The sequence below is a fragment of the Seriola aureovittata genome, chromosome 1 (genome assembly GCF_021018895.1).
Source record: "Seriola aureovittata isolate HTS-2021-v1 ecotype China chromosome 1, ASM2101889v1, whole genome shotgun sequence".
NCBI lineage: Eukaryota > Metazoa > Chordata > Actinopteri > Carangiformes > Carangidae > Seriola > Seriola aureovittata.
In genome coordinates this window covers 21,225,314-21,347,209 of record NC_079364.1, presented here as the reverse complement: position 1 = coordinate 21,347,209, position 121,896 = coordinate 21,225,314, and the positions used below count along the sequence as shown (strand labels likewise).

Genomic DNA, 121,896 nt, shown 5'->3' with positions numbered 1-121,896 from the left:
CCCACCTGTATTTGGACTCTACAAAAATGTTATTTTTCACTCTGACTTTACTCTGCCTGCAGGTGCCCAAATCAGTGAGCTGGGTGCATTTTCTAGAGCCACTTTACAGTTAAGCTCTGAAATTAGGGGCACTTCTAACCATTAAGTCTAAAATAATATTAAAAAAAATACACAGTTGAGCAAAGTGCACAAGTCAAGTCAAATATCATGGATAAAAACCTTGAGCTAGCCTTGGAAAATATATATATATTGAAATCGAAAACAAAATACTTTTCATTCCCTGGAGCACAATTTCTGATAATCCCAAAACAATCAGAACAATCACAGACTTCATTTGTAGCATATGTTCATTAGTGACACATTATAATACAGTTTTTGGAAAGGTCGTTTAATGATTGCGAGGTTCTAATCCAAATGCTAATTCAGTAACTGATTGGAAAAGCAAAGTAATGTGATGAAAATGATATGCAGATGAGTTCTCATCAGAGCTGTCTATCCATTAATGAGATGATATTTGAGTGTACTGTGTGTGTGTGTGTGTGTGTGTGTGTGTGTGTGTGTGTGTGTGCATGTGTGTGTGTGCGCATGTGTGTGTGTGCGTGCGTATGCGTGTGTGTGTGTGTGTGTGTGTGCGCGCGTATGTGCACGCGTGTGTGTGTTTCAATGCAAGGCTGCATGCATATGTACAGAATGTGTGTATGTTAGAGTGCACATTGACTGTCATCAGAATATTTTGCATATTAATGTTCAATCAATCTACAACTGCACTCTTGCAAAGTTTGATTAAGACACGCCATAGTTAGTCATTAATAGACGGAAGCAACTGCACTTACAGTTTACGAGACCAGTTCGCCTTTTAGAAAAGTTTAGAACTGAAGATGTACAGCCTGAAAAGCTCATGCACGAGCATGTGGAATTGTGCATGTTTGAGTTGTAATTCAAACTAACATTAGGTGCTGTATGTACAATCCCTTCTCAAAGGAAAGTAAATTGGAAGTGGAAGAACTGTACTTCAGTAAAATTTGGAGGTTCTTGCACCCACATATTGTGCTTTTTACTCATCTCACATTTATTAGTTGGTTTACAGATTAAATATATTGCATTTAAGAAAAACTCATAAATCTTATTACCCCTTACAAAAAAACAGTGTCAACTTTGGGCCCTTTACCACAGTCCAGACCTCTACGAGTTGTTTGCACCTAAGAAACCTTCTGACCTTCTCGGATAGTTTCAGTGAACTGTTTTAGGCCCAAAGAGGTCAGATTTTCCAATATATCACAACAAAGCAAAGATCAGAGAAAAGTCTGAAAAATAAAGACCGATGTTTGTAGCATAATTTTGTTTTCTCTTCTTTCTTCTTCCATTTATCATCTCATGACCCCCCAGGTTTATCTAATGACTCCTGGACCACTGGATTTAACAACCTAACTGTATCTAAAGTAGATAAACTAGCTCCACTGTTGATTTACTATAACAGTAAAGTGTGTCTTAAACATTGCTGCATTGGTATTAACAATCTATGTTCTATATGATAATATATCAGTTCCAGGAGACATTTCACTGCAGAACCACTGCTTTTACTGTTGATACTTTAAGTTAATTTTGCTGATGCACTTATAATCTTTTACCTAGAATTTTAAAAACTTGATCTGACCTATATAGCAGGCTTATATTCATGGCACTGAACTGGGAAGTATACTGCTTCACCTGCCCCCCAACCCCTCAGCTTAAGGATGCAGTAAATGATGCCTCATTGTCAAGCAATGAGACATTGCACATTGTATGTCCAACAGAACCACAATTCACATCTCTCAGTGATCTAAGGGAGTTTGGGGATACATCACTGAACACCATAGTTATAGTTCACAAATAAGTGGACTCATCCTGTAATGCCATCAAATCCCTAAACTCCACTGACACTGAAAGGGGAACCGTCTTGCATCACCTCAAAAGCACCAACACCACATAAAGACCGGTAAAGCCTGGTATCCAAATGGAAAATGTTGTTTCTTTCATCCTGGGACCCAGTGCCCATTAAAAAGTGATGAAACAGAATGCAACTGCTCACATACACTCAGTGCAAAATTTCAAAAACTCAAAAATTTAGGAGGAACAGATATGATAGAGTAAGCCTTCATTTGTTTTATGTCAGAGAAATGTGCACAGAATCACAAATCTCATCTTTGAGCTGCTCAGTGCCAGGAGAGAGAGAGAGCCCTGTATTTTGTCAACATGTATTCAGCCTTCATGTGGGACCTGTTGAGTTGATTCTGTAGGACAACAGCTTTCTTTACCAAAAACACCATGCACATTTAAACAGATCCAAACACAACAGGCCTCACAACCAACATGCTGCTTCTACAGACAGTTCCAGCAGAATTTGGCCAAAGTTAGTAGGCAGCTTCTCTGCAAATGTTCTCTCATTCAGCGCAGCCAATGCAAATTTACTGGCACCTACTGGAGAAAATCTTCACTTTTACACCAGGGATCGCACATGGGAAATTCTAGTTTGACTGTGGGTTGAAGCTTTAAGTGCCACTAGAGGGCAACAAAGACCAGTTATCTATCTGAGAGGGATCAGCCAAAAATACATGCAGGGGCTGAGTTGCCTCATTGTCCCTCTGCTAGTTTCTTTGTGTTGTTTTTATTCAGTCTGATTCTACAAAATCTGACACTACTACTTGTATTCAGAGTGATATTCCTCACTTTTGCTGCTGTGTTTTGCAATGATTGTTACCTGAATTATGAGACATGAGATAAGACATAACCTTAAGCACCACTAGGCACATGCATGGTAATATATCTCATAATCACACATCCACACTTGACAGTTGTACACCACGGGAGATAATACTAACACTGTTTCTTAAAATGATAAATCAGCAGGTCAGGTCAAGAAGACACAGTTGAGGTATTTGCTGGAAAAGTGTTTATTTCCCATATCCACTTCATTCTCAACAAGCTTAATACCTTTCAACAGCAGATAACAATGCACCACTCTTCTAGCATATTCCAGTGTGAAAGATAGGAGTGAGAGCATTATTAATAAAATCATGCGCAAACATCATTACAGAAAATAAAAATGTTTCCACATCTCCTTGCATGATCTGCTGGGCTTTCATGTCATTTCCTTAATGCATTTTAAACGTTTACCTTTTCCCTTTGCTCACGTGCAGATTCATGCATACATCTATTTCCTAGCTGCTCTACCTTAAGTGATCTTTGGCACAGGAAAACTTCATTGAACATTGACTACATGTAAATGTTTGACATGACTGCTTAAGTGTTATACTGTATATACATGCTGGTTATATTCACCATAGAAATCCTACCAAACAACCAAACATCCTTCAGTTGTAGCCTATCACCACAGGAAGGATTTAGTAAGTTATGTGGTGAAGGACATAATCAGAATATGGTCGATCTGGCTCTTTTGTTTTAATATCTACAGAAGTACACTTTAATGACAGCAGAGGTATTCCTGTGGGAAACACTCTAGAAACAAGAATCCTCTTTCTTTTAAGGCCTGAACCCAAATGACACATGATTTCATCATGCGCTGGTTCATGAACACAGTACATGCACTTTAACTTTTGTCACGCAGCTTTTCAACAGAAGTGAAGCTCTGATTTTACGATTCTGATCCCAACTGCGGGTACCAAATTTCCAGCCCACTGTTTCCAGAAGCAAGCCTGACATATTTCACGTCAAGCAGCACAAGTTAACCCTGTCGTCAGCTCTGTCTCATTCAGCTGTCTCAGGAGGAACTACTTCCATCAGCAACTGGAGATGCATAGTAATGGGCCCTACAGGGGAATGGATGTCAAAGGTCACACCAACACTGATCAAGTGGGTTCACCATGGGGTCAGCACAACATGACACTGTGTTTCATGAATTTGTTTTCTAATATTTTGAGCAGATTATTTCACATTTTATTTTCTACTGATTGCCAAGAGAATATAATAAAAATATTTCAATACATGAATTCTGAAACTCAGGTCCACAATTTCAGTAAAAATGAAAAGTAAACTTACTCATGAGTTTGCGTGCCCAGTTGACCTTCAGGTGGACGAAAGGGTAGTAGAGGAGAAGTCCGCTGAAGATGAAGATAGTGCAGTAGAGGTACTCCAGCTCTGGCTTATCAATGATGGGGGCCAGGACTAAGTAGCATGACACCAGCACCATTAGGCCTGCTATGACAATCGGCACCTTCAAGTAATCACACAGTTACACAGGATCAAGTGTTTGGTTTTTACTTCTGCTTCCGATCGGTGATACAGAATATCTATTCAATTTTCTGAAAGGGGCTATTTGTAAGTTTTCTCTGCTACCGAACGTGGTTTCTTGCTGGGAGTGGGTGGTGGTGATTGTTGATTGACAAGAGCTTCAGCCATCATTGCATTTACAAGACACAAGGTTATAACCTCTGGGCAGCGCTACGTCTTCAGGGCAGGTTGGAGGCTGTAGTGAGTCGCTCTTGGAAAGGGATGAGAAGGACTGGGGCTAGGTGGTTAGCATGCTAACTTCAGTTGAATAAAATACGTGATAGAGACTGGTAAGTAAACAGTTGTTAATGCTAACGTTAGATATGTAGCAGTAGGAAAACTTAAAAATAACCACTTAAAGAAAGTATTCAAGATTGTTGTCTGATAGTTGCAGGGTTATATGGAGGAATACTTTATTCCTGTCTTCCTGTCTAAACTTAACACTATGAATGTACATTTTTAAAGTGATTTTAAAAACACACACATCTGTAGGGTATTTTAAAGGCCCAACCTATTATTTGAGAGGAATCAAGCTTCAAATGGGTTCTGCATTTGCATTTCTTGTGGTTGCTATTACACAATGTTGATTGAGTCACATCTGTCCAGCTGACAATGTTGTCTAGATTCATCTCTTCAGTAAATGACTTCACTGTCTCACTACCATTCAGTCAGTGATGCTTTTACAGCACTCCAGTAGCAATCAATTTAAGCCATTTCAGAAACGGTGTTAGATGCTGCATGACTTTTGTTAATGTGTGCAAAGGTACAGATTACAGTTTCCAGTTAACAAATTCAATAACTTGAACAAAACAGCTGTCAGGATAAATCAGTGTAAAAGAGGAATGGACTCCAAAGGCTGTGCCTCAATCAGAAAGCCTCACCTTCACTGGTCTGTGGAGCTCCTTCCTTGTGTAACGCATGACTATGAGAGCCAGTGCTGTCAAACCATAAAACGCCCACTGAGCAAAGCTGAAGTAGTTAATGAGGGTGTTTATGTCTGCTGGGATAATATATAAAATAGCCAAAACACCCTAAAACATAAAACAATAAGAGAAAGCAAACGGTGAGAAGCAGAGAAAGAGAAACGTTGTGTTTACATCAAGGGAAACAACACAGTGGAAACTTTATTCATCTGAACTTATCTGAGCAGTTTTTAAGAGCAACAAACCTTATTCAGCACGATGAATGACCATGCAGAAATTTTAACATTAAATAAGTCAGATGGTAAAACCAAAGTGAAATATACATACATACTCATCAAATTATTAATTATGCAGTACTCACGTTGAATATGAGAGCAGGCAATGGGGTGTAGCGCTTTAGACTAATATAAGATAAGATTTTCACCATGTGACCCTCTCTGCCAGATACATAGGCCAGTCTGTGGGAAGAGAAAGACAGAAATATGTTTTGTAATGTTGAGTATTCTTGAGTTTTTTCTATTTCTACCTCTTTCCTGTCTGTCAAGTTTTTCCACTTTTGACACACTTCAGTATTCTCACTTTTACCTTCACGCTTTGTGCTTTCCTTCCGACACACACAAATATGCGCAATACATCGTTTTATGCACACAAAAATGCATTCTTTAGCATTTGTATTTCATTTACAATGTAACGGTTGTTTCTTTTACCTGCCAGCAGTGAAGCAGCTTCCATTGGCAGAACCAAATGTGGAGAAGACAACAAAGAGTGGAACGATCCAAGACAGAGGGTAAAGGACTCTGTCACCGAAAGTCTAAGGAAGCACAAACAAATACTTTAGAAAAGACAAGTAAAACAATACTGAGCTCTTTAATCTAAAATACTCTGGGATAAATGACACATATTAAATTTAACACCAGACTGACAAGTCATTATTAACTCCATAGCTATCCGTGGCTCTCAACTTCTCTGGAACTGTGCAGCCTTCTGTGCTTCTTACCACAGCCACAGCTGGAGACAACAGGAGTTCACTGGTGGTCATCACAGTGAAGTAAGCAACGTTGACCAACACATAGCACACAGAAACCAAGGGGATCCCAATGAGGATGGCCAGTGGCAAGTTCCTGAGAGTAATTGACAAAAAAAAAAAAAAAAATCTATTTAAAAAGGAAACATGTTGTATATTGTGCAAATTTTAACAATATACATGCTCAAGTTAATATAAATGATCTATTCAAAAACTCGCCCTCTTGTATGAACTCTAGTGCACTTTATTAGAGTGTACGGCCTACCTATATGTTTACACTGACTTTGTGTGCTGACCATAATATAATTTCAATGAATAAGAAAAACACATTTTTGATAAAGTTTAAACTTGAATTGTAGAGGGACACCTTCCTTAAAACTGCAGCCTTTTAATGATGAGTTGCAGTTTGTCTCACCTGAATGGGTCTCTCAGCTCCTCCGTGATAAAATTCAGTTGATTCCTGGGGAAAAAAATGGAGTGAAAACACAAGGAACATGTGGGTCTACTTTGAAGGTAGCACACTGCTAATAAGGGCTAAGCCAAGCTGTGAACTCTAAAGACCTGATCGCTATCCTCCACAGAGCAACGCAAAGATTTACCTGCACTTGCTTGGCCATCCAGACAATTCTAATTCTACTTGTAGTGCTGACCCTATGTAAGGGATCACTGTAGTGCCCCCTCACCATCTTCAGTGTCAGTGACATGGTGTTTTTATGGTATTTCACACAGGCTTTACCCTCTAATTGGCCCTATCAGCACAAAGGGTTATAGCCTGACATTTGCACCCCCTTGCTATAACGCCAACATGAGATAAAAAATTAAAGCGTATCAGTCACATTAAACCACCTTTTCAGGTCCCCTCAGAAAAAGTGACTGGAGGCGAGTGTGGACGTACACCTCAAATCTGACTACAAACAGTATAAAGAACATCAGTCAGGCAACCATGCTCTTTCTGACACTCCTGTGCCGAGGGCAAGATGGAGGGAGGCCGACTAAAGACTCCCAGCTGGTCACAGCGCAAGAGACACAGGCGTTGTTGTGGAAACTTCAATGTTACAGCGCAGACAGACAAGAAAATAACTGATAACCCAAAATGGTTAGTAAGTGTGACATGCCACTAATCATGTTCATCAGCAAGAAGGTGGTGACAGGCTTCACCTGCTTCACCTGCTGGTGCTCTGGAACGCACAAACACCTCACTAAACCAACAGACATCATTTACTGTGCAAGCACAGAGTCAGCAAAGATAAAGAAAAACATTGTTCCAGCATAGCTAAATATAGTAAGACAGTGTGCTGTGGCTATACCAATGCATCTTATATGCACAAGACCCAAGGGAACAACTGAGGGAACTGCTGCTATTAAATCTGAAAGAATCATGATAGTTGCATCACTAAGGTCGACTGCACTGTCTTGTGTCTGGGCTCAAAAAGGTATGCTATCTGGTCTGAAGGAATTTAGCTCTCCTGGTTAACTGTTTCAATAACTGCACGGCGTGGAACATGGCCTACACTGGAGATAACAAGAAAGTTGGCTGAGGCAAGAGAGCAGCTTAAAGGCAGGCTCATGTGTTGTTATATTGTTGTGTACCTTGGGGAAAGCATAGTGCCATATGAAGAAAAGCATAAGTGTGGGGTCACAGTGCTCCTTATACACTCCTTACATCACTCCTGTTCTTAACTCTCTTCATTGGCTTCCTGTCCTTCATAGAATTGATTTTAAACTTTTAATGTTTGTTTTTAAAGCTCTTAACGGCCTTGCCCCATCATATTTATCTGAGCTTTTAACTGTCCGAAATCCTGGTAGACCTCTGAGGTCAACAAATCAACTTTTGCTGGAAGTGCCCAGCTCAAAATACAAACACTAGGGTGACCGAGCCTTTTCTGTTGCTGCCCCCAGGCTCTGGAATAAGCTCCCTGCCCAGATGCGTCTTATTTCTGACCTGGGCCTCTTCAAATCTAGGCTAAAAACCTACCTATTTAGGATGGCATTTAATACCCAGTAGTATGATAACACTTTTATCTTATTTTATCTTAATCGATTTTGTTGTATTTTATTGCTCTCATTGTTCTTTTATTATTTTTTAATTGTTTTCACTTATTTTTCTCTTTATTTATTACCTGTTGTAATGCACTTTGATACGCCGAAAGGATTGTTGTAAAGGGCTGTATAAATAAAGTACATTTACAAGTACATTTATATCAAGTCAGTACAGCAGGAAATGGCACTTTAGTGCATTACTTTATAGAGGAGTGTGGTCAATCCTTTACATGTTAAAAGAGCAAAATGAAGTGAAGTATGACTGTTACCATCCGTCATAAGCCCACAGCCCATTATAAAACGCAAGTCCAATCGCTCCAACAGACGATGTTGTTCCATCAAATGCATTTGACAAAGTCTCAGTGTTTCCTGGAGACAAACACACAACAATACATAAATAAATCATTATAATTAAACATTTCATCAAAGGACAAAAACTTTAAAAGCAGAGTTGTACATCAAAAACACTCATATAAGAAAACCCACCTTGAGCCAAGAGAACAATGCCAGCTCCCACTATGACAATAATAATGAAAAGTTTGGCTGCAGTGAAGAAGTTCTGCACATAGTTTGCCAGTCTGACACTCAAACAGTTGACTGCGACGATTAACACTGAGAAGAAAAAAAGAAATGTAATAATATGCATTACATCATTCTCACTTTGACATTTGAAATGAATGGATTCTAAGAAGAATCGTTATTTATAACACCTTTCTTAGTTAATTCTTAAAGTGTTTGCATAATGTTGATTATATTGTTTTTATCGTTGTACAACCCATATAAGAAAAATCTGTTCTGAGCACACAGTATATCTGTAGCCAGGTCAGCTTTATTTTAATAATGACAAATTTTTATTCATATTTGCAGTTCGCAAAGTCATTTTTAATTAATCTTTGAGGTAATTTTGAATAATTTACCAATGGCAAAACTGGTAAACTGGCTTTAAAGCCTTAAATGCTGGTTTGCTGTTACTTTTCACCACTCCACTGGTATTATATTTACAGTATCAGTTAACCCTATAATTCAGAAACACAGTTTTTCATGATTTACAGAAGTTTTTTGAGGAAAGAATTCAGCGACCAGTTCAGTTTTAATGTCAGAAGCACAGTCAATAACTTCTATAAAGACAACTTTTGTATGTGCAGTTAAGTGGTTTTAACCATTAACTCACAAGGATTAAAGTTAAACTTACATATAGCTGCTGCTGATAAGCTCTTGGTAACAACAAGAGGAGGGGTACAGCCGGGGTAGAAAGGAGTGGAGGCGTATTCTGCAAAGCTCAGTGTGATGATGGCGAAGGAGGAGGGCTTCAACACCATGACTGTGGTCCAGGAGTAAAGGTAGGCCACAAGGGAACCAAAAGCCTCCATTAGATATGGGTACTCTCCCCCTGATTTGGTGATCATGGTGCCAAGCTCAGCGTAGCACAGTGCTCCTGAGTGGACACACATACACATAAAGAGAGACAGAGAGAACATGTGAAACAAATTAACAGAAGTGGCTTTCATCATTTCTTCTGGTGGGAGGTTCAAGGAACATTTTGAATTTTCTCCCACCAAGAAACATTTGGTTTGAACAAACTCCCTGCCAAACACCCTCAAGGTCAGAGGCAGTCATTTTTAAATTTTAAATCCTTGTTAATACTTTTATCCCCAAGCATAATAATGCAACCCTAATGACAGACAGTACACTATAAGACTTAAGCTTACTAATGGTGAGCGTTTATAATAATTTAGTAATTATAAACGTCATGCTTAATTTATATTTTTATGGAAAAGGAAATACATTTGTTCAGTATGAATGAATACATTTTGTAGAGGAGACATTTTCTTCTTGTTTTTTTTAAAAGATGTCAGATCCAGTCTTTCCAAGGCAAAGCTATGGTGACCTGAAAACTAAGGGGAAATCACATCATAACACCTGACATCAAGGTTTATAAGTAAGTTTGTGCAAGGACAAACAACTGCAGGTCATCATTTTTAATTATTTACATAGAACTTTGAGTTTGTTGCCAAGCTTGTAAACCAAGCTGAAGATTAATTTTACCACCTTCAAAATAAAGGACAACGTCCCACATATCCAAATTTAACACACTAGCCCAGAATATGTTAACCAAAGCTTCTTAAGCGCAGCTTTGCTATTTGGAAATCTTGGCATTTTTCCATTAAAAATCTCAACACAAAACATGTATGTTGATAAACACAAAAACGCACTGACTGAATTTACTGCAGCAATCACAGTCTCCTGACAGAGCATTTCCATTGTTGACAGTTTATTGTGCCAGTTTCTCTGTACGTACGTTTAGTGACATAAATCTGTTGATTGTTGCTCTTCAGTCAAAGCATTACAAGGATGAATTACAGCATGTTTACAAGGACAGAGAGCACACTAACTGCTTGGTCTGACAGACATGTTTTAGGTAGTTTCTGATGTTCTCCCCTGAGGAGGAGGCCATACATATACATGCAAAAAAGCCAGAATTAGAGTTATGATCAAGTTTTACCATAAATACTTTTAAATACTAATTTATGTGTTTTCTTTAGAATCCAGTATCTTACAGAGCAATCTCATCTCTTCGTCTGTCTGCAGTCCAACCCAATGTGGGGTTTCCTTCAGGGGAGGTGTTTTTTTATGTTTTATCCACCACCATTTTACAAACATAAGTGGAAAATAATATTGGACTGTTGCGGGATGAAGTGCTGTGTTAGTTTGGATGGCGTTCTCACCCAGAGTGGCTAACACGCCACAGGCAGCCCAGATGAGGAGGCAGGGTCCCACAGCTCCAGAGTACAGCAGAACAGCCTTCGGAGAAATGAAGATACCCGAGCCGATCATAGTCCCCACAATCAGACAGATGCCACTCAGCAGACCAACCTGATCAAACACGCAAAGAGCAAGAGGTAAATATGTTATTTAAGTTCTCACATTTGAACTTTCTTGAATGTTATCTTCAGAGCAATTCAACCAGAAATGGAAAACTTTCATCTTTACACGTTCTATGCAGCTGTCAACAATTTTCAAAACATTCTGGGATTTACCTTGTGATGAAATACTATATTCGCCTACTTTTACTTCATTTGGTGGAGGATGGACCAAAGCTGAATGGTAAGTGAATATCAAACATCCACTCACACCATTTCACCAAACTTAACTCGTCATGTGGACAGAAGCCCAGTGTAGATTGGAGGTTCAAGTTTTCTGCTGCTGGATTGCAAACAGGTGATCACCTAATTTTTTCTTTGTCAACAGCAGGTAAACTTTTGACTTTAGCCTGTTGACATCATAGAGGCTTTCTTTTAATTGCTAATTAGCAAATGTTAGCACACTAACACGCTAAACTAAGAAGGTGCATATGGTAAGCATTATACCTGCTAAGCAACAGAGTGTTAACATGGTCATTACGTTAGCATGGTGATGTTTACATTTAGCTCAAAGCTACACTGAGCATAGATATGGCCTCACAGAGGATGTAGACTTTTTTTTATTCGAGCACACGAAAACTTAGTGACTACTGTTATGGGATCCTTGATCATTGACCTGGAAGGATGCTTCTAATCCAAACGCATCCCCCACACATGCACACGTCTTGGGTTTTAATCATGATGGGCTTTTTTTTCCAACTCAACTAAGCAGATATGTCAACTTACATCCTTCTTTGGTAGAGTGAGGGGGGATGGTGAAATGCTAATTATCAATTGTTTAGATAAATTGATATTTTAATCCTATTTTAGCCAGTGAAATTCTCTCAGTCCCCCTAAAATCACTTTAGGGCTTAGGGAGCTTAGGGGCCTGGACAGCACCACTGAGTGGATCACCGTGGAGTTAATATGTGGGGATGGTTGAAGTGGTACTGACTGGTACTCAATCCCAGCCCCCATTGCTTTAAAAAGGTACGGATGGTGGGATCCTACTGTGTGAACATCTAATGAGGCTTATTCTCAGGAACACCCACACAGGACAGGCAAACAGATACACACACACACACACACACACACACACACACACACACACACACACACGCACACACACACACACACACACACACACACAAACACACACAGACACTCACATCTTTTTGAAGCACAGTGGCCTTCACAGGCTGTTTGTCTTTGGTGTTAGAGTCCACACTGTAGCCAGTGCACCCATTCTGCGACTCCTTCCTCCTCCTAACGCTGTCTTCGTCCATTTCTGTTTGCTAGTGGCCAAAACAAAAAACAAATGCAGGCACACATTTTACACCACTTTTTGCTTTCGTTTATGTTGCATTGTCAAGTTATCTAATCTAATCTTTGTTGTCCTTATCAAAAAAAAGGTCCTCACACAGTTTACAACGTAACTGTGATAAGGTTTCGAAGGAACCACTGAGCCCTTCTTGGCCTACCAGTAGCAGTAGCTCAACAATGAGGCTCACACAAGCAAAACAACTCACTGAAAATCCACCACAAAACAAATGTATTTACATTGTTAATCCTGTGATCTTACTGATTTTTATTCCTCTACTAGGCTTTGATCCATCCAGATCTACGGCCCAGGTTTTGACTTTGCGCAGTGTTTCTTTAGGTTTCTAGTTGATGACACCAAGTGGTATCTTACAGCACTAAGTGTCAGTGTCACAGGTTGAGGAAAAGGCTGACAGGTTTCACCTTTTAGAGAGACTTTGTGTACTGAAAAGCAGCTAAACTTCTTTATTCTGGTTTAGGGTGGATTTTCACTCACACCTCGTAAGAGGAACACCATAAATTCCAAGAAGTCATGCACTTTGTATCAACCATTGTTTGCGTGGAGATTGTAAATCAAATCACTGTGAATTTCAGTCAGTGCATGTACCATAGATAGATAGATAGATAGATAGATAGATAGATAGATAGATAGGTAGATAGATAGGTAGACAGGTAGGTAGGTTAACGCTCACACATACTCCCCATGATAATGTTTAACTGTTGTTGCGTTGATATAAATGATCTAATAACACTGTCTTTTTCACTTGCTCACAAAATGTTGTTAAATTTAATCTACTTTCCAAATGTGGTTCTTGATACATGATAATAAATAAATATTATGACATCAAAAAATATTATTATATTACATTGAATAAATATTGTAACATATTTTTCACTTACATATAACTGGGACAAAAACCACCTCAGTGAAGCTCCATAGACCTTGAATGCTTTTTTTTTTTTTTTTAACCAAGGTACGGGGATATGAACCCTCAGATGATACTGAGCCAAGTTAAATGAAGGAAAGCAGGAATGTCTGATGCAAATGAAAACCTGAGGCTCCCTGAGAGTGAACACACTCCTCTGGTGGGAGGTTCCCATATCCGATTGGACCTCCTGGATAGCCCTGGATGAAAAGGGAGGTGGGTAAAGACAGGGAAGGAGAGGGAGGCAAAGGTAGTTTAGTTTCTGAGTTAATGAAATCCACTGCTCAGAGCTTAGAGAGGAGATGTCCAGTTTACCCACTAGAGAGGGAGGAGGGAATATGGGATGGTTTTGAACAACAGTGCATTGAAACATTCCTACTTTATAGATAATATGCAGGTGTGATGCAGGTTACACTAAAAAAAACAATGTTATACAGTAATCCCGCCAGTAATTCTATCATTAACTGTGTTTGGAGACAAATCGGTTCATCAGCTGTTCAGAAATCCCATGAAGATGCTCCTGGGACTCATAAAGTTAAAAATGACTGATCCAATATAAGAACTTTCATCAGGCTTTCTTTTTTAGACAGTTTCAAAAATCTCTAACCCTCCTCCTCTCTGAGCTTACATAGCCTGACTTCTTTCACAAAGCCTCTTTGATAAGGATATATGACACCTCTGTGTGTGCATGCACATTTGTGTGTGATTATGTTTGTGTGTTACATTCCCTTTCTTCTCTGTCCCTCCTTCTCTTCTATTTACTTTCACGAGTCTCCCCCCGTTTCAAGCATTTTATACTGTAACTTCTTCTTTTTCTGTTTATTTCCTGTGCACAAATATTTATCAGTGTATTGAAATATTTTATTATACTCATGTCTCCACTTCAGGATCGATTGCCTTGAAAAATAAAACCTCTGCTGTGTTAATCTAGGTGTTGACCCTTCTTATACAAGTGTTTAACCTCTGTCTTTAAGTTGCAGACTATTGCAACCTTTGAAATGTGAAGGGGTCGAGCCAATTATGAAAAGAATTTGTCCATATGGGTGGTCAAAAAAAAGAAAGACTGCAAATTTGCAGATTTGTGGCTGTTTCCAGGAGTATACATGCACATATGGCTTTTCAGCACAAACTGTGAAGTATCTGCAAGGCATGTTGTAACTCAGATTGAATTCCTTAACACTTAAAATCACTCTTCAGTAATTCAGCCTTTAAAAGTCAAATGTTATGATGAATGCGCAGAGTGTAGTATGATAGTGATAAACAGAAATAAGTAGAAGGTTTGCACAGTTACTTTTCATTCTAACACCCATTTAACAGTCATGTTACAATTCAATTTCTGTCTTTATGATGACATCCTCAGCAAAACAGGACATGCACAAACAGCCAAATAACAATCTGGTAGTTTACCTTTCTAGCTCACTATTGATTTGTAACACTGGCCTCCACTGGTGACTGCCGTTCCTTGAGGCACTTGCTGAAATAGAAATATTTTTATGAAGCCTGTAAGAGAATTTGAACAGTTGCCACTGACACACTTGCTGCAGACGGACAGCCTCGCCCACTCATGGTAATCTGCTAACACAAGAACACATTTTCATATGAACTCAGTAACCCTTAGAACAAGAACTTATGACCAATAACAGACTTCAAGTTTCAGGCACATTCAGGGGGGCTTAGGGATCTGACTAAGTGCATTTACAGCAACAAATTCAGGCTTGTAAGACTGTGTGCTTTCAGTGCAGCAGATTAGCTAATTTAGGAAGAAACTGTTCCCCCCCAAAAAGTTGCTTTGTTAGAGAGCCAGAATCAGTCATTGACTGTATTTATTACCTTCACTGTGATATCTCAGTTTAACGGATTTGTAAACAGCTGAGAGTGTGTACACTGTGTAAAAAATGTGGTCAGATCCTTTTAACATAGCGACAATTTGCCATCATTGAAATGTTGAACAGCTATTAATTGGCATAAGGATGAACTGTCAGAAAACACAAAGAGTTAGAGTTCAAATGTTTGAAGTTTTAACAGGTTACAGCAACAGAGTTGGAAGTGATAATGTGCATGGAGCATAATATTGATATACTTCAGTCAAAATATCGGCTATACTCTTTGTATTATTGTAGCCCTGGTAAGTGAAAGACATTTCTTAAGTTCACACCAATGTAGAAACACTTCTCAGTGGATGGTAGATCAATTATTACATCGAAACAGCGTCAGGAAATGTGTTTTGTTAATGATTGGCAATAAAAATGTAACACAGCTTTTTTGTCAGGTGTGTATTACATTACAGTATATGATGATAATTATTAGATATTGGGGAAATATTATATAAAGAACCAGTTCTGTAACAAACAGTGAAAGAAAGAGAAGAAAAGAAAAAGAAAGGCCTTTGTGGAGCACCTGTATCTCTGCAGCGCTGTGGGTCATCCGGCCTCTAGGGGGCGATAGCAGGTCATGTTAGTCCCGAGCTACGTCACTTCCACCACCACAAATGGAACCAAGGACTTTAACTTTCAGAAGCACTGAGTGAAAACTGTCATAAACATTGTCGGAGTTTTAAGATGAACACCACTCTGAAGCACTGGAAGGAGGCGGCCACTCTCATTTTAGCCGCAGGCCAGAGGCTCGGCGCGGACAGTTTATCGTCAAGGACGCCGCTGACAGCCGCTTCAGGCTCACCGCCGGGCAGCAGCTATGAGCGGTCACACCTGCCGCACAGGTCTTCCTTTGATTACGACGTTTTGTTGCTAAAACGAAGCAGTAAAAGTGGATTCATGCCCAATGCGTATGTGTTTCCCGGGGGTATGGTGGACTCTTCGGACTTTTCGAGTGAATGGCTGGACATTTTCAAATCTTTCAGGAACTCTCCCAGTTTTGGTTTGAGAAGTGTCAAGCAACCGGCGGAGACCAGACCTCCAATCTTCGCCACAGACCGACTGAAACTGGGCTCTCCTATCCCGGGAGAGGTTGCCTTCAGGATCTGCGCCCTGAGAGAGACGTTTGAGGAGTCCGGCGTGCTGTTGGTTGTTTCTAAACTGGAGGAGAAAAGTTTGTTAAAAAGCATAGAGGACAGGTGTGCCACTGATCCAGCGCTACATTATAAAGTGAACGAGCTGGGCAGTAGTGAACTCACCAGGTGGAGGGCTCTGGTGAACCAAAACCCCTCCAACTTCATCAGGATGTGCAGAGAGTTGGAGGTGTTGCCCAACATCTGGGCTTTACAGGAATGGGGTAACTGGCTGACTCCCGCGGGCCGGTACGGTGTGACGAGGTTTGATACAGCTTTCTTCATGTGCTGCCTGCAGGACACCCCGCACACACTGCATGATGAAAAGGAAATAGTGCGCTTTCAGGTGAGCCAGGATTCAGGTCTGTTTATTCATTGAACACATTAGAAAACATCAAATAAGTAGTTAAATAAATAAAAGTTAACTAAGTAAAAATAGAATTAAATACACACAAAACAAAGCAATCATGTAGTCATATAAATGGTTAATGGGATTCAAAAACAGCTGTGAAACCTAGTTTTCAGGTGGAATTTAAAAGAACAGGCTTAATAAATTGAACCAAATGGGTCCTTGGTAAAGGTTACCAGAGCTGTCAGAATTTAATAGATTAGCTCAGTAAAGATGCTGATTTCCTTCTTTCTTGTTTGCTTTGGTTTGATTAATATTTTTTTGTGATGGTAACCAACAAAGAAAGATATTTAAAAGAAGACTGAGCAAGTCTTTGAAATGAAAACTAATATAATACTTTTCCCCAATTCCAAACTGAATCTTGAGTCATGACTATACCAGCATTTCCAATCCATGGATGGGCAGGAAACTGTCCTGTTCTAATAATCAAAAAAGCTTCCAGTTATGTGGTTCAAAAGGTTTCTGTTGCTAACAGATTTCAGAAGTTGTTACATATTTAAGCTATTAAAAATTCTCTTAACTCTGTTTTCATTGTGGGTCAATTACACAAATAATGTGCAGTGTTTGTTGCTAATTACAACAGTTGATCAAATTTATGGATATTATATTATTAAGGGCCAATTCATGTACAAAACTAAAAGGGGGGGGGGCACACACACTTGTAAAACACTCTCTCTTTTTGTGTTTCAGTGGTCCACACCCTCAGAGGTCCTGCAGAGCTACCAGGCACAGGAGCTGTGGATTGCCCCTCCGCAGTTCTATGAGCTCAGCCGCATGTGCCGCTTCCCCGTGTTAAATGACCTCCACAACTTTGCCAGCCAGCGAGCAACAGAGGGCTGCGAGCAGTGGCTGCCTGTTGTTTTCTCAAAAGATGAGCACTACATATCACTGCTTCCAGGTACTGATTGTCTGTTTTATCTAATCCACATCCAAACCAGCAGTCAACCATGCTCAACTCATGTTTCATGATCTGAATCAGTGGGTCTCAAAGTTGGGTCTGGGGACCCCCTAGGGGTCCTTTAGGGGGCTCCCTGGGGTCCCCAGCAAAAAGGGGAATAATTTGTTTTCACTATATTTCCATCCTTAAGTAACACAAGGAGAGAATGTACTATGGATGGACTATTTTGTTCATGAGTTTCAAACACTTTCTGTAATAAGACATTTAAAAGCAAAAATCTTATCAGATGGGGGTCCGTGGTCTAATTTGTGTCAATTTAGGGGTCTTTGATGTGAAAAAGTTTGAGAACCACTGATCTAAATGATATTAGATGTGGTTTTATTATGATGAATGACTGTTATGTGGTGTTCTGAATATTAACACTATTTAGTATTGGTTTTATGAGATGGTCACTGTGATTATCATAGATTAATCATTTTCTCATTTCCCTTATCTTTGTCTGCTATTTTCTTTGCACTCTTGGGCTCTGCTATTTCCAGGAGACAAACTTTACCCATTGGACACTTCAGGAAAGACTCAAGTGGATACAAGCACAGACTCACAGCTGGAGGATCCTCAGGATGATTCAGCACTGCACCGTATAGTGATCTTAAATCCATATACTACAAGTCTACAGATCACCATCACACCCAGGTACAACCACCTGCTTCCAGTTGTCGAACCAGCCTTGTCACATGATTCAAAAAGTCAGCTTTGACTTGCCCCAACACTCTTCTGTGAAAATGTACTGGAAAGCCTTGTGAAACAAATATTTTTATTTTTACACCTTTTTATTTATGGCTAAGCCTAGATTAGTTTTCCTGGGTAATACCCCAAGTTTTCACCTGACTGCATTAATGACTGTGAAAGTTTGCTTGTTTCATTTTCCCTTTATCAGCTTCCTCATTTGTTTTTTGTTTTGTTTTGTTTTTGTTTCACAAAATTGCAATTGAAAAAATATGAATTCAAGTCAAATTTTACCGATACAGCCCAATATCACAAATCACAAATTTCCCTCAAGCGGCCTTACAGAGAAATGGAGGAGTAACTGAGGATGGAGCTCTCCTCAAGGACAGATGTGCAAAACAGTGCATGTACAGTGTACAGAATGTACAACATAATATTAATATACACTGTGGACAATCAGGATGACAAAATTATAGGCTGTAAGCAGACATGAAGATGGGATGATATTGAACAACTTCCAGGTCCAACAGATATGACCTGAGCCACATGACCTCCTCTCCACCATGAAGACCTGGAAAGAGGACAGATTACACAAACACACAAGAGACAAAATCCAAAAGAGTTTCAGCCACATGTCTGGGAGGAGGAAACAAGCACACAGAACAAGACAGAAGGACAAAGAGGAGGATGGGACTCATGAGGACCAAGATCCACATCCAAAACATCTGGAAGGAGGCACTGACGGCCAGGAGGGGGAGAGAGGTCTCAGGATGGCTGATGGTCCAGTACAGAGAGCCTGAGTGAAAACAGAGGACAGGGAGGAGAAAATGGGGAGAGAGAGGCACAGCCTGGACGCTTATGTGCTTGAAATGAAGTGATTGTTAATGGCCTTATTGTGCACGGTGTACACAGGACTGCTAGTTTTACATTTTACCCAGACACTCATTTCTAGGTTGTTTCACTTACAATTTGTTTTAGTGTGAGCTTCTGGGTTTTGTCTGATTAAAGATGCTCTAATATAACAGTTAAATCTGACTTTGTTGTTATTATTTATTGTGTAAAAGCTGTTGTTAGGAGGGGGGGGGCAAAATATGTAGGCAACCCCCCCCCCCGGTCCATACTATACATAAAATAATTATGTAACCATTTTATTTTGACCACATTTAGCCTGTAACCATAGTAACAGGCTGACTAACAAATATATCAAAGAGATTTAGAGACAACACCTGCAGCTAATTGTGTGTGTGTGTGTGTGTGTGTGGGTCTCTGTAGGAGTGCATATGTCAGTGGTGGAGGCTCTGTGGGGCCTCCACCTTTTCCCCTTTGGGTGTCTTCCCTGCTCACAGCAGTGTTCATGGCAAATTAAGAAATAATCTTTGTCAAATGGGTTGTACCCTGTGTCTGCCATTTATAAAGTAATTTATTATTGAACACATCAATTAATTCATTATTAATTTGTTCTTTTTAGTGATACTGTCTCAAACTGCTTTCAGGTGACTTGTGCTACATCTTCTTATGATGGTTTGGGATTTACATGTGAAAGCACATGGGGAATGAGCTGAATGGAATAGGTCAAAAAATGAGTCTAATGGGTGCTTGGCAAATTTTCACATCTACTATCACAAAGCATGCCAGTAACTGTATAGATGCATTCGCAGTATACGCACCATCACTCAGGTCGCTGTAGCTCAGTCATGCTCATAACCAGGTTTCTGTTTTTCAATATATTTCTGCTTTTTTTGACAAAGCTAATGTGCAGACACTTTGTTAGTGTTGATCTGTGCCTCTACAGATGTGTTATTGTTGAGATGAGCTAAATCAGGAGGAAGAGGCTGAATCATAAAGAGAGTTGGATAAACAGAGAGGGGAACTGATAGAAGCATCTCTATATACCGTTGAGATTGAATCTATTGATTTTGGATTTGTCTGAGTCGCTACAACAAAAAGATCAAACCCTTATGTCACTCTGACCTGGTTAAAACATTTTCTCCTAAAATGTTGAGGCGTGCTTTGACAGATTTTATCTATCTGCATGAGAAAACATGAGGTTTGCCCTCACATTGCACTGTGTATGTGTAGGATGGTGGTGTCACAAAGGGGGTGAGTTGAAATAACACCGTTCAATCCTCTCTGCTGTTTGCGGTGGAGAGTCCATTGAGGGTTTCTATGGCAACCCACAGCCTTGGAAACCCACTATCTTCGTCCAGATGAGGTGATGATGCAGTCTCTGCCAAGTGTGCAGCTTGCCTCTCAGTGAACCAGTCTGCTCAGTTTATTTGTTTCCAAGCGACAGAGTGAAGCAAATAACTGGCTCTCTCATGCATAAGTTCAAACAAAATGCCTCCAAACAACTGTAGAGGAAGTGGATTTACTCACCTGTAAAGGGTAAATTTTTATACCTAATGAAGCCCATACACTAAAACTTTAATGCTGTGGCTATTTTGAGAAACAGCTTGCGTAACAGAGACTGCAACAAAATCATTTCAGCATTCCAGAAACTTTTGCATGAGCAAACGCGAGGGACAAATTTTAAAGCGCAGTGTTTGGGGAGGCTTTATCTCTTCCACTGTTTCCTCTCCTTCTTCCTCATGTTTAATTAATCACCTTTGTATTTTTGGATCTTTGGATGACAATGTAAGTCTGTGGTGAATTTCAAGAGGTTCATGACTCACTGTTAGCAGAGCTCAGTGCCCCTCAGAAATGACAACAAGGATAAACACGATTTCAAGAGAGCTTATGTGAATCAGTTGTCAGTGTAGCATGCCACTGATTTTTGATGCATCCAAGTCCTGCCAAAAAATCTGCTGGGCTCTGCAGCCTCTTCAAGGAGTCAAGTTTTTTTTTTTACAATGTTCTATCAATGTTTTTCCACAGGTTTCAAACCTCAAAGGGCTGAGTGGAGACAGACAGGAAGGAATAAGAGATAAAACGCAGTGGAACACAGAAAAGGGCATCTAAGTATTCTGCGGAATAAACCTTTAATGTTCCCAATGATTGCTATCTCAGTCTGCAACTTGAATATTTTACACTTGCCAGTTTTTTTTTTTTTTTTTTTTTTTTTAAATAGGCCTAAGAAATATGTAATTTTTTTTTTTTTTTTTTTTTTGCAGTGAATCCATTACTCCCACAAGGCGTCAGGCCTCTGCTTCGTGGAGGAGGGTAGCTGTAATTAAATTTGATCCTGTGAGATTTCTACAGACTTCCACAGCCTGCTACTGAGACTGAATGTTCTTTAAATGCCGGGCAACTATTTTCTGCATAATCTTCTCAATTTAGTTTAATTCAGTTTACAGCTAATTTGATCTGCAACTGTTGAGCTGCAAGCAGATATAATGTTAACAGGCGTTTCATTAGAATTCATTTTAAATTCAAATTCAAATTTAGTATTTGTAAAATGATGATGACAACAACATGTCTTCCTGCAGCTCCTGGGGTCACTCTGTTTTGCAGAATCCTTTCAGTAGTATCATTTCAACACTTCTTCTTACCAGTATTTGTTATTAACAACATTACACACTTTTGATGCATTGCTGATATCTTTCATACACGACATTTTCTAAACTAGCTTTTTAATTTAACCCCGCCAAAGACCTATAAACAGAGATGCAGTGTGGCATTTTTATTGTTTACAATAATATACCATAAACTACATTATTTACTTTAGAATTGAGGAATGCAATAGTATTTATTTAACGGTGGATTAATCATTCCATTTCAAGTTTTGAAAATTCAAATACAAACTATTTTGTGACCTGTAAGAGAGATTTGTTTCAAATAAATCATGATTACAATTTTGAGGGTAAAAAAAAATAACATTTTGAACAGACTTTTGAATAGACTCCCCAACTGTTAGGCATCGGCTCTGCTGGACCAATCTGTGTTCACCCATGGTCCAGGAGAACTACACACCCCCACCCCTCCCTCCTATACATGTACAGTACTACAGGCTTTGGCTCACCTATGTACCATTCCAGAAATACCCTCAAAGACTCTTACAACTAAAACCATTAGGGAGTTAAAGTATCTGTGTTAGTCTACTTTCCACTTTAAATCAACCACTATTTTAACTCCAGGGTGGTTACGTCTAAGATTATAATCCTCTACTTAAAATACCTCAGTGCACATCTGATATTCCGTCATACTGGGCTAAAACCATTAGCATTAACGCAAAACAAATATTCCAAAGCCTCACACATAAGAGTAAATTCACTTCTTGCATGGTCATTGTTTGTAGAAAAACTGCTTTGGCATTGTCTTGTAAAGCATCTGCAGAACTATTTCTTGTGTGTTTCGAAATTTTATTATAATAAATATACTTGATTGTATGTACATTATCTGTCACAGCAGTAGACTGTATGTACAAACCCTCTATTCACATGTTGCAATGTATACATTCAACACTGTTTGCAAGAAAAACCCTGTAAAGGAACATGAACAGGCTTACAGTGAATGGGTGCATTATTAAAAGACTGTTGAAGTCTCTTAGGTCCAAAGGCTCTCATGTAGCACATTGTGATTTGATGCAATGGAGTAAGATGCAGGCCCACTACGATCTGGCTATACAGATTTTATGATGTATTAAAACTGTGCTAACAAGTGTGGAGGACAGTGCAGATTTGTTTACATTCAGCCTGTGTAATGTGAAGAGCAAAGGTTAACGGTCTAGTGGTTCTATTAGGTTTTACATGACCCTACTTCTTCTGACTATTTGCCCCCCACCCACCCAACCCTGCTCCTTCTGACTTTTCTGGATTGAAATCATAAATTTAAAGCATCAATCAGCAGCACACTAGGGGGAATACTTAACAGTAGGCTACATTTATGCTTGAGCTTTTCCACTAATCCACTTGGATTACGTGTTGTTTATATCATCCTGATGGCCAGACACTGTCACGTAATTTTATTTCTTTTCATCCCCCACCCCACCCCTCCCCCCTCCTCCAAAAATACATGACCCATTGGCCCTTCAAAATACTTATTTGTGCATTGTCCATTCTCCCCGAGTGGCTATATTGTTCTACATTTTATCTAGTGCAACTCCTCAACTCCACCGAATACATTCACAAATCCGAGAAAGATTAATAACTTGTCCACTCTTTTTCTCAGCCGCTCAATCCCACAAAAAGCTCGTTCTCTCGCATGTGGAGGTGCTGGCTCTGTACCCACGGTGATGCTCCGGTGGGCAGCCTCGCAGGATGTCCATCAGGGTGACGGTTCAGGACATATTGATGACCAAATATCCTAGAACCACGGCGACAGTAAGGATGACAAAGAACATAAACACAGCGCATATAGATGCAAACCCAGAACCCCTGCTGCCTCCACTTTCCTCTTCTTTTGGCTCCTCTTCGCAGATGGAGATGACACCCACGGAGGAATTTCCGACGCTCATGTTGGACTTGAGCTCCGCTCCTGCCTCCTGCTTCGCCTCGACGGCCCACGGCGCCACCTGCACCTTCATCTCCATTTCCTCCATCATCTGGCTCACCTGGGAGATCTCGGACTGCAGGTCCCTGAGGTCCGCCGTGTCGATGTTGCTGTCCGCCTCGTACTTCATGTTCTGCACGCTCATGGCCCGGGCCGCTACGGTGCTGGTGCTGCCGGTCATCCCCGTCTGGATGAGGTGTCTCGTTGGCACCTTGAGGGGGAAATCCTGCCCTATCTCCAGGGACCTTTTCATGTCCACCTCCAGGAGCTCCATGCTGCTCGAGAACAGCACCCATAGGCGCTCGTACTCAGCCCGGTCCTCTTTGCTGATGGACTTGTCTTTGAGCAGAGAGGTCAGTTTAGTCCTGTTGGCCACGGCCAGCTCCTGGGCCTTTTTGCGGGTCCTCTTCAGCTCCTCTCGCAGGTTCTGCGAGTCCGAGGTGCTTCCCAGCGCGATGACCAAATGCCTGTAGCAGGCGGTCACTTTGTTCAAAGCGTCCAGCATTGTTTTGCACTCCTCTTTCCCCATGACTAATTCAAAAAATAATCTATGTCCTCCTCAAAATGAAGAAATAATAACCAAAAGAGGCTTGAGGAGAAATGGCGAGCTGTCAGTAACGGTGCTTTAGACGTTGTCCCTAGTTTAGTTTCCACGGGATCACACCCCCAGCTCTACAAATCCCCTCAACGCACTAGTCAGAGCAAATGCTTCTCTATCCATGCTCTTTCCTGTCTGCAAGCAGGCACAGAGAGCAGCTTAGAAATTAATGCGTCCGTTATGGCTTTAGACTACCTTTGCGCTTCACCACTCGAGATCAAACAGCGCAGCGGAGCACCTCTCCTGCAGGACGGATGGAGGAAGATGGATGTGAAACAATCCAAACCCCCACCCCTCCCTCTTTTTTTTTTTTTTTTTTATGAGATTGCGATCCGGCTTCAGCTACAGGTGTCAAAACATCCGCCTCACTGCTGTTTGTATAGTTAAAACGGCGCCTTTCTCGCCAGCTGCTTAAAATTAGTCCGTAAATGTTGAAAGATGTTAGACGGCTGGGGAAATGGAGCTCTTCACTCGGAGTTAAAAAGAGAAAAGGCGCTTCAGAGGGTCCATGTAACTAGGAGTCAAACCAGCCATTGTGTTTTGGTTTTGGTTGGTGTATCTGCACGGGGGAGCTGTCCACTTCAGCACCCAATCGATGATGTTTAAATACCAGTAAGCGCCTTCTGTGGTCACATGTGCGCACAAAACAGAGCCATTCAGCGTCAAGCTGGAGAAGCAGGCAGGGAAACAAAGCAGCTCCACTGCCATTGGTTTGGTCGCGCAGTTAATGCATCCTGTCATTGGCTGCTCTGTCCTTAATGTGGGCGGGGCTGTGATGCCTATCAACGGCGATGTCAAATCACAAAGCCCTAACCTATCTGCCATTTGTCATCAGGAGTCCTGCGTGTGTTGACAGCTACATTTCCGGAGACAAGTGAAGCATTGGCTGACGGCTGACAAGAGCCTAACTAGGCTGATGTGATTTTGAGATTCATGCCTGCAGAATCAAGGAGCACAGGTTTAAAAGCAGGAACTACTGATGTCAGAGCTCCCCTCCTGTGATTACCTTTTCATTGACTTGATTTTATCAGTGGTGGAGGAAATGGATCATAATTGTGGCAGAGGTGTGCATAAGTGACAGATCACATATTAATTTCTTTCTTTCTCTACTCTTTGCACAGTTGCATGATTTACAGTCAATTAGACACGAGCCTGCCAGCACACTGTTTAGAGCCATGGAGGATGCCGGTTGTTGCACACTCTGTTGATTGGATAATGTGTTCTCTACCTTGTTGAAACCTGCTGTGTTGAGAGGTGAGAGGCAGATAAGGCTGTGTGGTGATTGCCTGGTTTGCTCTTTTTGCATTATTGAAGCGGATGGGGCCTAATGATCCAGTGACTGCAGTGTCAAGCTAATGGACTGAAGTGCAGAGGATGCCCGAGGAACTGAGGGTTGTTTGTTTTACATAAAATGCCATCTGCTCTGGCATGTGGATTCATTTCTTTCATTCCATTTATGCCTAGTTCGAAAAAGATCAGTTTCACTAACTCACTGAAACGTCATGCACATCACTCAGTTTTGTGCATTATTACCTTCGCACTAACATCTGTAACTCCCCATTTCATAAAATGAATTTAATCTCAGTATATGTGTCGCTGCTCTACTTGGACTGTTAACTCCATATATTTGTACTGCTGGCAAAGATGACAGTGATGACTGACCAATAACAAATATCTGGGCTGAGTCAGATGTTTTGCTAAGATCTTGGCAAATGGATCTTCTATCCTTTGAATATGTTTCCATGGCAACCTCTCACCTCTTGGCAGGCGCTCCTCCGTTATTTTTCCACAAGGTATTCAGTTACTGACGATGCAGTAAATCATCAACAGTCATTCTCATCCTCTCTCGTGTTGTATTTCAGCTCATCTGTTGTCAACAGGAAAATTCATGTGAGGCAGTAGGATTAATGTGAACGATTAGATGTGGCGTGATGGCCTTTTGAGAGCTTATTTCTTGTTCGTTTTTTAAAGTGAAGATGATGTTTTGAAATTATATAGGCTAATCCTAATTTTATGAATCTATCAAATTTTTTTACATTTTTTTTATTGAGCCATTAATTTATTGATGATCTTTGAATGTTATTTGTGTGATGTATTTCCTCATGAAAACATCTTCTTGAGTTTGATTTTTACAAAAAGTTTACAAAAACAGCAAGTATGTTGCAGCAAGTTATTCCAGTCCTGACTTAAAAATATGAAAAAGTAGTCAATAACTGTGACACAAACAAGAAACGCAACCTGTTGACAATTCCAAACTTGGGAATTTGTGTCTTCTCAATCTTGACTCTTTCACCTTTACATGGAAACGTCAGGCATAAAGGCACAATTGTGGGATTACACTGTAAAATTGGCTGCGGTGTCTGTCTATCGTCGTTCCTATAATAAGATTGCTGGTAAGCTTGTCTGTTAGATCAAGTGTGAGGATGACTCAGACATGCCGTGGTCTGATTGCTCTCAGAGTGAACACATCATGGAAAACTCAATGTGATTTTCTGTGCAGGGGTTCTCTGTGGTTTGCTGTTACACAGAGAAGAGTAACAAGACAGGGAGCAGTTCCAGATATTGTTCACTTTACACTGATGAAATGAAATAAAATTGACCTGACCTGCCCTTTGTCATATAAAATTAAGGCCAAGGTTTACCCAACCATCCTGCTTTTCCTGAATGCCCAAATATGAAACTTTTGAATATGTTAAGACATGGAAAACATCAGATAAATTTCACTGCAAACAAAGCAGGAAATATAATATTTTGGGCGGTGTTAGAACTGTAGCGTGGAGGTCAGTAGACCTTCCAAACCTAGAGAAATATGTGATTTTAGTCAAGGTAACGGTCCGTTTCATTTAGTCCCTGTCAGTGGCGTCACATCCCGTTTGCACATGCAGAAGCGGTCAAATTCACCCCAGTCTCACATTATCTGTGAACCATGATGTTCTATGTGATGAAGCTTGGGGTAATGGTTGGCAGTGGTAAAAAGTATAGAGTATATAATATCTTGTAAATTATCATAAACATGCAAAAATACCAGTATGATACAACATCAGAACAAAGAGTGTTAAACTGGATGCATTTGTTGTTTTACAGTATGTTATTTTTCTCCAGCGGTTGCCACGGGAGACCGTCTTACAGGAGGAACTCCAACATGCCTTTTATTGAATATTGTAAAAGAGGTACATTTCAGTGCAGCCCAAACTCGGTGCTTGCCTTTTCTCAAAAGCATACATTAATGATGGAGGAAAGTGCAGTCAGTGCAGGAGCTTTTTACTGGGATTATCAGGAGGCCTGATGGAGGTTATTCAAGAATTCTCTAATGTTTTTGCTCAGGGTATTATTGCGCTTTGAGGGGAAACATCTTTATGTTTGTCCCCTTTTGACCATTATCTCACACTAGTGAGTGCCAGCAGGCTCCATTTCCTGCCTAAAACCATTGATTCCATATGATGAAAATGCCTGATAGAGAGAGACAACCTCCATTAAAAGATACATTACTGGGCATTATACTGCTAATCCCAGGACCTTTACGAACCTACTAATCTGGATTATAGAGTTTGTAGATCATTTTATAGCATCAATTTTTGAACCCCATCCCCATACCAAGTTATTTTCCTCTCCTTTGGTTTCCTCTTCATCTTAACCTCTTGAATCTGGGGATGCTTTTGCTCATCTTTCATATTAATTCCACGCTTTTGGTGTTGTCTCAACATTTCTCAACCAAGCACACATATATTCTTTTTTTCAGGACAGTGTGTGGTATCATACACTACAATCTGGGTTAGGTTTTATGAAAAAAGTATTTTGACGCAATTTGTGTCCACAAGGTTGAAGGTTAATAGCCAGCTGTGCTTAGTGAGGTGGGGGCTCTGCACTTTAAAATGTGAAACAAAAATCAGTCTGCGGGCTCCTGCTATGAACACAGACAAATCTGGCCCCATTTATAAATGTCACAACAGTGGAAGAGATGGGTTTGTGCAGCATTTCCAAATGTTGTTTGATAATGATCCCATGTTAATTCAGCCTGTCATTCAAGAAGTCCACTCGCACTTTCATATTCAATTTACAGTACGATACCTCTCATATGACCAACTTAACCTGCCTTAAACGCAAGTTATGTGATTTTCTGCAGCAAGGGATCCCTTAATCAAAACGATAACAAAAGAAAAAGTTTGTTAATGTTGTGAAGTAGTGTGGGATCATGGGAGTTGTTATCTTCACCACCATAGCTGTCATGGCATTTAGCTTCTCCTGATTTGGGTTCTTTCAGTGCCAAACGTTCAAGTTTTTACCGGGAGCTGAATTATCTGCAGAGGCTCCTCCTCTCCAAAACAAATGGATTAGGTTAAAACTGGTGACCACACTGAATAAAGTAGTTTCATGTTAAAAGTCAGTGTTTCTCCAATGCTGTTCAGAGGCAATATCTCCAGATGTCTGATCACTAAAATCCTTTATCCGGTTGAAATATATAGTTAAAAATGACCAAGATCTAAATAGAGTATCGTAAAAATGTGTCTTAAAACTGGATAAAAAGTCAATTTTGATAGCTTCATCCAAACAACCCAGACAACCGTGATGTTACTCAGACAAAAATAAATGGATTACTTTGTGGTCCATTCTAACATGCATGGTTTGAGTCCAAGCCCTCTTGCAGTGAGCAGGTAATAACCACAAACCACTGAGTCGCTGTGTGGTCAAAATATGATCTCTGAGAATCACCGCTCATTTGTCTCTTCCAAGCTTGACATCTTACTTAGTGAGGCTTACATCTGCTGATAAAGTGTCCAGAACAAGATCAGCATCTGTGTAGCCTGTGTAATCTTACATGATCACGAAAAGCTGACTTGCTGTCTTGTTACTAGTGTTGAAAAAAATCCCTTAAAAGCCAAAGATTACTTGGCTGGGCCTCAGATTTAGATTTGGAAGCGTGTTGCAGCTTGTTTTAAGTGGTTTGGGACGGTGAGCAGAGAGGCAGGCGGGTGAGGGAGCCCAGAGGTAGAGGCTGTTTGTGGAAGTACAGGGAAGAATCAGTCAGTTAGAAACAGAGGCAGAGCACTGGGGAGAGGGAGAGAGAGAGGGAGAGAGAGAGGGAGAGAGAGAGGGTCGGAGAGAACCAGAGAAAGAGGAAGTCTGTCTTTGTTGAATTATTGATGTACCTCATCCACTATGTGGTCTCTTACACAGCACAGCACGCAGCAGTGGGGTGAACCGTGAGTCATGCCTCAACTCCAAGAAGGTCCAGACTGAGGAGGATCTCCACTCAACCTTGACTATAGACACACACACACACACACACACACACACACACACACACACACACACACATACAATAATGCTCCTCCCTTGACTCCCTATGAAAAGGAAAATTAAGCTTACCATAAATGCCCTCATATAAACTTTGTATTGATTGTGGAAAATTTGATGTAGCACTCAGGAAGGGCAGGGTGTGTTTGTGTGTGTGTGTGTGTGTGTGTGTGTCTGTGTGTCTCAAATAAGTAGGGAGGTGGAGAGAGTCTGAAAACATAACTGTACAAAAGCTTTCAAAAAGAACAAATACACTTACAAGGCAACCAGATGAACTGATAACCAAAAGATCTGCAAGGCCTAGCATTTGCCATCAATACAGCTCTATCACGACACCCCTAGTATGGACAAAACAAATAAGATATAAGGTGTTAATTAGTGAACTGTAGAGCTGCTGGTATATCGATTTTGTTTGCATTTGACTGAGCCGCTGTTTCCCCCTGTTTCCAGTAGTATCCTTATTAAATAACGCAACCTAGAGTTCCTCAGCTAGTAGTTGTAATGAATAGGCTGGTGTTAAAGCATGGATGTCATTTTTTTAAAAGTAGAGTGGAGTAAGCCTCTCTAGTGTGCTGCAGTATATAGTATGCTCTCCATGCTAAACTGAGGTGAGCCAAAAGGATCCCTGGCACCTGCTGGGTCAAGGCTTAGCTCTAATCCTGTCACATCCAGGTAAACTCTGGAGAATCCAAGGGAGGTTTGGCAGGAGTACGGTTGGGGAATAACGTTAGCATAGCAGGCTAAGACCCGAGCCATTCACAGACTGTCCGTCGCCCATCTTTCCTGTCTGTCTCGACTTCACAGTCTCTTATAAAAACATGTTAAAACAAAAAAAGGTTTGCCCAGGTTGTCATTGTGTGTGTGTGCGTGTGTGCGTGCGTGTGTGTGTGTGTGTGTGTGTGTGTGTGTGTGTGTGTGTCTCAGTGAAGGAGGTAATTGTTTGTCCTTTGACTCCTCTCACCGAAGACCTTAATGTATTCCATTGTACCTGTCCCTTTCTGCGCAAAATGGAAAACAGTGAATGAGGAAACAATGTGTGGATTTAAAGGATGTCCTTCACCAGGCTCTCAAAAGGCATTCAGCTCTGCCACAACAATACACTGTAAGAGCTTTCTATAGTTAATAAGAGAGATACATCAGTGACCTTTAACAATCTTGAGCTGTATCTGTTACAGTTTTGTACGTTCATTACACTCCAGCCAGGTGTTTTGTTATGTTCACCCATCAAGCAAACATACAAGGAGAGCTGATGGCCTTGAGGGTGAAAGGTCTTGGCCCTCGTCTGTTTTACTCTTGCACTTTTAGAAAAGCCAACAGATTGCCCTTCTCAGAAAATCCCCTCTAAAAGGCTTCTGGGTTGGATTTGTGGTTGGGCGAGGCGAAGGTGGATGCGGCAGAGATAAGCCTGTGCAAGGTTAGAGGCCATTCCATCATGGCCCGGGTCTGTGTCATTCTTCAGGCCACTGTGGACAAGAGTCCCAAAAGTCAAAACTTTGATACATCAGCTCTGATTTTGTGTCAGTGCACCAACTCTCAGTCATTTTTATGTGTTTGAAGGAGGGTTTGAATGCATACATTTTTCATGGATATTCACAGCATATAGACAGATGGTTGTGTGCAGAATTAGACCATAAAGAGGCACGGGGTCATGTGATGCTTGAACTCAATGCCACTGATCATTGCATACATACAGATTTATAAATACTAGATACTGTAATCAATGCCTTTATAAATAGAGAGGAGAAGACAATGAATAATCTTCATCCTCAGTCTGAAGGTTTTATTTTAGTAATCATGATTAAACTGACATATTAATGTATTCACCTAAAGAACCACCAAATTTCATTCAGGAACTGTCAAATATCATGTGTGATATCTATTCATTAGATTTATGTGTGCTAATTTAATCCACCCCTTTTTTAAGATTAGCTAAATCACTGCTGTCATCCCATATAATTATGCATTCACCCTGTGACGGCATATACCCGTCATATTTGTCACCCAACTGCCACAAATTCCTATTTCTTTTCTTCTTCCTCCTCTTCCTCTCTCCTCTCTCTCTCTCTCTTTACCACAAATCAACTGATGCCATGTAGCATCATTTAAATCAAAACAGCAAGGCAGTTTCTGAGGTACTCCTCTTTTTAAGATTTAATGAAGACTTTCCTGTTTTCTTAAACAAGATATTTCCCTCAAGTTGTAAGTCTCAACACACTGGCCCACACTCTGATGTTTCTCAAAGCAGCTCAGGCCTGGTTGTGTGTCTTTGAATATAATACAGGTTGGCTTCAAAGAGGGAAGGCTGCGAGCAATGAAACGGATATTTTTAAAGGAATGGTTTGACAGTGTATTCGTTTCTTATCTAAATCTATCTACCCTTATCTAAATACAAAGCTGCAGTCAGCAGCTGGTTAGCTTCGCTTAGCACAAAGGGGAAACAGGGGGAAACAGCTTGCCTGGCTCCGCCTGAAGATAACAAAATCTGCCACCAGTGAGTGCATTTTAAGCTCACTAATTAACACACCGTATCAAGACCTCAGGAAGTCTCAAACCTGTCCCTGCCAAGAAGTAATCTCCCACATAACCCACTGTAAAACCACAACGTGTTGTTTTTACACTTCCATTTTTGTAAGGATTAAACAAATAAGATTCAATGTATTCATTTGTCAACTTTTGCCAAGGAAGCAAATAACCATGTTTGCTGACATTTTGAGCAATTTCTCTGAGGAAACACTGGTGAATATTTTCCAGATTCTTCAAAAAACTTTCCTTGATAAAGTTCAGTTTCATAGCTTTACCTTACCTGTTTGTTATTGCCTTGTCTTATCTAATTGTATTGTTCCTAAACAATGCACAACACATGGTGTTACAGCCTACTATCTTTATACGTAGGTTATCATTAAACAACTCGCTGTTTTTTCTGTGTGACGATCCTAAAGGAATCTGATATGAGTGTTACACAATACACAACACTGAAGATATCTTATCAAGATGAAGTGGTTTTCTGAGTGTTAATATGGGAGGCCATGTTAACATGCATAACATCTTAATCTATCATTCTTATTTATCTACGAAACTGCCAATAAGTGAGACTGCCCAGCTGTAACTTTGTTCCCAGGCCAAATGAAATCCTGTTAGGAGCTCTCCTTTTTGCCCATCATTTGCTTGTGTTTTTCTTTTTCTCTCATTCTGCAAATGTATTTTTCTCTCATCCCCTCTGATGCAAAGCCCTGCATCTTCCTTCCCCCTTTTATTCCTGCACCAACACACACACACACACACACACACACACACACACACATACACACACATACACACACACACGGTGACAAGGGGACCAGCTACAGTCGCATAGTTGCTCCAAACCACTCTGCTCTCCACTCCACTTTGCTTCACTTCATTTCACTCCAAAACCCAGCATGTCAACAAAGAGTGGGGGGGGGGACTGCGTCAAAATAATAATGCACATGGGAACCCGAGCCCCCCCAGTGGGAGATTTTATTTGTTACATGAGCACTTAGCATTCATTATTTAATCGGATACAAGACTCCTGATTACATCAAGAGTTAAAAATCAAATAACCCTGCTGGTCTCAGATGCTATTCACAGTCTCTACTACTTATTGTGGTTCATCCAAGTAGGAGATGTTTGTGGGGATGTATATCAGGTGGGGAAGCCCTTTAGCATGATGCAGCATACAGCTTACATGTTGCCACAGGGGTTGCTCCTTTGGCAATCAGTCAGATGCTCATCTAGCTATAATGGAGAGAGAGGGAGAGAAGTAGTCCTGGAAATGGAAAGGGCTTCGGTCCCGATTCAGCCGTTAAGCTGCTTTAGAGGATTTCTGGGTATTTTTTTCTCTCCGTCCCTCTAAAACAGACAGCTGATATTGGCTCTGAACCAGAAGAGGAGAGGGCAGAAGCCCTGAGCTTTCACTGCGCAGCTGCAGACACAGGGCAGGGAAGGGCCAAGCTGCTTTGTCTTGGCTTTATAATCCACTCTTGGGAGACACGTGAGAGCAGAGACTGCTGCCAGGAAGGTCCTGCCGCTCCCTACTGGGGACATGCTGCTACAAGTGTCCCTAGGTGACCGCAAGAAACCATGCTCAGTTCAAGCTAAATATTTTTGCTGACTCGGACTATATGTTTTTATTAAGCTGTCAATCCCAGAAATATCTGTTGTGACATCACTGAGTTGACCAGAAGTGTAACATGCTGGAAAGGTTTAATCTCATAGAGAGCAGGACCGTAACAGCTTTCTGCTTTACTAAATTTATCGTGCATGGATTTTGGTGAAGTTCAAGGTTATGGTCACTGTAGTAATGGAGGATTCACTGAGACTTTTGAGAGAGTCTGGGTTCAGATCAGGCAAACCAAAGTACTGTAAAATATTCATTAATTTTCTATACCTGCTTGTTCCTCTCAAGGTTGGGGCAGTTCAAGTACAGAAAGTATAGCCATACAACCATTATATATAGCTTACCTGTGACAGAAATCAATGCAAACTCAGTGTTCGATGTGAACATTTTTTACAATTCAAGTTTTGAGATCACTGCTTTTTATTCCATATGGAAATGAATGAGAATGAATGGCTGAATTGAATGGTGGAAAAAAAAAAAAACATACCCAGACACTCTAACCAATAAGACAACTATTTGAAAATGTTCTGTCAAAATGATCAAAATGCAATTAAGTTCAAATGAATTCAGAAATTTAAGGTGGGCTCACTATTCAGTAATTCAAGGACACAAACCATTAATTTTAGGCAACAGTTACTAATAAATAATAAATAAAAAGGAGTAGACTTGTTCCTGTTAGACTTCATACAATAGAGTAGAACATTAATGCAGACTTACATACATCCTGCATACATAAAGTATACATACCCCCATACATACATGCATGCACATATGCATACTGCCATATGCATGCTCATGGTCATTTAACAGCTACCCTTTAACAAAGTGTGCATGATCTTGTTCATAATCATTAAACCTTAAAACTGCAGTATTTCATTACAGTGCAGCTGCTCAAAGTTCACTTGAGTGTCATGCACTGAATTTAGACAATAGCACCCGCGAGTGGAGAACTGAGATTATCGCATATTATGGGTGTAATTCTGTAATAATCCACGGGGTGGTGCTGTTTAACAAAATATTATTTTGCCCGGACGTTCTCGAGCGCTACCGTAGAAACCCGAAGCGAACCCCGGAAGCTCCCTCGTTACTGGTCGCTGTCTGTAAGAGCGATGTGTTGCTGCTGCTGCGGGTACGGCTGCGTTGGAGCTGGAGTTTAGCACAAACGGGACATCCATCACAATGTATTAAGAAGACACCACCAGCAAAAGAAATTAGGAATATTAAGGTCTGTCATTTCTCTGTCACTCTGGAGGCTCAGCTTTTCCACTCGACGCTCGCATAAACTGTTAGCATGCTAGCCCTGTTAGCTTCCGTCAGTGGCTAGTTAGCAAGCGAGATTTACCAGCCAGCCCAGTTGCATGTGAAGTGTCAGGCTAGCAAGCCGCTTTGCCCGGTGTGTACATATATATGTGTGTGTGTGTACGCGCGTTCAGTTTCAGTCACGACCTTTAGGTATCTTTGCAGCAGGGAGGGAGACCCGGGTTGGTGCTTACAGATTGTAGTTGTACAGCGATAGCAGCACTAATATGAGCATTTACACAGATGGCGGATGATAAATGAGAGAGTGGTGATTTACGGGCTCGTCGATGTGAGGGATGGCTGTAATCTCAGTCACACCTCGCTAACTAATCTGTTGAGGTGCTTCAGTTTGTGGTTTTCCTGTCTGGATTCAAGGTTAGACAGCATTTGAACTATATTATCATTTGCCACTTAAAAAACGTGAAAATATCAGTTAGATTTCAGTGTAGTAACCTATTATATGCTTCTGCCGGTATTGTCATTGACCAGTGCGGTTGTTTGTTTGGCTTCACAAAGGACGAAGACAAACACAATAGTATTTAAAAACATCGCGGAGGTGATTGATGGTGTTTTTAAGTGTATCTCAGTAATTTCTGCGTGTCAGTGTTAGTTTGGTGGTTTGGATAGAAACCTCGGCTACACTGAGGCGGTCAAAACACTATGGACAAGACAGAGTCAAGTCAGAAGAGAAAAATCCATGATTACACCACATACTATTGGCAGAAAATACTTGCAGTGTCACCACATTGCTATGAATAGCCGGCATGATGGGTGTGTTTCCTAGGAGTAAAAAGGGAACACTTGCAAAGTCTTGGACACCACACAATCTCATTCAGCCAGAGGAAGCAAGCATTATTCAAAATGTGGTAGTGTGTTGTAACTTTTCAGTTTATACACAGTTTCCTGTTTATCTAGTGTACCTGACCTACCTTAACACTAATGCATTCTAATATGACAGGCAAGCAATACATCCTAATTTCCTGACAGTTATAATGTTCAGTTTTTCTTGAAAATGTGTAAAGACTTGTTGGTTCAGCTGCAAATTGTGATACTGTTTCACTGTATTGCAATGTAATGAGAGGTGTTTCTAAAAAAAATCTTGATTAGACTGCATTCATTTCAGTTATTTGTACCTAATGAAGTGGCAATAGAGGGTATGTGTTGATAAAGTTGTCAAGACTTAACACATTTTCTGTATGTTTTTCTCAGGTAGCACCCTCATGCCAGTCAACATATGTATTTCATCCTCAATGGTGATCCAGGAGGTATACATCACAGCATGCTATTGTGAAGAGGAAACCTATTAGGTAGGTTGCCTCATCTTGTTCTCATCTTGCACTTTTCTTGTTTTCACTTGTTTTTTGAGAGCTAACAGCAGCTAACCTCATGTCATCTAGTTATCTCTTGTGCAAAAGCTGGAAGAGTGGCATTCCTGATAGAGACGCTTTACTTGAGAACACATTTTCAAACCAATTAATCTGGAAAAAACAAGCCTTTAAAAATGCATAAAAGGAGTGTTGAATAACTTCAGTGTGGACATAGCTTCTTTTTTTTGTTTGTCAACTATAACAAATGCCTCAGATGCTTCAGTTGTGGGACAGATGTTTAATTGAGTTTGGAGCTAGATTAACCTACCTTGATACAAAGATTTTTATTTGGTTGTGGATGTTCTAGATTAAATCTTATTACAGAGAAGATCGTAAAAATAACAGGCCACATATGGATTCTGCTTGTAACATTGTTGGCCCTTAGATTCCATCATGATTTATTAATTTGTATCAATATTACCACCCAGGGCTTGTTTTATTTTTGGTTCTTACTATTTTAAAGAACAATTAAATCATATTTGCCATTAAGCTGTTTGGCAAGTTTGAAATGTGACAGTGAAACATAAAATCACTTAGTAAATCGAAACCCATTTCTTTCAGGAGCATTGTAGGCTTTTACTATTGTTTCATCTTATGTTCTTTGACAGTGCTTAGTAGTATGTGCTGACTTTGCATCAGAGTGACCTCGCAGTGATCTGAGCAGGATGACACAGAGGTGACTGCTGGTTATGTATGGCAGAGAGAGGAGAAGAAGAGAGATAAGGCGAAAGGGAGAGAGGGACCAGTGGCTCTTGTGTTGTGCCCTCTGACTGGGAAGGGCAGACAGCTGGACAAGCAGCTGGTGTGGCTTTAATGGACCTGCTTTTCATTGACCACAGAGAAATCAATACTCCTTAAACTAGCCAAGAGAATTTTTGTTATGTTTTAACAAATACAGCATGGCATCAAATGTTGGTAATGTGAAGTAAGTAACACATGCACATGCACATGTTAAAAGTCATATTAACTGAGGCACCCGTTGCCAGGCACACACAAAGCTTCTACAAATAGCATTGCACCTTTCAGGTCACATTTTTCTTCTGATTACTATAATAATTCTTGACATTTTTATTCAATTGTCATGTTTCTTCATTACAGTTTGAAGATAATCGAGTGAAAGGGTTTTGCTTGCTAGCATTTTCCGCCATTTCTCCTCAGCCTCTGTGGTTCCGCTGGCGTTAGTTTTGTCAATAAAAAACATCAATGTAACTTCATCCTGACACATGTAAGAGTGCCAGTGCTCTTGTGCATGTGCCATGAGTTATTCCCCACACAGCTCTAGTTGATTTTTACTGATTGAACCTCATGTCATATTTCCCGACTGACAAAAATTTAGAATGGTTCCTGTTTTCCTATCATTACAACATGCTGCTGTGATTAATTACAACGAAACAAAGATGTGAGGCAAGTGAATCTTCTGCAGTTAATTTATTTCCTAGATGATGCTCTAAACTGTAGCCTCAACTGAGACGCTGCTTTCTGCCAGCCTTGATCTTTTTGATATAGGACAATGGGTTTTTTTTGTTTTTTTTTTTTTTAAATTAAGCTGTACTTTCATCATTCAATAACACACACCTGCACATGTCATGTATAGGTAAATGACTGAGTGAGTGTACAGGTATGTGTCAGAGTGTGAGTGACAAATTAGACCTATAGTCAGGTGGAAGTCTAGGGGAACTATGTTATGATTTAAGTGATGTCACTAAACATTATGTACTAATAAGAATGAGAAAAGCCGCAGAGAGAAAACATCTGTATAGGTGGACAATACGTGACAATTGAGAATTAAAAAATTATAATCATGGCCAAAATAAAATATACCTGTATTAATACTATACAAAATCAAAATTTGGCTGCAAGAATATGATTTTTTTTTTTTTTTTTTTTTTTATTACTGTGAAACATCTGGTAGAAACTATTTACATAAATATATGTTGCAAATTATTCTTGGGTTTTCTTGGATGTTCAGTACAAGTTTAAACCCAATCCAGTGAAAAATAAACAAATTGGTGTGACACAAAGAAAGAACTGACCAGAGGGCCAAATTTAAGAATTTTATAACCAAAACAGTATTTTTTTAAACATTTTTTATAGAATATGTCCATCACTTTGAACCTGTTACCATGAAATCAATATGTGCCTGGATGTCTTCTCTGGTTTGGGCTCTCATCCCCTTTGGCATTTCAGTATTGCAAGCAATTTCAATGACACCCACTGACATGGAAAGTCTTTGGATGCAAGCAGAAACAAACAGCAGTGTGCTATTGAGAAAGCAATGTGGTTGGCTAGTCAGCTAAAGACAGACAGCTTTGCTCTGCACCACCCATTTCAAGGGAAATGTAAAATTTGATTTAAATGCTAAGCAAAAAAAAAAGGAGTCTTTTGCTTCAAAGCACCACATCAATCTACCAGAACACCACATCAACAAATAAAACAAGCACCTCTACCATACAACCTAGGTCAGTTCTGTTGCTTACTAATGATTAAACAATGTATGGCTGATTAAGTGTAAAACTTTGTTAAACACGACTCTTTTACAGAAGTCTTCCTGTATAAGATGACGACAGACTTCAAAAATCTTACTGCCTATGCCAATACAGTCTCTATTTAGCAACATCCGTTTCCACATGAATATGCAGTACACCCATATGCACTACACTGATATCATCGGTCCCCATCTGAATTCTTTAGTCATAAAGGAAAAGCTTTGAAACTGATTTAAACACTTTAATGAATCGTATACAACTGAAATTCTTCTTGATAGTGTGTCAGCTTATATAGATAACATGGCATATGCTGCCATCTCTGTTGCAAGGGAAACACAGATCTTAGGACAGACCCAGATTAATGTCTCCTTAAGAAATACACATCTTGACCTTAAATCAAGTAGACATCAAGAGACATAGGTGTTTATGTTGTATTAAAGTGGTATCTAATTGTAGTGGTAGTCTTTTAAAAGAATGAGTGAATGTTTTGTTAATTTATATCATACGCAGACACAAATGACATTTAAAAACTTCCCTTTGCAGTTATGTTGTTAGTCCCTGACTTTTCTTATTACACCAAAGAAACCTAAAACAACATATGGGTTTACTTTGTCTCAGAGAGTCACAGTGAAGCCTGCCAGCAGCAGGTAACTGGGTGTACAGATTATTATTAGCCCGTATTCCTCATACACATGTACCTCAGCTGCAGGATCAGTTTCCTAAAGGGACCCGGGGCAGCCATTGATTTATCTTGAAGCCTTGGACATGGTCTCTGGGGCTGGTCCTGAAGGTTCTCCTGTGACCTTGACATGAATACAGAAGACGAAACCTCCAATGACTCATGTGAAATAACAGCTGCACGACTCAAAGGGCACTGAGCTTGAAGAGTAGAGTCCGAGGTTGAACCACCCTGGTTTATACATTTTATTTGCCCCACTAGTGGCAGGGCAATGCAAGGTTGATGGTGTTAGTTGTTTGCCTGTCAAACAACAGAGTGCTGTATACTTTCCCTGTAACTTTCCATTAGCTGTTCTTGTTATAATTACATATTATTATAATCTTCTCTATCTGTCTATCATTTCTCAATTACCCCCAATAGTCATTTTTCAAAAATCTTAAGCTCTGTATAAAATGCTGTGCATTTTTCCTAACATACATTTTAACACCAGTTGTGAAAATGGTGTGTAATTGTAAAAATGTAATAATGTAAATAATTATTGTATATACAGTATCTTGTTCTTTTTATTTTGAGGAGACCGAAACCCTGAATTAAAATTTCCACAATTTCCTCTCTCCCAAAGGCAGGATGCAGTCTTCAAACCACCGACTGCGTGATATGGAGCAGCACCACCCGCTGCTGTCGGCAGGTGCAGATGTCGAAACGGGGAGCCTGGCAGCGGGAGTGATGGTTGGGAGTCCCCACGCGGGACACACTGCGGGGAACCGCACACTTTGGTTCATTCAGGACAGCTGTGGTATGGTGTGTGCAACCATGACCTGGTTCCTGGTGCTGTACGCCGAATTCGTAGTGAACTTTGTCATGCTGTTGCCCGCCAAGAGCTTCTGGTACTCACTCCTGAACGGGGCCACCTTCAACTCTCTGGCTGTGCTTGCATTGGCCTCGCATCTGCGCACCATGTTGACTGATCCGGTAAGGATGTTAAAGAAAGTAAGAGTGGGTGAGGTTGAAGACACAGATGCAGAAGGAAGGGTAACGGGAAGAAAGCAGGGTTTGAAAGTGAATAAGAGGTAGAGAAAAATGGATAGAGTTAAGAGTAAAACAGAGCATTTACCACAATAATTGCCGTATTTCCAGTTAAGACAAAATGTCAGTGTTTTGTATAAAGAATTATCTTACTTCAATACAAATTCATTGATATGTAATCTGTAGACTTTTTTGACATTGCTTGTAACAGCAGGAGCAGGAAGCACAGACACTTGTAGTCACTCACTGATGTAATCTGGGACACCGAGCTGACAGGCAGTGTGTGAGGGCACGCTGTGTAGAACGCTGAGTAGAACGGCCTACTAAACTGTCTGAGTGTCGCCCGCCGCAACAATTTAATTTGCCAGTCTGTTAACAGTATTGTTAGTAGTTTTCAGCCAAATATTCCCATTAAATTAAAAGCCCAAGAACGAAGTCAGGAACTTAATGTTTACATTTCCACCACATCTGAACAACGCTGAATGCTCTTGGACCTTTTGCATAAGGGTTTCACATAAACTATTGTTTCAGTGCCCATCAAAAATTGTACAATTTAATTTGTGAAAATTTGACTTTTTCCTCTCAAAATTGTTGGATTGATGCTGTTTGTTCCATCAACAGCAGCTTTATACGTTTCTTGTATGATAAGACACCATGTGATATTTCCAAATAATTGATAATATAGTTACTGTGTCTACTGTAGTGTGTGATGGCGCAGTCAAAAGTGAGTGTCACTGGGATTCATGCTACAGGGGGTTGTAGGTCAAATTCTGTTAGTGCTGCTGCTGCAACGTTGACTCAGAGAAACTAGATGTCTGATGACAGCTCTGCTGGTGCCTTCTAGCCCAACAGCCCAGCCTTAACAATTGCTCCATTTTAAAGCCCAAAATAGCACACAGAAGGTTGTGTGATGGTCTGTCAAACTGGGGATTTGACTAAGCTTTAAAAGTCTTATGTTTATTTCTGTATTTCATTTTAAGTGGCAGTTTCTTCAATTTGGATTTAGTCAGGTTATACCAGTAGGTTACCAGATCAAATAGATGCTTAGGTTAAAACATATCATACCCTGCATTATGTCAAGCTGCAGGAACAGTAGCATCAGTGTCTCCAACATACAGTCCTCCTTAATTCTCAAAGACCAGTAGCTACTGGACAAGCAGCGGGTGTTATAAGTCTTTTTCACAAGCCTAGAAAAATATAAACAGTTATTAAATTGTTGCATGCATAAAGACACAGATCGACTTCTTGAAGGCCGTGGCATAATGCATCTATTTGTAACTGACAGCATTTGTCTTTGCCTGTCTTAGGGTGCAGTTCCAAAGGGTAACGCAACCAAGGAGTACATGGAGAGCTTGCAGCTGAAGCCTGGTGAGGTCATCTACAAGTGCCCAAAGTGCTGCAGTATCAAGCCTGAGAGGGCACACCACTGCAGGTCTGTAAAGCTGTTGTAGACACATACTTTTGTGCTAACAGGGGCAGCATAGTTGTGACATTAGCATTAGCAGTCAGTCTGTCATCTTCTCTCTCCTGCTTGCAGTATTTGTAAAAGATGCATCCGGAAGATGGATCACCACTGTCCCTGGGTCAATAACTGTGTGGGAGAAAAGAATCAGAGATTCTTTGTTCTGTTCACTGTAAGTACACAGAGGTACTTGTGCTGTAGTCTTTTTTTTCAAAACATGCTTTTAATTTTACAGTTATTTAACTTACATGATTTTGTATCAGAGCCGAGGGAAAAAATGACCAAATTGAAAATCATCTCACTTGCTTGTATTTCATGATGAAATAACCACCTGAGGTTCATAGTTCAGGTTTGCACAGCAATCACAGGTCTACATGAAATAGCCATTTGTGACTCTCCTGACAACATCAGCACTTTTTTTATGGCCTCATATGCTGACTACAACTTTTTGGCGACAGAAACATAAAGCTGTCCCATATGGCTGAGCAGTACAAGGTCACTTGTGTGATTACATTTTTTGTTTGATCTCCTTTCAGACTGCCAAAGATAAGAGAAGTTAACAGTAAAAAAATATATGCATACATTACCTAAAATTACATATAATCAAATGAACTGCAAGTCAAAAGACAAAAAGTGGAAGCCAAACTGACGGGCTCCTCCTTTTTGCCTTTTCTCTGTCACATTTTCTCACTATCTCCCTCCCACTTTCTGTTCTTCTCTCCACAGATGTACATAGCCTTGATTTCTGCCCATGCCTTGGGCCTCAGTGGAATGCACTTCTTCACTTGTATTAAAGCCCAGTGGAACGGTAAGGCAAACAGAATGTGATAGAGTAGTGTATGAGTTAGAAACACAACTATTTATACGAGTGATTGATACTGCTTAGAGAGATGAAGAGACAGACATAGCACACAGGAAAAAGAAAGAGATTGTTGTCTGGTTGCAAGAAGAGCTGCTCTTCACAGGTCATTGGAATTGTGCAGCAAAATCATCACAGAGCTGCCATTGATCTTTTCTTGCTCCCTTGTGGGTGTCTCTGTAGGAATGAACCAGAAAATTAAGATGATATTTAATTCTTAGAACTCTTAGAACAACTTCTTCTGCCCTCTACAGGACAATACTCTTGACTTAGCAAAGAAATAATTTTCCACATATTTTTTTTCCAAACAATCCAGTATTCAAGGCTACTGTGACAGATGCAAAATTGCTAATTTACACCACAGTTCATTGTTAGTTTCAAACCTTTCTTGTGTGTAGGTTTAGTTTTCCATTTAGTCCGAATTGGGTAACAGTTTTGGGTAGGATGCAATAGAGTTGCTGTGTTCACATTCAGTGCTATGTTTAGGTCAGGTACAGGATTGCAGCATCAGCAAGACAAAAAAGAGGGGACTACACACACTAGATTATTAGCTCACATAACTTTCTTGAACTTCGATAGACAACATTCAAACAATAGGGTCTTTGTTTGCCCATGTTGTAGGATCTTACCCAATTGTCTACTTTGGCTTTTAGGACCTTAAAGGGGAGGAGTGTAAGCCTTTGGAATATGTCCGCTTGTTCTTAATGCATTGTTAATTTAGTTGGTGTTTCATGGAAAATTTCAGTTGTTCAGTGCAAATAAAACAAACCTTTCTTCCTCTCCTTTTCTGACCAGAGTGCAGTGAGTTCTCTCCGGGGGTGTCTGTGCTGCTGTTGATCTTCCTCTGTCTCGAAGCCATCCTCTTTCTCACTTTCACAGCTGTAATGTTTGGTACGCAGATCCACTCCATCTGCAATGACGAGACGGTCAGTATCCACTGCATCCTAAAAGCTTTGTTCCTCTCTACAAGTTGTGTGTATGTGGCAGGGATGGTCGCTGTAAGATGAGGGCATCTAGGAGAGACTAGACAAGGGAACCGTAGTCTTGATACGTGCCTTTGTGCTCAAGTATACATAATATGTAACTAGTTTAATTTATTACACCGTTTTCTCTGGTGAAGAAACAAAGTATCAATTTGACACCCTAAGGTTTTCTCTCAGGTTTGTCCCAGTGCTTTATGTCATTTTAATGTAAGTGTGTATTTTACCATGCTAATGAGCCAAAGCAAACAGGTAACTTAATGAGGAATCTTTCATTTACAGAGGGGTTTGAATGTCTTGCAGGAGATCGAACGTCTTAAAAATGAGAAGCCCACATGGGAGCGTCGCATGAGATGGGACGGAATGAGAGCTGTGTTTGGGGGTCCGCCCTCTCTGCTATGGTGCAATCCATTCACAGGCCTGCGTTTGCGACGTCTGTTGCTGTTGACCCATGGTCGCCGCAGTGGGTCTGAGTTTTCTGTCTGAGAGCAGGGCAGACTGATGCAGCTTGCCAACACTTGACCATCTCTAAAGCAAGATTTCTTGTCTGCCCTCCTTGGCCGGGGCTGATGAAACTCTGCTCCCCGAGCCTGTCTTTCATGTATGAGTGACAGGGAGACTGGCTGCTCCAGTGGGACCCCAGTGCATCAATCAACCAATGAAAGTCTGTATTCTCACTCAAACTTGCTGATGTAGACCCAACACCTTTGGTCTGCGAGAGTATGCTGAACATCTGGAATATTGTTTTTAACATGAGCAGCTTTTTGGTTTGTTTGTGTTTTCAGGTAAAGCATGCAGTATGTAACTCAAGTGAGCTTTATTCCCTGTGAGACCATCCAAGGTGCTGTTTGAACTTAACTTATGCACCTTCAATACACAACTTCAGCAGTTTGTTTTCTCTGCTACGCACATGAGATTCAGGATTAGTGTTTGAATTTTTTGAGAGGAGATCAGCAACATATCTTTCATCATCGCTGGGCCCAGACACGTGAATCTAAATGGAGAAATGCTTGAAAGTGTTCTGTTGGACCCAGACAAGGGGGATCACAGTCAAGGACATGCACTACTTACATGGCACTTGAGAAAAAGCCTGGATATGGAGCACAGTGGACATCAGAAATGGAACTGTGCTGCCTTGATTTGCATGTATGACAGCTCAATCAGTCAGCATCTCAGCCAGAAAATGAGGCTTTCACTATGTTCAAATGAATGAACGGGCTACTGTGAACACAAGCCTCATTCTTATTCAAGAGGACTGAGTGGCTTTTCCTGTCTGTTCATCTCCTTTGTCATGTTTTTCCTGCCTTGGGCTGAAATTGTTCCTTCTTTAGGTTACTCAAGCCAGTATGAATTAATTTTTTTTTTTTTTTTAACTGCTGAAGCTCCTTTAATTTTCATCACAGTGACCACTCCTCAACAATTGCCCATAATAACTCACTGGAGATGACTACTGTTATTCAGAATCTTCATTTTGGGGGGGGGGGGGGGTCAGTTTTGTATTAGTCATATGTCTGTGTTCATAAATTTGCTATTCCACCACTCCTACATGCTGCTCCACATGTCATTCTCTACAACCGATCGGTAACCCACAGACCACTGATAAGCCTCCCTGTGTTTTCATAATGAAAGGATTCAGATTCAGAGCAACTTTGGCTGCCAATGTTATTAATTTTGAATTGTTTTACTCATAAGGTTTTTCTCTCTATCAGGCTATCGGAGACTACATCTGTGTATAGTAGGAATCCGTGTGCAAGAGCAGTTGGATAAGACTTCATAGCATTTAAACCCTGGAAAACAACCTTACAAAATCCCTTGAGACAGAACCAAGTCTCAGACATAGTGGCTTTGCATGCTCCTTGGCCACCGAGTGGTGCATCTCGGTATGTCCTTTTGAAAAGGAGAATTTAAAATACTAGTACAACCTCCTCTGACTCATTGTGAGCTCATTCTGATCTGCAGAGCCAAGTTCCGTTGTGCAGCCAGCCTGTAGAATTATAAAGGAACTGCTTTGCTGAAAGAGGCTGAGGTACTGCACTCATTATACAAGCTTTAATACTCAACAAAGTCTCGGGGAGCTCAGCAGATGCTTGCGAGGCCTTTCCTACTTCACTCCAGAGATGTCAGGCCTGTAACATCCAGTGGCAAGACAGTAGCAGATACTTTCCCGGTGTTACTAGAACACTTATCCATGCCTTTAAAACCATTCCGTCAAGTGAATTTATCAGCTTGAAAGATTTTGTCATTATTGCCATATTTATGAAAGTGTTTTCTCACTTTGTGACAAATATGTCTCCTATTTTTACTCTGCATTAGTAATGGGCCTGTTTGCACTGGATGAATGTGGCTTTTTGAATCTAGAGTTCAAGATTTAAAGTCAAGTCCTGACTGTTAGGCTGGTATTGTCAAAGTGTTGTCAAATCTAGATTCTCAAAGTCTCATTTTTATGGCGTGTTGGACAATATACTGCTGTTTGTTCTCATCTGTGGTTGTCAGGAGAAAGAACTCTGTCTCCACTGTTTACACTACATGATGATATCTGACGCTCTGTGGCTATGATGTTTTAAGACACATGCTGTCATTAGAATGTAAAACTTATCTATTTTGGGAATAAGGGACACAGCACTGAAAGCTAACTGATATCAGGGGATTTTATTAATGCTGGCCTCATAATTTATAGTTTATTCTGCTTGACTGCATCACCTCAGCAACAGTTTTCTGGTTAAATGTTTGGAGAATATCACTTTGTTATTCAAACAATGTCATAATTTCTCTATATTCAGCATGGTTCATTCAGCAAGTCCCTTATCCCAACATGCTCATTGTACTTTTTAATGTGTGAGTAGCAAAGTCCAATTAAGCCAAACACATGGCATGTCCATAAAAATCATAAGCATAAGACAGATTGTATTGTAAGACAACAGGGAAATTTGTACCTTTTAATTTTGCAGATGCACAAATATCTGGTTAATTAAGCAGCGGATGTTTTTAAAAAAAATAGTTGCAGCAATTAGTGGTAATTAGTGAGAGGCTTAGAGTCCAATAAACACAACCTTCCATTAGAATACAAGTAAATAACTGAAGCAGGACTTGAGGTAACAGTGGACTAACACACCGCTAAATTTGGTAAATTGTATTTGTAAGAAGTAGCAGAACATCAGAGCTAATCATGGATTGACAAATATTCTGTGTTGACTGGGTATAAATATTTGACCAAGCTTGGTCAATTGTCCTGTTTCATGACCAAACTCAGATGCTGTAATCATGTCTTAAACTGGGGTTCTGTCACAGGGTACGTGGTTTTACATTCAGCAATAGAATCGATGAATGATCATTTTTAAAGGGTTGTGCTGTTAAATGTATTTTGAGCCTATCTCCACTTTCTGCTGTATGTTCAAGAAAAACAACAATCACCATGGGGAGGGAACTGTATGATGTGTGAAACTGTGTAAACCAACACAACACTATTCTGACAAAGGTTTTTCTCACACTAGTTAGGGATTTGTGCAGAAAATCTAGGATAAAGAGCATTTTGTGATGTATAGTATTGATTCTTAACAGGCTGGATGTTTAATCAGATTTACCATTAACATTGCCATGAAAAGTTGAGAGGTTTTATTTCCTACTCTGAGAGAACGTTTCTTCAAGAACAAGAGTCCTTCAGCTTTATAAACAAAGTATAAAGGTTACTATTAACAATATATAAATGGAATGTTTTACTCAAGTTTTTTTTTAATTAATGTGTCAAACTTATAATGTCTTCTATCTTTATTGTCATTCTTTTGCATAATAAACTTGATTAAAATAAAGTCATCAGTTGTGATTGATGGTCCATAATACACAATTACTTTCTTTCTGCTACAGAGTTTTCATTCCTAATAATGCAGAAAGTGTTGTGGGTTTCACACTGACACAACATGCTGCAGATCTGCTAGAAGCAAGAAAGAAGTTGGGACAGATGTCAGTTTGGCAAGTGTATCAATGAAGTTGGATGGGCTTGCCATAAATGTTTGCCTCCTATTACTTGAAATTGGGATAAAGATACAGTAGAGATTAACTGACATTGGAGAACTGGAGAAAACAGCTGCTGTGGCATAAAATAAATAAGATCCAGTAAAGAAGAAGTGAAAACATTTTTTGTGCTAAATGTGATACAGGAGCCCTCGTAAGCAAATCAGTGGTTATGACTTTTTGAAAGTCAGTCCACTGACAAAAGGCAGCAATTCCTCTCCGCCACTGAACAAACAGACACAGACACACACAATCTGTGTGGGTCATGTTGAATATCACAAACAACACTGGAACATTAAAATGAAAACATTAAGTGTTCTTGGGGATATTACAGTAATATGAAAGTGTGCCGAGTTGTCATTGGTAAGTGAACGAAAGAAGGTGCATATGTGTGTAATAACATAAATCAAGATAAACGTCTTCACAAATGAGAAATACACAGTACTAATGACACCCCATTCTGTCCAGTGGGTGACAGTACAGTGTTTTCTCCTTTTTTTTTTTTTTTTTAAAGTTTATTGAACAACAATGAGTAGAATATACAGACAGGTGCTCAGTATCTCAATTTCTGTTAATACAATATCGAGTAGGTAATAAACAATACAATATATAAAATTAATTTGAGGATATACAGTACAAGTATATTGCAAAATTCTGAATCATACATTAAATCAGTGAATAAAACAAGCAACAAATATATATGACAAGGGGAAAAGGGGTTATTTCTCTTTGAATAGGTCTTCATAAATTTTGACAGTTTTGTTACATTTAGCTGAGTTTAAGAGTTGTAGTGTTTTAATGTACTCTAAAAATTCAATTGAAAATCTGAAAAAATTTGGGGAAGTTTTTGCAAATCTGCATTTGTGGATATGAAATTTGCCAAATAGAATCATTAAGTTAACTATAAATCCAATTTCCTTGTTATTGTGATCAAAACAAGTGATGACACTTTTGCAGTTAATTTTGACATTATATTTCGTTTTACACAATATATATCTCTCAGTCTGAGTCCAAAAGGTTAGTGAACTTGAGCAGTAGTAAAAGAGATGAATTAACAGTGTTTTCTCCTTGTGAGGGATCTGTCAATTCAGAAACGACACGTAGTGTTTGTTTATCTTCTTGTCCCTAAATTATGACTGTCAGGCAGCACGCTTTCCGAGGTCTTGATCAAACTTCATGTCTTTCAGTTGGAAAAAGCACGTACTAGTTATGCTAAACTTCATCTCTGACACGAAATCGTCCTTCATTTATATTCTTCGTGTTTGATCGGTTGAGGCGTCACACAACTGCGATGAAGCGCTGCCTGAAAACCTAAACTCAGAGAATAAAACCCCGCTACCCCTCTTTCCCCGCCTTCACCGAGGTGACGTAAGCGCTCTCTAAAGACACCCACGGCTCCCTCCCGCTTCCGTTGATATCGTCTGAATATGGCGGCAAAGGAAACTATACACAGTCATCAAACTGTTGTCGAGGGCATCGTCAACCGCTGGCTAGTGGATTACTATTTGTTTCTGGCTTTAGAGTCCTTTAAAAATGAACAATATGCGGATTTCTGCGGCATTCGTCGTGTACTTAACAGTGAGTAAATTACTATGTTTTTGCTTGTTGCCTGCCAAGCTAAAGTGTGATTGTTCAGCTAGCTCATATGTCCACACAACTTTGGTGTTAACGGATTGTTTCATTTACGGCAAGTTTACTGTCTTAAAAAGTCTCTCTGACCTGTTTTGGATTGTGCTTGTGCACGATCACCGACAGTGTCATTGTCTTAGCTAGCAACTAGCCAAGTTGTCAAAGTTGTCAGACAAACAAATCAAAAGTAAGTAGTGTGAAACCGAATGGTTGTGCTTTATTAATGGGAATTTTATCCTCCAAAAAACCGTTGTTGTTAATGGTATGATATTTGTGTATTACATCTGCACTTCAAGTGACATTTCATTTTAAAATCGTAAACCTAATGATGCATAATGATTTTTCATTAGTAGCTATGCTGTCCACCTCATACAGGACGGACAGTCGTATCAAGTGCTCTGGTTTTCAGTTAATGTAAGTGAGATGTTACTGGACTGGCCCTGAAACATTTATTGTAGCTTAGACATTTTCAGGATGCACAGCGTGTAGTTGTGTTAACGTAATGAACACTTCCCAGTTCATGTTTTGAAAAACTTCTGTTAAATTCATGGTACCTCACAAAATCCTATTGCTCTACTCCAACTACTTTTTTGTTATCTCTTTCCCACAAAACAAATTAAAATAGTCTGTCTTGGAAAAGTATTCATCAAATCATCTAAAACGTGGGGTTTTCAGCTCCCAAGCTATTTTTACCAACATCTGTGGCACCCTTTTATGCAGGGTGAAATAACTTCTATATGTGATGGTACTATATTAATGCTACAGAGAAACGGAAAATTGGTTGCAAAAAAGTGAAAACTAGTCAATCAAATTAATATTAATTTTGGATGGTTCTTTGTTTGTTTAAAAGAAATATTTAGTTTTATTGATATGATTACTGCAAAACATCCAGCAGCAACTATTTACATGAATACATGTTGCAAATTATCCTTAGGTTGTCTTGGATGTTCAGTACAAATTCCAGCTCAGTCCAGTGGAAAAAAAACAATTGGTGTGACATCCATGACCTGGGAAAATGAAATGACCTGGGATATAAATGTGTACACATTCTGTTGATCTTCTATGAAGAAATTGATTGAAATAAAGACTACACAGTGTAGAGCCAGCTATGAATGTGAATAATTTACCGCAATATGTGTTTTTAGGAGAAATGACAAGCTTATTCATTGACTTGTTACAGGTGTCTTGGCCCGTCCTTTGGAGTCCACCGATACAATGCCAACAAAAATTGGGATATTGCAGTTCCTCTCCAGGATAAATGAGGGCGAAAGACTTGGTGAGATCACCGTGGCACATTAGCTCAGTAACTTTGTCAACAATGTGTATCATTGGTAGTTTTAATTTAGCTGCGTCTATGTATATCATTTTCTATCTATGCATAGTAGAAAACATTAAAATAAGCTTCATTCAAAACTGCAGAAGTGTAATATTTACTTGGTAACTAGTAAATAAAATAACATGTTAAAAATGTGCATGTAACTATTTACATAAAGGACAATTTTATTCAAAGTACCACAGTAATGTCACATTTTCAGTCCAACATGTATAAACAACACCTGATGATAATATTTGAAAACTTGCAATGAAACAGTAAAGTTTTGAATTATATTGCACACAAAAACTGCTTAGAAGAAGTATGTTTGCTGACTAAAAGGAGATATCAGCTCAGTATTGTTAGTCATATTGAAAGTGTAAGTGCAAGTACAAAATCAAATTCAAATTCTAGACTTTTCTCTAAATCTACTCTTTAGCATATATGCGGTCCTACTTCCACAATGTGACTTGACACCCGATTGGATATTGCTTTGCCTTTGCTTACAGACCTGCTATTTGAGTCTGACCAGTCAATAACTCCTCTGGAATCAGCCTTAATGTTGCTGGAAGGCATCAACCAAAAATGCAGTATTCCAGAGCAGGATTTCGAGAATGTAAGCACTTCAATTAAAGAGATGGTAAGGACTCTTCTTATTTTTTCAAACATTCATGTTCTGCACTGGTTCCATTAACACAAAGGAATACAAATACGGTTTAAACTATGATGTCAGTGCTGCACCGATTGTGTATCTGTGTCTGCGTTTGTGTGTGTGCGTGTGTTCATGCTTTTGTGTGTATTTGCTTTCACAAAGTTTACTGACATTTTATTTAACAATTCTTTTTGTCTGTCTTTAGATTGTGCGGATTTTAATTAAATACAATGAATTTGAGAAAGCAAAGGAGCTGCTGATCAAATACTTCCCCAAACCAATGGTTGGCAAGGTGAGTTCAGTAACATTCAGTAATGTTTAATCGGCAGCTTTGTAATGTCAGTGAGTCAAATCAGCATTTAACTTCCACTTCCTATGTTAATGCATTCATATTTCCATTAATCATACTGTCATTGCATTGTTACAGAAAAGTTGCAGTGTACATTGTTAGCTGAAATGTCGTGTATTGAATCATAATGGACATACTTTTTAAAATGGGTGGGTAAGCAGCACACCTCTTGAGCACCCTCAGGCTGGTGCAGGGTCTGCTGCCCAGTCTGCTTCACTTTCCTTTCCTCATGTCATTAGTACACCTGTTCAACTGCTCGTTAACGCAAATATGTAATTGGCCAATCACATGGCAGCAACTCAATGCATTTAGGCATGTACACATGGTCAAGAACGATCAGCTGAAGTTCAAACTGAGCATCAGAATGGAGAAGAAAGGAGATTTAAGTGACTTTGAACGTGGCATGGTTGTTGGTGCCAGACGGGTGGGTCTGAGTATTTCAGAAACTGCTGATCTACTGGGATCTTCATGACAGAGATATTGTAATTTTATACAGAGAATGGTCCGAAAAAGAGAAAATATCCAGTGAGCGGCAGTTCTGTGGGTGAAAATGCCTTGTCAGTCATGCCAGAGGTCAGAGGAGAATGGCCAGATTGATTCAAGCTGATAGAAAGGCAACGTAACTCGAATAACCCCTCGTTACAACTGCGGTATGCATAAGAGCATCTCTGAACACGCAATACGGCGAACCTTGAAGCAGATGGGCTACAGCAGCAGAAGACCACACCGGGTGCCACTCCTGTCAGCTAAGAACAGGAAACTGAGGCTGCCATTTACATGGGCTCACCAAAATTGGACAATAGAAGATTGGAAAAATGTTGCCTGGTTTGATGAGTCTCGATTTCTGCTGCGACATTCGGATGGTAGGGTCAGAATGTGGTGCAAACAACATGAAAGCATGGATCCATCCTGCCTTGTATCAACGGTTCAAGCTAGTGGTGGTGTAATGGTATGTTTCTTGGCACACTTTGGACCCCTTAGTACCAGTTGAGCATCGTTTAAACGCCACAGCCTACCGGTGGCCAGTGAGTGTACAGTGATGTAAGGTGCTACTTCCAAATAGCAGATGAAGCAGCAGCTCTTCTTTAAAATAACATCTTCGGTCATAGGATGCAAAGTATAAACAACACACTTGTCAGCTTGTTTGTTAGTTATTGGTTGTTCTTTGATGATGTGTGCAATACCAATAACTGAAATGTAACTAAAATCAGGTTTTTATGTTAGATATGTCAACAGATGGACTAGAATGTCTTTAAATTAGTCGTGAAGCGGTAAGGTTAGCTGTTTGCTGCATTTTCTATCACAGTTTTGACTTCATGTTTATGTATAAGTATGTGCCCGTGTTCTGTCTTAGAAAGCTATATTCATGGGTCTCATCAGCAAGAGGAGTAAAAGGCATGAACTCATCGAGCGAATCGACTTCCACCAGTTCAAGGAGGAGATGTTGGCCTTTTGCCAGAGGCTCTGCTCATTCAGTGTTCCCTTTCTGCACAAGGTATGTCGCTATGAATTAAGCACAAGACAAGGGCTCATTATATTGAAACACTGATTTTTTTGTGATCCTTCTTAAAGGTTATGAGGAATTTCAAATGGAAGTGGTCATGAATTGTTGCATATTAAAAAGTTTTGTTTGAGATTTTACTGGCCCTTTTGAAGCTGATTTGTCAACACCACTAATTTTGTGATAAGAAAAAGTTTTTAGAAGCATATTCAATTAACCGATCGTAAGTCCCGTCAAGTCTTTGAGAATGTTTTCGTAGTAGTTCAAAAAGAAATCCTTGCCTGTGTTGACCCTAACATTTTTTCAGCCAGTCCAGATGTGACATTGTAGATTTATTGGTTAAGTACATGTCTGTCTTAATACTTATTTTCGGTTTGTATGTCTGTCAGGCTGCAAAACAGCTAATTGATAAAAGGCTTACGGAGCAAGACGACAAAATAGCTGGACCTGATGAGCAAGATGAACCTGGCGCAAGTCCACAAATCATCACCGTCTCATTTTTACCATGGTAGGCGCTCTCTCCCTCTCAGTTAACTTCTGTTCATTTCAAAGAAGCTCATAATTACTGTTGAAATACTAAATTAATTCACTTAACATCATATAGCCCACACTGCCTCTACTCCTGTCATCCCTGGGATGCATCACAGCAGCGGTAAAAGAGCTTTTAAAATCTGTGTGTTTCTTGATCGTGTCCCCGCCGCCTCTCTCTGCTGTGCATCATCTGGCTGATGGATGAAAACTGACACCAGATCTCTCTACATTTTTAGTAGATATCTCTGAGAGAGAGCCAAGGCATCACTGTGACCCCCCCCCCCCCTTCATTTTTGGCCACAATACCCTATTCAAACTCTTTCTTGTCTCTATCTTATCTTCCAGTAAACGTAAAATTATCCAGAGGACAAGGCTGGAGGAAGTCTACAAGGCTTTGGCTGCAGGTTCTGATGAGAGAACATTTGCCTGGCTGGAGGAAGAGGTGGAGAAAGAGCAGCAGGCAAGAAAAGAAGACCTTTCCCTGCGCCTCTCGCCTTCTCCCGAAAAGGATGCCAATCAGGACGAGCTTTTTCAGAGAGAATCGGGCAGTCCAATGGAGGCTTCCCCAGCAGACCAACCACCACAAATGGATGCTGTTCCTCAAACACAGGCAGGTTCACTCTCAAAGACACCCTCAGTGCTGAGGAAGAGGCGGCTTTACACTGTGGCACAACTAGTGGTCGAACCGGACAGCCAGGCGAGCTTGCAGTGTTCAACAGCCTCTCAGGAGCTAGAGACCGAGTTCAGAACAGAAGAGCCACCACAGTCCCCGACTCTATCCAAAGAAAAAGACTCGCTGAGCCTATTAACGGACATTGAGGTTACCAAACCCACACGGAAGCTCCGCAGACGACCCAACAAAAGTTGCAGCAGGTAAATAATAAAAATTTAAAACATAAATAATGATATTCATTTTTGGAGGTTACTCTGATCAGTAAAATGGCAATTAAAAATAATATTGCAGATGTCTATTACAAATGACCATCCATGATCGATGGTTCTCAATTTCACAAAAAAATCGTCTTTAAAACAAGCAGATAAATAAATGTTACTCAAACCTCAGTTTTCACTACCCGATGCCTCTCTGTCTCCATCATGCAGACCTGCTCTTGTGTATCCTCACAATTAGTTGAGATGATGGTTTTGACTCGAGTGGTGTCTCATGATCTAGTCAAGCAGGCAGTATCTTTGAGCCGTTCTCACTTCAGAGCTTGAGGGCTGTCTGAGCATGATGAAAGCAACCACAGTTTTTCCAAAGTGCCAGGTGCATCAAATTACATCTATGTCATGATACATCCTTTCATCAAAATAATACATGCATCCACTATGCTCTGAAATAAATAACTTGTACAATCAAGGAATGTATTAATATTTTGTAGTAGTAAGCCCAATTAATAAAAACAGGGTACCAGAAGCACAAGCAGTGAATTTTACATGGACTTTTAAGAAATCGGTATCATCAGTATCAGATCACTTGAATCTAGTGATATTACATAGAATATACACATACATTTTCTGTGTGTTAATGATAAATTATTTTTTACACAGGTTCTGATGATGTTGGTTGTGCATTTCTATGAACACAGATATTTTTTATGCCTGCCTTCATATAGCACATTTCATTATGAGCAGATTGTCTGTGGTCCGGTATTCCTCAGTGAGTGTGTAGCTGTAAAAGAAAAAAAACAAACACTGTTTTGTCACACAGAGCCTCAGCTAGTTTGGCAGAGTCAACAGACAGTGAGGAGGACCCCCCTGGCTCTGTGGCCAACAGGGAAATTCATGTGGGAAAACTCCACAACCAGTCCAACAGTTCACCCACCAGGTAAGTCCAAATGTGCTTAAGCTAAGTTACAACTAGGTGGCTGAAACTGTCAGTGTTTTATGCTTTATATAGTTTGTTGTGGTTCACATTTGATTCCACTTTACAGGATCTGGTGGGAACCCTTTATAAGTAGGCTACACATTGTGTAATTACTGTGACAGTTTGAAAACATGGCTATTGAATTTAACTACTTGAGAGAAAAACATTTCAGTCAAAACACATCTCTCCTTTTCTGGATAAAGCTCGATTTGACTCAACTCTCATCTTGCAGAAACTCCACCCAGTCAAAACAGTTGTCATCAGACAATGAGGAAGACCCACAGGGGTCCTTGGCCTCCTTCAGAACCCCAGTGCGGAAAACCCGCAAACAACTGGCCAGCAAACCTCTCAGCAAGCAAGTCCAAATACAATTCCATTTATTATGTTGTCAGTATGTTTGTTCATGATTCAAGGATTGACAACATTTGACAAACCTTATTTATGCAGCAGTCCAGGTAGTGCAGTTGGAGTCTGTGTCATGGATTCTTCATTGGACAAATCGCCCAACCTGTCCACACCTCATCCCGTCCCCCAGACAAGCTCCACTCCACACAAAGACTCAACCCAAGACAAAGGTCTCTCCCATTCAAAATGGTTAGTAAAAATTACACCAGCAGCTTTTGATAGAAATTGATTGAGTCACCCATTGTGAATTAATCCAAGCTAACCATACAAAAACAATAAGTATTTTAACAGAATGTGTGTGTGGGTGGGAGGGTACCGTACCTTATCTGCCATTGTGATTAATGCACTTTTCACATGGCTTTTGATATTATAGCATTTTTCTGTCCCAGTATTCATTTGAGTGTCTAAAAGTCACACACAAGCTACATATTTTGATGAGTTAACTATAAAAGTTTATTTATCAGAATGAGATTAATTAATTTTAAAAAATCAATGAAAAGAAACCTGCTCTTGTTCACAGGAAACAACTGTACAATAATGCAAAGGAAAGTAAGGAAAGCTGGAGCGACGAAGAGTCATATGTCAACTCCAGAAAGAACAGCGGTAACATTTCATTACACATCTGCTTCCATTTAATTCTGTCTAAATCTAGTTGGGAAAATCTTGTTCATGCAGTGATATTATTTGTTTTTCCCAAAGGATCGCACGAGACCAACAGTTCAACTTCAAGCCACAGGAAGAGGGTAAGCATTTGTAATTCTCAAAGGTTTAAAATTAAGTAACAAATCTGTTGTGAAGCATTATGTACAGGGTAGTTTGTGAGGATATCAAACCTGAATCATAGTAATTAAACAAACAAATGTAAAAAGCATAACATGGATTGGTCAACTCAACAACAATGACAAAACTAAAACAAAAGCATTGTTGCCTGTTTTGGACTTATATGCCACAGCAGGAAAAGGGTAACCATGTGTTCCTGTTTTGTTGCAGAGATGGACTGAGAGTGAGACACAGAAGTTGAAAGAAGGGGTCAGAAAATTTGGTGAGGGGAACTGGGGTAAGATAAAGGCACACTACAAGTTCAGTAATCGAACAAACGTCAACCTCAAGGACAGATGGAGAACAATGAAGAAGTCAAATATGGTGTGAGACTGAAGACAAGTTCAAGGGCAGTGATTCAGCAGTTTTGTAAAGATTGTAAACTTTATGTTCATTAGACGTTCTAGTTCAATAAATTTTCAGCTATTCAATTTGTGAGATGAGTTGTCTCTTTATTATTAAACCTGCAATGGTGTCATGTATTTCTACTGGTGGCTGATATATGCATTTTCACTGCAGCCCCCCTATTCAGTAGCAAGTTCACCAAAACAGAAATAAATACAAAGACATGAATTTATTTGAAAAATTACAAATTACAAGAGAGATACTCACATAAACACTCTGCATCATTTTGACAAGAGTGGAATATCAAGAGGCTCTGTGACAAATAAATCCTGTAGATGGCACCTTAGCGGTATCCCAAGGGGAGTCAATACAGGTCTTTGTTTCAGTCCCTAGACTGATTTGGAAATATGGGCCAGTTGTAACGCCTATTGAGGAGCTTAGATCCTACCACTTCAAGGTTAAAAGAAAACCACAGCTGTTCTGGGTCTGAATTTCAGTGACCGTTACTCGATTAAAAAGCGGTAATGAAAAGGGGGGATTTGACAGTCCTGTTGTTGATGCAGCTTTATGTTAACGTGTCTTCATTCCTAATGAACTCTCCCACATCAGCCTGGTGGAACACGACAATGGACAGGGGGTCCATTCGCCGGCACTCCTGTGTAGACTTGGCTGCCACTCCAAAGCCCTGAGGGATAAGACATTAGTTTAATATATCCCACTGGTGGACTACAACAACTCTTTGAACTGTTTGGCAGAGTATATAAGCAATGAGCATCATAGTTATAAGACTTACCAGAGGCATGTCAGACATGGAATAGACCACAACTCCTTGGTACTGCATAGTGTTCTCAGTGATTCTCCCAAGCCCGGACTTAAGCACGTGGTTTCCGTAGAGGAAAGACTGCTCTGCTCCAGGCTTCACCCACACCTTGAACTGAAGATATGACAGGAAGCTCCATGTTATTCATACACGCGTGAGTTTACTTAATCTTAGTGGCAGTGATGAAATGTTTTAAAATTTAAAGAAAGAATGGAAACAGGAAAAGTTGTGTGCACAAACATTAGCTACTCCTCATTAGCTTCTCAACACAAATCTTTGTAAATGAAGGCAGGACCCCAGAAGAGCCTGACAAAGATACACACACATACACGAGGAAGTAGAGCAGTGGGATTAAGGTATCTGGTTGCTCAGTAAAAACCTGGACCAGCTCTTTTTTCTTCAATCAGTGACATTCAATATTTAAAAGGGTTTCTGGGTTTAAGTCGACAAAGTTACACCTGGTTTACCTAATTAATCCTGTCTCATGAGGGCCCCTGTGTAGACGTGTCTGTCGTAGCAACCTAGTTACAGCAACTAGATACATACTTTCTAATATATAACAACTATAAGTTTGGTAAACAGGTTTTACGTTACTGTTAAAAGAAAAAAAAAAAACCAATATACTCAGAACTTTTTTCACAGAAGAAATCTTGTCATGTCACAATGCGAGGGGCTTTTACTTGGAAAAAGTAATTTCTTAGTCATTAATGAATACCGTCTTTAACAGCTAAAATGTCAAAAAATTTGCTTGTTGCAGTTGCAATTTAAGGAATTTCTGTTTTCTTTTGTTTTATTTGATTGCAATCTGGGTATTTTGGTGTTTTTGGACTGATGTGTTTTGACAATAAAGAGACATTTGGAGACTTCACCTTGGGCTGTCCAGTGGTTGCTCCAGTGGTGCAGCTGTCTTTTGACATCAATTCAAATTGGGGCTCAAGTGAAAAGGACAGTCTCACCTCACCCCGTATTTGTATTGCCTCACATCCTCTGTTTCCTCAATCTTACTCCAGCCTCCACTGGCACGAGCGAAATAGAGAGGAATGTGTGCAAACGATGGAAGCAAAGATACAAATGAGATGCACCCATAGCCACCTCACCTTTGCATAGGGCGCCAGAAAATCCAGAGCTGTGATGTGCAGGCGGAACTTGCTGGTCTTTGTGAACTTTCCAAAACATGTTCCTACTGACACGAGCTTGTCCCGGGAAAAGTTTGTAGCCAGTTTAAGAATTTTCTCACTGTGGAAAACAAGAACACGATGATACATGAACTACTCGATGTAAAAGTATTGGTAGATAAGACAACAATTGTGCTCACTTATCCTGGATTACCTCATGTAGTACACACGATCACTGTGGAGCCTGAAACAGTAGGTACCGTCAGGCCGGTCCACTAGTAGTTTTATGTTTTCACCGATGCTGTTGTGGAGAAAACAGACGGATCTCACACACACGCTAACGAGCAAGCATGCTAGATATTTCAGTCAAATTTGATGCTCAACAGGAAAACAAGGAAAGCAAAAAATGTCGTCCAGGTTCACTTACTATTTCGACAGCTTCTCGAACATTATTTTCGTCTCTTCATCTGTTAATGGCCTCATCCTGAGTATTTGAGAACTACTTTTATCAACCTATAACTTCGTCTCTATCGAGCTACATGAAAACGTGGGTCAACACGGAAGCTGTCACGCTATTGAACGGAAGCTGGTTGACGTAATCAGCGAGCGCAGTTCCTGGTTTTTTGCACTCTTTAGGTTTCAGTCGATCGTACGTTTTTACTCTGGCCAGCCGGCTGCCATCAGGTAAGTTCATTCACTTGAAATTACAATAACCACCGGAAATAGGTTTATTATATCGCTGGTAAACGGCAAACGGGAAGATTCGTTTGCTTTACAATCCGTTTTTGTTGAGCATTCAAGTCACACTCTCGGAAACGGGCACGGTTAGCCTCGTTAGCTAGCTGTCAGTGGAAAAAAACACCGAGCTGCTGCCGTTAGCGCGCTGGTGAACGGTAGCCTGCGAGCTAACTCTGCTAGCAGCTGATAGTGCTAACACTGGTTGGCTGCAAAAAACAACGCCGCTCGTATAAACTTACTCAATTTAAATGAATCCTGAAACGCTGTGGTGCCATCGGAAACCCCACTGATGTGCACCCAGCAGCTTTAGCTCGGGCTCTTGGACTCTCTGGTGAAGTGTGTTTGCCGCAGCGGTGCAAAGTTACATAACGCTCATTTGTTTGTAAATACCGACTACCTTCGTTTAATCCTAGATCAAGAGTCAGTGTAAGTGATGCTTTAAGGATTTTAACGCTCTTTAAGATCAAGACTAAGCACCTCTGCTGTGACTCCCTGCCACCTGATAATATGATTCGCTTGTACGGAGTGCTCAGTGACAGTTCAATGTCAGCGATGTGTACCGTCAGCTGCAGAGACAGTTGCAAATTTAGGAAATTACTTTGTCAGCGAGCTCTTTGCATTTGGCAGATCATTTGATCCTCCTGCCATCTCCTGTCGGCAAGAATGGCTGAAAAAAATGCCTGATCCTGTTGTCTGATGCAGCCAAGTAAATTTGTACATATCAAAAAACATTATATTCACTGAGATGACACATTTCGAAATATCTTACCACAAAATACCACAAAATTGTGAATTAAGTCATATAAATGTAACTGTACCACCTACAGTCTTACCACAGCCTTTTCTCCTAATGTACACATTGTCTCTTTATGTCTTCTCAGTAGCACACAGCATTATAACACAAAGATACACATCATCCATTAAAAAGAGTGTCCCCCTACAATATAGTATATGTAGCAGTCATGTAGTAACAGCACAGGCATGTCAGTCATTTTTTCAAATGATGCTCCTGATTTTCTGTTCATGTCATGTTAGTGAATAAATCCTGTAGGTTATTTCAGTTCCAGGGAGATAATAACTAAAATATATACCTTATCAAGGCTGCATTGTTAACAACAGCATGCTGAAAAGTGAAAACCCTGGCTGATCAATAGAAATAGCCAAAGGTTATAATCAAATACTAATTTGTTTAACTCGAGATCACCCTCAAAAGGAAAAGCGAAACATTGATCAATTTGAATGCCTGTCTTTTGTAGTGGGGGACTGCTCAGGATCCCACACTGAAACACACATTGACCCAGGTTCTCAATTTTGAGACCTGTACAGTTTCACATGCATAAATATTTCCTTATGTACAACATACTTCTTTAGATTAAAGTTTTCCTTTTACTTTTCATGAGGATGTCAAAATACCTGAAATGTGTGTGTGACAGTAGTTGATTTTGAAAATAGTAGCCCAACTTTTAAGCCAATCTTAGAAAACTGACTGAGGCACTACAGAAATTGAAATATTATTATTATTATTTTTTTTTTCATTAGAAAAATGTATGTATACTATTGTCCCCGCCTCTTGAGTCATTAGTTATGACACCAGTGGTGCCCACAAAGAAATCTATGATTGCTCGGCAGGAAAAACAAAAACAAAACTTAAGTGTAGAAATAGTGGATAACCATGTGTCAGCACTTTATTAAGATGTTTTTGTTTTTTCGTCCCGACAGGAGTGTGCTGCCCTGTGTTGGGAGAACAGTACTCGTGCCAACGGTTCACCCTAGAGAAACCAGTGGCGTGTGTCTGTCAACAGTTTCCTGTGTGTCTGTGGCTCTGGTAGCACTGAACAGGAAGAGAGACACAGAGAGACGTCTGAACTAAGAGAGGAAACTGCTGTGGCTTCTTCGTCAGCCTCAGAATGACTGAGTTCTGGGTTTGTTTCAGCTGCTGCATTGCAGAGCAGCCACAACCTGTGAGTACGAAATTAACATAGAAGACAAACTTGTTTACGTCGTTTTTTTTTTTAAATAAATGTAGCTGCCTTGTTAAAAGTAGAAATTGGTATGACGTATGTAGGCTGATAAACTGAGTTGGCCCAAAAAATCTTACATTTCACTCAAATTATGATAATTGCGAATATTCTTTATTCTTAGGCAGTTTCTTGTAATAATATATTGCAGTTGTGTTGTGCCTGACAAAATATAAAGTACAGCATCTTTTGCTTATTGATTAAATATGGCAGTGGCAGGGCCTTTACAACTCTATTAGACTCAATAAGGTTTATAATTGTGGCAGAAAACAACTAGTTGTTGTGGCTCGTTGTTGTCAGACAGTCTGGCTACTAACAGATAGAATAAATGAAATCACGAACATCGACCTCTGCCTTAGTTTGCGCAGGTCCACTGCTCATGAAACAAAGTTTCAGAAAGTAAACTGGAGACAAATGAATAGTTTTGTTTTGTTTTGTTTCAAGTAATGTTGCATTTAATACATTCAGATTAAAAAAAAACGTAATGTTAATGATACCCATTTTCAGAAACGGCGGCGACGGATCGATCGTTCCATGATCGGAGAGCCAACAAACTTTGTTCACACCACACATGTAGGCTCAGGGGACATGGGCCTAGGATTGGCATCAGTAGGTTTTTAATCCTCTCTTCAGGATATTCAATCCACAGAAAGTAGCAGTTACAACATTTCAGTTAACTAACATTTCCAACTTGATGTTTGTAGGTGGACCTTGTTCAGGCCCAGATGAAATCTAAAGGGGGCTATGCGCATGGAGGATCTGAAGGTTCTCAGTTGTAACAAGGTGAGAGCTGCTGTTTCATCCCTTTGTGGAACTGATATTAAGCCGCAGAATTTTCACTACCTCATACAAGCCATATAAGTTCAACTCATGCAGGGTTTATGTAAACAACTATTTGTGACTTGTAAAAGGTCGTAAACACTGATAAACAACCAGCAGTGTGTAAACAGATCTTCCAAAGAAACCTCTTTTTTGTTCTGTAATGTAGGTCACTCAAGTGTTTGAATAAAAAATCACAACAAGAAATATAATTTCGGTTTGGAAAGTTGTTGCCTTTTGCCTCTGGCTGCAGTGCTTTATTGGTAAGACAGGACGTAAATATTGAATTGTGTAGACTTTCCAGTTAACAACGCGACTCTAAACACAACAGGGAGCTTGGCATGTGTGGCTTTAAAAGGAAAAATGCCACACAGCCCATATTTGTACTTTGCTTTATATAGTCATGTTTATTTTGGGGGAATTCATCCCTGCATGAAGGAATGTATGTCCTGCTTCTTCTTGATTAGCTTTGTTGTGTTGTTGTGCTGATAACCAGTTCCATTTTTATTTGTGACAGTGACTCAGCTGTCAGTAAAATTAGTTTTTCCTTTTTTTTTTTTTTTTCCAAGTTTGGTTTTTCATTTGTCAACACTGGCCTGATTTGGGCAGAGGCATGGCTTTCAACTGGACTCAGGCGACTGGTTAACCATTAATGTTGCACTGTGCCTAGATTTTTAAACTCCCACTGGATGTTACCATGGTTACATTCACCTTTCAATTTCGGATCTGGTCACTCTACAGTTTGCTGAAGGGATTCCGCCCTTCAATATCAAACATGTTTGAGGAAAAAATGTGGACAGGCAAAATGACAACGTGACATCCTCACCAAACTTTGACCAGTCAGATTCAGATTTGATCGTAAAACTGTGTGATTGTTGGAGCACCTATCAGCGGCATCTTAACATTTGTTCCCCTTCTTTCCCCCCACAGCCCTTCACAGTCTTGTGGAAACTACTGTTGTTGATATGAGGAAGCGTTTTCAAAAAGCAGTTCTGTCTGTAATGGACGCAGGACCAAAAGATGAAACTACTGCTTTTCCATAATGTTGTATATATTTTTATTTTCCATTCCTTTTGTTTTTTTAATGAAAGCACTGCTATCCATTTGCTGCCATACTGTTGCACTGTAAAGAGTAACTGTTAAGAATAGATAAGAGGGTTTAGAAAGCTCATAAATCTCAGTCAGATGTATGCTTGTGTGTATGCATGAGGAAAATATTTTCAAAAATATTTGCTGTTGTAGCCCATTTGGATGCCTGTATTTATTATCTGATTTGTAAACGGACCTCATGGTGGCTGGGCCACGCTGGAGATTTGAAACATTCAGTTTCCTTCTTTATTCTCAGAGGTTTATCAAAGGACAGGTAGCAGATAGCAAGGCAAAAAGCGATATATGTTCATTGTTTTGTTCTGAAAAATACTCATGATTCTCTGAGTTGCTTTCAGGGTTGAAGATTGCTGTTTTGTAATAAACTTGAAATGAGTAGAGTACACTGGACCATACATTGTACACTCACACTTGCTTAGGAATTTTGCATTGATTTCAACTTTTTTTTTATATTCATTTAGATTGAATCATATAGAATTTTAATAAACTATGAACTTCTTAATCTGCCTTCTGAATTCATGTTCATTATTTGTTTTACTAGTGTAATTTGTAGCTTAGTGCTTTCAAAAAGATTCATATTTTTATATACGTTTTTTTTCTTTTCAAGGCTTATAGATTAAGAATTAAAGTTGGAAGTAACCAAATCACCACTGCAAACACTGCCACAAATGTGGGTAAGGTTTGATACCTTTAGCTTACCTACTATATGTCCATCATATCCCTATTGGATAATTGTGACCGCTGTTCCTTTTTGCTAGGACAGTTTGTGTTACATACTATATCCTTTCATGGCTTCTTGGATGATTTCTCTTGACATAAAATAATAAGTTCTTGTTTGGCAGACTTTTTTTTTTTTTTTTTTTTATCCCTCTGGGGGTCTTAGGAGCTGCAAGTTTCTTTGAAAGCTCAAATATTAGTTCTCTTAAAATTGACAGGCTTCTAAATGGCATTCAACCTAACCTGACCCACCTTTGCAGTGGTGTTTGCGATCACATTGCTTCAGTGTTAAAAGGTGTTCTCATGCGATGTAAACATTATTTTGTCAAAACCATTTAACATGAAACATATATGGACAATTCAGTTAAGTTATTCACATTCTGTTTGTGCAAATGTTTACCCACCTTTTTCAAGCTGATATCATTTTTTATACAAGTTTCTTCTGTTAGGGATAAATAAGTGCAGCTCTTAATGCCTGCTTATGTTGATTGTCAGTTATACTAGTGGTCAGCTTAGAGTTAGTGTTCTCTTTTCATTGACTGCCTGGTACATCTGTTGTCCCCTTGTACTGTCATATGTAGGCAAAATTTCCGAACCAGGCTCCATTGAAAATATAATTAATCAGAAAGGCCAGGGGGTGTGGAGCAAACCAGCACACCTGGATCTATTAATACAAGTGATTGTTTGTCCTCCATGTACATCCCATGATTCAATAACAGAATGTGATGTGGTATTATTAAGTCGAACAAAAGTCTGTGTAGATTGATGTTAAATGAGTGCTATTGTAAACTATTCATGATACAAGAATGAAATCTTTGGTGTTGGTACCAGGCAACATAAAATACCAGATTATCATTTACAGCCTTAAACCCACTGGTAAACACTTTCCCAACATTCACTGACAGATTTAATAATGGTGATTCATCAGGTCAAAACCTTGTCACAGAGATCTAATGTTTCTGTTTTAATGTTTCTGTAGTAATTCCTGTGTAGAAAAATCCACGTATGTGTAGACTAGTTTGTGTTTTTTCCAGCTCTGGGTTAAATGCTGTAGTACTGTATGTGCAGGTGCAGACATAATGGGATTGCAGTATATTCTGTGACCAGCAGGCTGTGTTGGTGGACTGGTTGAATGTGACTTAAAAGATTTGTTTCCTTTTTGGAATTCCTGTCACAGGAGTTATTTTGTTTTGTTTTTTTAAAATGATAATACTGTAAATACGTAACATAAAAGTAATGGATCCATGCTTTATTTGTATTCAGGGTCACATATTTTGGGTTACTTTCCTGTATAACATTGCTGGGAAGGTAAGGTTGGAGCAGTGTTTAATTTTTTTTTTCTCCTGAGGATCTGCCTGATATGTAGTTCCCACTTTCAGGGAAGTTCATCTGTCTGCATTTTTCAGAATAAACAAAGACAAATAAATGTTATCTGTTGATGTTTGACCAACTGTGTGCTCCATGTTTTCACTTGAGGCCGAAACCCCCCATCTATGGGTCATTCTGGATTAAAGCACAGATGATTTTAAAACTAAAAACACACAATAACCAATGGTGGTAGGGATGCACAGATCCTAATATACTGCTACATCAAAGCAAAAATACTCCACTACAACTAAAAGTAACGCATACAAAATCATACTTGTGTAAAAAAAAATTGTACATAAAAAGTAAAAGTACTCCTTCTGCAGAAAAATGGCCCTTTATTTCTCATGATATTATTAGATAGTTGATAGTGTTTTAGCTGAGGTGGATCAAGTTTTAAATGGAAGGGGTTATGAGAGGATAAGGGAGAGGTGTAATTAAAGGCAGCATCACATTCAGGTGTGCCAGTATGGCTGGAATGACACTGACACTTTCAATCCAACAGAGCTGTGATTAGTGTCATTATTTGCACCTGTGTTTCTTCTACGTCTGCCAACAGGAACAGATGTAAAGTACAGGCACAGATAAAATCTGTATTTTGGGTTTTGTAATTAGTGGCAGTTATAATCAATACGTTGAAGCTTTTCATATGAAACTACTGCACTCATTTTCATTCAGTGTTTCATGTTAATTGCAGTGTCCTCACATAGAGTGTATTAGCCTCTATTAACCTGTCAGAAGATTTTTAAAATCAGTGTTTTTGCAGTGAGACCAAAGAGATTAGATTTCATGAGATCACATCCTTGTTAACTGATCCTGAGAATGAGACTTAGATTTCTTTGTGGCTGGATTTATTTGGTACTTTGCATGTTTTCCTTTTTACAGCTAAAAAATGAGTCTGACCATTTATTTATTTATTGCAAAAAACTCCTTACAAATGATATTTTATCTAATTATGTCAGCTGCCAGTGTGAAACATACATTGACACACACATACAAACAGAACTATGATGGTTCTGTGTGGTTAATTCAGTGTTTAGTTTACAGATCCATGTCTTGAGCTAATATATATATGTGCTTTACTAGCTTTTACGTTTTCTTAACACAGGATTATATAAAATCTATTCATTTTATTAAAAAAAAACAAAAAAAACAGGTTATACAGTAACACACAAGACAAACTGCACCATTGGGTGCTTCAAACAAAACACAAAAATACAAAATTGTCATGAGTATCTAATGGAGAAAATCTTAAAAAATTGTTAAAAACAAAGGCACAAACATATAGGGATCACACATTTACTGTATATACGGACTAAAAAACACATATTTTGTAGCTTAAGTCAGATTTGAACTCCACTCATAAACATACTGTTAAAGCCACATGTCCTGCCTCCGTGTTCTGGACTTTATTTTACTGCATGTTGGCTAAACATCCAGTCAAACTCAAAGAAATAGTACAGCAATAACTGATCCTGCACTGAAGCGAAATGATATCTGTTTACTCTGTAAGCTGTGGTGTGAGCTTGGTGTCACTTCAGTGAGTTTGAGGCACTGAACCATAGTGAACCCAAGTGATGATGACAGAGTTAAAGCTTGGCTTGGAACAGGATCTTCATCTCAGCATGCTCAGCAGAGAGGATGACCGACCGACTGACTGACAGAGCAATATATCTGTCCGCTCGCCCTCTCCTGTTTCTCTCTTTCACTGGTCAGCTCAGCAGATAGACGGCTGGAGGTTAGCAAGGAAGCCTGAAGTAAGAACAGCTTTTAATCAAACATGTGGTAAACTCAAACTGTATAGGAGGACTAGCCATGGGTGCACAGCTAAGGCATCAGTGTTTGCTGATTTGTGGTCCAATCAGAAAGTTCCTTGATGTAGTTTGGACCAAACAGATCACTGTAGCTCTCTGGGTTCAGAGAGAATGGATTTTCATCACCAGCACCTGCAGAGCAACAACATGTAAACACACACCTGGAATAAGAGACACAGATTTACAACTGCAGCATGTCATTATTCACTTACATAAACATTTGCCCTACACATTTAATCTGTCTTTTGCAGCATGGTAAACTAAGAAAGATGTACTTTGATTGTATTCATTTGACATGTCTTATCTCACAGTTATACAGTTATAAGTGTAATACTACTGTGATATGAGTTTTTAATTAATTTACAAATTATTTGAAGAAGTCATAAGACAACTATAGGCTACTATAATAGCCAATTATGAATTCTAGGAATAAAATGACAAAGAGGTCAGTGACAACTACACAGACACACACACACACACACACACACACACACACACACACACACACACACACACACACACACACACACACACATATATATATATATACGGTATAAATATATGTCTAGTGCCCTACAGTGCCAGTGATCCCACAGTGTGTGTGTTCTCCATCTTCTCTGCTCTCCAGTTTGGTTCCAGAGGTCAGCGTTGCTTAAGTGGTCCATCAACTACAGCAGACAAAACAGGGTTAAACCACACAATGTACATTCAGAAAACTATGATTCACTGCACTGAGTCAGTCCGTCAGTAAGTTAAAGGTCTGATACCTTAAACACAGCCTCATTCTGTTCCTGGTCCTCTGGCTTGGCCTCCCACATCCCTGCACAACAACAATGACAACAATCATCCTCATGAGGCTACAGAAGCAATGTGTTTCAGATCAACATCCACGCCAACAAACCTCTCACCATATGTTTGTGTGCTGTTGAATAGGTCTTCTGCGGGGGTTTCCATCCTCTGTGGGGAGTCTGAAGTGGGTCTCGTTGTTGTGGGTTGCCAAGTGTGCATGGTGTATGTATCATCACCTAAACTTGCCTGTTTTTCTCTGGGCCTGCTGAACCGCAGCCCTGAGAGAGGGGAGGACAGGACAGCACTGTCAATGCATGAGGTCTCTCTGAGAAAATAAAATGTGTTTGCCTTTGAAGTGATAGGCCTACATACATTTTACGTGCATGTCCTACCTCTCCTGCGTCTGTGTGTTTGTGTGCTGGGCAGCATCCTGTAGACTCTGTAAGCATTGCTGCCTCTCTTCCTGCTGTGCTCCCTCAGCTCACAGATGTCAGGCAGAGAATTCAAGGCACAGCGGAAATTCGCTTTCCATGTTTTGGGATCTGGCTTGTCTTTGCCTGGACGGTATCGTCCTGAGGTGAACAAGCACAGGAACAAACATTAGTCTCTATGTATGTGTTTTTTGGGTTGTGCCATTTTTAACCCCCATTTTTTCCCACTCTCTGTGCAGTTTGTACAGTTTTCTATGCTGGATTACCTGGCCACAGATTTGATTTGTGGTGATTAGACACAAAATAATTGGTACCACTTTATAATAAGACTACCCTTATAACGGATTTATGGATAGTTTATAACTAGTTTATTAATTAGCTTGTTTAGACTTTATAAATCATTTATAAGCTGTTATAACACATCAGATAAAAATGGAAACAGTGACCTGTTGCTTGCCAAATAGTGAGCCCACATTTATCTGTACTGTTGAGCCTCATATCTCATTAGTTACTGAGCTTTCTTTGTTTTCTCCATCATCCAGCGTTTGTACCTGCTGCTTTTTCACATATTTGTGTACTTTATAATTCAATCAGATTGTTCAGCACAGTGGATATGAAAATTGAGATGCTTTTTGCTGGTTGGCATCTTCTTTAGGACTTTAGCATTCCAGGTAGTTACAAACATTTATAACTGGTAAAAGGGAGTCTTATTGTAAAGTGTAAAACATAATTTATTAATCAGTTACAATAAGGCTGCTTTTACAGGTTATAAATGGTACTGACTCATTAGTAGGATTAATGAGTAGAAAGCATTAACTTCACAGTTAAATGTTTCACCGTTAAAAAACAGTAAACAACTGGAAGCAGGTTTGCCATTATTTTACTGTAAAATTAACAGTACCATGCTGTTGCTGGTATTTACAGTTTGCTACCAGTTTTTAAATACAGCAAAAAGCTGTTACTTTTTACTTTTACAGTAAAATACTGATGAAGGATTAGCAGTTTATTACTGTTTATTTACACTTTTTTCACAGGAGCTATATTTACAGATTTTACAGAGCATATATATAAGATATGCTGCAGTATAAGCTATTGATAAATTAACTGCTAACAAAAAGGACTACAGTCTTGCTATAAAACTCTATATTTTAATACATTGAATAAACATGGTCTTTGAAATTGCAACTTAAAATTTTAAGACAAATAATGCTGCTTCAAAGTGTCTTTTTAAACCGTGTCTCTCTTTATTAAGCTTGTAAAAACACAACATGCAAATAAACCAAAATTTTTGTCATTTAAAAAAGATCTGTAACACGTGTTGTAGTCTGCATGAACATTAAACACTGAACACAAATAAACACAAGAAATATTATCAAAAATAATCAAGTGGTTCTCTAACATAAGCTGTTGTACTGTATGTGTATATTTATAAGGATTGTATGAGGGAACAGCTTAAGGAGTGAATGAGTGGCCAAGTGAACTGAAAAAAGAGTGTGACTAACACACTAACAGTGTGTGAGAACTGATTTATGCAGAGTCTTACTCTACATAAGTGTTTTACTGTTGTAGCTACATTAAGTCCTTAATTTCCTTAGTAGACTGGAGATGCAAGGGTTGACTGATGCCATCTTTTTCTGAGTGACCTTCCCCATTTTCCAAGACTTTGACCCGTCAAGCCTTGGTGCCTCTGTCAGGATTTATCCCAAGGAATGACCTGAAAAACAAGAGTGTGTATTCAGGGTTGTTGGGGAAATAGAAAAGTGTACTTTCATGGTTCAGATTAAGTAATAGTTTGTTTCGCCTTGATTAGTGTCAGAAAAGCTTCCTTAACATGCTCCACTGATCAGATGTTTTAGACAGCTTGTATGTAACATGTGAGACAGAACTCAACAGACAGAAGGTCAACATGATCAAAGCTGCTGTGAGCACACAGTACCACTTGAAGGATGTAAGTATCTAACCTTTGCATTAATTCCAGTGTGTATGCAGCATCATTTTAAGACTGGAGATAGAAGCTGTAGTGAGTAGAAAAGACTGCAGGAGTGTGGTCAGCTGGCGCTCAGCAGCTGCTTGTGTCAAGTATTCAAGTCCAATGCTCTTTACATTCACTCTGAATACAGTTTATTTTAGCGAAATAATCCTCAACATAAAGTCAGGAGATCTCTGGCTTAAAGCCTAACATAACAAGTGAAATATCTTGTTTTTTTATGGCATTCTACTAGATAATCAATACAACTTGATTGGAAATGTGATGTATTTTGCCTATGCTAACAAGCAAGGTAAATAGGCACTCACCTATTCATTTGAAGGATGAAGATGGGTGAAAAAAAAACATCAAGCTGCATTGTCCAGTCAAAGGTGTATCACTCTCTGTTTTCCCAAAAGTCATTGCAAAAATACTGTAAATTACTGTTTTCTTTTCTCCAATCAGTAATACTGTAAAATACCTTTACGAAAAATTTCACCGAGAAAAATGTCCAGTTCTATACTGCCATTAATGATAACAGGATTATATTGTTTAAATTTTCCCTTAAATTTACAGAAATTTCTAGTGTTGATCTTGCCAAATAGTGAGCCTGCATCAATGTATGAAAACTGTGTTATAACTTGTTTATAATTGTTTATTTATGATTTATAAAGCGTTAACAACTGAATTAATAACCCCGTTATAAACCATTTATAAATTCTTTATAAGGGTAGCATTACTGTAAAGTGGTACCAAATTTAATAATTCTTAACAATTTAAGGACATGTTAATTATACTGTGAGCACAAAACTGAAAAAAAAACAAGAATTCTCTTCAAGACAGTGCCTCAAGATTAGTTAATGAGTAAAGAGATATGGGTTAAATGTGCCTGTTAATAAAAACAAAGAAATATGGGATCACAAATGATCCAACTGCAACCCAAATTCAACCAAAAATATGACAAAGACCTAGAACATGAAATGCAAACAAATATAATTTGTGTCACATTTGCATAAAGTCACAATCATTGCGGTAAATGGGCAAATGTTCCAGGGGTGAATGATGGATAACCTTCTGGCGAGTAAATTAAGTTGTCTGGCAGTTATTCTGAGCGAACGCTAACTAGCTTGGTTTAAGTTTCAAGCCTATTTCACCTCTGACTACACTCAGCATGACAGATGGCTATGCTTGGCTTTGGGTCAGTAGTGTGCTTTGTTGCACCTGTAGTCACACCCATCCCTGTATTTCACTGAAACAAGGTCAGAAGTTAAACCACTTGAGTTTAAATGGAACATTTCAGTATATTTCAACCTAGTTTATTCTTTCCAACAAGGAAATATATTGAGGGGAAAGCCAATCCAACCGAAAGTAAACATACAAAGCGCCCTGGGATATCTATGCTGGCGAATTGCATAGTGATACACCTTAATTAGACTAATTAGATGTCCAACAATTTGTTGGTAATACTTTATTTTAACCGCCCACTCCTCATCTTCCAGTTAGCATTTCTAAGCTTTTTGTAAAGCTGTTTATTAAGTTATTAATGGTTTATCACACACTATAGTGTGGTTGTAAACAGATGTAAGGCCATTTTTGATAATTTATTAATGTCTTTGTAAACAGCTATAACTCCTCTTATGAAGCATTTATAACTGATATATAAACATTTGAATATACGAATGCTTGATGTCACAGTATGACATAGTCGTCATCATATACTAAGTACATTTCGAAACAGTTTTACATTTTCTTCTCAATGAACAGGTAATGCTAAAATACACAATGTACAATATATACATATATCTTATGCTTTTTTAGAAGATAGATAGATAGATAGATAGATAGATAGATAGATAGATTGATAGATAGATAGATAGATAGACAGTGAACTGAAATGATGAATACACATCAGGAAGTGTTTCCAACATAATGCATGGAATTTTATATAAGACGCACATTCATGTTTAGCTGTAGTAATCTATATTTAACATTGTATCAGCATTTATCACAGTGCACGCTTTACTTAAGTTCTCTTTAACAGCTATATTACTACTAACCATATATATACCCCAGCAACGACCGTGTGATTTGGACTTCAGCCAGTCCTCTCACCAGCTTCAGTGAAAAAAGTCACTGGAGCTTAAAAAGATCCACTACAGATCATTTGTGCTGTAAATGATCTGTAGGGGCAAGGGCTAGCAAGAAAAAAAGGAGCAGAGGTAGCAGCAGCTTTATACTACAGCCCCGCTCGGTCATTAATGACTTGAATATCTTCATTTGTAACAACTTAACTTTAGAATAACTACGCTAATTATTCTTATACATCCTGTGTATAATAATAATGATTATTATTGTTATTATTCTAAATCTGATGAATTTTGAGATGTCCTGTTGAACTTTGACAGCAATACGATCACCTTGCACATTCACATCAACTGAACTGGAGCTTTCCCATGTGACGTGATGCAGCTAGAGTCACGAACCATGACTTTCCCAAGACAGAAATATGTAATGGGTTTCACATATGGGTGTGTGTGTCTATACTAAACTCGTTACTCAGAACAGAAGCAAAAACATCTGGTCATGGGATTATTTCTTATTGTTCAAAGTAATCCATGAAGCGGCAATATCCTAAGAACACACTCAGTGCTATTTATATGATAAGGAGGTAACCAGTAATCTGACACAGATTACTGATTTATCGATTACCATGAGGAGATGTCAATTAAATAAACCAAAAGGATTACTGTAAATTATTTGTGCTTGATTGTGAGTTTTACAAACCTTGTGAACATGTAAAATGTAAACAGAAATCTAAGCAGCAACTGGGTTGGAAAGGTTTTAAATGTGCAGTGTGTATTAACCCTAACACTAAAAACCAAATGGACCAAATCTTTTCCCAGTTTTAATTATTTTATGTTTAGTTTGGTATTTAGCTGTCACTGCAGGGTGCAGATGCATAGTTTGGACTGAGATGAGATGATTTTTTGCAGATAACCATCAGTATCAGTTGGCTATCCTTCCTTGATTTATGGGTTTATTTGGTATAGACTGGTGTTATCTAAGTTTGCTGTACAAGTCTCAAGAATGTGGTTAATCTAGAAAGACATGGACTGAACAGTACAACCATGTTTGCTCTTCACTGGAAACATCTTCCCCAAGGAAGAAGCAGGTCAACAGACAAGTCTCATCAGGATGGTTGAATAATTTCCAAAATCCACATTTTAACTTTTGATAACGTCTTTAAACTTTTTTTCTTCCAGAGAGTATGTAAATTGAAGAAATGAATTGCTGTAATGTGGATTATTCTTTGTAGCCTACGACAGACCATTTTTTTTCTTTAATGAAAACATCCAGTAAAACCTGTTTTAACCTTCATTGACAGAGCCCAGACATAAACTGAACCAGGGATGTTGTGAACTTATGGTATGCATCTTGCCCATCGGGCTACCAGGACACCGTGTCAAACTGAAAAATGCTAACTAAAGACGTCCAAGATAAGTTTTTACTACTGGGTGTTTACTCATATGTTGCTCAAAGCATCAAAGTACCAGCATGCAAGGTATCAGGCAAAAATTGATAGAATAAGAAAAGTTAACACAAAAGTATTTGTGTGGGGCTCTTACCAGTGTATGTGGCCCAGCTCCTGAAGAGTGTAGCATCTCGGTCAATACTCCATCCATGACGAGCGGCATGTGTCCATGGGATTTGGAAGATCCGTGCTGACTGTAGAACAAAGTACAATAAAATAGCATTGAACAGGTCAAAGTATTTAGTACTTTCTGATTCATGCTTGACAACAAAGTTTTTTTGCACACAAATGGAGGGGTTTACCTGGTCCAGCCAGCTGACCCCTGGATACCTCCCAGATTGAATCTGCTCCTCCAGCCACGGCCTCAGCCTCAGCCGGCCTGGTTGTTGCATGTTGATGTCTAAGCGCCAGGTATGCAGAGAGGTGTTTGGTACAGATGTGTCACCAACTACACAGAAGTTTCAGCAGTAACTGAAAAATTCATAGGAGCTCAGATTAAATCAGAGGTTACTCAGGGACACCTTTGCTCCTCCCTTGGATTCTTCCAATCAAAGACCTTACAGTTATGACAATCTCTCCAATGACCGTCTTCACTGCTTAAGTGGCTCCTCCAATTACAGGAAATACTTTAAATGCTGTATATTGTTTTCCTCATGAGTGAGACTGAGGTTGAGAGTTGTGAAGGTCCTTGTACAGGTTTTTCATGTGTTTTATTTATTTGCAATTCAACAGGCAGTATAAGCTGTACAAAACAGTGGATCACTATCATAAGCACTTGTTTACAGTTCTTCAAAATCAAACATGTGGTACATGTACAGCAATAGTTTGTTGCATTTAATTGTTGCATGCAGGACTGGGTTAAAGTCAATCCTAAAATATGGTGGTGATCTTGTTGTTTTTTCATGTGGCTCTGCACAAAGTTGTGAGAGGGTGTGTATTAATGTATAGACCACCAGATGGAAGCAGAGTTAATGCTGTGACAGATGAGCTGCTCCACACATTGCAACAGAGCCTTCACTGACACAAGTCTATATAAAAGTTATCACCCTTGTGTGCTTCCTTTAACAGTGTTCACTTCCACATTTTGAACATGCAGAACATACAGTTTGATACAGTATCATATACAGTTCACATTGCATTGGAATGCTTTATTTATTACCTGTTGTAAAGCACTTTGGTACGCCGAAAGGATTGTTGTAAAGGGCTGTATAAATAAAGTACATTTACATTTACATTTACATGTATGGTATATTAATATATTACGCGTCAGTTACAGTACAATTACAGTAATTGTTAAATACTGTATTCATTTTTGTGGTAATGACACAGTATTCTGCATTCTGCAAGTCATTCTCATGTTAAAACTACCTGTACATTAGACTTGACAATAAAACGATACAATTTTATTATTTCTATATAACATCATTCAGTAAATTCAAAGAGTTTATAATTAAAATGACATAACACAGAAATAACGCGTTACATTTAATTTAATTTGTATCGTAAGTGATTAAATGTAATCCCATCTCTCTGCCCTCCCAATCAATTGAAATTTTTTGTGCCGTTGTTCACACTTTTCAAATATTCCTCCACAAATCATGTCCTGCTCTGACACCCACTTTCAACAGAGAATATGCCAAATTAAGGAAGGATATGTCTTTCTATGCAATCACAAGTTTATCACAAGTTCCTACCAAAGAAGATGTAAGTTATTTAAATATGACACAGTGACAAAAATCTGCTACTTGGGGTGAACTTGACTTATTGTCTAAACAAGCATTTTCTCACTGTGTTTAGCCATGTTAGTGCAGGGTAATTTTAATGTTATTTGCAGATTTGACATCTGTCACAACAACTCAAGTGAAGTAAATGTGCATTACAACATTGAAAACTCAGCAGCAATGCCTATGTGAATCAAAAACAGCTCAGGATAATCCACAGGCCACAATATGAAGGACTTTTATTTAAACAAAAATAAGCCTTAATAGTAACATTTACAACTAGCTCACAGTTACAAACATATTCTTATTGTGAAATAGTTTTGGTTGTTTTAGTTACACGCCTTAGCTGTGATGATAAGCATAGTCTACTGTGTCACTGTGTGTCTTTCTGTGGAAGTGCCTCAGCAGTTCCAGCGAAGAGATATGTGGAAGTAATTTCACAACCCTAAACCACACCAGCTATAACATGTCAGCTGATTGTTGTGGCTTGTTTTGGACAAAGAATTCAGCCAGTTACAATATAATTCTTTGTAAAGATTCAGGATTGATGACCAAAGTGTATGCTATTTTCTTATAATGACTCTCTTGATCAAATCCAGCTCAAAGAGATTGAGATGCTCTACCAGAAAAGGCTCTTTACATTTAAACATCACTGAAGTCTTACAAAAGACATTCAGACAGTGTGGTTCTCACAGTATTTAAACATTTAAGGAAAATGCATTGATCATGAGATATGTAAATATAAATTTGAAAAACAAATGACCTTAGTTGACTACTACCTGTGAAATATAGATACATGAGTTGGCTGTGGCTGTTTTGTTAAAGCATTTGTATCAAGCACACATTCAAAGCCTTTTATCTCAAACAACTGCATTCTGTTCTCTGACAGAAATTTTACATTAATGCTTTTATGTACGAAACTTTATGGATGTTTCACATCAAAACCAATCATGTGATCTAAATACTACAGTTTCAAAGTATTCACATATTACTTGTTCTTAATGTACAAAAGTGTGTTTTCTTTTAAACAAGGCAACAAAATATATACACCATGTTTTAAAAATAGCAATATCAAAGCTGAAAAAACAATGTTAACTCAAGGTGCTGCCTACAGCAGATGTTGTGAATTAGAACCGCAGGAAAAGCTATTAAATAGATCTCAAAGTCCATCATTCACAAGTGAACATCAAAACTGAAGCCCTCTCTTGCATCCCAACATTACTCAGCTAGGCTTATTATTTAATGACACAGAAGTTAATGGAAAAGATTCAGCGCTACACACTTTGATAGCTGCTGTCTGTAATGACTGTCATAGGCTCAGCAGAGTGCAGAGAGAGAAAAGGTCTTTGGAGCTCAGAGAGACCCTGGTCACTCTGAACATTGTTAATGAAATCTGGAGTGACTGGAGGGATCTTGGTGAATGATTCCGCTGGATATTTATCCAAATGTTCCTCTCTCTCGACACTTCTCTGCTCTGAAAATAAAACATCAGGCTGTCCCACTAGACTTTGAAATGCCTGGTAGTCATCGTTCACTTGAGGAAAGTTGTGTGAGCCAGCAGGCATGCAGCCGTAACAGGGATTGTCATCATATATGGTGGCCTCTTCAAAGCTGTCACATCCAGCCTCAACTCTGGTCACAGGATCACATGAGGCGCTTGTGTTGGTGCCACTAGAGATGGAGGACAAACTGGAGTCGTCTGCAAGTGATAATTGTCCAGAATCTGCATTGCACGGCTGATATGACATGTCTGATGGCATTGGAGATGAAACCACCGCTGGTAAATTAAGAAGCGGACACGCTGGTACCTCTTGGTCAGGACAGATCACCATGTCACCCTCACTAGGATGGTAAGCAGAGTCACAAAGCATTGCATCCTGTGTCTGGACTTCAGAGCTGTCCATCATAATCTGACGTGGGCAGTTGGGAATGAGAATGGAATAGGTTTTATTGTCAAAGCCTGATGATCCAGAATTCACGTCATCAGCTCTGACACTACAGGGATTGTTGGGAGCAGAGAATAAACCACTGTCTTTGTTTGATTCTGTGAGCAGGTTGGTGGTCAAAGGTGATATTGGACTGATATTGGGGAAGGCTTTACCAAGGGCATCATGAACCCCGGCTATAATATCAGCAGGTTCTGTGTTAGCATAACTGAGACAAGAGGATCCAGTGCTGATTCCACTGCTTTGCTGAAAGCTCCCACTGCTATTGTCTGTCAGTGACCCCTTCGACCTGAACACAGAGAAACGGGTCACATAAAATGCCAATATAATCACACAGAAAGAAATGGAAAGGAAATGTGCTGTACTGTTGATGCACTAATGCAGCCATACTCACCATGGTTTGCCATCATCAGGAACAAGGGTCTCAACACAGGCAGGGGAAATAATGGTTGGCTCAGGTTTCAACCACTGAAACAAGAAGGATTCACAGAAGGAAACACAATTAAAACTATAGATCAGAAACATTTCAGTTTAAGGGATCAGTTTAGAAATGTTTCTATCCAATTCATACTTCGTGCACCATTTAACAGTGTAGAAAAGGCATTTTTACGTTGATTTTTTTCATGTTTTTGAAAGTATGTGGAAAGTTTTAAAGTTAGGTTGCAGTCTTTCATGGTTTGATGACACCTGTGGTTCCCATGGTAACAACACATACAGTTTAATATTAGCAGCAGCTGGAGCAGCTGAATTATTGGTTTATCAGTTTACAGTGCAGCCAAACAAACTCGGATTGTTTGAACTGAATTGGCATGAGTATTTTTCCCAGAATATAATGTCGGTAACGCCTGGTTACATGCTGCATTGTCTCCTGTGAATCTCTCATGTGTGAAGGCACTAACAATGAAAACGACTACAAAAGAAGCAGTTGCAGAATGTAGATGCAGTGGATGTCTATTTCTGAAAAAAATGGCAATGACAAATATTATGAGTTTGTGAAAATTGTAAGGATTATAACTTTGATGTTTACGTGTGATTAAGGAAAATAAAAAGATGCCAAAAATTGGAGATTCATGTTTTTGATTTTTTACCAACATTAAGTTTACATCACTCAGTGTCTCACCTCTTGGTCATATGAACGCATAATAAGAAGTTTTGGATTTGGACCTTTGGAAATCAGGTCCCACCACTGTGTCTTCAACCTAAAATCAACAAAACGACACACGTTTCATAAACACAGCACACAGAAGTTACAGTATCTAAAGGAAATGCCTTTCATGAAAAGACAAATGAGGCTATTAGTCCTTACCTTACAGAGCAGACAAATATAGCACTGCTGATTAGGACTGCAGCAATACTGAGGCTGATGATGAGAGCGATGAGCAGGACATTAGAGGAGGCAGCTGTGAAGTAACATGTATGAAATAAGTTTACAAATCACTCATTATTGTACAGACGACATAGCACAGAGAAAAAAAAACTAGATAGAAGTACGTGATATATGCCTAGAACAACATATATGCCTTGTTACCTCCCAGAATTTGTTAAAATTTTAGTTTTACAGGTGTCTTGGATTTCAAATAATGTGTCATAAAACACTTTGTTTTTAACACACTCCTAATATGATATGATAATATGAACTTTAACACAATAGGCCCATCCTCTGGTTCAGCATTTGTGTCTCATTGATTTTGTGACTCCTTTTTCTACAGATAAACTGCTTCGATATCGACACTAATATCATGATACAAATGATACACATATATACACTGTACTGCAGAAGAAGTGACAAAAAGATTGTAAAGATGACACTTACGTGTTGTGAATTCCAACTCTTTGCTGCTGTCACTGAACTTGCCACTCCGATCAGTGTAGGTTTGCACGCTGACCAAATATTTTGTACTTGGTTCCAATTTTTGACCAAGTATTACATAGGTATTGAGTCCATCAGTGGTAGATTCGCTGACAGACATATTGACCTGGTATGGAGAAAGAAGAAATCAAATGCCTGTGTCTATGTCACATCTCCAGGACAAACGATCTCAGTGTCACACAGTGCCTATGGCATCGCTCCTACCTTTTCCGTGTCTCCTTTTTTATGGTATATCACATAAGGCGCAAACATAGAGCTGGCATTAATGTTCGTTTTCCACTTGACATGAAAATTCCCGTTGACTTCATCCACTGACATGATTGTTGGGGTTTTGGGCTTTACTGTAGAGGAACAGAGATAAGACAAGTAAGAGGAAATATCTTAGCTAACCTCCATCTTTTATTGCCCCCATTCACTGTTATTCTAGGTCTGGGTCCATCTATGTCTGGCAGCTACAGATTTGTGGACTTTCATTTCAAAGAAGTCAACTTACTGCTCTCTTTAATGCTGATGATTTTGGATTCCCTTATTTGGCCATCTTTCCAAACCGTTATGTTGTGACTCTCCCCAAGAACAATTATCGTTTTGACAGAGCAACAACATCCTCCACTGCACTGCTCAGGAATACAATGCACCGGCCTGTGGAATAAAAGATGATTTTTAGATGATTTCTAGCTGGGTTGATATTAATATTACATATACAATATTGAAAAATCAACTGAATTGACAATTTTAGTGAAAATGACCGTTATCATAATTTTAGGCTATTTGATTTAAAAACCAAAATTAAGCTTTCAAATATACGATTTAGTGTAGTGAAACACTTGAATACTGAAAAAACCTACTGAATAAGAACAACTCACGCTTTTTTTTCGTTCCACACCAGAGTCACATCGTATCCAGAGCAATTTTGCGCTTTAAATTGGCAAGACATCTCTGTGTCTAAGTCGTTGGTACAGTCCAGATTTGGGCTCGTTTCATTATGAACTTCTGCACGAAACAGACATTAACCGAAGAGACTGTCAGTGAGAGAGCGTTGGTACATAAGTACACTATTGAAAAACTGTCTACCTGTCTAACATACGTACCAGGAAGAGCTAACACAGTCACAATGTTCCCTAAAATAAGCAGGATAAAAATCTTCCTACCGCAGAATGACCTGAAAGCAAACAACAGCAGATATTTTTATCTCCTTAAACGCAACAATTTCATTATTTTAGAGACACAGACATTTCCAAGTATTAACATTACCTGTTTAACTCATCGCTGAAACGGTTTAATCCGTTTGTTTCCATCGAAAACGACCGTCAAACTCAGCTACGCCTTTCTCTCAGGGAGTGAACATAGTTTGCTGCGTGAGTAGAGTATAATGCGAGAGTCTTCCTGGTCTGGAAAGCTGTTACTGGAAATGTTGCGCCACCAGCTCATGGGAAGTGCATCCCACTCCCGTTTCTTCAGGTTCTTCAGAGTAGAGAGAAACAACGTACGCACTTATAAAAAAGACTTCAGCCGACAGCAGATTTTGGTAAAAGAATGTAAATGGTGTAAATACAAAAATAAAACAAGAATTAGCTTAGTGAACTTGTGTCTAAACGTGTAATAACTAGGGCCATGTAGAAAAGGTGGAAGAATCCATATTGTCTCTGTGTGTACTCCGCACCACTGAAAGCACCAAGCACCATGACTTGAGGGAACCAGTGGCGCACAGGCTTTCGTCTGCTGCTTTACAACTAATAGAAAATAATTATTTTGAAAGTCCTATACCGGATGTAGCAGGTATGGACAGGTCTGTCGCAGCTCCTGTGAGGACGATGAAACTGTCTTCCCACGTTTATCAAAGGCCTAATTAGAAAAGTATGTAGCCAGTATGCACAGAATCAAGTCTCATAATCACAACATTTGGAATTAGTTTTTCTGTATTAATCATTATTAATCAATATTTATATATAAATTGTTTTATATACAAAGTCATTTATGTAAATTATAATTAAATGCACATGATCTGTATTGTGTGAAAAACAAGTGGGCTCAATACATTAACATTGTGTGGCAGCATTGACAGTTTGTTTTCATTTCTAACCATCTAGCAGAAGCAGAGTTAGAGTAACGTGCAGAATGTGCAGATGAGCAGCCTCACATGTTGCAGTGCTGCCTTCTCTTTTGCAGTTCATAAGAAGAAATTATTAGTTAACTTACTAATGCAAGAATATCTTGAATCTGTTCTCAGTGTTCTCAGCAACATATCTCAAATGCAGAAGAGGTGCATTTCACAAAAGAGCTTTATGTTGCAAGAGCTGTTCTGCTGACATGTAATGAGTTATCAGAAAACAGGTAGTCATCTGGTTATTTACATCACTTTTGGAGGGTTTTAATAAAGAATGACCTTGGTGAATGATTCTACTGGTTATTCTCTGAAATTTTACATTAATGCTTTTATGTACGAAACTTTATGGATGTTTCACATCAAAACCAATCATGTGATCTAAATACTACAGTTTCAAAGTATTCACAAATTACTTGTTCTTAATGTGCAAAAAGTGTGTTTTCTTTTAAGCAAGGCAACAAAATAAAAAAACAAAATATATACACCAAAATATATACAACATTTTAAAACTAGTAATATCGAAACTGAAAAAACAATGTTAACTCAAGGTGCTGCCTACAGCAGATGTTGTGAATTAGAACCGCAGGAAAAGCTATTAAATAGATCTCAAAGTCCATCGTTCACAAGTGAACATCAAAACTGAAGCCCTCTCTTGCATCCCAACATTACTCAGCTAGGCTTATTATTTAATGACACAGAAGTTAATGGAAAAGATTCAGCGCTACACACTTTGATAGCTGCTGTCTGTAATGACTGTCATAGGCTCAGCAGAGTGCAGAGAGAGAAAAGGTCTTTGGAGCTCAGAGAGACCCTGGTCACTCTGAACATTGTTAATGAAATCTGGAGTGACTGGAGGGATCTTGGTGAATGATTCCGCTGGATATTTATCCAAATGTTCCTCTCTCTCGACACTTCTCTGCTCTGAAAATAAAACATCAGGCTGTCCCACTAGACTTTGAAATGCCTGGTAGTCATCGTTCACTTGAGGAAAGTTGTGTGAGCCAGCAGGCATGCAGCCGTAACAGGGATTGTCATCATATATGGTGGCCTCTTCAAAGCTGTCACATCCAGCCTCAACTCTGGTCACAGGATCACATGAGGCGCTTGTGTTGGTGCCACTAGAGATGGAGGACAAACTGGAGTCGTCTGCAAGTGATAATTGTCCAGAATCTGCATTGCACGGCTGATATGACATGTCTGATGGCATTGGAGATGAAACCACCGCTGGTAAATTAAGAAGCGGACACGCTGGTACCTCTTGGTCAGGACAGATCACCATGTCACCCTCACTAGGATGGTAAGCAGAGTCACAAAGCATTGCATCCTGTGTCTGGACTTCAGAGCTGTCCATCATAATCTGACGTGGGCAGTTGGGAATGAGAATGGAATAGGTTTTATTGTCAAAGCCTGATGATCCAGAATTCACGTCATCAGCTCTGACACTACAGGGATTGTTGGGAGCAGAGAATAAACCACTGTCTTTGTTTGATTCTGTGAGCAGGTTGGTGGTCAAAGGTGATATTGGACTGATATTGGGGAAGGCTTTACCAAGGGCATCATGAACCCCGGCTATAATATCAGCAGGTTCTGTGTTAGCATAACTGAGACAAGAGGATCCAGTGCTGATTCCACTGCTTTGCTGAAAGCTCCCACTGCTATTGTCTGTCAGTGACCCCTTCGACCTGAACACAGAGAAACGGGTCACATAAAATGCCAATATAATCACACAGAAAGAAATGGAAAGGAAATGTGCTGTACTGTTGATGCACTAATGCAGCCATACTCACCATGGTTTGCCATCATCAGGAACAAGGGTCTCAACACAGGCAGGGGAAATAATGGTTGGCTCAGGTTTCAACCACTGAAACAAGAAGGATTCACAGAAGGAAACACAATTAAAACTATAGATCAGAAACATTTCAGTTAAAGGGATCAGTTTAGAAATGTTTCTATCCAATTCATACTTCGTGCACCATTTAACAGTGTAGAAAAGGCATTTTTACGTTGATTTTTTTCATGTTTTTGAAAGTATGTGGAAAGTTTTAAAGTTAGGTTGCAGTCTTTCATGGTTTGATGACACCTGTGGTTCCCATGGTAACAACACATACAGTTTAATATTAGCAGCAGCTGGAGCAGCTGAATTATTGGTTTATCAGTTTACAGTGCAGCCAAACAAACTCGGATTGTTTGAACGGAATTGGCATGAGTATTTTTCCCAGAATATAATGTCGGTAACGCCTGGTTACATGCTGCATTGTCTCCTGTGAATCTCTCATGTGTGAAGGCACTAACAATGAAAACGACTACAAAAGAAGCAGTTGCAGAATGTAGATGCAGTGGATGTCTATTTCTGAAAAAAATGGCAATGACAAATATTATGAGTTTGTGAAAATTGTAAGGATTATAACTTTGATGTTTACGTGTGATTAAGGAAAATAAAAAGATGCCAAAAATTGGAGATTCATGTTTTTGATTTTTTACCAACATTAAGTTTACATCACTCAGTGTCTCACCTCTTGGTCATATGAACGCATAATAAGAAGTTTTGGATTTGGACCTTTGGAAATCAGGTCCCACCACTGTGTCTTCAACCTAAAATCAACAAAACGACACACGTTTCATAAACACAGCACACAGAAGTTACAGTATCTAAAGGAAATGCCTTTCATGAAAAGACAAATGAGGCTATTAGTCCTTACCTTACAGAGCAGACAAATATAGCACTGCTGATTAGGACTGCAGCAATACTGAGGCTGATGATGAGAGCGATGAGCAGGACATTAGAGGAGGCAGCTGTGAAGTAACATGTATGAAATAAGTTTACAAATCACTCATTATTGTACAGACGACATAGCACAGAGAAAAAAAAACTAGATAGAAGTACGTGATATATGCCTAGAACAACATTTATGCCTTGTTACCTCCCAGAATTTGTTAAAATTTTAGTTTTACAGGTGTCTTGGATTTCAAATAATGTGTCATAAAACACTTTGTTTTTCACACACTCCTAATATGATATGATAATATGAACTTTAACACAATAGGCCCATCCTCTGGTTCAGCATTTGTGTCTCATTGATTTTGTGACTCCTTTTTCTACAGATAAACTGCTTCGATATCGACACTAATATCATGATACAAATGATACACATATATACACTGTACTGCAGAAGAAGTGACAAAAAGATTGTAAAGATGACACTTACGTGTTGTGAATTCCAACTCTTTGCTGCTGTCACTGAACTTGCCACTCCGATCAGTGTAGGTTTGCAGGCTGACCAAATATTTTGTACTTGGTTCCAATTTTTGACCAAGTATTACATAGGTATTGAGTCCATCAGTGGTAGATTCGCTGACAGACATATTGACCTGGTATGGAGAAAGAAGAAATCAAATGCCTGTGTCTATGTCACATCTCCAGGACAAACGATCTCAGTGTCACACAGTGCCTATGGCATCGCTCCTACCTTTTCCGTGTCTCCTTTTTTATGGTATATCACATAAGGCGTAAACATAGAGCTGGTAATGGCATCAATGTTCGTTTTCCACTTGACATGAAAATTCCCGTTGACTTCATCCACTGACATGATTGTTGGGGTTTTGGGCTTTACTGTAGAGGAACAGAGATAAGACAAGTAAGAGGAAATATCTTAGCTAACCTCCATCTTTTATTGCCCCCATTCACTGTTATTCTAGGTCTGGGTCCATCTATGTCTGGCAGCTACAGATTTGTGGACTTTCATTTCAAAGAAGTCAACTTACTGCTCTCTTTAATGCTGATGATTTTGGATTCCCTTATTTGGCCATCTTTCCAAACCGTTATGTTGTGACTCTCCCCAAGAACAATTATCGTTTTGACAGAGCAACAACATCCTCCACTGCACTGCTCAGGAATACAATGCACCGGCCTGTGGAATAAAAGATGATTTTTAGATGATTTCTAGCTGGGTTGATATTAATATTACATATACAATATTGAAAAATCTACTGAATTGACAATTTTAGTGAAAATGACCGTTATCATAATTTTAGGCTATTTGATTTAAAAACCAAAATTAAGCTTTCAAATATACGATTTAGTGTAGTGAAACACTTGAATACTGAAAAAACCTACTGAATAAGAACAACTCACGCTTTTTTTTCGTTCCACACCAGAGTCACATCGTATCCAGAGCAATTTTGCGCTTTAAATTGGCAAGACATCTCTGTGTCTAAGTCGTTGGTACAGTCCAGATTTGGGCTCGTTTCATTATGAACTTCTGCACGAAACAGACATTAACCGAAGAGACTGTCAGTGAGAGAGCGTTGGTACATAAGTACACTATTGAAAAACTGTCTACCTGTCTAACATACGTACCAGGAAGAGCTAACACAGTCACAATGTTCCCTAAAATAAGCAGGATAAAAATCTTCCTACCGCAGAATGACCTGAAAGCAAACAACAGCAGATATTTTTATCTCCTTAAACGCAACAATTTCATTATTTTAGAGACACAGACATTTCCAAGTATTAACATTACCTGTTTAACTCATCGCTGAAACGGTTTAATCCGTTTGTTTCCATCGAAAACGACCGTCAAACTCAGCTACGCCTTTCTCTCAGGGAGTGAACATAGTTTGCTGCGTGAGTAGAGTATAATGCGAGAGTCTTCCTGGTCTGGAAAGCTGTTACTGGAAATGTTGCGCCACCAGCTCATGGGAAGTGCATCCCACTCCCGTCTCTTCAGGTTCTTCAGAGTAGAGAGAAACAACGTACGCACTTATAAAAAAGACTTCAGCCGACAGCAGATTTTGGTAAAAGAATGTAAATGGTGTAAATACAAAAATAAAACAAGAATTAGCTTAGTGAACTTGTGTCTAAACGTGTAATAACTAGGGCCATGTAGAAAAGGTGGAAGAATCCATATTGTCTCTGTGTGTACTCCGCACCACTGAAAGCACCAAGCACCATGACTTGGGGGAACCAGTGGCGCACAGGCTTTCGTCTGCTGCTTTACAACTAATAGAAAATAATTATTTTGAAAGTCCTATACCGGATGTAGCAGGTATGGACAGGTCTGTCGCAGCTCCTGTGAGGACGATGAAACTGTCTTCCCACGTTTATCAAAGGCCTAATTAGAAAAGTATGTAGCCAGTATGCACAGAATCAAGTCTCATAATCACAACATTTGGAATTAGTTTTTCTGTATTAATCATTATTAATCAATATTTATATATAAATTGTTTTATATACAAAGTCATTTATGTAAATTATAATTAAATGCACATGATCTGTATTGTGTGAAAAACAAGTGGGCTCAATACATTAACATTGTGTGGCAGCATTGACAGTTTGTTTTCATTTCAGACCATCTATAGATGGTCTGAAATAGCAGAAGCAGAGTTAGAGTAATATGTGCAGAATGTGCAGATGAGCAGCCTCACATGTTGCAGTGCTGCCTTCTCTTTTGCAGTTCATAAGAAGAAATTATTAGTTAACTTACTAATGCAAGAATATCTTGAATCTGTTCTCAGTGTTCTCAGCAACATATCTCAAATGCAGAAGAGGTGCATTTCACAAAAGAGCTTTATGTTGCAAGAGCTGTTCTGCTGACATGTAATGAGTTATCAGAAAACAGGTAGTCATCTGGTTATTTACATCACTTTTGGAGGGTTTTAATAAAGAATGACCTTGGTGAATGATTCTACTGGTTATTTGCCCAAATGTTCCAATCTCTCAACACGTCTCTGCTCTGAAAACAAAACATCAGGCTGTCCCACTAGATTTTGAAATGCCAGGTAGTCATCATTCACTTGAGGAAAGCTTTGTAGTTGACCTAGAGTTTGCAACAAATTATCCGTTTCATGTTAAATGTAGTTTTCTTATGTGAAAGACGTTGTAACTTGGGTTTTGGAAAGTGTACCATAAATAAAGACCATTATCATTATTAAAATGTTATAGCAACTAAATTGGTCGCAGATAAATGTAGACAGTGGCGTCGAAATTACAATAATATTTGGAATGTAGCCTAAATAGTCGCTCAAAATGTAAATGCTCAAGTGACTTACAAGTGTCTCAAAAGTTGAAATTTAAGTAAGTTTGATTAGTTGACTAAATAAATGTAGGCCTACTACATTTATTGTGATTTTGGACAGTTAATATTTTACTGAACTGTGTGAGGCTAGATTTATAGTCTTATTTTGAAAGTCCAAGGCCGGATTTATCAGGGACCGTCGTGTCCGGTCTGACCGCTGCTGCTGTGCGGAAATTAAAATGTCTAACGCAGGTATTGATAAATCATCACCAGTGTTAAAGGCCTGGATCGCCCTGCGGCGGCTTGACAAAAATGGTTCGTAAGTGTTTTTTTTTTACTTTACGATCGTTGATTAATCTTTTTTTCAGCCACTGATGTACTCGGTCTGTGCGTCCGTGTCCATGGCAACCAGCCTCTTTAACCCATTGAAAGGATTGTGATTATGCTCATCTTTTTTTCAGACAATGGCATAAATCAAATGTATACATATATATATATATATATATATATATATATATATATATATATATATATTTCAAACACATACACACGTTATTCACAACTCTGCCTTAAGTTTTTCTCTTTACTGTAGCTAATGGGCAGGTGTAGCTGGTAACGGTCATATCCTGGTTAAAGAGAACAGCAACAGCTGCACTTGACTGTTGAGTGTTACGAGCTTATTATTAGACCTTTGAAAGCGACTCAGAAAGGGAATTAAAAATCTTTTTAATCTGAATATGAAATTACTGTGAAACAAAATGATTGTGTCCATGTGTGGTTGTAACTAATGGCTTTCTTGGTTCATAAATAATCTTACTAATACTTTATCACTTTATTGATGAGCATTGGGTTGTCACATTGTGAAAAATCATTGGTATGCAAATGTTAGGGATTGATAAAGTTTTTTTGTTCTGTTGTTTTTTTTAAATAATAATCCATCACACCTGCCAAATGTAGCAATGTTCAAAATCCCCCTGACATGTTTAAAAACAAAACATTGAATAATGTTTGTATTGTGTTTCCAGAAAAAAACAGTTATCTTCTTATAGGCCTATATCTTTAAACTGATAAATGTTCCTGCTCCCACATTGAAGAATCCAGATAGATAAGCAAACACCTTTAATATCAAAAGTTTAAATACCAGACACAAAATGTCTCCTACATGATGGTAAATTCCATTCTTAGAATATTTGCTCTGGTAGTTCAAGTTTCCACATCTTAAGTTTCATTACAGTAGGCCTCTAAACTACTTTAATAAATTGTTGTCCAGATGCCGTGCAGCACTTTTCCAGGTCTGAGGTCAAATTATCAGTTGGAGAGGTTTATCTGAGGAACTTTAGAGCTTAACATCAAACAAATCAAATCTTTAACCACATGTACCTAAATGTTGGTCTAAATAATGGTCTGACCTATAGATAGATAGAAAATTATAAGTGAATCATTAATAAAGCCATTAGCTACAACATTTAAATTCTAATTAAAGGGTGACATGGTGGCACCTCATGGTGTATGTGTTGTAGATGACAGAGTGGTGGCTCTTCGAGAAGTATCCATTCCTCCAGTGGCTGATGTCACCGTGATCACACAGGTCTGAAAGTGGTCCACCTGCTTCTTGTATGTTTGTACCTGCACAGTAGTCCAAATGTATTTAACAAAAGTACCATCTATACAAACGATTTGTTGAGATTTGGTTTGTTATAATTCTTGCAAACTATTTGCCAGTATGTGGGAACCTTACAAAACATATTCTGGGAAGATTTAGTTTTGAGTTGTATTTATATTTATCTCAATTATTGTCAGTTAATGTGATTACCTTTTTTTGACAACTATTAGTGTGCATGTGTTCGTTATACCTCACACACACATTACATGAAATGGACCTGCTTTGCTCTTGTTCACCTATTAACAAACAAATTCAAAATACTAAATATAAGAATTTTTTTTATAAACCTCGGAAAATCCCAAACTGTTGTTTTTTTATGTTGTATAGTTCATACATCTTTTTATATTGTTTATCTTTTCAGATCATCACTACTAACTTTGGGCTGAACTCTTCCGATGTAATTTTCAAGGTATAACAACTCATTTGCCCTCACGCCTACAGTATATCTCAAGCATATATTGTTTTAAAAAGAAGGGAAAAAAATGTTTTTGCTATAGCTGAACCTTCAGTATGGGGTTAGAATTGTTTAAAACACAGTTTCTGCTTTCATCTGTGTGCAGATCAGGAACCACCATGGCTGTCTGATCCCTCTGAACAGCTCTATCCCTGCTAACAGCAAGCACATGTGAGGAGTCTTGACTGTGGACGTTGAGCTCTATATTTCTATACATCTATTGAATTTATACTCCATTTACCAAGCACTAAGTGATGTTTGCTGTTAACATACATTTTTCACCACAGGCCTTACGTGCTTGAGGTAGCCAAGACCTTTCAGCATGGTAAGAGTGGATTCAACAATCTCTTTGACAGTGTTTTCTTAAACCATGGATCAAGCTCTGGAGAGAGACCTGTTCTTTGCGCTTCTACATTTCACAACAATGTTAACTAAACAATTTGATATTTTGGGAAATAGAGAAAAGTTAGATGACAAGCTCAGTACCACTCTCAAGTCTGTACGATAAATGTGAAGCTTAGCTTAGCATACGGACTGGAAATGGGGCCAGCTAGCCTGGCTCTGTCAAAAGGTAAATGCTTTAATTAAAGCTTATGAACACATTATAACATATTTGTTATTGAATTCAATGTTTTTACACCTTAGTGTGTTCAGATTAAACAAAAATTATTCCAACTTTATGGGCAACGATCAATTTAATAAAACAAATGACAGATTTTCCTGTACAGATATCACTTTAGATGCTTAAATTTAGATGCTTGGTTTCAAAAATGTACAAGTACAAATCAAAATGGATTGAAATCCATTTTGAGTTACAAAGGAGGAGAAAAGGAAGCACAGTATCACCGTTCCTGGCAAACTTTGTGTCAAAAACTGCTTTAGTGCGCATGGTAGTTGCTGCAGAAATGTAGTAATACACCCTTACTTCTGACTGAACCATACTATTCCTATTTTTTGCATATTATATAGGTGAAAACATAAATGTAACCTTTCAACTCAAAGGCAAATGTTTGATGTCTGTAATGGCTGTTATTTTACTGTTTTCAGTGCGTCCCAAGCCCAGAACCATTCCCATGACTGTGATCAACAAGAGCATGAAGACCAGGCTACAGACTATTGACAGGAGGGTACGACATACTGTAAATAACTACCAGTGGTTTAGTGACAGCATAGGATGAATGTTTCACACTAACTAATTCATTTATAGTTTAACTATTCAGTAGTGCTGGCCCACAATAAAATGACTAATTAATTAATAATTTTTAACTCTAATTCTCCTAAAACAGCGGATAAAAAGCAGATAAACATAGCTCAGAACAATACAATATACAGTATGACTTGCCAGAACATGAATTTAGATTCCAGTGTTTTATTACAGATTCAGAGACTGGAGGACCTTCTGCCTCAGATCAAACTCAGGCACAATGAAAAACTTGGCCAGGTATTTCACTTTTCTCTTAGCCTTTTTTGAGCCTGCTTATGAGTGCAACCCTGGCCACTTACTCCTGGTAATATTTATTGTGACAATATGAATGGGATAACTTGTGTTATTAAACTGGTATTTTACATTCCTGTACATCTCTACAATCACCTGACCATGGCCTCTTTGTCCTGTCACAGGAGATTGAATGTCTCAACCAGAAGCTGAGGTTTCTTCAAAAGAGGATGCAGGTGGGACAGTCTGATTAAAACTTAATGTGCATGCAACAATGTAGTTAAAATTTTAAGTTACTAGTTTAAGGTTGCTATGGTAATTTTGGTTCAATGCATCTATTTTGTCTTTGATTAGCAGGCATACCTTCCGACCTTCCTAGAAATTTACTCATAAATCTGAGGTCTTCCACAGACCACTTACATTTTTTTGTCGAATTAACAAACCTTGCATTTTGCCATTTTATAGAACTTATACTTGAGTATTTAAATGGAGTCAAGAAACACTTCCGAGGAATGTGTTCTCCAAGTCTCTGCATTGTTTTTGCAATCATTTTTCAGTTTCATGTTTGCACACACTATCCTGCTCTGTTGCAGGTTGCAGAGTCTCACAACTGGAAGGGGGTGCTGACCAGAGCCCCCCTGTGGTGAACCAACACCAATATTTCCAGCTGTTTTAGAAGACAACACAAGCTTCAATCTTTGGGACTATGGTTACACTCATTCACTGCAGATATGATCATATGGATCATGGATTATGATGTGGATGACCCTTGTACCTTGTTTACATTTTAATAAAGCGTGTCCGACCACATGATCATTGTGTTTGAATTTCAAAAACGTTGAGTCATCAGTCTGGACGGAATTTTGGTCTGTATTTATCAAACATCTACGAATGACACTACAGAAGTCTCTAAAGTGCCAACTTAAGAGTACAAATGTTGTTGACCATGTGTGGACAATAAAACCTTTATCAAGACCTTACTTCTTTTCACAGCCAAGTGCAACTGTAAGAGCAACTCTCAAATGATCATGATCAAACATCATAAGGGCAACGCTCCCTAAATGTGTGTTTATGACACCCACAGCAAGATTCAGAAAGGAAGAGGGACTGGCACACAGACTGGAAGCTATATATAAGTATTACTGCCCTCAGTTTAAAGGTACTGTAGAATATTGTCACTGCCACTAGATGATGCACTAGACCACCAGCATCTCTGACCAAAGCAAATGCTTCATCAGACATGTAACATGTAGCCATCAAGTTATTTACACATTGAGGAGAAGAAAAGCCAGTTTTGAGTCAAGCTGGAGCCCTTTAGCCGTTTGTAAGGCTCTCCATCTTGGTAAGGCCAGACCACTACTGGCTCCATGGGGAAAGAAATTCAGACTTGGACCTCTCCGGTGCGACCATCCAAACAAGACAGTAAACAGTAAAAACTTCACAGATGTTTTGGCGGTCCACCGGCCTAATGTGATGTGAGCCAGTAGTCCCCATGGCCTGTGCGCCCGCCTGTGCTCTGGTCTTATGACTGGATACCAAAATAACTCCACTATATCTTTACGTAAAAAATATTTGTTTGATGTTGTATTATTGTTTAAGTAATGTTCAATTAAAACTACTGTATGTCCTCTCTTATGCATTTTCCCTACTTCTTACATTAAATATTGTGATGGTTCAAGCTTGGTGATCTCCGTCGATCCTTCCCTGTGACAACCTGAGGGTAGAGCGAGACAGAGAGAGATAAATAACGTTTAAATAAATTCTTAGATAAAACCCAATTGTCTGTCCAGCCATATATCTTACTGGGTTTTGACCTAGTCTTGTTTTGTACTGCCAGTCAACTGAAACACATAACAGACTCTAACAGCCACATCCAGTAGGTGGCGGTAACGCACCTACACGCTGACTCGTCAACTGCCGGTAAATGAAACTAAAGAAGAAGTACATAGTGTCGCAAATGAGTGATTTCAAACAACTGGAGAGACGTTAAAACCGATATTTCCTGTGTTTCATATTTTCGCATCGGTACATTTGGTTCTGTCTTGATTCATAATTGTTGTTACTGAAGTTAATATAACACTCTTTTTCTTTGCGTTTCGTTAGATGTTTCAGTTAGCCGTGGTTTAGCCAGTTAGCTAAAGCCAAGTGCCCGTTCCTCAGGTTAAGCCAGAGACAGTTGAGAAAGTTATGGTATATAGTATCTTTGGTTAAGCTCTTCACAGACTAAATGTCTGTTAGACGGGCTCTGGTGGATTGTGCTGTGTTGTCTGTGCAAGATGCCCGTGTGTTTTATCCCTGCTGTAAAGGCTGCTTCTCAAGGATTGATGTTGAGCAGCAGGACGCGACGAGGTAAAAACACAAACAACCAACCTAAAATACTCTTCGGTTTCACTTCTGAAGCGGAATCAGTGGACTAAAGAAACCACGTTCATAACTTTACTCTGTTTACATACCATGTGCACTTGTCCAAGTTAACTGAAAATGAATAACGGTACTTTATTAAGTGCCAAGTTCAGAGATAGCTGTGTAAAGGTTGTATCTGAGTGAGCTAAAACCTGAAAATGAATTCCGCAATTGATGTATGCTACTTGGAAAATGCATAACATGTATCTACAAGGTAGATTAACTATATAACACTATTCTAGTTGCCTCTAACTGAGTTAAACATTACACACTCATATGTATTCTGTTTACCCACCACAGATACAGATGTTCCAAGTGTGGTTACAGCTGTGTGAGGGAACGGGTCGATTACAGATATCGTCTCTCACTGAGGGTAACCCGGGACAGATGCATATTTGGAGTAACAGTATTTGGAACCTGCTTGAACCCATTCTTTGGCATACATGCAAGTGGATTACAGAGGTGAGTAGAGGGCATTATTTTTTTAACTCCACATTTTTGCACTTGATTGATAGATTCATTGATTTATTATTTGTCAAAGTCTGTCATATTCATTTTAAGCATGCACATCTATTTTTTTTTTGCTTTCATCTCAGTTTCGTTGCTCTGTATATAGAGCACCACATCATTTAGCCCACATATTGAACATTGTGCATACACAATTTAAGTTTTTTATGACTATATCGGTCATTATCTGGCATTATTTTGTGGACATTGTTAAACAGAGATAGTAAGCCTCCCTGATCTTGACAAATCTTGTCTTATTATCAGTTCAGTTAGTAAACAGTGGCCTAAACAACTGTGACGGTCATTACATATCTGGCATTTGCTGTGTGAAATAGTTCCCTTTGTTTTTTGTATCTGACCGTTCATTTTTTATTTTAGAAAACTGAATGAGCTTTTTGTGATGTTACTAGAAGTTTTTTTTTTCAGCTGAGATCTACTGTTTCTGCTGTAAAATTCAATGGGATATGGGAATGTATGTATGTATGTATCTATGGGATACATTTTTACAGTTAACTATATTTCACCAGTGTTTAATGAGACACATCTGAAAAGCTCACCTTTTTGCAAGTTAAGTGGAAAGTGGTGTGCATTTTTGTTGTGTTTGTAATTTTGTAGGTTGGTGGAGAACACAGATCTACCAGTTGGAGCAACAACCAGAGCCTCACTGTTGATGAAGGCTGTCGAGGACTGTTTCATTGGCAGACATTTCATCTTTGGTATAAAGGTACTATTGCTATTAGGTATTAGGTATCATAATGTCTTATGCAAGGCAGGTATCAATACTGATACTTATTCGTACTATTAGCTTGATGACAGGCTGAAATTGGATAGTGGGTTAGTTGGTTAGATTTGTGTAACACAGTAGCAAACATTAATAAATCTTGACAACTTTCTCAATGTGTTTTTGTATTTGATGAAATCTCAATCTTATTTTAGTTTCAAAAACATCTCCAACTTGTAATAATATTGTAATTACAGCTAGAAATAATATATTATATGCTTAATTGTGATTTGTTTTATTTGTGTAGCTGTGCCTCATGCTGTAACTCTGCCAGGAACAGTGTAATAGCTGTTTTGTCAATGTTTGTGTTTGTCAGAATTTGTCAATGTCTGTGCCATATTAACTGACATAAATATACTTTTATTTCTGATTGGAATTAACAATGATTTTTGAGTATTTGAAACACTGTTTTCCACTTTTGCCAATGGTCAAATAATAATAATAATACCTAGTGTAGCGACTATCTGCACTCTTGGCACATTTGCATAACGGCGTGCCAGAATTTTCCATATTCTGCTCTTATCTTTCATTCTTGGTTAATCCAATTACCGCTAATTTATAAATGTATTATCACACAAGTAAGATGAAAAGTTCAGTACAGACAAAGGTTACTTAAAAAAAACAGAAACCTGCCTGCCTTTTTCAAACCAGGTGTCCGTGGCAACATTACCATGCTGGTGCAACGTTAGCGATGCATTTTACATCAACCAACGTTGATTGGTTTGCCAGTGCTGAAGAGGGGAGCAACCATTGGGGTGGTGATTGAGTAGGCTACGGCAGCTAGGAGTATGGGAGAGCCTATGGTGGATAAACCTAGGAAGCATCCAAGAAAGGTTTCTGATGTTCCAGTAAAAAAAACTTGGTGTTTAGAGGCAAGGACAAACACGGAATACCATTGGTACAGCTTTTATTCACTGAAGAATGCTCTTTTTGTAATTATGCTCACTGCCAGAAGGGGGAGACAACAGTTTCACACTGCAGGTCTACATTGGATAATACTGAGTATCTGAACTAGCAACTGCAACTAATGATTATTTTCATTATTGGTTAATTTACTGATAATTTTCTTGATTAATTGTTTGGTCTATGAAATGTTAGGAGTCCATAGTGACATCTCTAGATCTCTTGTTTAGTCAAACCATCATTCCAAAACCATGAAGATATTTGGTTTATTATAATGTAAGACAAGAAAAAGCATCAGCAAATTTTTACATTTGAGAAGTACAAACCAGCAATTTAAAATGGTTTTTTATTAATTTTCTGCCAATCAACTTATCAACTAATACTTCCTGCTACAATTTGAACAACATGTCCAAAATGTGTGTTTAATTAAATTTTGTTTTATGCTGGGTGATCTGAATCATCTGCGTTCTTATCTGTGTCGTTAAGGTAACCGGAACAGAAAGTGGGCTTTGGTTTGGAGGACCTCTTGGAAATGGCTCCAGCAGTAAAGACACTGTCCAGTTTATCGCCAGTCAGATGATTCTTCCTAAAGCTACAGGCCTGAGTGGCTGCACAGTGGTCAGTTATTATCGGATCCTTCTTCAGAAAGCTGCAGAGTATAAGCTGGGATCAACTGACCCCAGCAAAACCTCCAGACCTCCAGAAACAACCCTGCTGCTGATTACTCATCAGTCTCCAGCCACCAGCTTCAATAATACCACACTTTCTGCCTCGGGTCTTCTTTCCCCATCTCCACAAAGGTAATGCAATTAAGGAGCTACTGATAACTACTGCTTTCAATCTGATAATTCTCAATACTTTATATCAAGGGCAGAGTCTGTGGGACTGAAATTGCAAAGAATGAACTTAAAGATGTTAAAACAGGAGATGAGGTTGCCTCACCATGGACAGTCCAGCATGCTTGTACTGATATCATGCCTATGTTCTATAACTTCTGAAACCCACTTTGAATCCTGTCTTTGTCCTTCCTATATACTGCAAAACATGGCTTGTTTTACATGGCTTTTATCTTTATATTTTAAATCTGCTTTTTCTATTTTTTTCTTATTTTTTTGACATTTCTTGACAGTTGTTTTTTTTTTTTCATCATAGATCACAGCACCAAGACTCCACCCTTACTCCGACCCCTCCGTGGCAACAATCACTCGGACTAGTTACTTCATCCGCGGAGCAAGAAGAACGCTGCAGTACCCAGGTCAGTGAAGATGAGAACAGCCAACAGACAGACAACAACAAAACACTGCATCATGTACACAGAGGCTTCCTGGAGAACCATAAAGTCACAGAGGAGAGAACACTGTCAGCTCTTCTTTCTTTAGAGAACAGTTCTTACAGTAGTCCATCATTTGCCAAATACCCACACACATCAGTTGTTGAAAACACCCCCATCTTGAACACTTGGCTCACTCCCTCCCAGCCTGTCCAAAAAAGGGATTTACCACTCGGCTCTAAGACGAAGGGGTTTTCTACCAAACAACTCACTAAAACCTGCTTGTCAAGCTCCTTTGCTTGGGAGGATTTGCCTTTCTCTGAGAGTCTTTCAGAGTTTTTGTGTGAGGAAAAAGATTTTAACATTATCAGTGAAATTGAGCCACATCTAAATGTTCAAAATCAGAATGAACCAGTAAGAACCAACCTGGAAATCAGATCAGAAGACAATAACTCATCAATTGAATCGACTTCTGTTTGTGAAAGTAACACAAAGATAACAATTACTGGATTACTGGATATCACTAATACACCTGCACTGACCAATGGAGGTGAGAGACATGGTTTATCTGACCAGTTATGCAAGAACTCTGTTGGATGTGTAAACAAGAGTCAATCCAGAAGCATTTGTTTCCACCAGTGTGATCAGGAGGACGAAGAAGCTAGTTCTCTGTCTTTTGAAAACAAAGAAGAGCAGCTTGAAGAGGATCCCTACGATTTTTCCGCAGACCTATTCAGTTGCTCACTCATGATTGATATGAACTCAAAGATACTCGACACACATGCAGGAACTGACACGGCAACCACAGAAGCTTCCTCACTGCTTTCCAGTCCAGACAAACAGCACCCGAGGACTGAAAAGACTAGTGTCCCGCATTCAACACCAGTCAAACAGAAACTGAAAAGTAATAAGTGCATTAATAGAGACAGTTTCATTCCACCAGGCGCACAAGACCTTGACTTCATCCCTCCAGCTCAGTCCACCCCAATTGTAAAAGTAGCTGTTGTGTCAGGGTCACCTGTCTCCTCATACTTCTCCTCAACGTTAAGTGAATTCAGTTCACAACCAGACAGTCAAGATTTTTGTGCTTTTTACAGTGATCTGCCTGAAATAGGCAGTAAAAAGCAGACACAAATCAGCCCTTCTCTTTGTGAATTGAAAACTGTCGGTGCTAAACAGCTGCCCCGGTGTGAGAGGGAGTCTACAAAAGAAAACTGGGTGTATAGCACAACATCCAGCAGACACAACTACAAATCTACCCCAAAGAGGTTCTGGAAACCAAACAAGCATAAAAATCTTCCGCCGGATCAGCAGCACCTGAGGGTCCAGAGAGGGGCTCTAAACCTGGGTTCGAGAATAAGGATTAACCACAAATGTGACTCAAGTATTTGTGATGTGACTGTGTGTGATCATGAGGACAATTACACAATTGTTCCTCCTACTCCTGCTAAAACACGACTGAGTGTGAAGCTCAGAAGAAGGCAGGCTGATAACAGCAGTAATTTGGTTTCTACGTTGAAAGTGCAGCAGGGAGATGGAGTTAATTGTAAAAGAAATGTGTTGGATCAACATCCATCATCTCTCACATCATCACAGAGAGGTCTGGCACAAACAGGAAATTGTGACAGTGAAATAGTTAATGAGGGGAGTCTGGATGGATCTAATGGTTACCTCTTTGATGACATGAACCAGACATGTGATTGGTCTAGAGATCTGTTTTCTAACTCGATCTGAGAGGTTCTCATGCAGATAGACCAAAGGTATTTATGCCTCTGTGCTGGCGACAGCCAACGGGCATTACGTTTTCAGGTTGTCTGTCCATGAATGCAATATCTAAGTAACTTGGAGGAATTTCTTCAAATTTGGTACAAATGTTCACTTGGACTCGAGGATGAACTGATTAGTTGTTATTGGTCAAAAGTGAACGTCACTGCAACTTCACAAAAGCCTCTTGAATGAATAAAAGGAAAACAATAATAAAGACCACCTTGAGGGAATTTCTTCACATTTGAGACAAACATTCACTTGGACTTGGTTAGAATTTGGTGGTTAAAGGCATTTTTTGACACAATTTAACACAAATGTCTAATAAGAAAATGATGAAGTGATGACATCACTGTGACATCATAATGTTCTGCAAAATCATTTCTGGCCATTATCCATCACTGTAACTCAGGAAGGGGAGATTGTGACCATATTTCATGTATTTCAGACCAGCAACCCAAATTGTGATAGACCTGCCACTCCCACTATTGGTAATGCTCCAACTTTGTGCATAAGGATCCCAGAATAGAGCACATATATTGAACACTAAAGATAGGAGAGAGACTGTTGAAAGGCACTCTAGGAGCAGTCTTACTTGACACGCCTTCTGCTATACACACAGTGTCTCTGAACTCTTGTGGAAAGCCTTCTCAGAACAGTGAATGTTCTCACTGGAGCAAAGGTGGGGCAACTCCTTAGCCGGTGATTTTCGAATGAGATATTCAACAATCAATATGGTTAATGTTTGGATGTCTGCATACTGCTAGAGATTTATTTTGAAAAGAACCATCACCTGCACATGGTTTACTTTTAAATATTTCAGGCTTTTACATGATACGTCTCAGTAACTAAAACCTTCATCAGATGAACTTTTAAACATTCAGGTGTGTTATTTTTACTATGTCTGAGGTACAGTATTTGGACTACAGTGTAGGATGTGCCATGACACCTTATTAACTCTGTGTTCTGAGCAGCTGTCTGCTGCTTTACCTTCACTGCTTTACCCTCATAACTGGCATCATTGACTTATAACCTTGTGTGTACACAGTTGGTTTTACAACCATATGAATGTTATTAAAGTGAAGAGACACTAAAAGGATAATGTGTGTATGCTTGGGTGGGTATGTGATTAATTTACTGCTGCTGCTATACCTATGGGCCACTGGAATTTAAATATTAAAATTCTTGACACAGACTTTCTCAATGGCCTTGTTTTTTTATAGCATTAAAGACTTTTTTGATATTAGATAATAGGAGGGAGTATAATATGAAACAAAGAACCCCAGTTGGATTTGAACCAGGGACATTTTAATTTCAGTATATAGTATGTATCATACCCCCAAGGCCAAAAGACACTCTGTCACTCTTGAAAGCTCTCCAGTGTAATTTGACTTACTGTGCTCCATGGTACAGTACTTCTGTTGGCAGTAGAGGCCTTAAGCTGACTTGCTTGTCTGCTGCTACTATGTGTTTTTTCAGGGGTGTTAACGTAGGGATCAGTGTGTACAATGTCATGCCAAAGAGCTAAGAATAGCAGAGACCAAATACCATGACTACAATGTTCTGGATATGTGGGTCAAAGAGAGAGAGCAAGATGAAGATGATGTTACATGTGTAAAAATGGAAATTGGATGTAACAACTAGAGCCTTGTACTGTATGTGTTGCAGAGGCAGGGTTGGTATGGGTCAGCTGTGTGTGTGTGTGTGTGTGTGTGTGTGTGTGTGTGTGTGTGTGTGTGTGTGGATGTTAAAGCAACTTTATTTGAAGTGCCAAATGTTTCTCAGACCATGGATCTTGGAATAATCCTGAGTTATGAATTCTTTTTTTTTTTTTTCATGTGCATTTACTTCTGAAGCCTGTCTTCCAGCTCCACCAGCAGGTTGACATTTCTAGTTGAGAGTGAACTGTCCGAACATCTGCTGGATGGACTACCATGCACTGTGGTGCAGACATTGATAGTTTTTGTGACCTTGCACCATTATCTGATCAAAATTTCAAATTGTCCAATACTTTGATTTATGTATCTGAGTATTTCATTTATGATTAGCATTACATCCTCATAGAGATACTAGCATGGCTGCAAACTCCAGTTTCTCTCCACCCAGCTGTGTTACAGCTGTGAAAGATGCCCATTCATTAAGAGATACAAGGAAAGCTGTAAAGAAAATAACAAGATGCATTCATATTAAATAAGTTATATGCCTTTGTGGTGTATTGTTGCAGTGCTTCTGCTGGCAGAGAGATTATGTTGAATCCACCTTGTAAGATCTATGCTTGAAGGTAAAGTGCAGAACTTAAGCTATATGTTAATACTCAACAGCTCAACAAGTGTCCCTGTGGTGGCTGCTATATTATGTCACACAGGCACTGCAGTCATTGTGATGTTTGGTGTGTGTGCACATGCATGCCACTGGAAAATATGACCTTGAGTGTCAGTAAATATAACCACAAGTGTCAGTTTCATGCATTTAGGATTATAAAGTGCAGTATTATAAAATCACACATCACATCTGGAGAAATATGTTTTTGTTTGACCTCACTGCAAGGCATGTTTTCTACATTAACCACTTTTTCTTATTTGATTTTGATAACTTTGTTTTTTTTTTTATTTGTAACTACCTCTTTGAACTACCTTTTTAACTTTTTAACTGATTCAGCAACTGTGTCTTCAAAAATGCTGTTTTTTCCTTTTCTTGTTTAAAAATATGATGTTTAAATGATATTTGTAATATTTAAAAAAAATATGATTTTTAAATAAGGTTTGACACAAATATTATTTATTAAAATTAGCCCTAGGCCTTTTAATTGTTTCATGAATAGTCCCAGAACGCGATGTGTTTCCAAAACTTGCAGCTGTGCTGCGTGTGTGCCAAGGGAGACCCTTCTCCTTTGCATGCAACTAGCACAGTACGTGAGCTGTGTCACCAGTGAATGGAAACACTGAAAGCCACTACATGTTGAGTATAAATGTGGTATATTGCAACTTTCCACACACCACACTCAAATACTAAAAGCACTATATTATATGATATATAATATAAAAATGAAAGTTGTATAACATGGTGCATCTGCAGCTATTTTTGTATAAAACATTACAGTTGAGCTAGGAATAATCTATTAAATTATTACTTTTTAAAAACAAATGATCTCTCACTTTCAATCTGTTCTGTCTGTTTTTGAATGGCGAGCTCACCTGAAAAACTACAGTTTGTAACTGTTTGCAATATCTTTTTTGATATACATTTTTTACATACTTTCAGTAGGCACCAAAATTGGCTTTGCAATAAGATATTAACTTGTAGTTACTGCCACAAGACTTTATTTTAAAATGGTTCACTATGTGATGGTGTGTGTTGCAGTAGTATTTCCGTTGCACAGTTGCCAGAGAACATGTACTACCGTCCTGTGGTCTGTCAGAGGGGTGGCTGTAACTTTAGCCTGCTGTGGAGATGAAAAAGCATGACAAGCACATGGTGCGGAAGGGTGGAGAAATGGCTTAGTATGGAGTTGTCAACAAAGCGTCAGCCGGAGGGCGGCTCATACTCTTGACACTGGAAAAGCTTCCCTGTGTAGAATTAAAGCAGATAGAAATATTTCCAGGTAAATTACAGATTTCTTCTTCAGCGCATCCACAGTTCCTTGTGTGCAACTGTAACAATTCAGTGGAAAACTCTGGAAAACTCAAAACTTAAAGTTGACAAATGAAGCCAATTATTGCTTTAATTACAGATCCAGTTTGACATATACAATGTACTGCACTGACAACCTTGGGTTCAGGAGTTCACCCTTAAACTCCACAATTCAAGATTACTGCAAATGATTTTGAACAGCATCTTTTGTTTATTTTGTAACAGACCATGATCATGACCTCTGACCCTACTGCAGGAAAAAGACAAAAGAAGTAAGTTACCTTAGAGATGGGTTAACCCTGTATTAATGACAGACCCAATCCTGTGCTAATTTTGTTTCATAATGACAACTTTACTGTACACATGTAATTGAAAAAATGACTTCTCTGATACCATCTTCTTATGATGTGAATAGAAATAATGGATCTATGTGTTACACTTCTGTGGTCTCATGTTGGTTCTCGGTGGGCTGGTCACAGTCCCCCTCCATAACAGGTCATGGAGATTCTGACGTTAGATGCCAGTGCTCCTTATAAGCACCTGTCCCTTTGCATCACGGCACACTCCCAATATGAAAAGCGTGTGATTGTTTTCCGAATGAGACAGTGTGCGTAGATAGTAGACTGGGACTATATAGACCCCATGGAGGTTCTGTTTTCCTTTCAACTGCAAACAAGCCCTGGTAACACTCTGCACACAGCGAGTTCTTCACTGGAGACCACAGTTTAGTGTGGCTTTGTTGCTTTTCTCCCAATATAACATGGAGGTAAGGAATATTTATTTCTGTCTTTAACATTTTCAAGCAATCTTCTGCTATAAAGATAGTAAACACTACTATGACTTTACTTTCACTCATATATTAATCAAGTAACTGTTTGCTCATTATTGGGGTGGTGGCTGTTCATTTTTGTTCTTTATAGTAGCTGATTGTGAACATGTATTGACAGTTGTGCAAATTGAAAGTATGAATCTATTATCTTGTTGAAGTGCTTGCAATGAATGGTTCTACATGGTTTAAAGGTCCTGTATTGTAGAAAATTAGATGTCTTTTTTGATTATAAAGCAGGTCTAGATGCTACAGAAATACTGTGAAAGTATCAATGCTCAATCCTTGCAGAAACTGTGCCTTAAAACAAGATATGTTAATTGCTGAGAATACGGTACCTGAGAACATGTTAAAAATGCAGCTTGTTCATTGGTGCACCGTTAGCACCTGCTTGTTAACGTTTCTCTCATTGTCAGCTCGAGATCAAACATTGACAAGCTACCACTAGCTAAGCACCAGGCCTCTCATATCATACATTATGGTAAGGCTTAGGGGTTAGGGTTACAGTTGAAACCCAATGTGCGTTTCAATTCTATTATTCCAATTGATTGACATGATTGTTTTTGTAGCAGAATAAAGTTGAAATTAAGCAACAACTCATTATCATTATAAAATGACAGTATAAAACCAAAGATTCACAACATCATTAGTAGTTAACTAGGTACGGTAAATCCTTTCTTTGTCTCTTCTACTATTTTTAAATGTCCTGTGATTGTCAGAGAGCAGAAATACGCAACTACTGCGTGTAGAACGAATTAGAGTTAACATCTTCTCTTCCTGGAGCACAGTCACAACAATAGCTCCTTAAAACGCACTCAGGACTTCCGTAAATTTGTGATACCTCCATCATGGCCCACCCAGACGCTTTGTTTGTTTGTTAAGATGAAATGCCATCCACTTCCATACGCGGTTACAGCTAGGGTCAAGGCTTATGGACAACATGACTTAGAATAAAACAAATATGGGACCTGTAAACTGTCTGTAGCATAAGACAGAAAACTTCTTGTGTATGTACACTGTGCCATTCTTCTGTTTAATCCTGTTAGCTAAGCAGAAGTAACTGCTACTGACTGAGCTCTGTACTCTCCAGGCATCACCCTATGCCCATGCAACATCACTATTGATGAGTCTGAACCTCCAACGAGAACGAGCTCAGTTCTGTGACTGCGTGGTCAGACAGAGACAGAGCCCAGGTCAACTCTACCCCGCACACAAGTGAGCAACATAAACGGCTTTTATTATTGCAAGCAACCATACCCACATGTACATATTGAACAAATGTTAGAGTGTTGTTTATATTGGTTCTTTTTTGTCGTAAATGATTTTATGCAGCATCTCACCTATAGTTGGTCTTTGCTCCCGCAGGTGTGTCCTGGCAGCTTCCAGTCCAGTGCTGGCATCTATCTTGTCCTCTACTGGGGCCCTGGTGGAATTGCAGGCACCATGTCTGTCTGGCTCTGTGCTGGCACTTATTTTGGAATACATTTATACAGGGACTTTGCCTTACACTCGCAGCCATCAACACTATTACAGTCTGCTCAGTGCTGCCTGCCACCTGCAGATGGATGAACTGCAGGAGACTCTCAAAGCTTGGCAACGGACTGAGGTGAATGATGCAGATAAAACAAATGCTTCCACTGGAACTGTGAACCAGCCATATGCAAGTTCCCTGGAGAGAGGGGATCATCAATATTCAGCCAATGTGGAAACATGTGATGAAGCTCAGATACACTCAGCCAGTAGAGATTCCTGTATTAAATGCGGAGAAACGGATACACGTGGAGCTAGCAGTATAAATGGCGCAAACCGCCATAGTAGAAGAGATGTAAGTACTTTAAGTGATGTCAGCATGTGTTGTAGTACATCTGAGCCCTGTACTGAAAGTCGTGGAAATACAGGTAACTGGAGACAAGTAACTATTCTGACACCTCAGGAATTGATTCAAAATATCCCTTGCACCGCTGAAGTGCATGGAGTGTCTAAAGTGGACAAAGAGGTGCAAAGGGATCAGTTTCATTCAGCTGGCACTGTAATACCAGAGAAGACTTGGCAGAAGAGAACAGAAGGGGATCTAGTGAGGACAGATGAGGACAGGAAGAACTCCTGTTCATCCTCTCCCTCATCACCACATCCGTGCTGTGGGGCAGTGCCTGTCATCCGTCACAGCAGCAGAGCAGCTATGCTTCAGCTGGCAGGAGTTTCTGCAGTGCCTCCTTACCATCCAGTATCCCAGCTCTCAGTCAACTCCAGCCGGGCCCCTGTCTCACAATCAGCAAGCATAGACAATGACAGCATTGATCAAGGTATTACTACTAAACACAAAAATCACTATGAGGTACAGAATCAGGATTACGAAAACAAAAAAACCCACACTGGAACACAGTGTTGGGATTACCAGAATAGTTCAGATCAATGTGCAATGCAGGCTTTATGTTACAAATCCAGTGCAGATCAATCTGACATGCTAGAACAGGATTACAACAGCAGCAATGTAGGTTGTTTTATGAAACAGAATGATGAACAGTTGGACAACACATTATCCCACATTACAGACCTTAATGACCACCATGCTCATTGTGATTTATTTCAGAATAAGAATCACACAAAACATCTTAGAGATGATTCAGTGACACAGAATAAGGTTTGCAGTGATTTCATGAGGGGATTTAAGCATAAAACTGAGCTCAGTTTTGATGATTTGCCGTCCAAACATCAGTCACTGTATTGGTCTGATTGCCACGATGTTTCAATGTCAGCTGGAGCAGATGAGCTCTCACAATATCCAAGAACTATGCAGGACTCAGACACAAGAAGTGACTCTAACTGTGAAGATTGTTGTCCCACTGGAAATACCAAAGAGGAACACAGTTACTCTAGCAGGTCTCCAGCTGAAATCAATAGACAGGACCTCCACTGTAAAGTCAATGGACCTAAGACAGATTGGTACCCAAAAGACAACAGAGGCACAGTTATGGAAGACGAAAGACAGAGTTCTGATGTTTGTTTACCTTTCTCTACTACACCAGAATCAAATTTGGATAATGTCACTGGTGGTTTCTTTGCCTTTGAACGGCGCACCTCTCTGGACCATGAAAAGATCTCAGACACTGAAATCACAGAGCCACACTTAACTTTTACAATGCCTGTGGACAGCAACATGTCTGACTCAATATATAGTCTTGCGGGGCAGTCATACCATGGGCATCTTCATTATCACTGCCTACCACAGGAGGACACGCACTTCATGCACGAAGACTCTGATCACAAATGCTCCCACACCAGCCACCCTGATCATTCTGACCAGTCCAGTGATGAGGAGGAAGCAATGAGCTTATCCAGTCCAGGTCACAGTCCTCTGAGGCAGCCCTATGCTACGGCAACGACAGACCAGGTTCTACTACTGGACATTAGCGCCAAACCTGCTGAAATGCATGTGTCCCATGAATCTGAAGAGGAGGAGAGAAGTGACACATTTGGAAATGGAGTCAGGAATAATGACAAAGAGCAGGGGAATGAAGGAGGAGTTGACAAGAGAAATATTAGAGCCAGAAAAAAATTTGGGGCTGAGAGTTTTGATGAAGGTGACACTCAATCTTGGGTTGCAGCGACAAATTTTGGAGAAGGAAAATTTGTAGGTAAAGACCAATGTAGGCCAGGAGCTGACGCCATACATAAAGCTGGGACTGTGGAGGAGGTTTCCAACCCTAAAGAGGGTGAGAACCAGAGCTGTACCCTGACAGTCTGTTCACCCCTTAGTGTGCCAGACACTGTACAAGCATCCAAGTCATCTACCTTGTCTGTCTGCATAGCTCCTACCCTTTCAGCCAGCATGCCAACAAATATATCAGCTCATCTGTCAACTCCTCTTCACCAACCTTTCCAGTGTTCTCTGTGTGACCGTTCCTTCAGCCAGCGAGGCTCTCTGAATAGACATGTGCGGAGCCATCTTGGCGTACGGCCTTTCCCCTGCCCCTGCTGCCCTATGACCTTTTCACGCCAGTACCGTGTCACAGAGCACATGCGTGTTCACCAGCGGTGTACCCTGAGGAATGACTTTCATAAGCCCCCTACTTCTTCAATTTGAGACTATGCGGCGACGTCGCAAAAGTGAAGTGTATGTTCCTGTCTTTGTATGACAGTATTATTCAAATGTTTTTGTTTGTTTTCAGTAGTTTAGGATAACAATAATTTTTTTTCCATATTTTGCGAATACATCTGAGATGGAAGAGAATTAGGGCATTTTTGAGATTAAGATCTGAGATTAATTTCCGAATTCATGGGTGAGTATACTCTCTGGAGGCCAACAATGGGAGTTAATCCTGTTAATGTTGTAGTGCAGAAAAATTGGCCATTCCAAATAAGAAAAAATAAAGAATATATAGTAAACAAATAAATTGCTCAAAGCAGCTATAATCAATATTTTTATTTTAACAATTGAAAACAACTACTTTTTTTATGTGAATGTTTAAATTATCACCCCATTCTTCCTGCAGATCTTTGTCTCTCAGCAAATTTTTTAGGTTTTACAGTCGACAACTTTACTGTTTTGCCAGAGCCAAAGATTTCCCTCAGGAGTTGGTAGAGACCAAAAAGAGAGATAAGAGAGTAAATATTGAGCCTACATTCTGCAGGTGGCCTGACACAGGACTCCAAATGAATGGTAATGTTTCTCTGTCTCTGCTAGATGTGTAAATAGGCAATTGTTTGCTACCAAAAAACATGCTAGTTTTTTGTTTGTTTGTTTTTTGTTTGTTGTTTTCAAAAGAGTTTGTTTTCAGAGAGTTTATTCTTCTGTAGCAAATATTTACTGCAGTCCACAGCAGAAAAGGTGGGCTATAATTAAAATGTTAATAATAAAGAAAATAAAAAGAAAATTATGACCAGAGGTATACATACATACATACATACATACATACAGTACATACATAATGTACTCTCATTTTAATGCATCTTCCTACCATAACATGTTAACACAATGTTGGTAGCTAATTTGTGGCCAGATTTACACACATGACTCCATTCCATTCAGTGCTATAGAGTACCCGTAATCAGTAGGCACTCCAGTGTAATTAACCACAAGGACAAACTATAGACTATATTTTCACTGGCAGCTGATAGTTGCAAATCCATAACCACAAATTTCCACATTTCAGAACTATAGCAAAGATGATTACACTATTGTGAATACAGTTTTTCCTGAGGTGATACTTTTTTTAGGCACCTGCTTCGTCAGCAGGACTCAGTGTGACTCAGCAAACCCAAAACAGAGTACAGACAGTGTCTCAAACCATGGTCAATACAGTTTGATCACAGTCCACCATACACAGAGATATAACACTTGCAAATTATGTATGAAGTTACTTCACACTGTATTTCTCTTGAATTTACACAGTACATCCTAAACAGTTACCAGTTGTCTTTCACATGTCAGATGAGACTCATATTCCCTGTTTGGACTGTGTAGGCTGTCAAACTGTGCTCATAAAGTGGCAAATGGCAAATGTAATTATCATATGACAAAAACAATTTTAATGGCATTTCCATTCCTTAATTTATGCATGTCCATATGGTGTGTAATCTAGAGGACATTTGAAACTAGAGATTAATTACAACTGCTTTTTTAAATTAAAATTGATAGAGAAAGCTCCTCTTAGATCTATTGTTATGTATGTCTAATGTACAGTGTGTATTTGACAAGATGTGATGGACTCAATTTTAGATAAATTTTTTGTTGCTTTTTCTTAGCTATATTTTGGTTATGAACACATAAACTTCATGTGTTTGTATGCACGTTTGATTTCTATTATTCTGTACTCAAAGTGAAAATGTGAAATTGACCTTTTTTCTTATGACAATATTAAATAAAATAAAAAACAGAACCAGAAACTATTCTGTCAAGTCTAGTCTGTACAGACGAATGTATTCTAACTTTTAGTCTGTTTTCCTTTTATTTTGGTAAATTGAATCCAAAATCAAAATGTCACCTAAAAGGCTTTTGCAAACATATGGTGCCAAAAAACATCGCACTCCCTGTTCTCTGTGTCTCAAATGCTGTCCCCTGTGAGGTAGTACAGTACATTGAGTATCACAGTGCATGTACTTAACAAAGGTGCTGCTGAAACATGAGCTGACATGGTAAATAATAAATAAAAGTTCCAAGGGCAGCCATGATGTTCTGTGCATGTTCTGCCAAAACTTGCCAAACTTCTACCGTAAGGGACAGGTGGAAGGTAGAAAAGGATCACATCGTTCAGATCGTAAAAACACAGAAAACAGTTATTCAGAGGTGGCATGTTTGTGGTTGGAGTTGTTCACATTATATTTTCACATTAGTCTTTCCCACTCTGTTGTTTGAATATAAAACGTTTTTTCTCTACTCATAAAATGTATGTTTCCATTTGGTAATAATGGTTTTAACATGTTGGCAAACCAAATATTTTCAAGGAGTTTTCGTTTTATAAGCCAAAAGCACAAATGTGTAACGCCTCTGGAATTATAAATGTTAATTAGTCATTAATGGTTAATAGTCAAACAGTTGCCTGATAATAAGACTGAATTCCATTTGGAATACACTATTTGAAACGCTGAAAAATTGGAGAGGTGGGAAGTGATTCAGAAGTCTGGAAGTAAACTGATCCATTGGAGTGGTTTAAGACGAAGCAAATAATATCATGCTGACTGAGCATAAGCACTAGTCGGAGAGGAAGTTCTCTCAATATTGGCTCATGACTGATCTATCAGGTATTAGTAAAGGACATATAGCCCATTTATAAAGCGCCATGTAAGATGATACAAAATGAGTATTTACAAAGTTTGCCTTTATGTGTTTTTTTTGTTTTTTAATCTGGTACTGTGACAAGAGCACTAGCATCCTTACCCCAGTTTGAGCCTGCCCATGACTCATAACTTGATTACTTTTCAGAAATTAAACCTACACAAGTTTTTTTTGAACAATCTCAGGAGGACATTGGTTTCACCCAGACTTTTTTCCTGTGGTGTAGTCACATAAACATAATGTGAAAATAGGTCAGCAAATGCCAGACTGCAGAGTAAGTAGCAGTTAATACGCTATACGGTGGGGAAAGTTGGATGCCATCATCCAGGTGATTCTGGTGGCAAATGTTTAAAAGAAAAACTATTGTAATAGATCAGAGAAACACCACAAGGCAACACATCACATATACATATACATTCTGTATTGCAATGTCTACAATGACCACAACATGCTAGTGAGAACTGGGTAGTATTTAGGAGTCAAGTATTATGTTGTCCACTAAGAGAAATATTTTGCTGTCTTTGTATGCCTCCTATTTCTTCTCTCTGTACAATTTGTCTGCAGGCCTCCGTCTTGTCCTCGTCATTCAGCTGGAGTTTCAGGTGGCGCAGTAGTCATCACTACAATGGCCTAAAGAGAGGAGAAAGAAGAGCACTCTCATGGTTGCCTTAACTGGTCGTAAGTCATGTTGCAACTTTGTTTAAGCCTAGCAAATATTGTGACATGGTCTCTCAGTGAGTGGGTCACACACAGGTCTCAGCACTGTGTGTGATGTGTGTGTTTTTTATGTGGTTTTACCTGGCTGTTTGTGGAACGCAGAGCAGCGCCGGCCAGACTTGACATTACAATGAAAATAATTGCACCAACAAAACTGTAGAATACAAAGGTCGCCTCCACAACCAATCCCATGGCCTAGACAAAGACAAACACACGCACGCACAGACACACACACACACACACACATCTAAAAAAATACAGTCTGACAAAAACATACAACTGATTTGAATTAAATGAAATGAAATTTTGTGTACACATATTTGGGCCACACTGAAATGTATTACACCTTCAGATGATTATCATCTTTCAAACATAATGTGTGGTGATATTAAATAAATACATCATTTAAAACATGAGTTAATCATAGGAAAACAGAAAACTACAGGCAAAATACAGCAAACTGCTGTTTCCCAGTGAACGCAAACTCAACAATTCCTCCTTGTTTATTTGTTGTCTCAATTCAGTGTTATGGGGGGTACAATTGTACAGTAGTTAACACTGTCACTTCACAGCAAGGAGGGTCTGGATACAAACTCACTGGTCAGCTGGGGCCTTTTCTGTGAAGTTTGCATGTTCTCCTTTTGCCTTCAGGTTAGGTCAACTGGTGACTCTACATTACTCAAAGGTGAGAATGGCTGTCTGTGATTGTGCCTTGTGATGGTCTGGTGTACCCTGCCTCTAAAATGAATCTCAACACTTACTCCAGAAGTTTCAGACTTTAATGTCTTGCAGCCTTCCTTTTATAAGTAGGCTTTTAATGTGAAAATATATAGATCAAGTGTATGGAAAAAAGAAGCAACTAGAGTTATAGTATGAAAACATTATTAATGTTAAAAGAATAGAAACCCAGAGTGCAGAGTGGTGAGCATTACTTTGCTGTTACAGTAATTGAATACCAGCTTTTAGGGAAATATTATGTTCTTTTTTTTTTCATAATGTCTAATTTATCAAATTAATACTGAAGACCTTGTGTCTCAGTTAACAACTATACAAATTGATAAAAAATAGAGAGATAGAGATGTGACGTTAAATTTGGATGCAAATTAGGATACATTTTATTGATTAAATAGTTCAAGCAGTGTTAAATGTTTTTATTGGAGTATGTGTGCTTTTTAAATACTATCTTTTTTATGCTGGATGCTATGATATATATGAATGTGCTTTGAGCTAACAACAAATGAAATATTTAAAATGTATCGTTTGTCGGTCCTCAAGTGTCACAAATCCTGAAAGGCTGACCATCTGAGGGTGAAGTTTTTGACACCAAGATACACAAACTGTATGTCGTTTACGAGCCTTAATTCAACAAAGACATCTAAAAGCTAAAACTTGCTTTAGATTTGCCGTCAAGATTATAATGGACACTACTTTCAAGAGAAACAAAAAATACAAACAAACTATAAAAATAATAATCACCTCATGAGATGATCTCCATGCTAAATCATCATTCTCTGTTGTATCATCTTCAGGAAAGTCATAGTGCCTGACGTAGTGGCTGTGTATTAATTCGGGCAGGATGTGCAAAATAGTCCAAAATATCCCAAGTATTGTCACAACACTCAGAGCCAACGATATGGTGACCTACATGTAGACACCAGCAGAGAGAGATGAAGGACAAAAGGACAGAAACTTACAAATATTGGCAATACTTCATACAGTACAGTGGCACGAAAAATGTATGTGAACCCTTTGGAATTCACCTGGTTTTCTGCACTAATTGATGATAAAATATGATCTGATCTTTGTCTAAGTCGCAAATGTAGACTAACACAGTGTCCTTAAGCTAATATTACGATTTGCGTATGGTAGACTTATGAACAGAGATGTGAACCAGCTCCAATGACTCGTTTAAGCCTTTAGCTGTTACTCTGGGGTTATTTGTTACGTTACTGATCATTCTGCATTTGCACATTTGGAGTCATCTTAGCTGGATGCCCACTTCGAGGGATAGTAAACACAGAACTAAATCATCTCAATTGATAGACAGTTTGTCTGACTGTGGACTGATGAGTATCTAAACTCTTTGAGATGACTTAATAACTCTTTCAGCTTTATACAAATCAACAATTCTTGATTGCAAGTCTCCTGAGATCTTTTTTGAGAGGCATAGTTCACATTGGCAGATGCCTCCTGTAAGTAGCGAGCTCAAAATGCTTAAATGTTTTTTTATAAGTCAAAGTAGCTCTAACCCATCCATTCATGGGTCATCAATTGAACTCCAGGTATCCCAACTCCTGACTCCAATCAGCTTTCGTTAATGTCGTTGACTGAGGAGTTGACATACTCTTTTCAACCTGCACTGTATCTGTTTGAATGATATTTTCAAAATGGACAAAAACAACACAATGATTTGTGTGATATTAGATAAATTAGATTGTGCTTGTTCATTATTGTAACTTGGGTGAAGACCTGACCATATTTTGGATACATTCATACATAAATGGAGGTAATTCCAAAGCATTGACTTATGTTTTCTTACCACTCTATATAGACAAGATGGGAGCTCTGCAAACAAATCAGTTAATTATACTATGTTTCATTGGTCAATAGAGTGACTGATTGACACCTAAATAAATTGTGGATTTTGTAGTCAGCTTTATGTACTTTTAAGAGCTTTTAAACAAGTAATTCAAATGTTTAGTGGGAAAAACCATATCAGTCAAACTATTTTTATATGTCTGAATGCATGTCTGGATGGGATTTTTAATCTACTGTCTTATCTGCAGAGCTCTCTTGGTCCTTCTTGGAAAGCTTGCCGGTATCACTTCAAAAATAATACAATACTTACTGTTTTCTTGGTCGGGTTGTGGTCTGTCACAATATACAGAATCCCACATATCATGAACTGTAAGAAAAGGAGGAGAAACATTGTATTATTATCTTTCTCAAAAATGTTTTCAGATACCAAAATAGTGCAATAGATTTTATAAACTGGACAATTGATGGTGCTTAAATTCTGAAGTGAGTTAAAATTACAACCAGCCCTTGATCAAATCCTGTATAAACTGTTACTATTTGTCAGTTGATAAATTGGCAGAATATAAAAAAAAAAAAATAAATAGTTGAGTAAGATTCTGACTCCACATGCTGCTATGATCCACTGATTAATAATATAAATAACAATCGTCTCTACCAACCAGTGTTCCCAGCAAGAACCCAGGCGGGATGGCTGTCCATATAGGTTGACCAGCGCTGTCTCCCACTATTGCAATGGAAAGGATAAAAAAGGAGGCGCCCAATACCAGCACAATGATCTGACAGGGAATCAAAAACAATGTCTAACATGACCTCTGCAATTCTATTTTATTTTATTTTTATTTTCTCTGACAATAGAAAAATTAATTGTGACTTTAAATGGATCTTAAATTTGTCAACAGGGGAAATACAGATATGCATCATAAGCACTATTTGATAAATAATAATTTGAGTGTGTGAGTGTGTGTGTCTCACGCCAATAATCTTCGGTTGCCCCTTAATGAAGCGGTGTAAAGGTTTGCTGCCCCCCACTGTGGTGCTTTGCAGACTTGCATTATTCCCACCTGGTCCACCCATACAGTAGAGCTCAGCAGACATCTTATGGACAAACACACAGACATAGACTGAAACATTAACATGGGCATTCACTTATATTCGCTGCGTCCATGTTACACTAAAATGAGTCAAGTTAGGTCTAAATTTATCTATAGGTCTATTCCTGGATAAGCTGAACAGTCACAGTCTAGCAAAATCACCTCTAGATCCAAACTCCATTTGAACAATTTTATCTGTTTTATTCAGATTTCATGTAAATTAGCCTATTTAGTTTGAAATTAGTTTTGATTTATTTCTACTGCAAGCAGTGTACATTACGACATCAGAACGACTTGTTTGTGTGACACATAGGCCTACAACTATCAACATCACAAAAGTCATATGTTTTTCATTTAAACGGTGTTCCACAACTAGGCCTACAGCTCCCACAAAGCTCTAACAGCATATGGCTGAGAGTCATGGGGTGTGAAGTCGTTTAAAAAATATCCGTTATTTTTACCATATGTAAAACAAGGTGTAAAAACGTCCATTACAGCGGTAGATACCAATTTATCTTAGAACATACAACTTGCATAGGCTACATTTAACCTTGTTAAAAAAAACTCTTAATATGAAAACCCACGGACTTAAGGACGCACAGTGGAATAATGTTACAGGCTGGATAGAAAAGAGGTTTATCTGAGGTTTATCTTTGTGTTAGATGAACTTTATCTCCAACAAATCCTGATGTTGACATCAAGCAATCTGTTTTTCCGACAATCGGATGAAGTTGCAAACAAGTTTTGGTGTTTATAAGTCATACTTCGTGAAAAGAAAGCTGACTGTTTACTGTTAGTGACCATTATAATAGTGCACATTATTTTGTAAGTGTCGCAACCCAGGCAAAGCTGTAAAAAACAAAAGAAGAGCCAGACCTTGTGCAGCTGTGTAGTCGGTGCCGTAGTCCAGTGTTTGCTCGAGTAATGACTCACACTATGTTCACATCTGGAGCAGCGTAACACTGATGGGTGATCTGTGAACGATCGGTTTGTTTTGGACTTGAGCTGATTGAGAGCAGACATTTCAATTGCTAATCATCATTTGTGGATGAACTTACTTTATTGTTGTTTACTGTGATGGTGGACATTATTGAAGAAACTGTATTCATATAAAAATGCCCTTAACGTCGTTTTGAAAGGAACTACTTCTTGCATTGGCAACTGTTTAGCATGGCGGAGTGATTTGCTGTAAAGAGTGGTGTCTTCAACAAGTCATCAATGAAATTATGAAAGACACTCAGCTGCGAGTCTGTTAGGTATATCTGACTAGAAATAATACAACATACTTCATGAACGATATAATGATCATTTTTTGTGTTGAAACTGTTTTAGAGAGGTGGTGAATCAACTCTCCCGCACCATCATTTTGGAGGATGTTGTTTGTGATGCTGTTGAACTGCATTGCAGTGCACCAAGAGGTGTTCCTGTTATTAAACCTACCCTCATTTACATAAAACGGGTGGACAAAATATTATTATTATTAGGACAGCTTGAGTTCTGTTGTCAAACTTTTGCGTCAAGCAAAACTGTCCTCTTACTCTTAGCCCCATGACCTAAAATGAGTTGTAATGCACTTGTAAGTAACTGTAAAAGACACCGCATAAGAATAGTTGCTTGTGTTAATTGCTTGCTTGGCAGGAGTGTGTGACCTTTGAAAAGAAATGATTTTGGAAATCTCTGAATGAGGACCAAATTGGTCAACTCCTATAAGAGACTCCACCTTTCCTTCACTCCAGCGATAACACAGAGGAGGGGAAAAGGAAGGACGAGCTCTCTCTCTTTCTCTTTCTCTCCCTCCCTCCCTGTTTGTGTGTGTGTGTGTGTGTGTGTGTGTGTGTGTGTGTGTGTGTGTGTGTGTGTTTGTGTGTGTTAGGTTGCAAGGGGGCAGGGCTGAAATGGAGAAGTAGAAGGAATGTGGTTAAGACGTTTGAGAGAGAGAAAGGAAAGGAAAGAGACTATATTTCCTGTTTTTACAAAACTGACACAATGTGTGCTTTTGTGTTTTCTCATCTATGAAATGGAATTGAGATTTAAAACAAAAAAGGTGGCGGGAAAAGAGAAGTCTGCGTTTGGAGGGAACAGGATAATATAGCGAAGGGAGACAGCTGGAACACAGGGAAAGGGGTTTGACTTTGATTAAATGTTTCCTTTCCTCCTTCATGTCGTTTACATCCTTGTCTCCCCCTTTCCTTCTCTCCTTGAAGCTGAACTATAAAGACACCAGAAGAAAAACTGATCCATTAACAGCTAACGATCTTCCAGTGGCATGAGGTTGGTTGATTAGAGTTAAATAAAACCATAAATACAGTGATGGAGAAAGCATTATGAGGATACTACTCAATGCAATTTCTGTTCATCTTTATGTCTGAGGTGAAAGGAAGAAAGAAAGAAACACACACACACACACACAAATAAGTGTAACACTAAGTAGCAATCAAATTTGAGTTTATTGAAAACTGTCCATTGCACAGATTTATTCAAACTGCTTTTTTAACAATGGCTTGCACTGCACACTGCTTGGAAGCTTAGTTCCCAAAACATTACATTTACACAGGACAGCAAACTGGACCGACATTCATGTCAACAGAGACAGACTGGATAACTAGTCAAGACCTTTAATAGATCTTTCACAGAAAGAATTAGGTGATAACCATCAAAAAGATGATTTACTCTACTAAAAGTTTGGGAAGAACATTGCATTCATGAAGAAGAAAAATCATCTTCTCTTACTTTTGACTTCCATATTTCATAAATGAGATCTTATAAATGGGAGATCTTTATACTCTAATTACAAGAAATTGTCACATAATGGTGAGAAAAATATAGCAGAAGGATTTTATGATAAGTGACACCCACCTCACACAGATCAAATAGATCAGCGCTTTTGGCCTGATTAATTACAACTTAACATTTTGGTGCATGATACTAATAAAACTACTAATTTATGTCAAAGCATTGACAGCTCTTATCTCATAAATGTGGGGAAATTATCTTATAATTATGACATAGGGAAGCCAAATGATTTAATCTTTTTTTTAAGCGATATAGAGTGTACGTCCTTACAAAGATTAGGTGACAAGACAGTCGTCATTACATACACATAAATATGCATCTTAGCATTACAACAACATGCATCTTTTCCCCTTACACAAATAGCACAGGATTCTTCAAAGGCATATGAACATCATTCACTTAAATTCCTGATTAGTTTTCCTTTTACGTAAAGTCAATCACAGCATCAGACATTTCTATCCTATGTATGAACAGTATAACAGACTTAGTCAAAATCAATCAGAGGTCTTGTTAACAGTCTTCTAGTGTTTTGATTTCACCCTTTTTCAATATACGACATAAATATCAGAGTACAAATATTGTTTGCAAATTCCAACAAAAATTTGTTGAAATACTTTGAGATTAAATGTTTTTTTTTAGATGATTTAAAATCATAACATAAACAGAGGAGGTTTTACATGGGTTGATGATGCTCTTCTTGATGTTGCAAAAAGTGCAAATAGTTTGCACCTTGTGTAACTAGCCATCTCAATGCCAATGATAAACCAGAGGCAGCAAATGAAACAAAATGTCATAGGATTAACAGCTGACATTACATCAGGAAAGAGACAACCGACCTATTGACTCTCCTAATATAGTCCATGTTGATCTATTGCTTTAGTGGTCAAATGGTGAATCCGCCACCTCTTAGTGCAACAGGTGACAGTTGGTTTAATAGAGAGATTTATTGTGTTGGATGCATTTAAATGAGTACCAGTAACAAAGTATTTTAGACAATGTGACAGCTCTCAAAAGCTTTTTCTTTTTTTTTTTTTAAAGTTCACTTCGTATGGTCAAAAGAATTAACATTATTCATTATTTACAGTGGTTTCCCCCATTTTAAGTTATACATGTGGTAAAAATAAACAGGCTTCCATCTCCCATAAATGCATTACAGTAAATGTTCTTTGATCAGTGGATGAAAACATAAACATATGATAAATGAAAGAAATATATACAAACAACAAAAAATAGATGCATTTATGAAGCGAAAACCTCACAGCATCTAAATATACTGCATTTAATTCTCCACTACAGGGCAGATTAGTGCTCTACATAAAAGTATACTGATCTGTGCAGTGACAACATCACAAAACTCAAAATACATGACCATATCCTGTATGAGCTTACACAGTGATTGCATTGATGAGCGTTAGTCATTACAATAACACACAATGTGAGTGATTTATGTCCTACATTCTAGCATATCACTGGAGTTAATTTATTCGTGCTTATAAAAAGAGACATAAAGAACACAGACTGAAGTTAGTTGCATTGTCCTGCATTTAGCTTGAGTATAGTCACTGTACACCTGTTAGAAAATGTGCTCGAGCCACATGTTTCACAGTAGCATGGTCAAAACACCACAGTCATTTAGCTGGACCTGCAGAGAGGTTTGGACACAAAAGGTGACTGGATACAATATCTGTGCAATTGTTGCGTGTTCCAGATGGTTTCACTGTAACGTAATGTGGTGTTTCGTGTGCAAAGTGTTGTGCTGTATCTGCTGTACTTGAGGCCAGGAAAAATGGCTACAGCCACATACCTGGATCAGATAAAACTTTAGCTAAGATTCGGAGTCTCGACTACATTTAATGGCTAAAAAAAGCCAGTATTCTTTCCTAAAAAGTATAAAAAATGATTGATGCACCAAGAGGCTGATTTGAGATTTGGAAAGCTGAATTGTATAAGTAATTTATATTTTATTATCTGCTATGGACGCTGGTAGTGTATGTAATCTGGAAGGGTTGCTTTAGTAGCACTTTGTCAATTTACATGGACAAGCCCCCATGTTTTAGTGAACTTTACCCAACGCTTTGGGACTCATTTGAAGATAGGCACGTCTATGAGGACGTGTTTTATATAAAATTCAGAAAAACAGATTTAATACCAGCCTATACTGGTGCATCCCTGACAGAAACTTTCACACACAGCGTGTGTTTTGTGTGGCAGCTTTTCTATTCACCAGTGGAAATACAGTGAGTGAGTGGTGTGGGATGAAGGAGAGAATGGTAACAGCTATACTTGTGTTCTGCAGTGTTGTGCATTGTCAGTGTTATGCCTTTACAAGTGTTACTGATGTTTGTGTGTGTTGTGAGTCAGTACCCTTGCAAATGTATGATATGTGACTTTTTGATCCTGTGTTGAGCCTCAGGCACAACCACCAGTTTTTTTTCGTTAACTCTTTTTCTTACATAGCAGTCTTATGGTTTCCTGTGTTTTTGCTATTAGTGCAGCTTTTTGAGGTTTGTTCGTCCTTTTTCTTTTCATCTTAAACACAACCATAGATTCACTGTAATATGGCTTCCTACCTTGGGGTTTTATGGTGTGAGTTTTGGGGACTGCTTGTGTTCTCACTGTTGAATGATGGCGCAATGATTTGTTAATGTGGAATATTGAAAACACCTTCATCTATTTTGAATCAGTAGTTGCAGTTACTTATCTTAAGTAACATCTTTGAGCCTTGAAGGCGCCACAGAGCTCAATTCGTTTATCATATACGTCTTCCCCACACAGTTCCTAGATAAGTCTTTGATTCTAAAGCAATCAGCATCTTCACTCTTAATCTGGTCTGCGGCTTCATGATGAATCACAAAACACTGACCACAGCGTTGTAGGTTGGCGGACAGCAATCTCGCTTCTGGATTCAATGGGGTTTCCTCAGCTTGTCTCAAGGGGCTGTGGGTCTTCTTCTTCCTGGTTGGTATCATCAGGAAGTTGTTTGGTCCAGTAGTTGCACTGGCCAAAAGAGTCAGAGCAGGGGAAGTCTGCTTCCTCATCTTTAACTAGGACTGGGAAGACGTGGTCGACCATATCGCAGAGACGCCCATAGCTGAGAGGGAGACATACACACGTACACACACACACACACACACACACACACACACACACACACACACACACACACACACATACACACACACACACACACACACACACATTTACAGATTTGAAATGTATGTATACAACCAGACTTCAGACATTCAGACATCTGTCTACACATGTGTGCAGAGTCAGATTACATGGAGGAAAATCGAAAGAAACGGAGAATGTAGCTTACGAAGAGATATTGGTTTTGGCATGTTCCTGTATCAGCTCCCCCTTGGGATTGACGGTAAAAATCCTGTTCAGAGGAACACCCACCTCCTTATACGAATACACATCCTGAAATCACACATACACAAATGATCAGCGTCACAAATATAAACATTATGAGGTCAAAATATGAACAACTAATGTGATTTCAAATAGTACACAGACATAAACAGGCAAAAAGGGCTCTTAAGGGTCAATGCAGTCCTCAGTGTGTGTGTGTGTGTGTGTGTGTGTGTGTGTTTGTGTTTGTAGCAGACTTACTGTAGCTCTGTTGCCAAATGCAGCATAAAAAGGTTCAGTGTTTGGGTAGAAAAGGTGCTTGATGTCTGTAAGACACTCGATCTTAAACTTCTCTGGTTTCTTCTCAATCACCTCCCTGTATAAACACAACATATAATATAAACATATTTTTATTTGTTTTTATTTGTTTCTTAAGATTTTGCACATTTGTCTTTGTCCATTCAGTGGGGGTTTTGAAAGGCAACAGCTGAGAGATGCAAATCTTTATTTCAACCCCTAGTTGTTCATGCGGTATGTAAAGTGAAATCATATATTCTACATTACAACAGCAGAACGCCCTGCCTTTTCTATCTCTGTGTAAGTGCATACATAATACAAAAAGAAGCTATTATTATAAGC

The 121,896-nt window shown here is 39.0% G+C and overlaps 15 protein-coding genes across 22 annotated transcripts in view; 7 read left to right on the top strand and 8 right to left on the bottom strand.

The window, feature by feature from the left end:
• Nucleotides 1–2,912: 2,912 nt before the first annotated feature.
• Nucleotides 2,913–14,870, bottom strand: slc7a9 (solute carrier family 7 member 9). The gene is made up of 14 exons (XM_056386353.1): nt 14,807–14,870; nt 13,374–13,599; nt 12,323–12,448; nt 10,980–11,127; nt 9,446–9,688; nt 8,740–8,865; nt 8,523–8,622; nt 6,629–6,673; nt 6,187–6,310; nt 5,897–6,000; nt 5,551–5,647; nt 5,148–5,297; nt 4,036–4,210; nt 2,913–3,806 (listed from the first exon to the last, which is right to left on the bottom strand). The coding sequence occupies exons 2-14, from the start codon at nt 13,572–13,574 to the stop codon at nt 3,745–3,747; spliced, it is 1,701 nt and encodes a 566-aa protein (XP_056242328.1). The 5' UTR covers nt 13,575–13,599; nt 14,807–14,870; the 3' UTR covers nt 2,913–3,744.
• Nucleotides 14,871–15,855: 985 nt separating this feature from the next.
• On the top strand, nt 15,856–19,466 carry nudt19 (nudix (nucleoside diphosphate linked moiety X)-type motif 19). The gene is made up of 3 exons (XM_056375517.1): nt 15,856–16,749; nt 17,503–17,710; nt 18,250–19,466. Exons 1-3 carry the CDS (start codon nt 15,958–15,960, stop codon nt 18,465–18,467), a joined length of 1,218 nt encoding a protein of 405 aa, XP_056231492.1. The 5' UTR covers nt 15,856–15,957; the 3' UTR covers nt 18,468–19,466.
• A 3,685-nt stretch (nt 19,467–23,151) lies between these two features.
• On the bottom strand, nt 23,152–26,154 carry si:ch73-167i17.6 (regulator of G-protein signaling 9-binding protein). The gene has a single exon (XM_056385900.1). It carries the CDS (start codon nt 24,390–24,392, stop codon nt 23,652–23,654), a length of 741 nt encoding a protein of 246 aa, XP_056241875.1. The 5' UTR covers nt 24,393–26,154; the 3' UTR covers nt 23,152–23,651.
• An 8,815-nt stretch (nt 26,155–34,969) lies between these two features.
• On the top strand, nt 34,970–47,892 carry zdhhc7 (zinc finger DHHC-type palmitoyltransferase 7). 3 transcript variants are annotated; one of them, XM_056380524.1, is made up of 8 exons: nt 34,970–35,119; nt 36,403–36,500; nt 40,348–40,697; nt 42,059–42,183; nt 42,289–42,385; nt 42,940–43,021; nt 43,868–43,998; nt 44,356–47,892. In XM_056380524.1, exons 3-8 carry the CDS (start codon nt 40,353–40,355, stop codon nt 44,536–44,538), a joined length of 963 nt encoding a protein of 320 aa, XP_056236499.1. In that variant the 5' UTR covers nt 34,970–35,119; nt 36,403–36,500; nt 40,348–40,352; the 3' UTR covers nt 44,539–47,892. The 3 variants fall into 3 exon arrangements, with proteins under 3 accessions (XP_056236499.1, XP_056236480.1, XP_056236488.1); XM_056380505.1 differs by having other exon boundaries at nt 44,335–47,892; XM_056380513.1 differs by lacking the exon at nt 34,970–35,119 and adding an exon at nt 35,439–35,568 and having other exon boundaries at nt 44,335–47,892.
• Nucleotides 47,893–49,448: 1,556 nt separating this feature from the next.
• On the top strand, nt 49,449–57,553 carry terfa (telomeric repeat binding factor a). 2 transcript variants are annotated; one of them, XM_056372940.1, is made up of 13 exons: nt 49,449–49,638; nt 50,870–50,965; nt 51,511–51,641; nt 51,859–51,945; nt 53,357–53,497; nt 53,893–54,011; nt 54,380–54,907; nt 55,743–55,859; nt 56,131–56,253; nt 56,349–56,492; nt 56,824–56,906; nt 57,003–57,046; nt 57,294–57,553. In XM_056372940.1, exons 1-13 carry the CDS (start codon nt 49,488–49,490, stop codon nt 57,450–57,452), a joined length of 1,923 nt encoding a protein of 640 aa, XP_056228915.1. In that variant the 5' UTR covers nt 49,449–49,487; the 3' UTR covers nt 57,453–57,553. The 2 variants fall into 2 exon arrangements, with proteins under 2 accessions (XP_056228915.1, XP_056228908.1); XM_056372933.1 differs by having other exon boundaries at nt 56,346–56,492.
• A 124-nt stretch (nt 57,554–57,677) lies between these two features.
• nip7 (NIP7 nucleolar pre-rRNA processing protein) lies at nt 57,678–59,990 on the bottom strand. The gene is made up of 5 exons (XM_056372969.1): nt 59,830–59,990; nt 59,617–59,703; nt 59,385–59,523; nt 58,261–58,401; nt 57,678–58,152 (listed from the first exon to the last, which is right to left on the bottom strand). The coding sequence occupies exons 1-5, from the start codon at nt 59,883–59,885 to the stop codon at nt 58,033–58,035; spliced, it is 543 nt and encodes a 180-aa protein (XP_056228944.1). The 5' UTR covers nt 59,886–59,990; the 3' UTR covers nt 57,678–58,032.
• Nucleotides 59,991–60,002: 12 nt separating this feature from the next.
• Nucleotides 60,003–66,247, top strand: cdc42se2 (CDC42 small effector 2). The gene is made up of 5 exons (XM_056372981.1): nt 60,003–60,086; nt 61,860–62,101; nt 62,666–62,767; nt 62,863–62,941; nt 63,908–66,247. Exons 2-4 carry the CDS (start codon nt 62,048–62,050, stop codon nt 62,935–62,937), a joined length of 231 nt encoding a protein of 76 aa, XP_056228956.1. The 5' UTR covers nt 60,003–60,086; nt 61,860–62,047; the 3' UTR covers nt 62,938–62,941; nt 63,908–66,247.
• A 126-nt stretch (nt 66,248–66,373) lies between these two features.
• LOC130167030 (interferon regulatory factor 2-like) lies at nt 66,374–75,151 on the bottom strand. Its single transcript, XM_056372953.1, has 7 exons — nt 75,001–75,151; nt 74,793–74,892; nt 69,162–69,341; nt 68,889–69,047; nt 68,748–68,800; nt 68,558–68,648; nt 66,374–68,112 (listed from the first exon to the last, which is right to left on the bottom strand). Exons 1-7 carry the CDS (start codon nt 75,088–75,090, stop codon nt 67,994–67,996), a joined length of 792 nt encoding a protein of 263 aa, XP_056228928.1. The 5' UTR covers nt 75,091–75,151; the 3' UTR covers nt 66,374–67,993.
• Nucleotides 75,152–76,496: 1,345 nt separating this feature from the next.
• LOC130167746 (uncharacterized) lies at nt 76,497–81,958 on the bottom strand. The gene is made up of 10 exons (XM_056374231.1): nt 81,487–81,958; nt 81,324–81,394; nt 81,099–81,225; nt 80,729–80,874; nt 80,440–80,576; nt 80,179–80,341; nt 79,672–79,765; nt 79,486–79,564; nt 78,760–78,833; nt 76,497–78,654 (listed from the first exon to the last, which is right to left on the bottom strand). Exons 1-10 carry the CDS (start codon nt 81,528–81,530, stop codon nt 77,694–77,696), a joined length of 1,896 nt encoding a protein of 631 aa, XP_056230206.1. The 5' UTR covers nt 81,531–81,958; the 3' UTR covers nt 76,497–77,693.
• Nucleotides 81,959–82,573: 615 nt separating this feature from the next.
• Nucleotides 82,574–87,285, bottom strand: LOC130167737 (uncharacterized). The gene is made up of 10 exons (XM_056374220.1): nt 86,860–87,285; nt 86,697–86,767; nt 86,472–86,598; nt 86,102–86,247; nt 85,807–85,949; nt 85,546–85,708; nt 85,039–85,132; nt 84,853–84,931; nt 84,127–84,200; nt 82,574–84,021 (listed from the first exon to the last, which is right to left on the bottom strand). The coding sequence occupies exons 1-10, from the start codon at nt 86,901–86,903 to the stop codon at nt 83,061–83,063; spliced, it is 1,902 nt and encodes a 633-aa protein (XP_056230195.1). The 5' UTR covers nt 86,904–87,285; the 3' UTR covers nt 82,574–83,060.
• A 1,257-nt stretch (nt 87,286–88,542) lies between these two features.
• si:zfos-1056e6.1 (uncharacterized protein LOC107988029 homolog) lies at nt 88,543–92,718 on the top strand. The gene is made up of 9 exons (XM_056383600.1): nt 88,543–88,668; nt 89,874–89,941; nt 90,378–90,425; nt 90,577–90,641; nt 90,758–90,795; nt 91,518–91,597; nt 91,849–91,911; nt 92,091–92,141; nt 92,499–92,718. The coding sequence occupies exons 1-9, from the start codon at nt 88,593–88,595 to the stop codon at nt 92,550–92,552; spliced, it is 543 nt and encodes a 180-aa protein (XP_056239575.1). The 5' UTR covers nt 88,543–88,592; the 3' UTR covers nt 92,553–92,718.
• A 1,129-nt stretch (nt 92,719–93,847) lies between these two features.
• Nucleotides 93,848–100,728, top strand: ddias (DNA damage-induced apoptosis suppressor). The gene is made up of 5 exons (XM_056383823.1): nt 93,848–94,254; nt 94,609–94,770; nt 95,431–95,539; nt 96,986–97,299; nt 97,652–100,728. The coding sequence occupies exons 1-5, from the start codon at nt 94,133–94,135 to the stop codon at nt 99,501–99,503; spliced, it is 2,559 nt and encodes an 852-aa protein (XP_056239798.1). The 5' UTR covers nt 93,848–94,132; the 3' UTR covers nt 99,504–100,728.
• Nucleotides 100,729–103,830: 3,102 nt separating this feature from the next.
• On the top strand, nt 103,831–108,260 carry LOC130172964 (uncharacterized). Its single transcript, XM_056381963.1, has 3 exons — nt 103,831–103,929; nt 105,080–105,204; nt 105,355–108,260. Exons 1-3 carry the CDS (start codon nt 103,924–103,926, stop codon nt 108,071–108,073), a joined length of 2,850 nt encoding a protein of 949 aa, XP_056237938.1. The 5' UTR covers nt 103,831–103,923; the 3' UTR covers nt 108,074–108,260.
• A 137-nt stretch (nt 108,261–108,397) lies between these two features.
• LOC130172980 (uncharacterized) lies at nt 108,398–116,148 on the bottom strand. The gene is made up of 7 exons (XM_056381964.1): nt 115,987–116,148; nt 114,992–115,114; nt 114,679–114,795; nt 114,330–114,386; nt 112,958–113,122; nt 111,563–111,676; nt 108,398–111,394 (listed from the first exon to the last, which is right to left on the bottom strand). The coding sequence occupies exons 1-7, from the start codon at nt 116,131–116,133 to the stop codon at nt 111,347–111,349; spliced, it is 771 nt and encodes a 256-aa protein (XP_056237939.1). The 5' UTR covers nt 116,134–116,148; the 3' UTR covers nt 108,398–111,346.
• Nucleotides 116,149–117,538: 1,390 nt separating this feature from the next.
• lpin1a (lipin 1a) overlaps nt 117,539–121,896 on the bottom strand; it is a 21,754-nt gene continuing 17,396 nt past the window's right edge. For all 5 annotated transcript variants that reach the window (XM_056379764.1, XM_056379782.1, XM_056379772.1 and 2 more), the window contains 3 exons: nt 121,519–121,633; nt 121,223–121,326; nt 117,539–120,994 (listed from right to left, as the gene is read on the bottom strand). In XM_056379764.1, coding sequence (XP_056235739.1) covers nt 120,823–120,994; nt 121,223–121,326; nt 121,519–121,633 — 391 coding nt within the window. In that variant the 3' untranslated portion in view covers nt 117,539–120,822. The remainder of the gene's footprint in view (nt 120,995–121,222; nt 121,327–121,518; nt 121,634–121,896) is intronic.

Bases quoted from the DNA above. Each gene is read 5' to 3' on its own strand.
- LOC130167746 (XM_056374231.1), bottom strand. From the start codon at position 81,530: ATGGAAACAAACGGATTAAACCGTTTCAGCGATGAGTTAAACAG. The intron at 79,565-79,671 runs GTAAGGACTAAT...TGTTGATTTTAG, and splicing joins ATATTTGTCTGCTCTGTAAG to GTTGAAGACACAGTGGTGGG. The intron at 78,655-78,759 runs GTGAGTATGGCT...CTCTGTGTTCAG, and splicing joins CCTGATGATGGCAAACCATG to GTCGAAGGGGTCACTGACAG.
- si:ch73-167i17.6 (XM_056385900.1), bottom strand. From the start codon at position 24,392: ATGGGGAAAGAGGAGTGCAAAACAATGCTGGACGCTTTGAACAAAGTG.
- LOC130167030 (XM_056372953.1), bottom strand. From the start codon at position 75,090: ATGCAACAACCAGGCCGGCTGAGGCTGAGGCCGTGGCTGGAGGAGCAG. The intron at 69,342-74,792 runs GTAAGAGCCCCA...TGTTCACCTCAG, and splicing joins GAGCTGGGCCACATACACTG to GACGATACCGTCCAGGCAAA. The intron at 68,649-68,747 runs GTATCAGACCTT...TGTCTGCTGTAG, and splicing joins AGAATGAGGCTGTGTTTAAG to TTGATGGACCACTTAAGCAA.
- LOC130172980 (XM_056381964.1), bottom strand. From the start codon at position 116,133: ATGTCTGCTCTCAATCAGCTCAAGTCCAAAACAAACCGATCGTTCACA. The intron at 115,115-115,986 runs GTCTGGCTCTTC...TTTGTCCATAAG, and splicing joins CGACTACACAGCTGCACAAG to ATGTCTGCTGAGCTCTACTG. The intron at 111,395-111,562 runs GTAAAACCACAT...TCCTCTCTTTAG, and splicing joins TGCGTTCCACAAACAGCCAG to GCCATTGTAGTGATGACTAC.
- zdhhc7 (XM_056380505.1), top strand. From the start codon at position 40,353: ATGCAGTCTTCAAACCACCGACTGCGTGATATGGAGCAGCACCACCCG. The intron at 42,184-42,288 runs GTCTGTAAAGCT...TCCTGCTTGCAG, and splicing joins GAGAGGGCACACCACTGCAG to TATTTGTAAAAGATGCATCC. The intron at 43,022-43,867 runs GTAAGGCAAACA...TTTTCTGACCAG, and splicing joins TATTAAAGCCCAGTGGAACG to AGTGCAGTGAGTTCTCTCCG.
- LOC130172964 (XM_056381963.1), top strand. The intron at 105,205-105,354 runs GTGAGCAACATA...TTGCTCCCGCAG, and splicing joins CAACTCTACCCCGCACACAA to GTGTGTCCTGGCAGCTTCCA.
- ddias (XM_056383823.1), top strand. From the start codon at position 94,133: ATGTCTGTTAGACGGGCTCTGGTGGATTGTGCTGTGTTGTCTGTGCAA. The intron at 94,255-94,608 runs GTAAAAACACAA...TACCCACCACAG, and splicing joins GAGCAGCAGGACGCGACGAG to ATACAGATGTTCCAAGTGTG. The intron at 97,300-97,651 runs GTAATGCAATTA...TTTTCATCATAG, and splicing joins CTTTCCCCATCTCCACAAAG to ATCACAGCACCAAGACTCCA.
- nip7 (XM_056372969.1), bottom strand. From the start codon at position 59,885: ATGAGGCCATTAACAGATGAAGAGACGAAAATAATGTTCGAGAAGCTG. The intron at 59,704-59,829 runs GTAAGTGAACCT...TCTCCACAACAG, and splicing joins TTCGAGAAGCTGTCGAAATA to CATCGGTGAAAACATAAAAC. The intron at 59,524-59,616 runs GTAATCCAGGAT...TGTTTTCCACAG, and splicing joins GATCGTGTGTACTACATGAG to TGAGAAAATTCTTAAACTGG.
- nudt19 (XM_056375517.1), top strand. From the start codon at position 15,958: ATGAACACCACTCTGAAGCACTGGAAGGAGGCGGCCACTCTCATTTTA. The intron at 16,750-17,502 runs GTGAGCCAGGAT...TTTGTGTTTCAG, and splicing joins AGGAAATAGTGCGCTTTCAG to TGGTCCACACCCTCAGAGGT. The intron at 17,711-18,249 runs GTACTGATTGTC...TGCTATTTCCAG, and splicing joins CTACATATCACTGCTTCCAG to GAGACAAACTTTACCCATTG.
- slc7a9 (XM_056386353.1), bottom strand. From the start codon at position 13,574: ATGGGAACCTCCCACCAGAGGAGTGTGTTCACTCTCAGGGAGCCTCAG. The intron at 11,128-12,322 runs GTGAGTGTCTGT...GTGTTTGATCAG, and splicing joins CCACTGTGCTTCAAAAAGAT to GTTGGTCTGCTGAGTGGCAT. The intron at 6,674-8,522 runs GTAACAGTCATA...TTTTTTCCCCAG, and splicing joins CTGTGGGCTTATGACGGATG to GAATCAACTGAATTTTATCA.
- terfa (XM_056372933.1), top strand. From the start codon at position 49,488: ATGGCGGCAAAGGAAACTATACACAGTCATCAAACTGTTGTCGAGGGC. The intron at 54,908-55,742 runs GTAAATAATAAA...TTTGTCACACAG, and splicing joins CCCAACAAAAGTTGCAGCAG to AGCCTCAGCTAGTTTGGCAG. The intron at 55,860-56,130 runs GTAAGTCCAAAT...CTCATCTTGCAG, and splicing joins TCCAACAGTTCACCCACCAG to AAACTCCACCCAGTCAAAAC.
- si:zfos-1056e6.1 (XM_056383600.1), top strand. From the start codon at position 88,593: ATGTCTAACGCAGGTATTGATAAATCATCACCAGTGTTAAAGGCCTGG. The intron at 90,426-90,576 runs GTATAACAACTC...ATCTGTGTGCAG, and splicing joins CTTCCGATGTAATTTTCAAG to ATCAGGAACCACCATGGCTG. The intron at 92,142-92,498 runs GTGGGACAGTCT...GCTCTGTTGCAG, and splicing joins TTCTTCAAAAGAGGATGCAG to GTTGCAGAGTCTCACAACTG.
- cdc42se2 (XM_056372981.1), top strand. From the start codon at position 62,048: ATGACTGAGTTCTGGGTTTGTTTCAGCTGCTGCATTGCAGAGCAGCCA. The intron at 62,102-62,665 runs GTGAGTACGAAA...ACCCATTTTCAG, and splicing joins TTGCAGAGCAGCCACAACCT to AAACGGCGGCGACGGATCGA. The intron at 62,768-62,862 runs GTAGGTTTTTAA...TGATGTTTGTAG, and splicing joins TGGGCCTAGGATTGGCATCA to GTGGACCTTGTTCAGGCCCA.
- LOC130167737 (XM_056374220.1), bottom strand. From the start codon at position 86,903: ATGGAAACAAACGGATTAAACCGTTTCAGCGATGAGTTAAACAG. The intron at 86,599-86,696 runs GTACGTATGTTA...TGTTTCGTGCAG, and splicing joins GACTGTGTTAGCTCTTCCTG to AAGTTCATAATGAAACGAGC. The intron at 86,248-86,471 runs GTGAGTTGTTCT...TTTATTCCACAG, and splicing joins GTGTGGAACGAAAAAAAAGC to GCCGGTGCATTGTATTCCTG.